Here is a 144,179-nt window from a genome sequence, read left to right as displayed (position 1 = left end):
ATTAATTATCTTCACCCACAGGAAGCGTAACAACCCGCAGAAGTCTAAAAATTATAAAGTACTGAGTTACTGTAAATCTCTCTCAGTGCAACAAAACATTCCGTAATTTCTACTGTACTATCCCCATAAATTTGACAGTTACGTAGGCGTAGCAAATCGGAAAACCTACATAGCAGTGTTTATAGTGCAATAGTCTTAACTGCTTACTGGGAATAATCCCAGAAAAATTTCTACGTAATTTTGTTAATTGGTTCAGTAGTATATAAATTAACACATCCGGCATGACATAGGTCATTGTCATATATTTCCGCTCGCCTTGGAAGTTCTTCACTGCAGCGTCGACGTCGTGACGTTGGAACTTGATCCAAATAGCATAATCGCTGACACAATGACTATAAATCACTGATAGCTTAGAATAAGAATATTTTGTACTTTGAGAAAATAGTCTTTTATGAACAATAAATTGAATCGGTCGATCAAATAATAACCTTCTGACTTAGTGACATCGCACAAGTGAAGAACTATAAATAATTGGCGTCCAACAAGTTGTCAAAAAGTCCTCAAATAACCTGAGGCAAGAAATTAATATTGTCATATCGATATTTGAGTTTGCCGAATAAAAACAACAACACTAACAACTAACCAAAACAAGTTTAACAAAAACTAACAAAAAAAAACTAACAAACACCAACCATAATCCTTCTGAAGAGACGCATCACCCTGTTGTAAAGACCTGGGACAAGCGAGACGAAAAGAAGATAGCACACAACAAGAAATTTTTAAAGATATTTTTAAATATTTTTTTAAGCATAACATGTAAGTAGAGTGCTCATTTAAAAATAAAACACAAATTCGAAGAAACAGAATTCAAGAATTTAACAACGTCCGAACCGGAAGTAGAGGTGTTCAAGGATGATGAAATAATTCCAGGTGTCCAGTGTAATGAAACTCTAGACATTGTGAAATAGATACCCGATTTCGAGGGCAAATTTGAAACATATGTTTCATGGCGGAAACTGCGCATACCGCGTATAAACTTTATCAGAGTTATGATGGAAGCTCAAAACATAACCAGGCACAAGGTAGGAAATAAATTTAAAGGCTGTTCCGATATGGTACTGTCTTCTTATGACACACCATTGAATTTTAAAGCAATTATAAACAGACTTGACTTTACTTACTCTGATAAAAGGCCCATTTACATAATTGAGCAAGGGTCGTCCATATTAAGAGAGGGAAATTTAACAATTGTTCAGTACTACGACAAAATTGACAAAAAAAAATAACCATGTTGAAAACAAAACCATCATGACATACGATTCAACTAGGGCTGATCCCCTTAATGAAATGTATAGAGCTGACACATTAAGAGTATTTATTTCAAAAAAAGCTCTTAGCGATATTTTATTTTCGGCAAGACCTAAAGATTTGCCATGAGCTTTGGCTTCAGCGCAGGAAGTCGAATCTAATCATGAACGATTCCAATTTGCAAATAGCTTTGCAAAAAAATCTGAGGAAAGTGCTCAACGAAACGAGTAAAGAATCACTATGGGGAACAATTCTGCACATTCCGTAAAAAGTTAATTTTTTAAACTCAATTTGGTAACAGCCCAAATGTGATATTGACAATTCTTCGCGATTTAAGCAACTGACTCAATACCCAAACCAAGGTGATTATTTGCATCAAAATCAAATTCCCAAAAGACCAAACAGTGGAACAGCCAGATATACCGGCCCCAACAGCAAAGGATTAATCATATATCGGTAGAAGAAATTCGCGAAAGAGGAAGTTTCAGGAAGTTAATTTTTTAGACGTTCGTCGAACGATCGATAGCAGGAAAGAAGATAAAATTACTTATCGATACAGATGCATCAAAGAACTACATATAACCGATACCGGAACTAAAAGGTAAGTATAACTAGAACAAAATTTAAAAAAATGTTAGAGAAAAGAATAAGTGTTTTTGCTGACCAAGTGTTTTGCTCTCCCTGAATATCATAGCCACAATCCGAACAGAAGATGACAACCCGATCTACTCTTAGCACTACCCTTATCCTTATTTTCAGCAGATGATCTTCATATTCAGTTGGCTTGGCAAAGATGCAATCGCCTTCACATTATGGTCTAATTTCCCAATGAACTTACATTTTAAGAATTTGGGTAAATTTGAGGTCGATATCCAAAATCCAACTTAAGCCGAAATTGCATAAAATATACGTTAAACTAAATACAATATTGGAGAAATTGGAGGCTCTTAATGCTCTTAAGACGTACGAGATATAATTTATTACCTGCATTTCGATCGTGTTTTTATTCGATAACTAAATAAATAGTTATCGAATATTTGAAACAAACTTGATATACGCGAGTCTCTAGATATATTTATTATAGATGCTGATATCGACGCGTTCACACATAAGGACAGAAGGAGAGATGGTCAGACGGATGAACAGACAGATGGACAGAGCTCAATCGACTCGGCTTGTCGTCCTGATCAAGAATATATATACATTAAAGAATCTGCCACGCCTCATTCTGCCGGTTATATACAGTTGCACGCAGCTAGTATTATTAGGAATGCAGAAAACACTTCTGCATTCCGGTAATTTTACGTGTCATTTTTAGGACCAGGTTCTTCCTCCATTACTGAAAAAAAAACATTTGGAGATGATAACGAGGCGCTACCTTTCCGCCAACGGAAATTAGGGATTTGGATTTTATTGTCTTCTTGGTATGACTCTGCTCTTAAGGGTTGTTCTAGGCGGAACAACAGGTCCTCAGGTGAGCTAATTATTATTTTTACTTTTCCCATGTTGTCCTCTGATTTATATATTCCCTCTGATATGATAACGCTATCTTTGCTATTTATTTATTGGCAGTAAAAGTCGCCGTTTTGAATTGGTATTGAAATTATGTTTTTCGATTCTGCTGACAAGTGATAAATTTCGGATGAATTATTGGCACCGTTGAAAATTTTTAATGAATTTCTTGGTGTTTCGAGTAAAAGATCATTTAGATTTATTTTTTCACTATGTGTATTTAGAACGTCCATGGCCAATAGGCCTTCGAAAAATTAATGGAATTTAAATAGCTGTAAATCGCAATAAAGGGATAGTAATCTTCTTACGAATTTTAAAGCTGTTGAGGGCTGATGTTATACTTTTTTGTTCTTCTAAATCTGTTCTATTAGTGATAGGGGTATATTCAGGATTAATTAATGAGCTGGTGGACCCTGTGTCCAGTAAAAATTTTAGTGGTTGTTTGTTGAGAGAAGTAATTAAGATATAGAGAAGGGTAGAACCGTAGGACTTTCGAATTAAATATCCTGTGGGTAGGTTAAGGCTTTTGAGCGAAAGTTTTGTCCAACTTCAATGTTGGAAAGCTTGGCCTGCTTCATTTCAGTATTATTAAGATCTCCTCGTTGGTTGTCCCTATTAAATGGATTACGTGGGGTGTCCCTTTGTTTGTGTTGGCCGTTTCGCTGTGTGTCTGTGTCCATGAGAGTCAGTTTTTTTTCCGGAGTAATTACGATTTTGAATATAATTAGTATTACGGTTGTTCCTATAAATTAAGCTACTTCGGGGTGTTATCCACTTGAGTTATACCTTCCATATCGTGGTGGTGCGTCCCTGTTGTTTCGGTAGCTATTGTCGTAGTTTCGTTTGTCTCTGGCCGAAGATGCGTTTTCAGTTCTGCATAGATCAATTGCTTCTTCGATAGTTTTGGGATCTTTTAGTCTAATAAGGGATTTCAGTGGTTCTCTAAGTTCGCGGAGGAGCACCCTGAGACATAGGTTGCTATAAAGAGTCTCTTTAGCTTGTGCAACTTGTCCCATTACGTTTTGGCACCTCAATAGGGAAATCAATTGCTTTTTATATTGAATATATCAGAGGAAAATTTGCTTAAGGTTGAGCCCCCAGGCACATTTTCTATGTCGCCGATTAGAGCTTCTTCACTTCGTCTAACCCCAAATGCACGTATTAAACTTCTCTTTATGTGGTCCCAATCCAAGGAGGGGTTGTCTTGGTCGAGAATATCCCTGGCCCTGCCTACGATTTTATTCCTAATGTTCCTGAGGACGACTTGTCCATAAATTGTCCGATTTGATTCAGGGATTAGGAGAATAACTTCTTCGACACTGGTTAAGAATGAGTCAAGGGTGTTGGGAGAACCGTCAAAAGTTTGCAGTTCTTTAACGTGTGCTAACATATCGGAGTGTCGTAGAGTCAACCCGTTTACTGAGGACATGCTTACAGTAGGAGTCAATGGTGCATTAGAAGGGCCAGGTTCGTTAATAGAAGGTCTGAGGTCCGTGTTATTCACGTCTTTCTTTAACGATGTTACTTCTTCCTGTATTAATGGTAGGCTTGTGAGGCTAACGCTGTTTCGAAGCGAATATCTATGTTTCTTAGGTAGAATTAGTTTCGAGACGAACCCTAATTTTGTTTTTTGCATTTAGTTTAGGAATTTATGAATATCAACAAAGTGTGTTACGTTATTGATTAGTATTATAATTTTTTTTTTTCGTAACCTTATTTGTTTTCAGAACTGTAATATATATTTGGTTAGTGTATGTTTTGATTGAATATGTAATTGCTTGAACGGTTATACGACGTGGCGAAAAATGTGTGTTTGATTCTGATTGTTGCACAACTGCTGAGTGGTCAACTTTGCGTTGCCTTATCTCTTGCAGGGCATCGCTCAAAGCATAATGTAAGTTTTGTTCCCCACAATGTAATGTGCGGTGGCATTTATATATACATTGAGATGCATTGAGTCAAGAAGTTAGATGTGCGGCCTGCGAAAGTCGAATATAAGTATCATTTCCCTACAATGTAAGGTGCGGTACTCAAAAGAGACGAGGCGTCGTTGGCATCACCAATAGCGCAATACACATTCGCTGTATCTGGGCTATGCGACGTCAGCACTTGTTCTGGAATTTATATATATGTTGTAGCGTCACTAATATTCTTATTGCTTAGTATTGCTTTAGCGCAGCAAGTTTTGATTACACTCAGATCCCAAACACAACTGAACTCTGTCAGTCTCTCTTTCCTTGGGCCTTCCATCGAACCACACTCGGCCACAGATTCTGTAGCTGTCGCCTCGCTGAAACGGGACTTTACCAAACTACAAAACACAGGCAACCAATAACAACGCACAAAAAAGGATGATGCAATATCAGCGTAATGTTGCAATTGTATTTCTACGAAAATGTTCGAAGACGCACCAATACATATGTAGTGTGACCTTGAAACATATTAACAGCACACGCCAGTAAGGAGCCTGTACATTTCGACAACCTACTCTCCGACATATATAAGTTAACACATAAGAATTGCACAAGAATACTTTGTATGAGAATCTTGCACAATAACAATAATTACACAGTTACTCCGACCATATTCCGCTGACGCATGAGTTCAGCGCCCCGACCACAATGGTCAGCATCAGTAACCTGATACTTGTCTATGCTGCAAGTGTCTGCGTTATCGCTTACGCTGAGTCGGCTTGCCGGCTGTAGCTTTGTAGCTCATGCGCCCTACTGATAGGTTTAGCATTATTCCAATTTTGTAATAAGTAAAGGCTTGTACGAGCCGTCAACGGGTATACATACCGGTGCTAAAAAATAAGCCCGCACTACTCCGGCACACCTCCGTAATTGTTATTCAAATCAAATCGTTATATTTCTGATCATTGCTGAGCCACAAGGCCAGTTAATAGAAAAGGGGGTTAAGTCAAACCCTCCAACATAATCATCATAAGAAGATTATAATTTCACGATCAACGCTGGACCTGCCACCGATGCCTAGTTCATCGCTGGACCAGCAACTTACTTAATTGGCGCCAAACATAAATGAGTCCCAAATTAGTTAGAATCTAATTCTCACACTATGTAAGTTCATTAAAAATTGCTTCTTCAAATCGAACCCCTAAATTAAAATGAACTGCAAGCACGTGTAATTGTGAATGTGTCGGTAAAAGTACAACCGACAGAAAAACAAAAAAAAAATCCACATCAAGTTAAAGATCTTTTCAAATTTATATTGTGTATCATATTTATCCAGTTCAACTATTTCACTCTCATTTTAAAACAAATTCGAAACCGTTGCGTTAATGGCTGCTAAGAATTTGTTTTATCGTATGAGCATATGAGTTGGTTAGATTGATTAAAAAACATAAAAACAGAGCGAGATAGTGACAGCGACTGGGACACTGAAGATAGTCATGTCCCAAACCTAGAGCCCCACATCAGCCAGGTACACAACCTATCGATCTTTAACCAGGTCACAAACCTAGAGCCCCATATAAGCCATGTACACAACCAAACGATCTTTAGCCAGGTCCCAAACCAAGAGTCCCATATTAGCCAGACACAGAACCAATTCTTCACCATGGACGCAAGCCAGGTGCAAGCAATAATTGAATCTGCTGTTAGAAAAGCGTTGGCGCAGCAAGAGCAAAGGTTTCAAACTCAGCTTAACGCTATGAGCGCACGGGTAAATAGCTTGTGTATTGAGACACCACAAGTTGAACCCTTCGGTGAACCCACAGATCAGTTGTAATATTCCATTGGACATAATAAAATCAGTCCCAGAATTCAGCGGCGGGTCAGAAGAATACGTAGCATGGAGGCAATCAGCCGTCGATGCTTACGAGTTGTTTAAACCCTTTGATGGTAGTTGCACTCATTACCAAGCGGTAACAATCATTAGAAATAAAGTTAGAGGAGCAGCCAGAGCAGGTTTAGTATCACACTACACTGTTTGGAATTTTGATGCAATCATAGCCAGACTTGATTACTCCTATGCTGACAAAACCTCTCTACGACTTCTGAGGCAAGGCCTCGAAATGGTTAGACAAGGTGACTTAACCCTGATGGAATATTACGACGAAGTAGAAAGGAAATTAACTCTTGTAACAAGATCATAATGACTCATGAGTCGGTACAAGCAAGGCTTCTTCACGATGAATTCAGGGCTGAAGCGCATCCCGCTTTCATCTCAGGACTTAGGAGGTCACTTAAATCCATTGTCTTTCTGGCTCAGCCCAGGGATCTAGCATCCGCCTTAGCGTTGGCTAGAGAAGCAAAAGCTAGCATTGAGCGTAGCATGTTTTCGGCTTCATACGCGAAAGCTATCGCAGAAAGAGAACACGCAAAGGAGGACTATAAAAATCGTCCCCACGCAAAACAGGGAAAGCAAAATAGAGACGAACGGGGCGGGGAAAAGAACCCCCATTTTGTCAAGGAACAACTAAATAATAGTTACCAAGAAAAAGGCAAGAGATATGAACATGGAAAACCACCAGAGCCAATGGAAGTTGACTCCTCGTCTAAGTTTAGACACCGTACTAATTTCTCTAAGCCTCAAAATAACGCTGAGCAAGCCCAAAAGAGACCAAACTCGTCCGATCGAATGACAGGACCAAGGCGTCAAAAGCTGCACAAGGTTGTTCAGAGTGCACCAAATGTTGAAGCTCCTAGATATGAAAACGCAGCAGAGGCTGCTGTAATTGAGATTGAGGAAGACGATCAATCTCTAGGGGACGATGACTCACTGCATTTTTTAGGGAACGATCCCGACTGCCGTACATCAGACGACAGTTGGGTGGGAAAACTCTAAAAATACTAGTGGATACAGCGGCGACAAAGAATTACGTTAAGCCCATAAAGGAGTTAAAAAATAAATAATTCATGTCGAAAGACCTTTCATCGTTAGCTCGGTACACGGCTCGAGAAAAATAACAGATAAATGGCATTTAAAAATTTTTGGCCAAACTTCACCATTTTTTATGCTTGACACACTCAGTTTATTTGATGCCATTTTAGGCTTTGACTTGATGGACAAAGCAAGAGCGGTATTGGACTTTAAAAATAAAGTTATGAAATACCAAAATACAACAGAGCAATTAAGCTTCCATTACTGTCACAGTGTAAACTTCACAGACGTTAATGATATAGTAGTGACCATGTCCGTTAAAGAGGAATTCAAAGGTGTGATATTGGAAAGGTCAAGGCGTTTTCGAGCTCTAACGAGGCATTACCCTTTAATACATCGGTCATTACCACAATTCGCACAATAGATAATGAACCAATTTATACGAAGCTATATCCATACCCAAATGGAGTTTCTGATGTAATGTAAACAACGAAATCAAGCAGCTACTTGAAGATGGTATCATTAGACCATCGAAATCACCATATAACAGCCCAGTATGGGTCGTCGACAAAAATGGAGTCGATGACAGTGGTAACAAAAAGAAACGGTTAGTAATCGACTTTAGGAAGCTAAATGAGCGAACTATAGCCGATCGATACCCGATGCCGAGCATCCCAATGATTCTAGCGAATCTAGGGAAGGCAAAGTTTTTCACAACCCTTGACTTAAAATCGGGGTACCATCAGATTTACCTAGCAGAACAAGACCGCAAAAAAACGTCGTTCTCGGTAAACGGCCGAATGTATGAGTTTTGCCGCCTACCCTTCGGTTTGAAGAATGTGGGGAGCATTTTTCAAAGAGCCATTGATGACATCCTGAGGGAACATATAGGAAAGATATGTTATATTTACGTCGATGACGTAATAAACGAAACCGACCATGTGAAACATATTGACACAATTTTGAAATGCTTAAGCGATGCCAATATGAGGGTAGCACAGGAAAAAACGAAGTTTTTTAAAGAAAGCATCGAGTTCTTGGGCTTTGTAGTAACTAAAAACGGGGCAAAAACTGGTCAACCTAAAAACTTTTTAGTTTACGATCATTCCTTGGCTTAGCCAGTTATTACAGAGGGTTCATCAAGGACTTTGCGGCAATAGCAAGGCCTTTGACCAACATACTCAAGGGAGAAAATGGCTCGGTTAGTAAGCATATGTCCAAGAAGATAGAAATTGAATTTAATGAAGTTCAACGAAATGCCTTCGAGAATCTGAAGAACATCTTGGCATCCGAGGATGTCATCCTCATGTACCCGGATTTTAAACAACCGTTCGATTTAACCACCGGCGCTTCTATGCACGGCATCGGTGCAGTTCTTTTTCAAGGAGGCAACCAATCACCATGATTTCGCGAACATTAAAGCAAAGTGAGACGCACTATGCTACAAATGAAAGGGAATTGTTAACCATTGTATGGGCTTTGGGTAAATTGCAAAATTACCTGTATGGGGCAAAAGAAATCAACATCTTTACAAACCACCAACCCCTTACCTTCGCTGTCTCTGACAGAAACACAAATGCGAAAATCAAAAGGTTGAAATCATTCATTGATGAACACAACGCAAAAGTGTTCTATAAGCCCGGTAAAGAAAACTTCGTGGCAGATGCCCTGTCCCGGCAAAATATAAATAACTTAGAAAATGAAATTCAATTAGACGCTGCGACGATTCACAGCGAACTGTCATTAACCTACACGGTTGTTAAATTGTTTCAAGAACCAGTTTGTTCTCGAAGAGGCCAAATTTCCCTTTAAAAGAGATATAATACTTTTTGGCAGGAAAATACGACAATTAATAAATTTTACCATTAAAAGCAACCTGTTTGAAATAATCAAACCACTAGTTAACATTAACTAGTTAACGCGTTTTACTGCGACTTGCCAACGCTAGCAACGCAGTATACAACATGATTTAGTGTTAAATTTTCCGGCAACTAAATTCTGGCATTGTAAGAATTTGGGTGTAGGCATTACGGACAAAGGTGAGCAAATTGAAATTATCACCACGGAGGCCGCTCAGGAAAACACTAAACAAATCCTTCGTGATTATTATTTTCCGAAAATGACGAAGTTGGCCAACGAGGTGGTAATAAATTGCAAAACGTGTACAAGAGCAAAGCACGATAGGCCCCCAAAAAAAAGATGCTTGGGGAAACGCCGTCATATTCCGTCATATACTGGAGAAATGCTCCACATTGACATTTTCTCAACGGACAAAAAATCGTTCTTAACTTGTATCGACAAGTTCTCGAAATTTGCCGTTGTACAACCGCTTGCGTCCCGCACTATAATGGATGTGAAAATGACCATTATTCAACTTTTAAACTTGTTTCCTCAAACGAAAAAAATATATTGCGACAATGAAGCCGCCTTCAATTCAGAGACAATCAGAACGCTTTTAAAGAACGGATATGACAAAGACATGGTGAATGCACCACCTTTTCACAGTTGTTCGAATGGGCAAGTAGAGCACTTTCATGGCACTCTTGCAGACATAGCTAGATCTTTTACACAAAAATGTCTGATGATACAGTTGAGCTAATTCTGAGGGCAATAATAGCCTACAACCGATCCGAACATTCGGTCACAGACCAAACCCCGATCGATGTACTTCACGCAGCGTATACCGAGCTCAGGCAAATAATTAAAAATAAAATCGCAAAAGCCCAACGCGAGATCCAACCCAAATAAGCAAAATAGAGTTTTTGAGGTAGGCGAAAAAGTATTCGTAAAGAACAATAAAAGATTGGGAAATAAGTTAACACCCATTTGCACAGAGGAAGCAATCCAAGCAGACCTAGGAACGTCTGTTCTTATTAAAGGGAGGGTGGTCCATAAGGACAACCTTAAATAGCATTTACTTTCACGCGAAAAAATCGCATAGGCTAAGATTGACAATTAAGCGCACCAAGGTTCTTACTCCCTCCTTCTCCATTCCTTCGCAGGTTTAAAATTGCAATCCTAGTATTGTTAGGGGTAGCACATTGTCGGATCATCGACTAAACCCACTCCAACTACATCCCGGTGATGGAAGGGAAAGTGTTGGTATGGGAACAAAGGGACTATTTAAGGCATTCAAATAACTTGACAGAGTTCACTATCATGACAGATGGACAGCTAAATTAACAAAATTATTCCCTCAATCGCATATGCGAAAATTGTTAGATGTCGACATAGAACACATTAGAAATTTGTTGTCCGTGGTAAGAGTGCACCATAGAATGGCAAGGGGCCTAGACTTTTTAGGCTCAGCACTCAAGGCAATAGCCGATTTTGAGAAGGTTAGGTGGTCCGAATCGAAGTTAATTGATGCAAACAATAGGCAAATAGTGATTACTTCAGAAACACAGAAATAAACTCACAGATGCTATATATGAAATAGTTAAAGCAAGGAAGAATGAGATGATTGATACACCGCATTTATATGAAACACTACTAGCGAGAAATCGAATGTTAATAAACCAAATCTCAAATCTGATACTCACAATTACATTAGCTAAGGCTGGCATAATAAATCCCACTGTTTTTGATCATGAAGTTTTGCAGACAATTTTCAATGAACACCCTTTAGAGATCCCAATAGTAAGCCTAACTGAAGCATCAACAATTAAAGTCCTACAGTCTGAGAACATGTTTCATATACTCATAGCCTACCCAAGAATTAAATTAATTTGTACCAAGGTCACCATCTTCCCAGTATCTCATCAACATGTCACGCTGCAGCTACAAGATGACACAGTAGCCGAATGCAAGAACGATGTTCTAGCGGTTAGCGAGTGCGTAACAACAACATTCGTATCCGTTTGTAAGGAAATGGCGCAAGACACCTGTGCACGAGCACTGCATGCTAGCGGCGCTGCCTCCTGCCGCACGCAACCAAGCCACCTGAAGCCTATCTCGCAAGTGGATGATGGAATCATAATCAGAAACGAGAGCACAGCAAGGGTCTGTACAGACAACGAACGGAACACAACTTGTCACCTTCCGTTTCTCCGCAACAATCAATGGCACAAAATATGTGAACCAGCGTGAGATATTAAATAAGGCGCCAGGCATAGCAGGGTCACCACTACTCAACATCATCAGTCATGACCCAGTTTTGAGTATGCCTGAACTTCACAGGATGAACAATAATAACCTTCGTGCCATCCAAGAACTCAAAGATGAATTGGCGTCCGCCGACTCATCCAATATGTGGACTATTGTCGGCGTTGCTCTCAGCATCATCCCAAGTGGCTTAATCATCATATGGCATATCACGAAAAGGAAACAAGCTTTGCGGGAAGCACAAACGGTCATCAACGGCTACAAGGTGACCGAGGACGGTCATAACTTTGAGGGGGGAGTAGTTAACACATATGAATTGCACATGAATACTTTGTATAAGAATCTTGCACAATAACAATATTTACACAGTTACACCGACCATATTCCGCTGATGCATGAGTTCAGCGCCCCGACCTCAATGGTCAGCATCAGTAACCTGATACTTGACTATGCTGACTATTGGGTTTAGCATTATTCCAATTTTGTAATAAGTACAGTCTTGTACTTGTATACAACATGATTTAGTGTTAAATTTTCCGGCAACTAAATTCTGGCATTGTAAGAATTTGGGTGTAGACATTACGGACAAAGGTGAGCAAATTGAAATTATCACCACGGAGGCCGCTCAGGAAAACATTAAACAAATCCTTCGTGATTATTATTTTCCGAAAATGACGAAGTTGGCCAACGAGGTGGTAATAAATTGCAAAACGTGTACAAGAGCAAAGCACGATAGGCACCCAAAAAAAAAGATGCTTGGGGAAACGCCGTCATATTCCGTCATATACTGGAGAAATGCTCCACATTGACATTTTCTCAACGGACAAAAAATCGTTCTTAACTTGTATCGACAAGTTCTCGAAATTTGCCGTTGTACAACCGCTTGCGTCCCGCACTATAATGGATGTGAAAATGACCATTATTCAACTTTTAAACTTGTTTCCTCAAACGAAAAAAATATATTGCGACAATGAAGCCGCCTTCAATTCAGAGACAATCAGAACGCTTTTAAAGAACGGATATGACAAAGACATGGTGAATGCACCACCTCTTCACAGTTGTTCGAATGGGCAAGTAGAGCACTTTCATGGCACTCTTGCAGACATAGCTAGATCTTTTACACAAAAATGTCTGATGATACAGTTGAGCTAATTCTGAGGGCAATAATAGCCTACAACCGATCCGAACATTCGGTCACAGACCAAACCCCGATCGATGTACTTCACGCAGCGTATACCGAGCTCAGGCAAATAATTAAAAATAAAATCGCAAAAGCCCAACGCGAGATCCAACCCAAATAAGCAAAATAGAGTTTTTGAGGTAGGCGAAAAAGTATTCGTAAAGAACAATAAAAGATTGGGAAATAAGTTAACACCCATTTGCACAGAGGAAGCAATCCAAGCAGACCTAGGAACGTCTGTTCTTATTAAAGGGAGGGTGGTCCATAAGGACAACCTTAAATAGCATTTACTTTCACGCGAAAAAATCGCATAGGCTAAGATTGACAAATAAGCGCACCAAGGTTCTTACTCCCTCCTTCTCCATTCCTTCGCAGGTTTAAAATTGCAATCCTAGTATTGTTAGGGGTAGCACATTGTCGGATCATCGACTAAACCCACTCCAACTACATCCCGGTGATGGAAGGGAAAGTGTTGGTATGGGAACAAAGGGACTATTTAAGGCATTCAAATAACTTGACAGAGTTCACTATCATGACAGATGGACAGCTAAATTAACAAAATTATTCCCTCAATCGCATATGCGAAAATTGTTAGATGTCGACATAGAACACATTAGAAATTTGTTGTCCGTGGTAAGAGTGCACCATAGAATGGCAAGGGGCCTAGACTTTTTAGGCTCAGCACTCAAGGCAATAGCCGATTTTGAGAAGGTTAGGTGGTCCGAATCGAAGTTAATTGATGCAAACAATAGGCAAATAGTGATTACTTCAGAAACACAGAAATAAACTCACAGATGCTATATATGAAATAGTTAAAGCAAGGAAGAATGAGATGATTGATACACCGCATTTATATGAAACACTACTAGCGAGAAATCGAATGTTAATAAACCAAATCTCAAATCTGATACTCACAATTACATTAGCTAAGGCTGGCATAATAAATCCCACTGTTTTTGATCATGAAGTTTTGCAGACAATTTTCAATGAACACCCTTTAGAGATCCCAATAGTAAGCCTAACTGAAGCATCAACAATTAAAGTCCTACAGTCTGAGAACATGTTTCATATACTCATAGCCTACCCAAGAATTAAATTAATTTGTACCAAGGTCACCATCTTCCCAGTATCTCATCAACATGTCACGCTGCAGCTACAAGATGACACAGTAGCCGAATGCAAGAACGATGTTCTAGCGGTTAGCGAGTGCGTAACAACAACATTCGTATCCGTTTGTAAGGAAATGGCGCAAGACACCTGTGCACGAGCACTGCATGCTAGCGGCGCTGCCTCCTGCCGCACGCAACCAAGCCACCTGAAGCCTATCTCGCAAGTGGATGATGGAATCATAATCAGAAACGAGAGCACAGCAAGGGTCTGTACAGACAACGAACGGAACACAACTTGTCACCTTCCGTTTCTCCGCAACAATCAATGGCACAAAATATGTGAACCAGCGTGAGATATTAAATAAGGCGCCAGGCATAGCAGGGTCACCACTACTCAACATCATCAGTCATGACCCAGTTTTGAGTATGCCTGAACTTCACAGGATGAACAATAATAACCTTCGTGCCATCCAAGAACTCAAAGATGAATTGGCGTCCGCCGACTCATCCAATATGTGGACTATTGTCGGCGTTGCTCTCAGCATCATCCCAAGTGGCTTAATCATCATATGGCATATCACGAAAAGGAAACAAGCTTTGCGGGAAGCACAAACGGTCATCAACGGCTACAAGGTGACCGAGGACGGTCATAACTTTGAGGGGGGAGTAGTTAACACATATGAATTGCACATGAATACTTTGTATAAGAATCTTGCACAATAACAATATTTACACAGTTACACCGACCATATTCCGCTGATGCATGAGTTCAGCGCCCCGACCTCAATGGTCAGCATCAGTAACCTGATACTTGACTATGCTGACTATTGGGTTTAGCATTATTCCAATTTTGTAATAAGTACAGTCTTGTACTTGTATACAACATGATTTAGTGTTAAATTTTCCGGCAACTAAATTCTGGCATTGTAAGAATTTGGGTGTAGACATTACGGACAAAGGTGAGCAAATTGAAATTATCACCACGGAGGCCGCTCAGGAAAACATTAAACAAATCCTTCGTGATTATTATTTTCCGAAAATGACGAAGTTGGCCAACGAGGTGGTAATAAATTGCAAAACGTGTACAAGAGCAAAGCACGATAGGCACCCAAAAAAAAAGATGCTTGGGGAAACGCCGTCATATTCCGTCATATACTGGAGAAATGCTCCACATTGACATTTTCTCAACGGACAAAAAATCGTTCTTAACTTGTATCGACAAGTTCTCGAAATTTGCCGTTGTACAACCGCTTGCGTCCCGCACTATAATGGATGTGAAAATGACCATTATTCAACTTTTAAACTTGTTTCCTCAAACGAAAAAAATATATTGCGACAATGAAGCCGCCTTCAATTCAGAGACAATCAGAACGCTTTTAAAGAACGGATATGACAAAGACATGGTGAATGCACCACCTCTTCACAGTTGTTCGAATGGGCAAGTAGAGCACTTTCATGGCACTCTTGCAGACATAGCTAGATCTTTTACACAAAAATGTCTGATGATACAGTTGAGCTAATTCTGAGGGCAATAATAGCCTACAACCGATCCGAACATTCGGTCACAGACCAAACCCCGATCGATGTACTTCACGCAGCGTATACCGAGCTCAGGCAAATAATTAAAAATAAAATCGCAAAAGCCCAACGCGAGATCCAACCCAAATAAGCAAAATAGAGTTTTTGAGGTAGGCGAAAAAGTATTCGTAAAGAACAATAAAAGATTGGGAAATAAGTTAACACCCATTTGCACAGAGGAAGCAATCCAAGCAGACCTAGGAACGTCTGTTCTTATTAAAGGGAGGGTGGTCCATAAGGACAACCTTAAATAGCATTTACTTTCACGCGAAAAAATCGCATAGGCTAAGATTGACAATTAAGCGCACCAAGGTTCTTACTCCCTCCTTCTCCATTCCTTCGCAGGTTTAAAATTGCAATCCTAGTATTGTTAGGGGTAGCACATTGTCGGATCATCGACTAAACCCACTCCAACTACATCCCGCTGATGGAAGGGAAAGTGTTGGTATGGGAACAAAGGGACTATTTAAGGCATTCAAATAACTTGACAGAGTTCACTATCATGATAGATGGACAGCTAAATTAACAAAATTATTCCCTCAATCGCATATGCGAAAATTGTTAGATGTCGACATAGAACACATTAGAAATTTGTTGTCCGTGGTAAGAGTGCACCATAGAATGGCAAGGGGCCTAGACTTTTTAGGCTCAGCACTCAAGGTAATAGCCGATTTTGAGAAGGTTAGGTGGTCCGAATCGAAGTTAATTGATGCAAACAATAGGCAAATAGTGATTACTTCAGAAACACAGAAATAAACTCACAGATGCTATATATGAAATAGTTAAAGCAAGGAAGAATGAGATGATTGATACACCGCATTTATATGAAACACTACTAGCGAGAAATCGAATGTTAATAAACCAAATCTCAAATCTGATACTCACAATTACATTAGCTAAGGCTGGCATAATAAATCCCACTATTTTTGATCATGAAGTTTTGCAGACAATTTTCAATGAACACCCTTTAGAGATCCCAATAGTAAGCCTAACTGAAGCATCAACAATTAAAGTCCTACAGTCTGAGAACATGTTTCATATACTCATAGCCTACCCAAGAATTAAATTAATTTGTACCAAGGTCACCATCTTCCCAGTATCTCATCAACATGTCACGCTGCAGCTACAAGATGACACAGTAGCCGAATGCAAGAACGATGTTCTAGCGGTTAGCGAGTGCGTAACAACAACATTCGTATCCGTTTGTAAGGAAATGGCGCAAGACACCTGTGCACGAGCACTGCATGCTAGCGGCGCTGCCTCCTGCCGCACGCAACCAAGCCACCTGAAGCCTATCTCGCAAGTGGATGATGGAATCATAATCAGAAACGAGAGCACAGCAAGGGTCTGTACAGACAACGAACGGAACACAACTCGTCACCTTCCGTTTCTCCGCAACAATCAATGGCACAAAATATGTGAACCAGCGTGAGATATTAAATAAGGCGCCAGGCATAGCAGGGTCACCACTACTCAACATCATCAGTCATGACCCAGTTTTGAGTATGCCTGAACTTCACAGGATGAACAATAATAACCTTCGTGCCATCCAAGAACTCAAAGATGAATTGGCGTCCGCCGACTCATCCAATATGTGGACTATTGTCGGCGTTGCTCTCAGCATCATCCCAAGTGGCTTAATCATCATATGGCATATCACGAAAAGGAAACAAGCTTTGCGGGAAGCACAAACGGTCATCAACGGCTACAAGGTGACCGAGGACGGTCATAACTTTGAGGGGGGAGTAGTTAACACATATGAATTGCACATGAATACTTTGTATAAGAATCTTGCACAATAACAATATTTACACAGTTACTCCGACCATATTCCGCTGATGCATGAGTTCAGCGCCCCGACCTCAATGGTCAGCATCAGTAACCTGATACTTGACTATGCTGACTATTGGGTTTAGCATTATTCCAATTTTGTAATAAGTACAGTCTTGTACGAGCCGTCAACGGTAAACATACCGGTGTTAAAGAAGAATCCGCACTACTCCGGCACACCGCCGTAATCAAATTGTTATATTTCTGATCATTGCTGAACCACAAGGCCAGTTAATAGAAAAGGGGGTGAAGTCAAACCCTCCAACATAATCATCATAAGAAAATTATAATTACACGATCAACGCTGGACCTGCCACCGACGCCTAATTCATCGCTGGACCAGCAATTTACTTAATTTATATATCGCGACGCGTCGTGTCAAGAAGCTAGCTGTGCGGCCCACGAAAAGCAAGGCGGCGTCACCGAAATGATACCGCAATACACCGCTATCTCCTGTGCACACATGTAGCCACTGTTAGATTTTCGCAAGGTTTTTCTTTCTTTTTCTTAGTCTTTTTTTTGTTTTTGTTTCAACACATATTCCGTTAATTGTGTCAATGTTCCTACTTACACTACGTAAAGGGTTAATATTATTGCCGTTGTTGACGGTGTCCCTCGGCGAGATGATCAAATATTCTTTAAGGAATGGTTAAAGTTGGACCATGAATAAATTTGCGACTGGTTGGTTTGAGATTCAAAATTCAAGTGTTTTTATTCAATTTCAAAGTTCAAAGCTTAGTTCTGTCTGCTGCGCTGCGTTCTGCTAATTTTCTATAACGTTGCCAGCGTCGCTGTCGTCGTCAGAGTACCGTTGGATTTACGCACTGTTGCTTTGGTTCGCTTTTCTAGTTTCGCTTATCACTTATGCGCTGCTGCGATTGCCAATGCCACATGCACATGCAGAGTTGAGTGCGAGGTGGTTTGAGAGGGGGTGAAGAAGTGACCAGCCTAGGGATGGTAACTACCGAACTATACACGGACCTCCAAAAAAATGTCAAGTCTCTAGCTCTTATAGATGCTGGTATCGACGCGTTCACACATAAGGACAGAAGGACACATGGACAGAGCTCAATCGACTCGGCTTGTCGTCCTGATCAAGAATAAATATACTTTAAAGGATCTGCCACGCGTCCTTCTGCCTGTTATATACATTTGCACGCAGCTATTATTATTAGGAATTGCATTCCAGTGATTTTAAGTGTCATTTTTAGGACCAGGTTCTTTCTCCCGTATACTAAACACAATATCTGAAGACGAATGTGACAATCGAAAAGTTGGATAAATTCCATTTCTAAAAAAAAAACATTTGTAGATGCTAACGAGGCGCTACCTTTCCGCCAACGGAAAGTATGAATTCGGTTGCCTTCACTTTGGCCTCAAAAATGCCCACAGTATACGGGCTTATAGGACTTTGGAGGATGTTCTTAGGTAATAAAAAACTGTTACATCTATGATCATAACGTACTAATAGTAAAAGTTTATAGGAACACTGTGGAATATCTTGGCTGAGGTCGGGTATCTGGCTATTATATGTGTTTCATAAAAAGTTGCGCCGATAGAGCAAAGTCCCAGTTTTATTTAAGGGTAAAAACGGTAGTCAATGCGTATCAATCAATAACAAGTCCACATTCTAACAACTAAACTGGTGACACACTTAGGAAGTTCTGATTTCAGGGAATGACATGCTAAGATAACCGACTTAAAATAAGGCTTTAACCCAAAAATTGATCTTACAGAGCAAGGCTTAGGAGCAATATGATCCCAAGTACATTGGGGGCAATGATGCACATTTCGCTACTTATGAACTTAAGTTGTGTGTAATTTTCTGGGCTTCCGAGACTGTGAGGAACAAGCGCTCCACATTTTTACCGAACATTGCATTGCTTTGAATTCAGATTTTCGGTGCTTATATTCATAGTGAAGAATCATTGACCTACACAAGCGATATAAAAAATAAACCAGTTTATTGTTTTCGGCATCAAATTGTAATTAAAAAAGCTGCGTTGTCTACTGTTAGGATGCTCTTGCTCTTCGAGTCAATAGTTTTCGTAAAATTGAGTGTGGTCCAAAAACAAAATTTTAGGATATACAAAGTTACCTTATTTCAAGTTCGATATGTATATCTCGATTAAACACCTTTTTATTAATACCAATAAAACATACATACATACATGAATACAAATAAATAAATACATAAATAGAAATATATATAAAAAAAATACAGACAATACTACGAATTATCTAGAATCTTAAATTCAATTGGTAAGACAGACGAACTTAACAGTGATCACATTTACGAATGTGAAGTTGATGACACCAACGGAACGATACTTTCTATTTCATAATTAATCACCCCAGAAGTAGCGTGATCGCTGGTGTCCAACTGAATTTGGAATTAGATCTCTAATAAATTAATTAATATTATATATTTTATTTTTATATATATCTAATCTACCCAATCACTAAACCTTTCAAAGTTTTAGGTCTAGAACTTCTTTATTTGGTATGTGAATTATTGTTACGATTCTCTACAAATCGACAAAAACCATTTATTTCCATTCTCAACTCTATAATATTTTGCACACTGGAATATATACTCTTGATTTAATCCCACAAAAATACAGATTAATTATCGTCACCCACAGGAAGCGTGACTAGCCGAAGAAGTCTAAAAATTATAAAGTATTGAGTTACGGTTAGTCTCTATCAGTGCAATAAAACATTCCGTAATTTCTACTGTATTAACCCCATAAATTTGTTGCGTAGACGTAGCAAATCGGAAAACCTACATATCAGTGTTTATACTGCAACAGTCTTAACTGCTTACTGGGAATAATCCCAGAGAAATTTCTACCTCATTTCGTTTATTGGTTCAGTAGTATATAAATTAACACATCCGGCGTGACATAGGTCATCGGCCTAAACTCCGCATATGCAGCAAAGCTGCAAATATATTTCCGCTAACCTTGTAAATTCTTCACTGCAGCGTCGACGTCGTGACGTTGGAACTTGATCCATATAGCATAAATGCTGACACAGTGACTATAAGTCACGGCTAGCTTAGAATAAGAATATTTTGTACTTTGAGTATATAGCCTTTTAGGAACAATAAATTAAATCGGTCGATCAAATAATAACCTTCCCACTTAGTGACATCGCACAAGTGAAGAACTGTAAATAATTGGCGCCCAGCAAGTTGTCAAAAAGTCCTCAAATAACCTGAGGCAAGAAATTAATATTGTCATATCGATATTTGAGTTTGCCGAATAAAAGCAACAACACCAATAACTAAACAAAAAAATTTAACGAAAACCAACAACAAAAAACTAACAAACACCAACAACAACAACAATCATTCTGAAGAGACGCATCACCCTGTAGTAAAGACGACAACACACTATGAGAAATTTTTAAAGATATTTTTAAATACTTTTTTAAGCATAACATGTTTTATAAGCATAACATTTAAAAATAAAATACAAATTCGAAGAAACAGAAATTATTGAGAGTGAATTGTATCCTTGCAACACAAAATTTAAAGAGCAAAATTAAAAATAAAAATTAAAAATATGGGTGAAAGTAACAGTGAAGGGTACGACCATAAGTTAGAAGATGTGATAAAAGATATAAGAAACAAATTAGTGCCAATAGAAGTAATAAGCAAAATGCCTTTCGACGAGGCACACATGGAAGCGCTTCTAGAGTTCGCAGTCAATCATGCGGTTGCCAGGGCACTTCAAGGAAAGGCTCAAGTGTTTAAGAAACAAATACAAGATATCTGAAATGAATTCAAGAATTTAACAACGTCCGTACCAGAAGTAGAGGCCTTCAAGGCTGCTGAAATAATTCCAGTTGTCCAGTGTAATGAAACTCTAGACATTGTGAAATCGGTACCCGATTTCGAGGGCAAATTTGAAACATATGTTTCATGGCGGAAACTGCGCATACCGCGTATAAACTTTTTCAGAGTTATCATGGAAGCTCAAAACATTACCAGGCACTAGGTATTAGGAAATAACATTAAAGGCTCTGCCAATATGATACTGTCTTCTTATGACACACCATTGAATTTTAAAGCAATTATAAACAGACTTGACTTTACTTACTCTGATAAAACGCCCATTTACATAATTGAGCAAGGGTTGTCCATATTAAGACAGGGAAATTTAACAATTATTCACTACTACGACAAAATTGACAAAAAAAAAAAACATGTTGAAAACAAAACCATCATGACATACGATTCAACTATGTCTGATCCCCTTAATGAAAAGTATAGAGCTGGCGCATTAAGAGTATTTATTTCAAAAAAAAAAGCTCTTAGCGATATTTTATTTTTGTCAAGACCTAAAGATTTGCCATGAGCTGTGGCTTTAGCGCAGGAAGTCGAGTCTAATCATGAACGCGTCCAATTTGCAAATAGTTTTCCAAAAAAATCTGAGGAAAGAGCTCGGAAGCGAGCAAAGAATCACTATGGGGAACAATTCTGCAAATTCCGAAAAAAGTTAATTTTTTAAACAAATACCTCAATTTGGTAACAGCCCAAATGTGAAGCACGAGCCACCACAACCTATGGACATTGACAATTCTTCGCGATTTAAGCAACTGACTCAATACCCAAACCAAGGCGATTATTCGCATCACAATCAAATTCCAAAAAGACCAAACAGTGGAACAGCCAGATATACCGGCCCCAAACAGCAAAGGATTAATCAAATATCGGTAGAAGAAGTTCCCGAAAGAAGAAGTTTCAGGAAGTTAATTTTTTAGACGTTCGTCGAACGATCGATAGAAGGAAAGAAGATAAAATTACTTATCGATACAGATGCATCAAAGAACTACATAAAACCGAACCAGAACTAAAAGGTACGTAGAACTATAACAAAATTTAAAAAAATGTTAGAGAAAAGAATAAGTGGTTTTGCTGACCAAGTGTTTTGCTCTTCCTGAATATCATAGCCACAATCCGAACAGAAGATGACACCCCGATCTACTCTTAGCACTACCCTTATCCTTCTTTTCAGCAGATGATCTTCATATTATATTGGCTTGGCAAAGATGCAATCGCCTTCACATTATGGTCTAATTTCCCACTGAACTTAAATTTTAAGAATTTGGGTAAAGTTGAGGTCGATATCCAAAATCCAACTAAAACCGAAATTGCATAAAATATACGTTAAACTAAATACAATATTGGAGAAATTGGAGGTTCTTAAGGCTCTTAACTAAATAAATAGTTATCGAATATTTGAAACAAACATGATATGAGCGAGCCTCCAAAAAAATGTCAAGTCTCTAGCTCTTATAGATGCTTATATCGACGCGATCACACATACGGACAGATGGACAGACGGACGGACAGACAGATGGACAGGGCTCAATCGACTCGGCTTGTCGTCCTGATCAAGAATATATATACTTTAAAGGGTCTGCCACGCCTCCTTCTGTCTGTTATATACATTTGAACGCTGCTATTATTATTAGGAACGCAGGAAACACTTTTGCATTCCGGTGATTTTACGTGTAATTTTTAGGACCAGGTTCTTTCTTTTTACATTGAACACAATATCTGAGGACGAATGTTACCATCGAAAAGTTGGATAAAATCCATTTCTATAAAAACAAGTAAGAAAGCTCTAGTCGGGGTGCCCGACTAGGAGATACCCTGATCCCAGTTCGTTGAGTTTTAATATTTTCCGTAGTTTGTGTCGAGTATTAAAAAAAAAGAAAACAAATAAAAATCGACATTGCGAGACCAGGTTTCGAACCCAGATTATTTGCGCAACGTGCACAAACTCTACCAACACCGCCACTTCATAATTAAAAAAAAAAATAAAACAATAAAAAATATTTCATCTCCACTGGTCTCGAACCCGGACCAAGCTGTATGCGAGCGGCGCCTCTACCAACGCCGCCACTGTCCTTCTTACACGAACTGTTGCAAATTTGAACATAAGTAGCAGCTAATATTCAGCACAATTCAATCGCAATTTCAATTCTTGGAATAGAAAAGAATACACGCATTTGAATGTATGTGTGCACACGCATAGGAAAAATGCGTGCGCGTGGCGCTGCTGACATGTGCTTTTGCAAATTGGCCAAACGTTTTGTTTAATAACTTCTGTTTTACTTAATGGATTTTAATGAAATTTTCAGCATATGATGTACATATCCTATTGGCTTAGTTGAGATGCAAACGCCTTGACATAATGGCCCTAGTTCCAACTAAACTTAAATTCTAAGAATTTGGGGGAATTGGGATCCGGTATCCAAAATCCAACAAAAATCAAAATTGCATAAAATATACATAGGACTAAATACAAAATTTGGAGTCTCTAGCTCTTAAGATGTTCGAGATATAATTTATTTACTGCATTTCAATAATGTTTTTATTCGATAACAATTAAATGCGAATAGTTATCGAATATTTGAAACAAACTTGACCTGCGCGTGCTATACACGGACCTCAAGTCTCTAGCTCTTATAGATGCTGAGATCCACGCGTTCACACATACGGACAGACGGACAGACGGACGGACAGACAGACGGACAGGGCTCAATCGACTCGGCTTGTCGTCCTGATCAAGAATATATATACTTTATGGGGTCTGCCACGCCTCCTTCTGCCTGTTACATACATTTGCACAAAACCATTATACCCTGATTTCCCATTTTTAATGGGATCAAGGTATAAAAAACATTTGTAGATGCTAACGAGGCGCTACCTTTCCGCCAACGGAAATTATGAATTCGGTCGCCTTAACTTTGGCCTCAAAATTGCCCAGAGTATAGGGGCTTATAGGACTTTGGAGGATGTTTTTAGGGAATACAAAACTGTTACATCTATGATCATAACGTACTAATAGTAAAAGTTTATAGGAACACTGTGGAATATCTTGGCTGAGGTCGGGCTATCTGGCTATTATATGTGTGTCATAAAAAGTTGCGCCGATATAGCAAAATCCCACTTTTATATACAGGTAATAAAGGTAGTCAATGCGTATCAGTCAATAAAAAGTCCAAATTCAATTGACAACTAAACTGGTGACACACTTAGGACATCCTGATTTCAGAGAATGTCATGCTAAGATAACTGACTTCACCCAAAAATTGATCTTACAGAGCAAGGCTTAGGAGCAGTATGATTCCAAGTACATTGGGGGCAATGAAGCACATTTCGCTACCAATGAGTTCAAGTTGTGTGCAATTTTCTGGGCTTTTGAGACTGTGAGGAACAAGCGCTCCACATTTCCACCGAACATTGCATTGCATTGCTCTGAATTCAGATTTTCGGTGATTATATTCATAGTGAAGAGTTATTGACCTACACAAGCGATATAACAAATAAACCAGTTAATTGTTTTCGGCATAAAATTGTAATTAAAGAAGCTGCGTAAGGATGTAAGGATGTTCTTGCTCTTCGAGTCGATAGTTTTTGTAAAATGGAGTGTGTTCCAAAAACATAACTTTAGGATATAAAAAAATACCTTGTTTCCAATTCGATATGTATATCCCGATAAAACACCTTTTTATTATTAATACTAATTAATTAATATTAATTATTAATATTATTAATACATACATACATACATAAATACAAATAAATAAATACATGAATAGAAATATATAAAAAAATACAGACAATACTACGAATTATCTAGAATCTTAAATTCAATTGGTAAGACAGACGAACTTAACAGTGATCACATTTACGAATGTGAAGGCGGTGACACCAACGGAACGATATTTTCTATTTCATAATTAATCACCCCTGAAGTAGGTTGTATCCAACTGAGTTTTGACACCGAGAATTTTTAATACCGATCCAATTGGATCTCTAAATAAAATTAATTAATAAATATTATATATTTTTTTTAAATATATATCTATGCCCAATCACTAAACCTTTTAATGTTTTAGGTCTAGAACTTCTTTATTTGGTATGTGAATTATTTTTACGATTCTCTACAAATCGACGAAAACCATATGTTTCCATTCTCAACTCTAAGCGTGGCAATTCGAATTCACTACATTATTTTGCACTTTTGGTGCTAAAAATTTGAGGTTTGGAATACATACTCTTGACTTAATCCAACAAAAATAGAGATTAATTATCTTTACCCACAGGTATTGAGTTATGGTTAATCTCTATCAGTGCAGCAAAACATTTTGTTACCATTTGGAGCGCGGCAACTCAAAAATATTCTGTAATTTCTACTGTATTAAATTTGACAGTTGCGTAGACGTAGCAAATCGGAAAACCTACATATCAGTGTTTATACTGCAACAGTCTTAACTGCTTACTGGGAGAAATTTCTACGTAATTTTGTTTATTGGTTCAGTACTATATAAGTTAACACATCCGGCGTGACATAGGTCATCGGCCTAAACTCCGCATATGCAGCAAAGCTGCAACTATATTTCCGCTTGCCTTGCAAGTTCTTCACTGCAGTGTCGACATCGTGACGTTGGAACTTGATCCATTTAGCATAATCTAGCTAAGAATCAGAATATTTTGTACTTTAAGTATATAGTCTTTTATGAACAATAAATTGAATCGGTCGATCAAATAATAACCTTCTCAGTTAGTGACATCGCACAAGTGAAAAACTATAAATAACAACAAGCTGTCAAAAAATCCTCAAATAACCTGAGGCAAGATCTCAATATTTTCATATCGACATTTGAGTTTGCCGAATAACAACAACACCAACAACTAAAAATGTGTAACAAAAACCAACAAGAAAAAAACTAACAAACACCAACAACAACAACAATCATCCTGTAGTAAAGATCTGGGAGAAGCGAGACGAAAAGAAGACAACACACAACAAGAAATTTTTAAAGATATTATTAAATATTTTTACGCTTATAAGCATAACATGTAAGTAGAGTGCTCATTTAAAAATAAAATACAAATTCGAAGAAACAGAAATTATTGAGACTTACAATTGTATCTTTGCAACACAAAATTTAAAAAGCAAAATTAAAAATATTTAATAGGTGAAGAGTGCGACCATAAGTTAGAAGATGTGATAAAAGATATAAGAAACAAATTAGTGCCAATAGTAGTAATAAGCAAAATGCCTTTTGACGAGGCAAACAAATACAAAATATCTGAAATAAATTCAAGAATTTAACAACGTCCGTACCAGTCAAGGATGCTGAAATAATTCTAGGTGTCCAGTGTAATGAAACATATGTTTCATGGAGGAAAGCTGCGCATACCGCGTATAAACTTTTTCAAAGTTATCATGGAAGCTCAAAGCATTACCAGGCACTAGGTATTAGGAAATAAAATTAAAGACTCTGCCGATATGGTACTGTCTTCTTATGACACACCATTCAATTTTAAAGCAATTATAAACAGACTTGACTTTACTTACTCTGATAAAACGCCCATTTACATAATTGAGCAAGGGTTGTCCATATTAAGACAAGGAAATTTAACAATTATTCAGTCCTACGACAAAATTGACAAAAAAAAAAATAACCATGTTGAAAACAAAACCATCATGACATACGATTCAACTATGTCTGATCCCCTTAATGAAAAGTATAGAGCTGGCGCATTAAGAGTATTTATTTCAAAAAAAAGCTCTTAGCGATATTTTATTTTCGGCAAGACCTAAAGATTTGCCATGAGCTTTGGCTTTAGCGCAGGAAGTCGAGTCTAATCATGAACGCATCCAATTTGCAAAAAGTTTTCCAAAAAAATCTGAGGAAAGAGCTCAACGAAACGAGCAAAGAATCACTATGAGGAACAATTCTGCAAATCCCGTAAAAAGTTAATTTTTTAAACAAATACCTCATGGCATGGGCCCACGTTGGGTATTGAGTAATTTCTTTGGCACTAGGTATTAGGAAATAAAATTAAAGGCTCTGCCAATATGGTACTGTCTTCTTATGACACACCATTGAATTTTAAAGCAATTATAAACAGACTTGACTTTACTTACTCTGATAAAACGCCCATTTACATAATTGAGCAAGGGTTGTCCATATTAAAACAGGGAAATTTAACAATTATTCACTACTACGACAAAATTGACAAAAAAAAAAAACCATGTTGAAAACAAAACCATCATGACAAACGATTCAACTATGTCTGATCCCCTTAATGAAAAGTATAGAGCTGACGCATTAAGAGTATTTTTTTCAAAAAAGCTCTTAGCGATATTTTATTTTCGGCAAGACCTAAATATTTGCCATAAGCTTTGGCTTTAGCGCAAGAAGTCGAGTCTAATCATGAACGCGTCCAATTTGCAAAGAGCTTTGCAACAAAATCTGAGGAAAGTGCTCAACGAAACGAGCAAAGAATCACTATGGGGAACAATTCTGCAAATTCCGTAAAAAGTTAATTTTTTAAACAAATACTTCAATTTGGTAACAGCCCAAATGTGAAGCTCGAGCCATTCTTCGCGATTTAAGCAACTGACTCAATACCCAAACCAAGGCGATTATTTGCATCAAAATCAAATTCCAAAAAGACCAAACAGTGGAACAGCCAGATATACCGGCCCCAGACAGCAAAGGATTAATCATATATCGGTAGAAGAAATTCGCGAAAGAAGAAGTTTCCGGAAGTTAATTTTTTAGACGTTCGTCAAACGATCGATAGCAGGAAAGAATATAAAATTACTTTTCTATATATAACTATAACTAAATTTAAAAAAATGTTAGAGAAAAGAATAAGTGTTTTTGCTGACCAAGTGTTTTGCTCGCCCTGAATACCATAGCCACAATCCGAACAGAAGATGACAACCCGATCTACTCTCAGCACTACCCTTATCCTTCTTTTCAGCAGATGATCTTCATATTATATTGGCTTGGCAAAGATGCAATCGCCTTCACATTATGGTCTAATTTCCCACTGAACTTAAATTTTAAGAATTTGGGTAAATTTTAGGTCGATATCCAAAATTTAACTAAAACCGAAATTGCATAAAATATACGTTAAACTAAATACAAAATTGGAGAAATTGGATGCTCTTAATGCTCTTAAGACGTACGAGATATAATTTATTACCTGCATTTCGAGCGTGTTTTATTCGATAACTAAATGAATAGTTATCGAATATTTGAAACAAACTTGATATGCGCGAGCCTCCAAAAAAATGTCAAGTCTCTAGCTCTTATATATGCTGATATCGACGCGTTCACACATACGGACAGAAGGAGAGATGGTCAGACGGACGAACAGACAGTTGGACAGGGCTCAATCGACTCGGCTTGTCGTCCTGATCAAGAATATATATACTTTAAAGGATCTGCCACGCATCATTCTGCCTGTTATATACAATTGCACGCAGCTATAATTATTAGGAATGCAGAAAACACTTTTGCATTCCGGTGATTTTACGTGTCATTTTTAGGACCAAGTTCTTCCTTCCGTACATTAAACACAATATCTGAGGACGAATGTTACCATCGAAAAGTTAAATGAAGTCAATTTCTGAAAAAAAAGAGGCGCTACCTTTCCTTCAACGGAAAGTATGAATTCGGTCGCCTTCATTTTAGCCTCAAAAATGCCCACAGTATAGGGGCTTATAGAACTCTGGAGGATGTTCTTAGGGAATAAAAACTGTTACCATCTACATAGACGCAGCGTGATTTCCCAATCTGCTTGCGAAGCACATCATCAATTGTTCGCTGAAAGATTCCAGGAGCATTTTTTAAATCGAAGGGAAGTCTACAGAATTCGTTCTTCCCATTTTCTACAAAAAAAGCGGATTTTTCATATCTTTTTCTAAAAGAAGGAACTGATGAAATTGAAGAGTTAAAATCAAGAGTTGTTACGTAATTGGCTCGCTTGAGGTTTGAAAGAATTGCGTAATATTAGGTATGGGGTATTTATCATCGATTGTTGTCGAATTCATTTTCCTGAAGGCACTTTTTCTTATTTCTTTAGTTGTCGACTGCTTTTTTGGCAACGGATTATTATAATCTGATGATCTTGATGGCCTGATAATATTATCCCTCAACATGTCATTAGTCTCGTTATTGACAAAGTGTGACACGCTTTACAGATAAGGGTAGTGCTAAGAGTAGATCGGGTTGTCAACTTCTGTTCGGATTGTGGCTCTGATATTCATTTTGAGCAGAAAGATGATCGAGTGAGATGATCATTTTAGGCGCATTGACGGAGGAGATGATGATAATGATGATGATGGCAATAACGTATCGGATGTCCAGGATGAAAATTTTGGAGCTGGAGGCCGAGGATGAGTTAATTGAAAGCTTTAATTTATGGAGACCTAATTATATTTAAGTGAATTTGATTTGAATATTTATAAGCTGTATCAAATAGTAGACGCGAGGCGTTTCACCTGCACATAAGGCGTACATTTTAGATAATAGAATTCAAATTTCCAACGAGCCATACCAATTTTCATATTAATATAAATAACGAATTCAAGATCATACTATTAGGCGAACTAAATAAACAAATATGAATGTAGTACATATTGGCCTAAAAAACATTTAATCAAATATATGCATACAACATAAATTTCTAACTCGTTTTATTTCTTTTACTTAATTGCTTTACATCTTTATTTTTGTAGCATTCTTTATTATATTATTATAGCATCTCTCGATGGCAAATAAAATATAGCAATTCAACGAAGGAACGCTGGACACACACATTTATCCCGGAATTGGAAGCGTGGATCAAACGTAAGCATGGTAATATGAATTTTTATCTCTCAAAGACTTTTACTGGCCATGACTGGCCACTGCCGAAAGTTCTTGGTGCGGCAGAGGGCTAGTGGAAGACGCCAACCACATAACATTTGAGAGGACGGCTTCTGGAGGAGAGGCCGAAGCACTAGGCCGTCCCATCAGAGTGAAGAACTTTGTAAGCACCATGCTGGAGTCTGAGACAGCCTGGAACCTTATAAGTTCCTTCGCAACAACCGTAATGGCGGAACTTCGTAGAGTCGAGCGCAGAAGAAAAGCGCAAATAAAAGAATAAAAATAAAACGCATAAGATGCAGTCAAACAGGCAAACAGCCAATCCGTCAAATCGTAAACAGTTAAATAGTTAAACAGCTAAACAATGAAACAGGTAAACATTCAAACAGTTAATCAGATAAACAGTCAAAAAGCCTTATGCTGATTTGTTCTTAAATAATGACTCCATCTTACTCCATTCACATTTACTTTACTCTCATCAAAATCGTCTCTTTTTACTTTCTGATTAGCAAAACACTTTTATTGCGATTCTTAATGAAGTGAGTTCTATTAAATGAAAAACCTTTCTAAGCTTTTTCGAGACTATATATGTATGTTATTTATATTCATTCCTCTTGCGCGACGTCACTAAGTAGGAAATATATTACTGTTCGACCAATTCAGTTTACTATTTATAAAAGACTGAATATTAAAAGTACAAAATATTCTTATGTTAAACTAACCCTGACCTATAATCGCTGCGTCAGCGATTATGCTGCAAAATAAAGTTCGAACACCACAACGTCGGCGCATGGAGCGTTGGCAACGGTGAAGAGTTTGAATGGTAAGCAGAAATGCAGAATTTAGGCCGATGACTTATGTCCCTCGCTAGTTCTAAGGCTGTCCCAGGGATTCCACAGGGTATCAATGACGTACGTAGTGCTGCTTGCTGTATGTTTTTCTCCATTTTTGAAAGGTTTTATAACAGGCTAGGATGGTGACGAATAGCATGATCAGTATTATAGGCCATAAGTTCATGTTCCTTTCAATGCTGTCAACATGCGGAAGGTTTTTAAAGTTTTGTGCTTTAGTGATTTCTACTTTTTATTTCTGCCTTAAATTTAGGTGGGTATGTGTTAATTACGTCTATTGGTTTCCTATTGACGGCCGAATGTTGTCCTATTAATTCTATTGTTGTTTGGATAATAAGGTCACACGTATTATTTAATTGCTTGTCTAGTTTCAAGTTTGCTTCAAGCATTTCAAGCATCATGAGCCGTAATATTGGGGTTTCGATATCGATTAATGTCATAGAGGCTATGGTTGGACAATAGCAACTTTAGATAGTTTGTCAACAAGTTAAAAAATATTTTTTGTCTGTGGAAAATATCAAAAATATCAATGTGAAGTCTTTCTCCAACATAGTTGAGAATGGGGGTTTCGCCGATATATTGCTTTTGTTGGTGCCCGTCATATTCTGCTTTGTTGTATATTCTACAATATTCTGTCACGATAGAGCGTCAGCGACGAAATTTTTTTCCCTGGTTTGAAAATCATTTGGGCTTTATGCTCATAATTAAATGCTTTCCATCTCTTAATTTTCGGGTTTGTGTTTTCTTTTTATCGGAGACGGCAAATGTAAGTGGCTTATGGTCGGTAAAATGCTTAAATTCTTTACACAGTACAGATAGTTTCTAGGGGTTTTTAAAGCCCACACTATCGCAAGTAGCTCATTTGTCGAGAAATTTAACCGTTGTCTTTTAGGGTTCTAGATATCATCGTAACTGGATTTTTTCGTGTGATAGGACAGCACCTTAACCAGAAGATAAAGCATCTGTGGTCGAAGTAAATGGTCTTTGGTAATCGGGGTATAGGAGTATTACGTTCTCTGAGACTAAGATATTTTTTAATTTTTCGAAAGTCAATCTTTGTTTTTCATCGAGAGTTACTGGAATTTTTTTCGACTGTCCAGCACTTTTTCCATTATCACCTTTAATATGTCAGTTAATGGTGTAGCTATAGATGCAAAATCTTTTATGAAAAACTTATAGTAGCTGCTAAGCTGAGAAATAATCTTACTTGGAACAGGTTGGTAGGCTGTTCAAATTTACCAACTGCTACGACTTTGCTGGGATTAGTTTTAACAGAGCCCCGGAAAACCACAAATCCAAGTTATTCAGCCTTTTATTGGAGTTATACAATGTGTCTAATACCCAAGCAATAGGGTAGACGTGATTCTCCATATTCGCAGAGAATATAGTCACGTCATCTACATAGACACTGCGTGATTTCCCAATCTGTTCGCGAAGCACATAATTGCACGCTGAAAGATTCCAGGAATTCGTACATCCCATTTCTTACAGAAAAGGCGGATTTTTTATATCTTTTTCTGCAAGATGGATTTGATGAAATTCAAGAGTTAAAATCAAGAGTTGTTAAGTAATTGGCTCGTCTGAGGTTTGAAAGAATTGCGTTAATATTATTAATATTATTGTTCTAGAATTCATATTCATGAACTTTTTTTGAAATCAATACTCTTATATATCAGCTCTATACTTTTCATTAAGGGGATCAGACATAGTTAAATCGTATGTATCGTATTTTTTTAAATCAATACTCTTATATATCAGCTCTATACTTTTCATTAAAGGGATCAGATATAGTTCAATCGTATGTCATGATTGTTTTGTTTATCAGCATGTTTATTTTTTTTTTTTGTTAATTTTGTACTACGACTGAATAATTGATAAATTTCCCTGTCTTAATATGGACAATCCTTGCGTTTTATCAGAGTAAGTAAAGTCAAGTCTGTTTATAATTGCTTTAAAATTCAATGGTGTGTCATAAGAAGTCAGTACCATATCGGCAGAGCCTTTAATTTTATTTCCTAATACCTAGTGCCTGGTAGTGTTTTGAGCTTCCATCATAACTCTGAAAAAGTTTATACGCGGTATGCGCAGCTTTCCGCCACGAAACATATGTTTCAAATTTGCCCTCGAAATCAGGTATCGATTTCACAATGTCTAGAGTTTCATTACACTGGACAACTGGAATTATTTCAGCATCCCTGAAGACCCCTACTTCTGGTACGGACGTTGTTGAATTCTTGAATTTATTTCAGATATCTTGTATTTGTTTCTCAAACACTTGAGCCGTATCTTGAAGTGCCCTGGCAACCGCATTATTGACTGCGAACTCTAGAAGCTCTTCCATGTTTGCCTCGTCAAAAGGTATTTTGCTTATTGCTTCTACTGGCACTAATTTGTTTCTTATATCTTTTATCACATCTTCTAACTTATGGTCGCACTCTTCACTGTTACTTTCACCCATAAAATATTTTTAATTTTGATTTTTAAATTTTGTGTTGCAAAGATACAATTGTAAGCACTCTCAATAATTTCTGTATTTTATTTTTAAATGAGCACTCTACTTACATGTTATATTTATAAGCGTAAAAATATTTTAAAATATCTTTAAAAATTTCTTGTGTGTTATCTTCTTTTCGTCTCGCTTGTCCCAGGTCTTTACTACAGGATGATGCGTCTCTTCAGAATGATTGTTGTTGTTGTTGGTGTTTGTTAGTTTTTTTCTTGTTGGTTTTTGTTACACATTTTTAGTTGTTGGTGTTGTTGTTATTCGGCAAACTCAAATATCGATATGAAAATATTGAGATCTTGCCTCAGGTTATTTGAGGATTTTTTGACAGCTTGTTGTTATTTATAGTTCTTTACTTGTGCGATGTCACTAACTGAGAAGGTTATTATTTGATCGACCGATTCAATTTATTGTTCATAAAAGACTATATACTTAAAGTACAAAATATTCTGATTCTTAGCTAGATTATGCTAAATGGATCAAGTTCCAACGTCACGACGTCGACACTGCAGTGAAGAACTTGCAAGGCGAGCGGAAATATAGTTGCAGCTTTGCTGCATATGCGGAGTTTAGGCCGATGACCTATGTCACGCCGGATGTGTTAACTTATATAATACTGAACCAATAAACAAAATTACGTAGAAATTTCTCTGGGATTATTCCCAGTAAGCAGTTAAGACTGTTGCAGTATAAACACTGATATGTAGGTTTTCCGATTTGCTACGTCTACGCAACTGTCAAATTTAATACAGTAGAAATTACAGAATATTTTTGAGTTGCCGCGCTCCAAATGGTAACAAAATGTTTTGCTGCACTGATAGAGATTAACCATAACTCAATACCTGTGGGTAAAGATAATTAATCTCTATTTTTGTTGGATTAAGTCAAGAGTATGTATTCCAAACCTCAAATTTTTAGCACCAAAAGTGCAAAATAATGTAGTGAATTCGAATTGCCATATGGTTTTCGTCGATTTGTAGAGAATCGTAAAAATAATTCACATACCAAATAAAGAAGTTCTAGACTTAAAACTGTAAAAGGTAGTGAGGCATAGATATATATTAAAATAAAATATATAATATTAATTAAATAATTTTATTTAGAGATCTAATTAAATCGGTATTAAAAATTCTTGGTGTTAAAATTCAGTTGGACACCAGCGATCATGCTACTTCTGGGGTGATTAATTATGAAATAGAAAATATCGTTCCGTTGGTGTCATCAACTTCACATTCGTAAATGTGATCACTGTTAAGTTCGTCTGTCTTACCAATTGAATCTAAGATTCTAGATAATTCGTAGTATTGTCTGTATTTTTTTATATATTTCTATTTATGTATTTGTTTATTGGTATTTATGTATGTATGTATTTTTATTAGTATAATTTAAAAGGTGTTTAATCGGGATATATATATCGAATTTGAAATAAGGTAACTTTTTATATCCTAAAATTTTGTTTTTGGACCACACTCCATTTTACGAAAACTATCGACTCGAAGAGTTTTATCAATTTTTGGGATAAAGCCTTATTTTAAGTCGGTTATCTTAGCATGTCATTCCCTGAAATCAGGATGTCCTAAGTGTGTCACCAGTTTAGTTTTCAATTGAATGTGGACTTTTTATTGACTGATTAGCATTGACTACCTTTATTGCCCTTAAATACAACTGGGACTTTGCTATATCGGCGCAACTTTTTATGAAACACATATAATAGCCAGATAGACCGACCTCAGCCAAGATATTCCACAGCGTTTGTATATACTTTTACTATTAGTACGTAACCTATTAGTATGTTATGATCATAGATGTAACAGTTTTTTATTCCCTAAGAACATCATCCAAAGTCCTTGAAGCCCCTATACTGTGGGCATTTTTGAGGCCAAAGTGAAGGCGACCGAATTCATACTTTCCGTTTTTTATGAAAAAACTATTTTTTCGTTTCTGGCTGGTTGGTAAGTTAGATGGCCGAATTATGCCATGTCTTAGAACTTTTCGATGGTCACATTCGTCCTCAGATATTCTGTTTAATGTACGGAAGGAACATCCTGTTCCTAAAAATGACACGTAAAATCAGCGGAATGCAAAAGTGTTTCCTGCATTCCTAATAATAATAGCTGCGTGCAAATGTATATAACAGTCAGATGGAGGCGTGGCAGACCCCATAAAGTATATATATTCTTTATCAAGACGACAAGCCGAGTCGATTGAGCACTGTCCATCTGTCTGTCCATCTGTCTGTCCATCTGTCAATCTCTCCGTATGTGTGAACGCGTCGATACCAGCATCTATAAGAGCTAGAGACTTGACATTTTTTTGGAGGTCCGTGTATAGCTCGCGAGTTGCCATCCCTAGGCTGGTCACAGCTTCACCCCCTCTCAAGCCACCTCGCACCCACCAACAACTCTGCATGTGCAGTTGGCATTGGCAATCGCAGCAGCGCATAAGCGATAAGCGAAACTAGAAAAGCGAACCAAAGCAACAGTGCGTAATTCGAACGGTACTCTGACGAAGACAGCGGCGCTGGCAGCGTTATAGAAAATAAGCAGAACGCAGCGCAGCAGACTGAACTAAGCTAAGAACTTTGAAATTGAATAAAAACACTTGAATTTTGAATCTCAAACCAACCAGTCGCAAATTTATTCATGGTCCAACTTTAACCATTCCTTGAAGAATATTTGATCATCTCGCCGAGGGACACCGTCTCCACCCGTCGCAAGCTCCACCACTCGGACCACAACTATAACTGGCGCAGCCGCAAAATAGAGGAGATGTTCATCGCAACATCGGATATAATATTAACCCTTTACGTAGTGTAAGTAGGAACGGTGACATAATTAACGGAATGTGTGTTGAAACAAAAACAAAAAAAAAGACTAAGAAAAAGAAAGAAAAACCTTGCGAAAATCTAACAGTGGCTACATGTGTGCACAGGAGATAGCGGTGTATTGCGGTATCATTTCGGTGACGCCGCCGTGCCTTTCGTGCGCCGCACAGCTAGCTTCTTGACACGACGCGTCGCTATATATATATGTCGGAGAGTAGGTTATCGAAATGTTCAGGCGCCTTTCTGCGTCTTCGAGCATTTTCGTAGAAACACAATTGCAACATTACGCTGATATTGCATCATCATTTTTTTGTGCGTTGTTATTGGTTGCCTGTGTTTTGTAGTTTGGTAAAGTCCCGTTTTAGCGAGGCGACAGCTACAGAATCTGTGGCCGAGTGTGGTTCGATGGAAGGCCCAAGGAATGAGAGACTGACAGAGTTCAGTTGTGTTTGGTATCTGAGTGTAATCAAAACTTGCTGCGCTAAAGCAATACTAAGCAATAAGAATATTAGTGACGCTACAACATATATATAAATTCCAGAACAAGTGCTGACGTCGCATAGCCCAGATACAGCGAATGTGTATTGCGCTATTGGTGATGCCAACGACGCCTCGTCTCTTTTGAGTACCGCACATTACATTGTAGGGAAATGATACTTATATTCGACTTTCGCAGGCCGCACATCTAACTTCTTGACTCAATGCATCTCAATGTATATAAAAATGCCACCGCACATTACATTGTGGGGAACAAAACTTACATTATGCTTTGAGCGATGCCCTGCAAGAGATAAGGCAACGCAAAGTTGACCACTCAGCAGTTGTGCAACAATCAGAATCAAACACACATTTTTCGCCACGTCGTATAACCGTTCAAGCAATTACATATTCAATCAAAACATACACTCACCAAATATATATTACAGTTCTGAAAACAAATAAGGTTACGAAAAAAAAAAAATTATAATACTAATCAATAACGTAACACACTTTGTTGATATTCATAAATTCCTAAACTAAATGCAAAAAACAAAATTAGGGTTCGTCTCGAAACTAATTCTACCTAAGAAACATAGATATTCGCTTCGAAACAGCGTTAGCCTCACAAGCCTACCATTAATACAGGAAGAAGTAACATCGTTAAAGAAAGACGTGAATAACACGGACCTCAGACCTTCTATTAACGAACCTGGCCCTTCTAATGCACCATTGACTCCTACTGTAAGCATGTCCTCAGTAAACGGGTTGACTCTACGACACTCCGATATGTTAGCACACGTTAAAGAACTGCAAACTTTTGACGGTTCTCCCAACACCCTTGACTCATTCTTAACCAGTGTCGAAGAAGTTATTCTCCTAATCTCTGAATCAAATCGGACAATTTATGGACAAGTCGTCCTCAGGAACATTAGGAATAAAATCGTAGGCAGGGCCAGGGATATTCTCGACCAAGACAACCCCTCCTTGGATTGGGACCACATAAAGAGAAGTTTAATACGTGCATTTGGGGTTAGACGAAGTGAAGAAGCTCTAATCGGCGACATAGAAAATGTGCCTGGGGGCTCAACCTTAAGCAAATTTTCCTCTGATATATTCAATATAAAAAGCAATTGATTTCCCTATTGAGGTGCCAAAACGTAATGGGACAAGTTGCACAAGCTAAAGAGACTCTTTATAGCAACCTATGTCTCAGGGTGCTCCTCCGCGAACTTAGAGAACCACTGAAATCCCTTATTAGACTAAAAGATCCCAAAACTATCGAAGAAGCAATTGATCTATGCAGAACTGAAAACGCATCTTCGGCCAGAGACAAACGAAACTACGACAATAGCTACCGAAACAACAGGGACGCACCACCACGATATGGAAGGTATAACTCAAGTGGATAACACCCCGAAGTAGCTTAATTTATAGGAACAACCGTAATACTAATTATATTCAAAATCGTAATTACTCCGGAAAAACAACTGACTCTCATGGACACAGACACACAGCGAAACGGCCAACACAAACAAAGGGACACCCCACGTAATCCATTTAATAGGGACAACCAACGAGGAGATCTTAATAATACTGAAATGAAGCAGGCCAAGCTTTCCAACATTGAAGTTGGACAAAACTTTCGCTCAAAAGCCTTAACCTACCCACAGGATATTTAATTCGAAAGTCCTACGGTTCTACCCTTCTCTATATCTTAATTACTTCTCTCAACAAACAACCACTAAAATTTTTACTGGACACAGGGTCCACCAGCTCATTAATTAATCCTGAATATACTATAACAAAATTTAAAAAAATGTTAGAGAAAAGAATAAGTGGTTTTGCTGACCAAGTGTTTTGCTCTTCCTGAATATCATAGCCACAATCCGAACAGAAGATGACACCCCGATCTACTCTTAGCACTACCCTTATCCTTCTTTTCAGCAGATGATCTTCATATTATATTGGCTTGGCAAAGATGCAAACGCCTTCACATTATGGTCTAATTTCCCACTGAACTTAAGTTTTAAGAATTTGGGTAAATTTGAGGTCGATATCCAAAATCCAACTAAAACCGAAATTGCATAAAATATACGTTAAACTAAATACAATATTGGAGAAATTGGAGGTTCTTAAGGCTCTTAACTAAATAAATAGTTATCGAATATTTGAAACAAACATGATATGAGCGAGCCTCCAAAAAAATGTCAAGTCTCTAGCTCTTATAGATGCTTATATCGACGCGATCACACATACGGACAGATGGACAGACGGACGGACAGACAGATGGACAGGGCTCAATCGACTCGGCTTGTCGTCCTGATCAAGAATATATATACTTTAAAGGGTCTGTTATATACATTTGAACGCAGCTATTATTATTAGGAACGCAGGAAACACTTTTGCATTCCGGTGATTTTACGTGTAATTTTTAAATAAGGCTTTATCCCAAAAATTGATAAAACTCTTCGAGTCGATAGTTTTCGTAAAATGGAGTGTGGTCCAAAAACAAAATTTTAGGATATAAAAAGTTACCTTATTTCAAATTCGATATATATATCCCGATTAAACACCTTTTAAATTATACTAATAAAAATACATACATAAATACCAATAAACAAATACATAAATAGAAATATATAAAAAAATACAGACAATACTACGAATTATCTAGAATCTTAGATTCAATTGGTAAGACAGACGAACTTAACAGTGATCACATTTACGAATGTGAAGTTGATGACACCAACGGAACGATATTTTCTATTTCATAATTAATCACCCCAGAAGTAGCATGATCGCTGGTGTCCAACTGATCTCTAGATCTCTAATAAAATTATTTAATTAATATTATATATTTTATTTTAATATATATCTATGCCTCACTACCTTTTACAGTTTTAGGTCTAGAACTTCTTTATTTAGTTGTGAATTATTTTTACGATTCTCTACAAATCGACGAAAACCATATGGCAATTCGAATTCACTACATTATTTTGCACTTTTGGTGCTAAAAATTTGAGGTTTGGAATACATACTCTTGACTTAATCCAACAAAAATAGAGATTAATTATCTTTACCCACAGGTATTGAGTTATGGTTAATCTCTATCAGTGCAGCAAAACATTTTGTTACCATTTGGAGCGCGGCAACTCAAAAATATTCTGTAATTTCTACTGTATTAAATTTGACAGTTGCGTAGACGTAGCAAATCGGAAAACCTACATATCAGTGTTTATACTGCAACAGTCTTAACTGCTTACTGGGAGAAATTTCTACGTAATTTTGTTTATTGGTTCAGTACTATATAAGTTAACACATCCGGCGTGACATAGGTCATCGGCCTAAACTCCGCATATGCAGCAAAGCTGCAACTATATTTCCGCTCGCCTTGCAAGTTCTTCACTGCAGCGTCGACGTCGTGACGTTGGAACTTGATCCATTTAGCATAATCTAGCTAAGAATCAGAATATTTTGTACTTTAAGTATATAGTCTTTTATGAACAATAAATTGAATCGGTCGATCAAATAATAACCTTCTCAGTTAGTGACATCGCACAAGTGAAGAACTATAAATAACAACAAGCTGTCAAAAAATCCTCAAATAACCTGAGGCAAGATCTCAATATTTTCATATCGATATTTGAGTTTGCCGAATAACAACAACACCAACAACTAAAAATGTGTAACAAAAACCAACAAGAAAAAAACTAACAAACACCAACAACAACAACAATCATTCTGAAGAGACGCATCATCCTGTAGTAAAGACCTGGGACAAGCGAGACGAAAAGAAGATAACACACAAGAAATTTTTAAAGATATTTTAAAATATTTTTACGCTTATAAATATAACATGTAAGTAGAGTGCTCATTTAAAAATAAAATACAGAAATTATTGAGAGTGCTTACAATTGTATCTTTGCAACACAAAATTTAAAAATCAAAATTAAAAATATTTTATGGGTGAAAGTAACAGTGAAGAGTGCGACCATAAGTTAGAAGATGTGATAAAAGATATAAGAAACAAATTAGTGCCAGTAGAAGCAATAAGCAAAATACCTTTTGACGAGGCAAACATGGAAGAGCTTCTAGAGTTCGCAGTCAATAATGCGGTTGCCAGGGCACTTCAAGATACGGCTCAAGTGTTTGAGAAACAAATACAAGATATCTGAAATAAATTCAAGAATTCAACAACGTCCGTACCAGAAGTAGGGGTCTTCAGGGATGCTGAAATAATTCCAGTTGTCCAGTGTAATGAAACTCTAGACATTGTGAAATCGATACCTGATTTCGAGGGCAAATTTGAAACATATGTTTCGTGGCGGAAAGCTGCGCATACCGCGTATAAACTTTTTCAGAGTTATGATGGAAGCTCAAAACACTACCAGGCACTAGGTATTAGGAAATAAAATTAAAGGCTCTGCCGATATGGTACTGACTTCTTATGACACACCATTGAATTTTAAAGCAATTATAAACAGACTTGACTTTACTTACTCTGATAAAACGCAAGGATTGTCCATATTAAGACAGGGAAATTTATCAATTATTCAGTCGTAGTACAAAATTGACAAAAAAAAAAAAATAAACATGCTGATAAACAAAACAATCATGACATACGATTGAACTATATCTGATCCCTTTAATGAAAAGTATAGAGCTGATATATAAGAGTATTGATTTAAAAAAATACGATACATACGATTTAACTATGTCTGATCACCTTAATGAAAAGTATAGAGCTGATATATAAGAGTATTGATTTCAAAAAAAGTTCATGAATATGAATTCTAGAACAATCGATGATAAATACCCCATACCTAATATTAACGCAATTCTTTCAAACTTAACTAACAAACTTAACAACTCTTGATTTTAACTCTTGAATTTCATCAAATCCATCTTGCAGAAAAAGATATGAAAAATCCGCCTTTTCTGTAAGAAATGGGATGTACGAATTCCTGGAATCTTTCAGCGTGCAATTATGTGCTTCGCGAACAGATTGGGAAATCACGCAGTGTCTATGTAGATGACGTGACTATATTCTCTGCGAATATGGAGAATCACGTCTACCCTATTGCTTGGGTATTAGACACATTGTATAACTCCAATAAAAGGCTGAATAACTTGGATTTGTGGTTTTCCGGGGCTCTGTTAAAACTAATCCCAGCAAAGTCGTAGCAGTTGGTAAATTTGAACAGCCTACCAACCTGTTCCAAGTAAGATTATTTCTCAGCTTAGCAGCTACTATAAGTTTTTCATAAAAGATTTAGCATCTATAGCTACACCATTAACTGACATATTAAAGGTGATAATGGAAAAAGTGCTGGACAGTCGAAAAAAATTCCAGTAACTCTCGATGAAAAACAAAGATTGACTTTCGAAAAATTAAAAAATATCTTAGTCTCAGAGAACGTAATACTCCTATACCCCGATTACCAAAGACCATTTACTTCGACCACAGATGCTTTATCTTCTGGTTAAGGTGCTGTCCTATCACACGAAAAAATCCAGTTACGATGATATCTAGAACCCTAAAAGACAACGGTTATATTTCTCGACAAATGAGCTACTTGCGATAGTGTGGGCTTTAAAAACCCTTAGAAACTATCTGTACTGTGTAAAGAATTTAAGCATTTTACCGACCATAAGCCACTTACATTTGCCGTCTCCGATAAAAAGAAAACACAAACCCGAAAATTAAGAGATGGAAAGCATTTAATTATGAGCATAAAGCCCAAATGATTTTCAAACCAGGGAAAAAAATTTCGTCGCTGACGCTCTATCGTGACAGAATATTGTAGAATATACAACAAAGCAGAATATGACGGGCACCAACAAAAGCAATATATCGGCGAAACCCTCATTCTCAACTATGTTGGAGAAAGACTTCACATTGATATTTTTGATATTTTCCACAGACAAAAAATATTTTTTAACTTGTTGACAAACTATCTAAAGTTGCTATTGTCCAACCATAGCCTCTATGACATTAATCGATATCGAAACCCCAATATTACGGCTCATGAACTTCTATCCCCGCACAAATATTATAAATTGCGACATCGAGCCATCACTGAACTCGGGAATAATAAAGTCCTTTTAATAAAACCATTTTAATGTTCAGATTGTAAGTTCTTCCCCATTACACAGTACCTCAAATGAGCAGGTAGAAAGATTTCACAGCACTCTAGCAGAAATTGCCAAATGCTTGAAGCAAACTTGAAACTAGACAAGCAATTAAATAATACATGTGACCTTATTATCCAAACAACAATAGAATTAATAGGACAACATTCGGCCGTCAATAGGAAACCAATAGACGTAATTAACACATACCCACCTAAATTTAAGGCAGAAATAAAAAGTAGAAATCACTAAAGCACAAAACTTTAAAAACCTTCCGCATATTGACAGCATTGAAAGGAACATGAACTTATGGCCTATAATACTGATCATGCTATTCGTCACCATCCTAGCCTCTGTTATAAAACCTTTCAAAAATGGAGAAAAACATACAGCAAGCAGCACTACGTACGTCATTGATACCCTGTGGAATCCCTGGGACAGCCTTAGAACTAGCGAGGGACATAAGTCATCGGCCTAAATTCTGCATTTCTGCTTACCATTCAAACTCTTCACCGCTGCCAACGCTCCATGCGCCGACGTTGTGGTGTTCGAACTTTATTTTGCAGCATAATCGCTGACGCAGCGATTATAGGTCAGGGTTAGTTTAACATAAGAATATTTTGTACTTTTAATATTCAGTCTTTTATAAATAGTAAACTGAATTGGTCGAACAGTAATATATTTCCTACTTAGTGACGTCGCGCAATAGGAATGAATATAAATAACATACATATATAGTCTCGAATAAGCTTAGAAAGGTTTTTCATTTAATAGAACTCACTTCATTAAGAATCGCAATAAAAGTGTTTTGCTAATCAGAAAGTAAAAAGAGACGATTTTGATGAGAGTAAAGTAAATGTGAATGGAGTAAGATGGAGTCATTATTTAAGAACAAATCAGCATAAGGCTTTTTGACTGTTTATCTGATTAACTGTTTGAATGTTTACCTGTTTCATTGTTTAGCTGTTTAACTATTTAACTGTTTACGATTTGACGGATTGGCTGTTTGCCTGTTTGACTGCATCTTATGCGTTTTATTTTTATTCTTTTATTTGCGCTTTTCTTCTGCGCTCGACTCTACGAAGTTCCGCCATTACGGTTGTTGCGAAGGAACTTATAAGGTTCCAGGCTGTCTCAGACTCCAGCATGGTGCTTACAAAGTTCTTCACTCTGATGGGACGGCCTAGTGCTTCGGCCTCTCCTCCAGAAGCCGTCCTCTCAAATGTTATGTGGTTGGCGTCTTCCACTAGCCCTCTGCCGCACCAAGAACTTTCGGCAGTGGCCAGTCATGGCCAGTAAAAGTCTTTGAGAGATAAAAATTCATATTACCATGCTTACGTTTGATCCACGCTTCCAATTCCGGGATAAATGTGTGTGTCCAGCGTTCCTTCGTTGAATTGCTATATTTTATTTGCCATCGAGAGATGCTATTTAGTCGGCTTCTGCTTCTCTCAGCTTTTGCCTTGTGTTCGGGAATTCCGCTCTGCTGCCTCAGTGACCAGGTCTTCTAGTGGTACCCTTCCTGCTAAGACTAGCGGAGCTTCTTCTGTGACTGTTCTGAAGGCTCAGCTGACTTGGATTGCGCTTACGCGTTATGCGGCGCAAATATTTCGGTTGTAACTGGGAGTATTCATTGCTCTCGACCAGATTGGCGTTGCGTAATGGATGATGGTCCTTATGGCACTCATCAAGAGAAGGCGCCATTGTTGCTTGGTCCCCTTGTATTCAGCATGATTCTAACAAGAGCTCTGCAGGAATCAGCAGCTTAGTTGTGCACATATTCAATGTGCTCGCATTCTTGTCGCCAGCATGAAGCCAATATACTTTATCGCTCTCCTTGACTCAATGGTGGTGCCGCTAATCTTTATGTGGGCCGGCTTCAGTTTTATAAGATGCTAGCTAGAGTCCTGCTACTGTTAACCAATCTCGGATGCAATTGATACTTGTGCTGCACCTGCGAGTAGAGCTAAGCGCAATATTCCATCATACATCGCATTCCATAGGAGAGGCACCAGTACTGATCCTTGGGAGACTCCGGCAGACACTAAATGAATTTCAGCGCCATCGCTCGTGTTATACATTATCGTTCTGCCTTTGAAGTAGCTCTTAATTACTTTTCGCAGATATTTAGAGATATTATATTCAGCCAGCGCATCGAGTATCTTATCCCACTTAGCTGTGTTGAACGCATCTTTGACATCCAGAGTCGCTATGATGCAGTAATACTTCGCCACATGCTTTCATCCGGTACCTTCGATAGCTGAAGTTGTGAGGTCCACGACTTTGCCCAAAGTGCCCGTTGTTGATCTGGCTTTTTTGAAAGCAAATTGATTTGGAGACAGGCTACTGCCGTTAATGATCGCGGGCTCTAGCCTAGAACAGAAGCTTCTCGAACAACTTTCCTATTGTGTCTAGGAGACAGATGGGTCTATAGGACGATAGCTCTTCCGGTGGTTTCCTAGCCTTGGGTAACAGTACCTGGTTTTGCATCTTCCAGATTGAGTGAAACGTGCTTTGCAACATACACACATTGAACAATTCAGCAAAAAGTAATAGCATAATTAGCAACCAATATCATACTTATCAATCGTTCAATCCTAATGACGAAGTTTGAATTACCATACAAAATCAAGACCTATATATAATACCAATGATAGCTTCCTTAATTTAGAGGGCTCGATTAGCTGGCTGGCTGATAAAAAGGTGGTAAATAGTGGTAAGCTCGAAAATAATTTTATAGCATATTTATTAGATGAAATATGATTCGAGCATTAAATCGGAAACAGCACTTATAAAATTAATATTTTCAAGATTGGAAAATTCCACATATAACAATATGCTAAAAATATTTAACATTATAAGAGTGGCCGTTAACTACCAATGGTATTTCGTAGATGGGACTGCTATAGAAAGTCACTAATGGAGCACGAGAGGTACTTCATGAAAGAAGCTCAAAAATTCATGGAAAGAGTACCTATTATCGTTATTGAATTATCACACCAACAAAAAAGCGTTAAAACTGGCCCCATCGATATACGCATTACTATCAATTTATTATCAATTGCAAGTCCTCCTAATACTGAAGGCTACTGTGTTCTTATGCACAATCATTTAATTGAATACTATTCGCTTAACGGATCAGTGCTTCGAGTTCATTAGTTACTGAAAAAGAAAAAAACATGATTGCTAACACCATCCAGCAAATCTACGACTTTTTAGAATGATTTGACGACATTATTCACCATATAGATAGCGAAGCCCTAATCTCAGCTCAGCATTATTATATGTAGCGTAAATACAAGGGCATTACCGAAGCACATTTTGAAAGGCATTTGTGTTGCTGCGGAAATCTCTACAAAGACATTACTCAATACCCAACATAGGCGCATGCAACTTTAATTCAATCAAAACCAGAGTGTCAATGACATTATGCTGAAATACAAATTACTTGAAAAAAGAATGCTACAAAAATAAAGATGTAAAGCAATTAAGTAAAAGAAATAAAACGAGTTAGAAATTTATGTTGTATACATATATTTGATTAAATGTTTTTTAGGCCAATATGTACTACATTCATATTTGTTTATTTAGTTCGCCTAATAGTATGATCTTGAATTCGTTATTTATATTAATATGAAAATTGGTATGGCTCGTTGGAAATTTGAATTCTATTATCTAAAATGTACGCCTTATGTGCAGGTGAAACGCCTCGCGTCTACTATTTGATACAGCTTATAAATATTCAAATCAAATTCACTTAAATATAATTAGGTCTCCATAAATTAAAGCTTTCAATTAACTCATCCTCGGCCTCCAGCTCCAAAATTTTCACCCTGGACATCCGATACGTTATTGCCATCATCATCATTATCATCATCTCCTCCGTCAATGCGCCTAAAATGATCATCTCACTCGATCATCTTTCTGCTCAAAATGAATATCAGAGCCACAATCCGAACAGAAGTTGACAACCCGATCTACTCTTAGCACTACCCTTATCTGTAAAGCGTGTCACACTTTGTCAATAACGAGACTAATGACATGTTGAGGGATAATATTATCAGGCCATCAAGATCATCAGATTATAATAATCCGTTGCCAAAAAAGGAGTCGACAACTAAAGAAATAAGAAAAAGTGCCTTCAGGAAAATGAATTCGACAACAATCGATGATAAATACCCCATACCTAATATTAACGCATTTCTTTCAAACCTCAGACGAGCCAATTACTTAACAACTCTTGATTTTAACTCTTCAATTTCATCAAATCCATCTTGCAGAAAAAGATATGAAAAATCCGCCTTTTCTGTAAGAAATGGGAAGTACGAATTCTGTAGACTTCCCTTCGGCTTAAAAAATGTTCCTGGAACAATTGATTATGTCCTTTGGGAAATCACGCAGTGTCTATGTAGATGACGTGACTATATTCTCTGCGAATATGGAGAATCACGTCTACCCTATTGCTTGGGTATTAGACACATTGTATAACTCCAATAAAAGGCTGAATAACTTGGATTTGTGGTTTTCCGGGGCTCTGTTACAACTAATCCCAGCAAAGTCGAAGCAGTTGGTAAATTTGAACAGCCTACTAACCTTTTCCAAGTAAGATTATTTCTCAGCTTAGCAGCTACTATAAGTGTTTCATAAAAGATTTTGCATCTATAGCTACACCATTAACTGACATATTAAAGGTGATAATGGAAAAAGTGCTGGACAGTCGAAAAAAATTCCAGTAACTCTCGATGAAAAACAAAGATTGACTTTCGAAAAATTAAAAAATATCTTAGTCTCAGAGAACTCCTATACCCCGATTACCAAAGACCATTTACTTTGACCACAGATGCTTCATCTTCTGGTTTAGGTGCTGTCTTATCACACGAAAAAATCCAGTTACGATGATATCTAGAACCCTAAAAGACAACGGTTAAATTTCTCGACAAAGAGCTACTTGCGATAGTGTGGGCTTTAAAAACCCCTAGAAACTATCTGTACTGTGTAAACAAGTTAAGCATTTTTACTGACCATAAGCCACTTACATTTGCCGTCTCCGATAAAAAGAAAACACAAACCCGAAAATTAAGAGATGGAAAGCATTTAATTATGAGCATAAAGCCCAAATGATTTTCAAACCAGGGAAAAAAATTTCGTCGCTGACGCTCTATCGAGACAGAATATTGTAGAATTTGCAACAAATCAGAATATGACCGACACTCACAAAAGCAACATATCGGCGAAACCCCCATTCTCAACTATGTTGGAGAAAGACTTCACATTGATATTTTTGATATTTTCCAAAGACAAAAAATATTTTTTAACTTGTTGACAAACTATCTAAAGTTGCTATTGTCCAACCATAGCCTCTATAACATTAATCGATATCGAAACCCCAATATTACGGCTCATGAACTTCTATCCCCGCACAAATATTATAAATTGCGACATCGAGCCATCACTGAACTAGGGAACAATAAAGTCCTTTTTCAAAACCCATTCTAATTCAGATTGTAAGTTCTTCCCCATTACACAGTACCTCAAATGAGCAGGTAGAAAGATTTCACAGCACTCTAGCAGAAATTGCCAGATGCTTGAAACTAGAAAAGCAATTAAATGATACAAGTGACCTTATTCTTCAAGAAACAATAGAATTAATAGGACAACATTTGGTCGTCAATAGGAAACCAATAGACGTAATTCACACATACCCACCTGAATTTAAGGCTGAAATGAAAAGTAAAAATCACTAAAGCACAACAACTTTAAAAACTTTCCGCATATTGACAGCAATGAAAGGAACATGAAATTATGGCCTATAATACTGATCATGCTATTCGTCACCATCCTAACAGCTGGATTCGTCTGTTATAAAACCTTACAAAAATGGAGAAAAACATATAGCACGCATCACTACGCATTGTAATTGATACCCTGAGGAAACCCGGGGACAGCCTTAGAACTAGCGAGGGACATAAGTCATCGGCCTAAATTCTGCATCGGCAGCAAAGCTGCAACTATTTCTGCTTACCATTCAAACTCTTCACCGCTGCCAACGCTCCATGCGCCGACGTGGTGGTGTTCGAACTTTATTTTGCAGCATAATCGCTGACGCAGCAATTATAGGTCAGGGTTAGCTTAACATAAGAATATTTTTCATTTTAATATTCAGTCTTTTATAAATAGTAAACTGAATTGGACGAACATTAAAATATTTCCTGCTTAGTGACTTCGCGCAAGAGGAATGAATATAAATAACTTATACATATATAGTCTAAAAAAGCTTATAAAAGTTTTGCAAGAATCGGAATAAAAGTGTTTTGCTAATCAGAAAGTAAAAAGAGACGATTTTGATGAGAGTAGAGTGAATGTGAATGGAGTAAGATGAAGTCATTATTTAAGAACAAATTAGCGTAAGGCTTTTTGACTGTTTATCTGATTAACTGTTTGAATGTTTCCCTGTTTAACTATTTAACTGTTTGACGTTTTGACTGTTTTGACTCCATCTTATGTGTTTTGTTTTATTCTTTTATTTGCGCTTTTTCTTCTGCGCTCGACTCTACGAAGTTCCGCCATTACGGTTGTTGTAAAGGAACTTATAAGGTTCCAGACTGTCTCTGATTCCAGCATGGTGTTTACAAAGTTCTTCACTCTGATGGTTCGGCCTAGTGTTTCCCCAAAACTCAGAATCTCCTCCACAAGCCGTCCTCTCAAATGTTATGTGGTTGGCGTCTTCCACTAGCCCTCTGCCGCACCAAGAACTTTCGTCACTGTAATCATGGCCAAACCGCTTCAGGTAGCTGCGGAAACATCCATGGCCAGAAAAAGTCTGTGAAAGATAAAAATTCGTATTACCATGCTTACGTTTGATCCACGCTTCCAATCCCGGGATGAATGTGTGTGTCCAGCGTTCCTTCGTTGAATTAATTTATTTTATTTGCCATCGAGAGATGCTATTTAGTCGGCTTCTGCTTCTCTCAGCTTTTGCCTTGTGTTCGGGAATTCCGCTCTGCTGCCACAGTGACCAGGTCTTCTAATGGTACAATTCCTGCTTAGACTAGCGGAGCTTCTGCTGTGACTGTTCTGAAGGCACACCTGACTTGGATTGCGCTTACGCGTTATTTGGCGCAAATACATCGGCTGTAACTGGGAGTTTTCATTGCTCTCGACCAGATTGGCCCTGCGTAATGGATGACGGACCTTATGGCACTCAGCAAGAGAAGGAGCCGTTGTTGCTTGGTCCCCTTGTATTCAGCATGATTCTAGAAAGAGCTCTGCAGGAATCAGCAGCTTTTTTGTGCACATATTCCATGTGCTCGCAGAAAGTCATTCTTGTGGTCAGCATGAAGCCAATATACTTTATCGCTCTCCTTGACTCAATGGTGGTGCTGCAAATTTTTATGTGGGCCGGCTTCAGTTTTATGAGCTGCTAGCTAGAGTCCTGCTGCTGTTAACCAATCTCGAATGCAATTGATACTTGCGCTGCACATATCCCCAGTATCCTTAAGCTGCTTTCCTATGGTAACGACGGCTACATCATCAGCAAAGCCGATGGTGTGCGAGCCTGCGAGCAGAGCTAAGCGCCGTACTCCATCATACATCGCATTCCATAGGAGAGGCCCCAGTACTGATCCTTGGGAGACTCCGGCAGACACGAAATGAGTTTCAGCGCCATCGCTCGTGTTATATATTATCGTTCTACCTTTGAAGTAGCTCTTAATTACTTTTCGCAAATATTTAGAGATATTATATTCTACCAGCGCATCGAGTATCATATCCCACTTAGCTGTGTTGAACGCATCTTTGACATCCAGAGTCGCTATGATGCAGTAATACTTCGCCCCATGCTTTCATCCGGTACCTTCGATAGCTGAAGTTGTAAGGTCCACGACTTTGCCCAAAGTGCCCGAGAACAGAAGCTTCTCGAACAACTTTCCTATTGTGTCTAGGAGACAGATGGGTCTATAGGACGATAGCTCTTCCGGTGATTTCATAGCCTTGGGTAACAGTACCTGGTTTTGCATTTTCCTTTTTTTTTTTTCTTTGCAACATACACACATTGAACAATTCAGCAAAAAATAATATCATAATTAGCAAACAATATCATACTTATACACCCTATCATCAATCGTTCTATCCCGCTGGCTGGCTGATAAAAAGGTGGTAAATAGTGGTAAGCTCGAAAATAATTTTATAACATATTTATTAGATGAAATACGATTCGAGCATTAAATCGGAAACAGCACTTATAAAATTAATATTTTCAAGATTGGAAAATTCCACATATAACAATATGCTAAGCTAAAAATATTTTACATTATTAAGAGTGGCAGTTAACTACCAATGGCATTTCGTAGCTGGGACTGCTATATAAAGTCACTAATGGTGCACTACACACTTGGATAGTGAAGCTGGGATCCAATAGCGAACGCTTTAATTGCATTTATTTCGGTAATAATAAAATAATATGAAATGACAGCCAATTTAAAAATATATTTATGCTCTTATCCATTCGATGACTTAAATTTAAATTATGAACGCGCTCGCTACGCCATACTGTATGAAATGGGCGCAAAATTTTGAGAGGAACTACATGAAAGAATCTCGACCACTCTTAAACACCTACAAAATCATGGAAAGAGTACATTTTATCGTCGTGTGATAATTCACACCACCAAAAAGCCGTTAAAACTGACCCCATCGATATACGCATTAGTATCAATTTATTATCAACTGCAAGCCCTCCCAATACTGAAGCCTACTGTGTTCTGTTACTGAAAAACAAAACAACATGATTGCTAACACCATGCAGAAAATCTACGACTTTTTAGCATGGTTTGACGTCATTATTCACCATATAGATAGTGAAGCCCTAATCTTAGCTGGGCATTATTTTATGTAGCGTAAATATAAGGGCATTACCGGAACACATTTTGAAAGCCATTTGTGTTGCTGCGGAAATCTCTACAAAGATATTACTCAATACCCATGCCACTTTACATTCAATCAAATCCAGAGTGTCAATGACATTATGCTGAAATACAAATTACTTGAAAAAAGAATGCTACAAAAATAAAGATGTAATGCAATTAAGTAAAATAAATAAAAAGAATTAGAAATTTATGTTGTATACTTTTATTTTATTAAATTTTTTTAGGATAATATATAGTACATTCAGTTTTGTTTATTCAGTTCGCCTAAATATAAGATCTTGAATACGGTTTTTATATTAATATGAAAATTGGTATGGCTCGTTGGATAAATAAAATTCCTCCGAGCTATCGATTTTGAAAATTTGAATTCTATTATCTAAAATTTACGCCTTCTGTGCAGGTGAAACGCCTGGCGTCTACTATTTGATACAGCTTATTAATATGCATATCAAATTGACTTAAATATAATAAGGTCCCCATAAATTAAAGCTTTCAATTAACTCATCCTCGGCCTCCAACTCCAAAATTTTCGTCCTGGGCTTCCGATACGTTATTGCCATCATCATCATTATCATCATCACCGCCGACAATGCGCCTCAAATGATCATCCCGTTCGATCGTCTTTCTGCTCAAATTTGCTTCAGTAGGCATAATGGCGTCTTGTTCTTTAGCTTAAAAAAAATTGACTATTCTGCTATTTGTAGCGTTTTATTTCTTGAAATAAATATTCTGAGCTACAGCCAAGTCTCAAGCGTATGTAGCCTTTAGAAATTTTTGTTATTGTGTGCAGAAGTCTCTAGAAAGATATTGCTGACACCCCAAGCACATATGCATTGTAACTTTTATTCAGTAACGAGCTTATCTTAAACCCGCAATTGTTTTAATATAAAACAAAAATATACACAGATTTCAAAAAGAAGGAAAAAAGCATTACCCCGCTGGAAATATGTTCATACAATTTCCAAGTCGTCATCGAAGTGCCCAAGATTTCTATTAATATCTTCAAAGCCGACATCAATGCACGTCCATCGATGATGGTGAGTCAAAACATCTAATATTTTATAAAATTTGACTACTTTGAATTTTTAATTAAATCGCCTTTTGGTGTTCTCACTTCTTATGAAGTCATTGACGTTGAGGGGTAGTCATCAGCGATGTCTGGAGATTGATCATTAATGAGTCCATCGACGAAATCGTCGCTATCAAATGAACTTCTATTTACATCCATTTCGCGAAAGTTACATCACAGAATGTTTCTACGATCACACTCTTATATGTATGTATGTATGTATTTGTATACATATTATTACCAGATATACATATGTATGTCTGCATTTAATATCACCAGATGTACATATATTTTAGGATAATATATAGTACATTCATTTTTGTTTATTCAGTTCGCCTAAAAATAAGATCTTGAATTCGTTTTTTATATTAATATGAAAATTGGTATGGCTCGTTGAATAAATAAAATTCCTCCGAGCTATCGATTTTGAAAATTTGAATTCTATTATCTAAAATTTACGCCTTCTGTGCAGGTGAAACGCCTGGCGTCTACTATTTGATACAGCTTATTAATATGCATATCAAATTGACTTAAATATAATAAGGTCCCCATAAATTAAAGCTTTCAATTAACTCATCCTCGGCCTCCAGCTCCAAAATTTTCGTCCTGGGCTTCCGATACGTTGTTGCCATCATCATCATAATCATCTCGCTCGATCGTCTTTCTGCTCAAATTTGCTTTAGTAGGCATAATGGCGTCTAGTTCTTTAGCTTAAAAAAATTGACTATTCTGCTGAATGCTGTATTTATAGCGTTTTATTTCTTGAAATAAATATTCTGAGCTACAGCCAAGTCTCAAGCGTATGTAACCTTTAGAAATTTTTGTTATTGTGTGCAGAAGTCTCTAGAAAGATATTGCTGACAGCCCAAGCACATATGCATTGTACTTTTTATTCAGTAACGAGCTTATCTTAAGCCCGCAATTGATTTAATATAAAACAAAAATATACACAGATTTCAAAAAGAAGGAAAAAAGCATTACCCCGCTGGAAATATGTTCATACAATTTCCAAGTCGTCATCGAAGTGCCCAAGATTTCTATTAATCTCTTCAAAGCCGACATCAATGCACGTCCATCGATGATGGTGAGTCAAAACATCTAATATTTTATAAAATTTGACTACTTTGAATTTTTAATTAAATCGCCTTTTGGTGTTCTCACTTCTTATGAAGTCATTGACGTTGAGGGGTAGTCATCAGCGATGTCTGGAGATTGATCATTAATGAATCCATCGACGAAATCGTCGCTATCACATGAACTTCTATTTACATCCATTGCGCAAAAGTTACATCACAGAATGTTTCTACGATCACACTCTTATATGTATGTATGTATGTATTTGTATACATATTATTACCAGATATACATATGTATGTCTGCATTTAATATCACCAGATGTACATATGTTTTAGGCTGTATGTATGTATGCTAAAATTTATTATCACTCGGATATATAATAAGTATATATATATTTATATGATCTCACGCCCCCACACTGTTATCAAGCATGCTTCAATTTATTATCAACCGGATATATAATAAGTATATATAAGTTCCCACGACTGCCCCACCACTCTTATCAAGCTTCCTGCCTTTCTAACCTTGATCTTTCCCCCTAATTTTTATACTTATCACTAAGTGCCGAGGCGATGACATCACCGACGACGCCCTATCTCACCAATTCTAGAAACCATGATCTACCGTTATTCCAAAACATACAGTTCCCTACTGCTTCAATTAGATCTTAACGTTTACCACCCTTATAAGGTCAGATGAGTTTTAATAGGATCAATACTGGCTTTGCAGAAATTGTCGCTTATAACAGAAACCCAATATATCGCAATAATAATAATTATCGTTCTGCCCTAGAAGTAGCTCTTAATTATTTTTCGTAGATATTTAGGGATATTGTATTGTGCCAGCGCATCGAGTCTCATATCCCACTTAGCTGTGTTGAACGCATCATTGACATCTAGAGTCGCTATGATGCAGTAATACTTTGCTCCATGCTTTCATCCGGTACCTTCGATAGCTGAAGTTGTAAGGTCCACGACTTTGCCCAAAGTGCCCCTTGTTGATCTGGCTTTTTTGAAAGCAAATTGATTTGGAAACAGTCTACTGCCGTTAATGATCGCGGGCTCTAGCCTAGAACAGAAGCTTCTCGAACAACTTTCCTATTGTGTCTAGGAGACAGATGGGTCTATAGGACGATAGCTCTTCTGGTGGTTTCCTAGCCTTGGGTAACAGTACCTGGTTCTGCATCTTCCAGATTGAGTGAAACGTGCTTTGCAACATACAGACATTGAACAATTCAGCAAAACCCTATCATCAATCGTTCAATCCTAATGATCGAATTACCATCCAAAATCAAGACCTATATGTAATACCCATTACAGCTTCCTTAATTTACAGGCCTCAATCAGCTGGCTGGCTGATAAAAAGGTTGTAAATAGTGGTGAGCTCGAAAATAATTTTATAGCATATTTATTAGATGAAATACGATTCGAGCATTAAATCGGAAACAGCACTTATAAAATTAATATTTTCAAAATAACTTGAAAAATTCCACATATAACAATATGCGAAGCTAAAAATATTTTACATTATTAAGAGTGGCAGTTAACTACCAATGGCATTTCGTAGCTGGGACTGCTATATAGTCACTAATGGAGCACTACACACTTGGATTGTAAAGCTGGCATCCAATAGCGAATGTCCGCGTGTCACTTTAATTGCATTTATTTCGGATGGTAATATAATATCAAATGACCTAGCCAATTTAAAAATATATTTAAGCTTTGAGTCTTATCCATACGATGACTTAAATATAAATTATGATAATTAAAATTTGCGCAAAATTTCGAGAGGTACAACATGAAAAAAGCTCAAAAATTCATGGAAAGAGTACCCATTATCGTTATTGAATTATCACACCAACAAAAAGGCGTTAAAACTGGCCCAATCGATTTACGCATTACTATCCATTTATTATCAACTGCAAGCCCTCCTAATACTGGAGCCAACTGTGTTCTTATGCACGATCATTTAATTGAATACAATTCGCTTAACGGATCAGTGCTTCGAGTTCAGTAGCTACTGGAAAAAAAAAAAACATGATTGCTAACACCATGCAGAAAATCTACGACTTTTTAGAATGGTTTGACGTCATTATTCACCTAATCTCAGCTCGGCATTATTTTATGGAGCGGAAATACAAGGGCATTACCGGAGCACATTTTGGAAGCCATTTGTGTTGCTGCGGAAATCTCTACAAAGACATTACTCAAACATACCCAAAACAGGCGCATGCCACTTTACAATCATCTTCAGTGTGTTAATGACATTATGCTGAAATACAAATTACTTGAAAAACGAATGCTACAAAAATAAAGATGTAATGCAATTATGTAAAAGAAATAAAAAGAGTTAGAAATTTATGTTGTATACTTTTATTTTATTAAATTTTTTTAGGATAATATATAGTACATTCATTTTTTTTTATTCAGTTCGCCTAAAAATAAGATCTTGAATTCGTTTTTTATATTAATATGAAAATTGGTATGGCTCGTTGGATAAATAAAATTCCTCCGAGCTATCGATTTTGAAAATTTGAATTCTATTATCTAAAATTTACGCCTTCTGTGCAGGTGAAACGCCTGGCGTCTACTATTTGATACAGCTTATTAATATGCATATCAAATTGACTTAAATATAATAAGGTCCCCATAAATTAAAGCTTTCAATTAACTCATCCTCGGCCTCCAGCTCCAAAATTTTCGTCCTGGGCTTCCGATACGTTGTTGCCATCATCATCATTATCATCATCACCGCCAACAATGCGCCTCAAATAATCATCTCGCTCGATCGTCTTTCTTGCTTCAGTAGGCATAATGGCGTCTAGTTCTTTAGCTTAAAAAAATTGACTATTCTGCTGAATGCTGTATTTATAGCGTTTTATTTCTTGAAATAAATATTCTGAGTTACAGCCAAGTCTCAAGCGTATGTAGCCTTTAGAAATTTTTGTTATTGTGTGCAGAAGTCTCTAGAAAGATATTGCTGACATCCCAAGCACATATGCATTGTACTTTTTATTCAGTAACGAGCTTATCTTAAGCCCGCAATTGTTTTAATATAAAACAAAAATATACACAGATTTCAAAAAGAAGGAAAAAAGCATTACCCCGCTGGAAATATGTTCATACAATTTCCAAGTCGTCATCGAAGTGCCACACCAATGCACGTCCATCGATGATGGTGAGTCAAAACATCTAATATTTTATAAAATTTGACTACTTTGAATTTTTAATTAAATCGCCTTTTGGTGTTCTCACTTCTTATGAAGTCATTGACGTTGAGGGGTAGTCATCAGCGATGTCTGGAGATTGATCATTAATGAGTCCATCGACGAAATCGTCGCTATCAAATGAACTTCTATTTACATCCATTTCGCGAAAGTTACATCACAGAATGTTTCTACGATCACACTCTTATATGTATGTATGTATGTATTTGTATACATATTATTACCAGATATACATATGTATGTCTGCATTTAATATCACCAGATGTACATATATTTTAGGATAATATATAGTACATTCATTTTTGTTTATTCAGTTCGCCTAAAAATAAGATCTTGAATTCGTTTTTTATATTAATATGAAAATTGGTATGGCTCGTTGAATAAATAAAATTCCTCCGAGCTATCGATTTTGAAAATTTGAATTCTATTATCTAAAATTTACGCCTTCTGTGCAGGTGAAACGCCTGGCGTCTACTATTTGATACAGCTTATTAATATGCATATCAAATTGACTTAAATATAATAAGGTCCCCATAAATTAAAGCTTTCAATTAACTCATCCTCGGCCTCCAGCTCCAAAATTTTCGTCCTGGGCTTCCGATACGTTGTTGCCATCATCATCATAATCATCTCGCTCGATCGTCTTTCTGCTCAAATTTGCTTTAGTAGGCATAATGGCGTCTAGTTCTTTAGCTTAAAAAAATTGACTATTCTGCTGAATGCTGTATTTATAGCGTTTTATTTCTTGAAATAAATATTCTGAGCTACAGCCAAGTCTCAAGCGTATGTAACCTTTAGAAATTTTTGTTATTGTGTGCAGAAGTCTCTAGAAAGATATTGCTGACAGCCCAAGCACATATGCATTGTACTTTTTATTCAGTAACGAGCTTATCTTAAGCCCGCAATTGATTTAATATAAAACAAAAATATACACAGATTTCAAAAAGAAGGAAAAAAGCATTACCCCGCTGGAAATATGTTCATACAATTTCCAAGTCGTCATCGAAGTGCCCAAGATTTCTATTAATCTCTTCAAAGCCGACATCAATGCACGTCCATCGATGATGGTGAGTCAAAACATCTAATATTTTATAAAATTTGACTACTTTGAATTTTTAATTAAATCGCCTTTTGGTGTTCTCACTTCTTATGAAGTCATTGACGTTGAGGGGTAGTCATCAGCGATGTCTGGAGATTGATCATTAATGAATCCATCGACGAAATCGTCGCTATCACATGAACTTCTATTTACATCCATTGCGCAAAAGTTACATCACAGAATGTTTCTACGATCACACTCTTATATGTATGTATGTATGTATTTGTATACATATTATTACCAGATATACATATGTATGTCTGCATTTAATATCACCAGATGTACATATGTTTTAGGCTGTATGTATGTATGCTAAAATTTATTATCACTCGGATATATAATAAGTATATATATATTTATATGATCTCACGCCCCCACACTGTTATCAAGCATGCTTCAATTTATTATCAACCGGATATATAATAAGTATATATAAGTTCCCACGACTGCCCCACCACTCTTATCAAGCTTCCTGCCTTTCTAACCTTGATCTTTCCCCCTAATTTTTATACTTATCACTAAGTGCCGAGGCGATGACATCACCGACGACGCCCTATCTCACCAATTCTAGAAACCATGATCTACCGTTATTCCAAAACATACAGTTCCCTACTGCTTCAATTAGATCTTAACGTTTACCACCCTTATAAGGTCAGATGAGTTTTAATAGGATCAATACTGGCTTTGCAGAAATTGTCGCTTATAACAGAAACCCAATATATCGCAATAATAATAATTATCGTTCTGCCCTAGAAGTAGCTCTTAATTATTTTTCGTAGATATTTAGGGATATTGTATTGTGCCAGCGCATCGAGTCTCATATCCCACTTAGCTGTGTTGAACGCATCATTGACATCTAGAGTCGCTATGATGCAGTAATACTTTGCTCCATGCTTTCATCCGGTACCTTCGATAGCTGAAGTTGTAAGGTCCACGACTTTGCCCAAAGTGCCCCTTGTTGATCTGGCTTTTTTGAAAGCAAATTGATTTGGAAACAGTCTACTGCCGTTAATGATCGCGGGCTCTAGCCTAGAACAGAAGCTTCTCGAACAACTTTCCTATTGTGTCTAGGAGACAGATGGGTCTATAGGACGATAGCTCTTCTGGTGGTTTCCTAGCCTTGGGTAACAGTACCTGGTTCTGCATCTTCCAGATTGAGTGAAACGTGCTTTGCAACATACAGACATTGAACAATTCAGCAAAACCCTATCATCAATCGTTCAATCCTAATGATCGAATTACCATCCAAAATCAAGACCTATATGTAATACCCATTACAGCTTCCTTAATTTACAGGCCTCAATCAGCTGGCTGGCTGATAAAAAGGTTGTAAATAGTGGTGAGCTCGAAAATAATTTTATAGCATATTTATTAGATGAAATACGATTCGAGCATTAAATCGGAAACAGCACTTATAAAATTAATATTTTCAAAATAACTTGAAAAATTCCACATATAACAATATGCGAAGCTAAAAATATTTTACATTATTAAGAGTGGCAGTTAACTACCAATGGCATTTCGTAGCTGGGACTGCTATATAGTCACTAATGGAGCACTACACACTTGGATTGTAAAGCTGGCATCCAATAGCGAATGTCCGCGTGTCACTTTAATTGCATTTATTTCGGATGGTAATATAATATCAAATGACCTAGCCAATTTAAAAATATATTTAAGCTTTGAGTCTTATCCATACGATGACTTAAATATAAATTATGATAATTAAAATTTGCGCAAAATTTCGAGAGGTACAACATGAAAAAAGCTCAAAAATTCATGGAAAGAGTACCCATTATCGTTATTGAATTATCACACCAACAAAAAGGCGTTAAAACTGGCCCAATCGATTTACGCATTACTATCCATTTATTATCAACTGCAAGCCCTCCTAATACTGGAGCCAACTGTGTTCTTATGCACGATCATTTAATTGAATACAATTCGCTTAACGGATCAGTGCTTCGAGTTCAGTAGCTACTGGAAAAAAAAAAACATGATTGCTAACACCATGCAGAAAATCTACGACTTTTTAGAATGGTTTGACGTCATTATTCACCTAATCTCAGCTCGGCATTATTTTATGGAGCGGAAATACAAGGGCATTACCGGAGCACATTTTGGAAGCCATTTGTGTTGCTGCGGAAATCTCTACAAAGACATTACTCAAACATACCCAAAACAGGCGCATGCCACTTTACAATCATCTTCAGTGTGTTAATGACATTATGCTGAAATACAAATTACTTGAAAAACGAATGCTACAAAAATAAAGATGTAATGCAATTATGTAAAAGAAATAAAAAGAGTTAGAAATTTATGTTGTATACTTTTATTTTATTAAATTTTTTTAGGATAATATATAGTACATTCATTTTTTTTTATTCAGTTCGCCTAAAAATAAGATCTTGAATTCGTTTTTTATATTAATATGAAAATTGGTATGGCTCGTTGGATAAATAAAATTCCTCCGAGCTATCGATTTTGAAAATTTGAATTCTATTATCTAAAATTTACGCCTTCTGTGCAGGTGAAACGCCTGGCGTCTACTATTTGATACAGCTTATTAATATGCATATCAAATTGACTTAAATATAATAAGGTCCCCATAAATTAAAGCTTTCAATTAACTCATCCTCGGCCTCCAGCTCCAAAATTTTCGTCCTGGGCTTCCGATACGTTGTTGCCATCATCATCATTATCATCATCACCGCCAACAATGCGCCTCAAATAATCATCTCGCTCGATCGTCTTTCTTGCTTCAGTAGGCATAATGGCGTCTAGTTCTTTAGCTTAAAAAAATTGACTATTCTGCTGAATGCTGTATTTATAGCGTTTTATTTCTTGAAATAAATATTCTGAGTTACAGCCAAGTCTCAAGCGTATGTAGCCTTTAGAAATTTTTGTTATTGTGTGCAGAAGTCTCTAGAAAGATATTGCTGACATCCCAAGCACATATGCATTGTACTTTTTATTCAGTAACGAGCTTATCTTAAGCCCGCAATTGTTTTAATATAAAACAAAAATATACACAGATTTCAAAAAGAAGGAAAAAAGCATTACCCCGCTGGAAATATGTTCATACAATTTCCAAGTCGTCATCGAAGTGCCACACCAATGCACGTCCATCGATGATGGTGAGTCAAAACATCTAATATTTTATAAAATTTGACTACTTTGAATTTTTAATTAAATCGCCTTTTGGTGTTCTCACTTCTTATGAAGTCATTGACGTTGAGGGGTAGTCATCAGCGATGTCTGGAGATTGATCATTAATGAGTCCATCGACGAAATCGTCGCTATCAAATGAACTTCTATTTACATCCATTTCGCGAAAGTTACATCACAGAATGTTTCTACGATCACACTCTTATATGTATGTATGTATGTATTTGTATACATATTATTACCAGATATACATATGTATGTCTGCATTTAATATCACCAGATGTACATATATTTTAGGATAATATATAGTACATTCATTTTTGTTTATTCAGTTCGCCTAAAAATAAGATCTTGAATTCGTTTTTTATATTAATATGAAAATTGGTATGGCTCGTTGAATAAATAAAATTCCTCCGAGCTATCGATTTTGAAAATTTGAATTCTATTATCTAAAATTTACGCCTTCTGTGCAGGTGAAACGCCTGGCGTCTACTATTTGATACAGCTTATTAATATGCATATCAAATTGACTTAAATATAATAAGGTCCCCATAAATTAAAGCTTTCAATTAACTCATCCTCGGCCTCCAGCTCCAAAATTTTCGTCCTGGGCTTCCGATACGTTGTTGCCATCATCATCATAATCATCTCGCTCGATCGTCTTTCTGCTCAAATTTGCTTTAGTAGGCATAATGGCGTCTAGTTCTTTAGCTTAAAAAAATTGACTATTCTGCTGAATGCTGTATTTATAGCGTTTTATTTCTTGAAATAAATATTCTGAGCTACAGCCAAGTCTCAAGCGTATGTAACCTTTAGAAATTTTTGTTATTGTGTGCAGAAGTCTCTAGAAAGATATTGCTGACAGCCCAAGCACATATGCATTGTACTTTTTATTCAGTAACGAGCTTATCTTAAGCCCGCAATTGATTTAATATAAAACAAAAATATACACAGATTTCAAAAAGAAGGAAAAAAGCATTACCCCGCTGGAAATATGTTCATACAATTTCCAAGTCGTCATCGAAGTGCCCAAGATTTCTATTAATCTCTTCAAAGCCGACATCAATGCACGTCCATCGATGATGGTGAGTCAAAACATCTAATATTTTATAAAATTTGACTACTTTGAATTTTTAATTAAATCGCCTTTTGGTGTTCTCACTTCTTATGAAGTCATTGACGTTGAGGGGTAGTCATCAGCGATGTCTGGAGATTGATCATTAATGAATCCATCGACGAAATCGTCGCTATCACATGAACTTCTATTTACATCCATTGCGCAAAAGTTACATCACAGAATGTTTCTACGATCACACTCTTATATGTATGTATGTATGTATTTGTATACATATTATTACCAGATATACATATGTATGTCTGCATTTAATATCACCAGATGTACATATGTTTTAGGCTGTATGTATGTATGCTAAAATTTATTATCACTCGGATATATAATAAGTATATATATATTTATATGATCTCACGCCCCCACACTGTTATCAAGCATGCTTCAATTTATTATCAACCGGATATATAATAAGTATATATAAGTTCCCACGACTGCCCCACCACTCTTATCAAGCTTCCTGCCTTTCTAACCTTGATCTTTCCCCCTAATTTTTATACTTATCACTAAGTGCCGAGGCGATGACATCACCGACGACGCCCTATCTCACCAATTCTAGAAACCATGATCTACCGTTATTCCAAAACATACAGTTCCCTACTGCTTCAATTAGATCTTAACGTTTACCACCCTTATAAGGTCAGATGAGTTTTAATAGGATCAATACTGGCTTTGCAGAAATTGTCGCTTATAACAGAAACCCAATATATCGCAATAATAATAATTATCGTTCTGCCCTAGAAGTAGCTCTTAATTATTTTTCGTAGATATTTAGGGATATTGTATTGTGCCAGCGCATCGAGTCTCATATCCCACTTAGCTGTGTTGAACGCATCATTGACATCTAGAGTCGCTATGATGCAGTAATACTTTGCTCCATGCTTTCATCCGGTACCTTCGATAGCTGAAGTTGTAAGGTCCACGACTTTGCCCAAAGTGCCCCTTGTTGATCTGGCTTTTTTGAAAGCAAATTGATTTGGAAACAGTCTACTGCCGTTAATGATCGCGGGCTCTAGCCTAGAACAGAAGCTTCTCGAACAACTTTCCTATTGTGTCTAGGAGACAGATGGGTCTATAGGACGATAGCTCTTCTGGTGGTTTCCTAGCCTTGGGTAACAGTACCTGGTTCTGCATCTTCCAGATTGAGTGAAACGTGCTTTGCAACATACAGACATTGAACAATTCAGCAAAACCCTATCATCAATCGTTCAATCCTAATGATCGAATTACCATCCAAAATCAAGACCTATATGTAATACCCATTACAGCTTCCTTAATTTACAGGCCTCAATCAGCTGGCTGGCTGATAAAAAGGTTGTAAATAGTGGTGAGCTCGAAAATAATTTTATAGCATATTTATTAGATGAAATACGATTCGAGCATTAAATCGGAAACAGCACTTATAAAATTAATATTTTCAAAATAACTTGAAAAATTCCACATATAACAATATGCGAAGCTAAAAATATTTTACATTATTAAGAGTGGCAGTTAACTACCAATGGCATTTCGTAGCTGGGACTGCTATATAGTCACTAATGGAGCACTACACACTTGGATTGTAAAGCTGGCATCCAATAGCGAATGTCCGCGTGTCACTTTAATTGCATTTATTTCGGATGGTAATATAATATCAAATGACCTAGCCAATTTAAAAATATATTTAAGCTTTGAGTCTTATCCATACGATGACTTAAATATAAATTATGATAATTAAAATTTGCGCAAAATTTCGAGAGGTACAACATGAAAAAAGCTCAAAAATTCATGGAAAGAGTACCCATTATCGTTATTGAATTATCACACCAACAAAAAGGCGTTAAAACTGGCCCAATCGATTTACGCATTACTATCCATTTATTATCAACTGCAAGCCCTCCTAATACTGGAGCCAACTGTGTTCTTATGCACGATCATTTAATTGAATACAATTCGCTTAACGGATCAGTGCTTCGAGTTCAGTAGCTACTGGAAAAAAAAAAACATGATTGCTAACACCATGCAGAAAATCTACGACTTTTTAGAATGGTTTGACGTCATTATTCACCTAATCTCAGCTCGGCATTATTTTATGGAGCGGAAATACAAGGGCATTACCGGAGCACATTTTGGAAGCCATTTGTGTTGCTGCGGAAATCTCTACAAAGACATTACTCAAACATACCCAAAACAGGCGCATGCCACTTTACAATCATCTTCAGTGTGTTAATGACATTATGCTGAAATACAAATTACTTGAAAAACGAATGCTACAAAAATAAAGATGTAATGCAATTATGTAAAAGAAATAAAAAGAGTTAGAAATTTATGTTGTATACTTTTATTTTATTAAATTTTTTTAGGATAATATATAGTACATTCATTTTTGTTTATTCAGTTCGCCTAAAAATAAGATCTTGAATTCGTTTTTTATATTAATATGAAAATTGGTATGGCTCGTTGGATAAATAAAATTCCTCCGAGCTATCGATTTTGAAAATTTGAATTCTATTATCTAAAATTTACGCCTTCTGTGCAGGTGAAACGCCTGGCGTCTACTATTTGATACAGCTTATTAATATGCATATCAAATTGACTTAAATATAATAAGGTCCCCATAAATTAAAGCTTTCAATTAACTCATCCTCGGCCTCCAGCTCCAAAATTTTCGTCCTGGGCTTCCGATACGTTGTTGCCATCATCATCATTATCATCATCACCGCCAACAATGCGCCTCAAATAATCAACTCGCTCGATCGTCTTTCTTGCTTCAGTAGGCATAATGGCGTCTAGTTCTTTAGCTTAAAAAAATTGACTATTCTGCTGAATGCTGTATTTATAGCGTTTTATTTCTTGAAATAAATATTCTGAGCTACAGCCAAGTCTCAAGCGTATGTAGCCTTTAGAAATTTTTGTTATTGTGTGCAGAAGTCTCTAGAAAGATATTGCTGACATCCCAAGCACATATGCATTGTACTTTTTATTCAGTAACGAGCTTATCTTAAGCCCGCAATTGTTTTAATATAAAACAAAAATATACACAGATTTCAAAAAGAAGGAAAAAAGCATTACCCCGCTGGAAATATGTTCATACAATTTCCAAGTCGTCATCGAAGTGCCCAAGATTTCTATTAATCTCTTCAAAGCCGACATCAATGCACGTCCATCGATGATGGTGAGTCAAAACATCTAATATTTTATAAAATTTGACTACTTTGAATTTTTAATTAAATCGCCTTTTGGTGTTCTCACTTCTTATGAAGTCATTGACGTTGAGGGGTAGTCATCAGCGATGTCTGGAGATTGATCATTAATGAGTCCATCGACGAAATCGTCGCTATCACATGAACTTCTATTTACATCCATTGCGCGAAAGTTACATCACAGAATGTTTCTACGATCACACTCTTATATGTATGTATGTATGTATTTGTATACATATTATTACCAGATATACATATGTATGTCTGCATTTAATATCACCAGATGTACATATGCTTTAGGCTGTATGTATGTATGCTAAAATTAATTTTTTTTTTTTTTGTATTTATAAAAGTGTAGAACCTGTACAATCAAATTTAGTACCTTAACAACACATGTATATATATGGAATTAAAGCCAAACCAGTCACAATATGAGGAATTCAAAGGAGACAGTTTACACCATTCCCATCGTTCTGGCAAAGCCTTGCCGTTTAAGTCGTCTTAGGGGTCTGGCAGGGATTAGACCTCTTGCAAGTAGGCTTCGGTGTCGTTGCAGTCTGTCCGTGTATTTTCTTGTGTGTCTTCCAATCTGCTCTTCGACAGTAAACAGCTTAAGGTCTCTGTGAAGTATTGAGCCGCGTATATAGCAGGGAGAGTTGGTTATCTGTCGCAGTACTCGGTTCTGCAAAACCTGAACCCGCTTATAATTTAATTTGGCAGCAATTCCCCAGATTTGCACTCCATAGAGCCATATCGGTAGGATACACTGCACGTAGACAGCTCTTTTGCATCTCAGCGGCAGTTGTTGCTGTCTGTAACGACATTTTTTCACCGCAGCTTTGAGGTGTGGCCCAAAGGTGAGACGCCTGTCCAGTGTGATTCCAAGATATTTCGCCTGTGCTGGTTGCTGTAGTGTTATTCCCGCCAGCTGGATTGGGGGAGTATGCATTGGCAGCCTTTTTAAGGTGAAGCAAGGGTTTAATGTTTTTAGCGGGTTGACTTTTAGATTCCATCGTATGCACCAATCAGCGAGAGTATCAAGATACCTTTGTAGTCCATAACTTGCCTCAATAGGCCTTTTAGAGTTATAGATGATTGCAACATCATCAGCATAAGTTGCAATGAGGGCTTTCGAGGGAGCATCCATATGTTGAAAGGACGGGCTAGGTATATCTGAGGTATACAAGGAGTACAGCAAAGGACCAAGAACACTACCCTGCGGCACACCTGCTCTCATAGGATATGTGGACGAAAGTGTATCCTTTACCTTGACTTTAAACTCACGGCCTTCTAGATAAGACCTTAAGAGGCCATAGTACGGGGCAGGCAGAAGGTTTTTTATTTTACACAGCAATCCATCGTGCCACACCTTATCAAACGCTTGCTGCATGTCAATGAAGACAGCGTTGGAGTATTCTGAGTCATCAAAAGCCTGCAGGATGTGTTTCACCAACCTGTGAACTTGTTCCCCTGTTCCGTATCCCTCCCGAAATCCAAATTGGTGATCCGGTAAGATATTAGACTGTCTTATTATGACATTAATGCGATTGGCAATGGTCCGCTCCCAAAGTTTAGACAGAGCGGGGAGTAGGCTTATAGGCCGATATGACTCTGGGTCCTCTTCCGGTTTGCCCGGCTTATGAATAATCAATATCGCAGCTAATTTCCATTGCCTTGGGAACACTTGGAGCCTGATGATGGCATTAAAAATTAGTTCAATGTAAAGCAGCGCTCTAGTAGGCAAAGCCTTCAGCGTAGCATTGCAAATTTTGTCTATTCCAGGTGCTTTGTTTTTCGGCAATAGTTGGATCGCTTCAGTTATTTCTTCGATGCTTATAGGCTGAATAGGCAGGGACATCTGCAATGGGGTCTCCAAATTGAGATGTGTCTCCATGGTCTGCTCAATCGTAGCATAATTAAACGGAGTAAAACGATCCTCTAGATGGTATCCGAATGCGTTAGCCTGTTCCAATTTGCATTTAGCAAGTTCGCCACTGGGGCATCGGACAGGTACCTGTCTAAATGGTTGTCGTTTGAGCGATTTTGTGCATTTCCATAGAAAGTAGTTTGCATCTATTGTGTAGTCCATGGAAGCCAGTTTTTGCTCGAAGAAATCACCTCTGAGCTCCCTTAAAAGGTTACGTAGCTGTCTTGCTGCACGGTTCCACAAAATTCTGTCCCAAGGATCTTGTGATCGAATTGCTCTTCTCCGAAGGCGCCTTTTTGTTCTGATAAGCCTCTCTAGTTAATATAATACCGTAATTAGGACGAGTCGCAGGATTAAGCGGCGTTGTAGCAGCAGCAGCTCTATATATGTTCTCCAAAAGAAGATCAACCGCGTTCTCGATGTCTTCACCAGAGCTCAGACACGAATTTAATTGAATTGAATCATCCAACAGTTGTCTGAAAGCCGTGATGTCAGTACGGTTGTTTATTAGCCTTGGGCTTGGCCTGATATTAGATCCATCAATGTGCAGCTCAGCGATGAGGGCTAAATGGTCAGAATCTAAGTCCCAGTTTTCGTAGATATTTGTTAGGTGATCCTGTATCCCATGGTATAATGCAAAAACAACACAAGAGGGTGTGTGACTGGATATATATGGGTATCTAGTTGGTGATCCTGTTGCAAGAATATTAGAGCCTCTGGCTGTGATGGCTTCTGCTAGTTCTCTCCCCCTGGGTGAATTATAGGTATCTCCCCACAGCCAATGTCGCGCATTCCAGTCACCACCAATAAGATACCTTTGGCCGCAAGAAGCGAGTATGTCGCTGAATTGCCTTTCTTCTATTCTGTTCCTTGGTGGACAGTATATGGCGCAAAATTCAATGTCTCCCAATCCTGTGGTAACTTTGATTGCAGACATTTGTATGTTTGGAGTTTCAATAACCCTTTGTGGGAAGTGGCGGAGAGAACTTCTAATGAATATAGCCGCTCCTCCCATACCATGGTTGTGACTTGAAGGTTTGTAAGCCGGATAAAAGGTATAACCATAAATTTTGATTGTATCTCCGCGATTCAGTCTGATCTCGTTTAATAATAGAATGTCGACGTTGTTGTTGTGCGCGAATAGTTCCACATCTCTGGCTTTTCCTGCAATGCCATTGACATTCCATATGAGAATCTTTAGTGAGTTCATTGTGAGTCAGAGGCGTTGTTATGGAGCTGGTAAGTCGATGAATTCCCAGTCCATTGCCTTAGCATGCTGGCCATATCGTAGACCATTTTTTCGAGCCATTCTAGACGTTCGCTGTTTTTCTTGTTTTGTTGTTGTTGTTCACGTTGTTGCGCCTGAAGCCACAAGAGAAATTGTTGCTGCTGCTGCACTTGCAGCTCTTGTTGCCATTTCAAAAACTGTTGTTGTTCCAATAGAGATTGGACGTCAAGTAGGTGCTGCTGCTGTGAGTTATTTCCAGTAGGTTTAGCTATCTGGACTTGCGCTTGAATGTTATGTATGCGACTCTGAACAGATGCATTTCCACTTCTTGCTACCGAGGCATAGGATAATCCACCTGTTCCGATTCTGGAAGTATTAGGAAGCTGTTGCGGTTGCTGGCGAGTTGGTTGTTGTTTTCATTGTGGCTGTTGCGTCCTTGCTTGCTTCTTCTTGATCATTGAATAGCCCATTGATCGTCTATAGAACTCCTGGTACCACTGGCAACCTTTGTAGCTTGCCATGTGGCTACCTCCACAGTGAATGCAGGTAGGCGATTCATCTTTTGAATGTGTGCATAGGTTTGTGGAATGGTCCCCGCCACAACGCGCACAGTTAGGATGTCGGCGGCAGTATTTTGTTGCATGGTTTGATATTTATAAAGAATATATTTAGTTTTTCATCCCTGTTTGTCCTTGATCTTGGGTTGTGTACTTGCAGAGTATCAAAACCATATTCTTTAAAACTGGCAATTATTTCTTTGTTCAAAGTGCTATATTGAAGCCCCCTTACCACAATTCTGTAAGGTTTTTCTTCCTTCAGCTGATATGTATGGAACTCAATTCCTATTGTATCAAAATGACTTACAATAACTCTGTAAGTGTCGCTGTCTTCTGGAAATATTCTTGCCGTAACTCCTTGGTTGACTTTGACTGCCACGTTGTTAATACTTGTGACTTCACTAATGACCTCAAATAGATCATTAAGATCAGTGATACTCAAAACAATTTGCGGTGGCTTTGGTGAGCGGATAGGCTGTTTGTTATTGCTCGGTTCCTCATGTTGAGGGTTGTTGACTGCATCAGTTGCATCAGACGTTGGGCGTGCTCTTGTGCTTTTGGAATTCACATCATCATCGCTTTCGGAAGTAACATCCATGTCCGTGACTAGTAAAGCAAATCTGTTGGTGGATTTTGCCATGTTAGCTGAAGCGGAGTGTGGGACCATATGTCTGTTTGCTCCTTTACAACTATTATGGGGAGAAAGAGGTTTCTTCCTCTTAGTTTTTAGCATTTTTTGGTCCGCCGCCAGTTTTGTAGCAGCTCCTGTGAGCTTTGGAGCGTCAATTTTTGAGGAGGCAGTTGGGAAGCGGGCTGCATGACTAGTCATGCTTCCGCTAGGGATCGCGCTACAGATTGAGCGTCAGCACGTGATAGGCGTTGGTTATTATTAAACTCAGTCCTTAGTTCCAACGGAGTTTTACCAGCTATTTGGTACATTCTTTCGTAATCAATCGGCTTGTTTCGAAGCTGAGTGTTAGAAGAAAGGTTTTTATCCATTTTGATTTATATAATGATAATATAATTTAGAATATGATGAATGTTTAGCCCAAACGTCTGTCTGGCTGCCGACACTGCACAAGGCAGCGCCCAAAAAGTTTATGACTTGTTTTTTTTTTAGCAAGCGAATTAGCAATAGTATTGGATCAGTGAGTTCTTTACAATGCGCGACGCGACCGTTCTCGAAGAGCTTATCTTAGCGACACAAAACAATTTAAATAAAATAAAATATTTTACTCGTTTACTTTTTTCCTGTTGACAGTCTCACAGCCAACGTTCGACCAATGCACTTAAGTAAAAGAAATAAAAAGAGTTAGAAATTTATGTTGTATACTTTTATTTTATTAAATTTTTTTAGGCTAATATATAGTACATTCATTTTTGTTTATTCAGTTCGCCTAAAAATAAGATCTTGAATTCGTTTTTTATATTAATATGAAAATTGGTATGGCTCGTTGGATAAATTTGAATTCTATTATCTTAAATTTACGTCTTCTGTCCAGGTGAAACGCCTCGCGTCTACTATTTGATACAGCTTATTAATATGCATATCAAATTGACTTAAATATAATAAGGTCCCCATAAATTAAAGCTTTCAATTAACTCATCCTCGGCCTCCAGCTCCAAAATTTTCGTCCTGGTCTTCCGATACGTTATTGCCATCATCATCATTATCATCATCATCGCCGACAATGCGCCTCAAATAATCATCTCGCTCGATCGTCTTTCTTGCTTCAGTAGGCATAATGGCGTCTAGTTCTTTAGCTTAAAAAAATTGACTATTCTGCTGAATGCTGTATTTATAGCGTTTTATTTCTTGAAATAAATATTCTGAGCTACAGCCAAGTCTCAAGCGTATGTAGCCTTTAGAAATTTTTGTTATTGTGTGCAGAAGTCTCTAGAAAGATATTGCTGACATCCCAAGCACATATGCATTGTACTTTTTATTCAGTAACGAGCTTATCTTAAGCCCGCAATTGTTTTAATATAAAACAAAAATATACACAGATTTCAAAAAGAAGGAAAAAAGCATTACCCCGCTGGAAATATGTTCATACAATTTCCAAGTCGTCATCGAAGTGCCCAAGATTTCTATTAATCTCTTCAAAGCCGACACCAATGCACGTCCATCGATGATGGTGAGTCAAAACATCTAATATTTTATAAAATTTGACTACTTTGAATTTTTAATTAAATCGCCTTTTGGTGTTCTCACTTCTTATGAAGTCATTGACGTTGAGGGGTAGTCATCAGCGATGTCTGGAGATTGATCATTAATGAGTCCATCCACGAAATCGTCGCTATCACATGAACTTCTATTTACATCCATTGCGCGAAAGTTACATCACAGAATGTTTCTACGATCACACTCTTATATGTATGTATGTATGTATTTGTATACATATTATTACCAGATATACATATGTATGTCTGCATTTAATATCACCAGATGTATATATGTTTTACGCTGTATGTATGTATGCTAAAATTTATTATCACTCGCATATATAATAAGTATATATATATTTATATGATCCCACGCCCTCACACTGTTATCAAGCATGCTTCAATTTATTATCAACCGGATATATAATAAGTATATAAGTTAACACGTCCAATCAGCAATAAGCCAATAATAAGCTAAACGTCTCAAATATCTTTTTGTGCAAGTTCCGAACTCGATCGTTGCACAAAATAATGTTGCAATGATGTTGCAGTCAGCGAATTCCAAGAACCCTTGGGTATGCGGTCAACGTACCATATACGAATCACATGATCCGTTGGCCAAATCGCTGTATCAGCGAATATAGGGCAGGGCTAGCTTCATATAAGAATCCTATTGTAATTTTAGTTTTAGTCTGATTTGAACATTAAACCGGCACAGAACAAAAATACCTTTGTCTTCATTTCGTAAAACTTAAACAAGTGAAGACGAGAAACATTAACTGGCGCCCAACGGTGGTTCGAACTACTCAACCCAAAATTTGTAAGCAACAACTCAGCATCGCTGGATCGGCATCGCGGGAACTGCAACAAATCATAACAAGACAACGCAAACAAAAAAATATAATAATTTAAGCTAACAACAAAAAGAAGCAAAAGCTGAGAAAGTCATGTAAGTGGAGTGCTCATCTAAAAAATAATAATAATTAAAATATACTAAACATAAAGTAAATCCCACTCAAGTATATAAGATTTGAATCTTTGCATACAAAATTTTAAATAGAGAAACAGTTAAAATCTTATGAGTAATCGTAAAGTTGAGGAAGTTGACACAGAGCTAGAAGAACTAATAGGAGATTTAAAAGACAGACTATCACTAAATCAAGTAAAAACAAAAATGCCTTTTGACGAGACAACTATTAGAAGTCTCCTTGAGTATGCCGTAAATTCTGCACTTGAAAACCAAGCAGCAATATTTAAAAGGCAGATGGAAGAGATGAAAAAAGAATTACAGAAAACAGCAGTGTCCGTACCTGAGGTGGAAGTTTTTGAAGATGCAGTAATAGATCGCAATGTTAAGTGTGAGGAAAGTCTAGATATGGTAAAATCTGTACCCGAGTTCGACGGAAAAATCGAAGCATATGTTTCATGGCGTACAGCCGCACACACAGCATATAAAGTTTTTGAGGACTATGTAGGCAGCTCAAGACATTACCAAGCATTAGGCATAATTAGGAATAAAGTAAGGGGTCCTGCCGATATGGTATTATCTTCATATAGCACACCACTAAATTTCAATGCGATTATCAACAGACTCGACTTTACATACGCCGATAAGCGGCCTGTCTATATAATTGAACAAGAATTGTCTGTTCTGCGCCAAGGAAACCTTACGATAGTCCAATATTATGGGGAAATAGAAAAAAAGTTAACACTTCTAACAAATAAAACAATAATGACTTATGACTATCAATTGGCAACTTCAATGAACGAGAAATATAGATCTGACGCATTGAGAGTATTTATTTCAGGAGCTAAGAAATCCCTGAGTGATATTCTTTTTTCGGCAAGGCCAAAAGATTTACCATCTGCTCTGGCCTTAGCCCAAGAAGTAGAATCTAATCACGAACGGTTCCAGTTTGCAAGTAGTTTTTCAAGAAACAGCGAGGAAAAAGCTCAACGTTATGAGCAAAGACATCAAAAAAATGTTACTCCAGAAAATAGCTCGCACCAAGGGAAAAATCCTTTCTATAAGCAAAAGCCACAATTTAATAACCAAGGTCAAAAACAAGAACCGCCACAACCAATGAAAGTTGATACTTCTTCTAGATTCAGACAACCGACCCAAGCAAATCAAGGTAACTTCCCTAATGTCTCTTATCAAAACCAATTTCCAAAAAGAACAAACAGTGGAACAGCTAGATACACAGGCCCAAAACAACAGAGAGTAAATCATATCTCTCAAGAAGGAAACTCAGGAAATTTAGAGCAGGAATACCAAGCAGTTGCAGAATCCGAGGTATCAGACATTGATGACGAGGATCAACAACAAGAGCTGAATTTTTTAGACACAGTTCCCTGCTACCGTTCGTAGAGCGAACGATAGCAGGTAAGACGATAAGGCTACTCATTGACACAGGCGCTTCTAAAAATTACATTAAACCTATTCCGGAATTAAGAGGTGTATCGAAAGTACAAGACATATTTCAGGTCAAGTCACTTCATGGCTTTACTTCAATTCAAAATAAATGTCGCATGTACCTCTTTAATACCACAACCACATTTTTTTGCTTCCAAATCTAACAAGCTTTGATGGAATAATAGGACTTGATCTTCTTAAAAAAGTAAACGCAACACTAGACTTCAAAAATAAAATTCTAGAAACTGAATGTGGATCTGAGAAGATTCAATTTCAAAAATGCGCAAATGTCAACTTTACAGAAATAGAAAACATAGTAGTTCCTCAAGAGGTCGAAAAAAAATTCAAAAGCATGTTAAAAGAGAAAATAGGCGTTTTTGCTGATCCTAACGAAGCTCTTCCGTACAATACTAACGTCATTGCTACAATTCGAACTGAAGACGATGATGCAATTTACTCAAAATTTTATCCGTACCCACTAGGAGTAACTGAGTTCGTTAATAATGAAACAAGCAACATGTTAAGGGATAATATTATTAGACCATCCAGTTCACCGTATAACAATCCGGTGTGGGTAGTCGATAAAAAAGGAACTGATGAACAGGGAAATAAAAAACAACGTCTTGTCATTGATTTTAGAAAACTAAATTCGATAACGGTTGATGATAAATATCCAATACCGAACATAGTAGCTATTCTCTCAAACCTAGGAAAGGCAAAGTACTTCACAACTCTTGACTTAAAATCGGGATTTCACCAAATCCTTCTCGCGGAGAAAGATAGAGAAAAAACCGCATTTTCAATAGGAAACGGGAAGTATGCATTCTGCAGACCTCCCTTCGGTCTAAAAAATGCTCCTGGAATATTCCAACGAGCAATTGATGACGTACTTCGGGAACAGATTGGCAAGTCGTGCTACGTTTACGTGGATGACGTGATTATATTCTCAGAAGACATGGAAAACCACGTATATCACATTGCCTGGGTATTAGACAAACTATTTAATGCTAACATGAGGGTATCACGAGAAAAGTCTCATTTTTTCAAAGAAAAAGTAGAGTATCTTGGATTCGTAGTATCCCGTGGCGGCATTACAACCAATCCCGGCAAAGTAGAAGCAATCGGCAAATTCGAGCAGCCAACTACTTTGTTCCATCTTAGATCATTCCTTGGTTTAGCAAGCTATTACAGATGCTTTATAAAAGATTTTGCGTCTTTAGCCAAACCACTAACGGACATATTAAAAGGTGACAACGGCAAAGTAAGCGCCGGACAGTCAAAGAAAATCCCTGTGAACCTCTATGAAACTCAAGAGCATACTAGTTTCTGATGACGTAATGCTCCTTTATCCTGATTACCAGAAACCTTTCGACTTGACAACAGACGCTTCATCATCTGGTCTCGGTGCAGTCTTATCACAAGATAAGAAACCAATTACCATGATCTCTAGGACCCTAAGGGACAATGAATTAAATTTCGCAACAAATGAACGTGAGCTACTTGCGATAGTATGGGCTTTAAAAACTCTGAGAAACTATCTGTATGGGGTAAAAAATTTAAACATTTATACCGATCACCAGCCACTAACATTTGCAGTCTCAGATAAGAATCCGAATGCGAAAATAAAGAGATGGAAATCAGTCATCCATGAGCATAATGCTCACATTTTCTTTAAACCGGGAAAGGAAAATTTTGTCGCTGATGCTCTCTCAAGGCAAAACCTTTATGCCCTAGAAGAAAATGCTCCATCTGACCTGGCCACTATACATAGCGAATTGTCACTTACATACACCATTGAATCCACAGACAAGCCGGTTAACTGCTTTCGAAATCAAATAATTATCGAAGAAGGCACTACGGCCTTTGAGAAAATTATTGTTATGTTCGGACAAAAAACACGACACCTCATATGCTACACTAGTAGAGAAAACTTAGTGGACAAAGTGTGCGATGCAGTTAAAAATGACGTGGTGAATGCGATTAAATGCGATTTACCAACACTAGCATTTATCCAAAACACATTAGTCGAAACCTTCCCTTCAACTAAATTTTGGCATTCTAACAAGTTGGTCATAGATGTCCTCGATAAAAACGAGCAGAAACAAATAATAATTGCAGAACATAGCAGAGCTCATAGAGCAGTTCAGGAAAATGTAAAGCAAATTCTCCAAGATTATTTTTTCCCTAAAATGACTCGTTTGGCAAGTGAAATAGTTGCAAATTGCAAGATTTGTAATAAGTCAAAATACGACCGGCATCCGAAAAAACAGCTTATTAGTGAAACGCTAATTCCCAATCGAGTAGGCGAAATCCTCCACATAGACATTTTTTCAACAGACAAGAAATATTTCTTAACTTGTATTGATAAATTTTCAAAATTTGCAATTGTTCAACCTATACCCTCAAGAACCATAGTGGACATTGAACCACTTATTCTACAACTCATGAATTTTTACCCCCACACCAAAATTGTATATTGCGTCACTAAATTCAGGAACGATTCATTCACTCTTAAAAAATCATTTTAACGTTGACATTGTAAATTCCCCTCCGCTCCATAGTACATCAAACGGTCAAGTAGAGAGATTCCATAGTACTCTCGCGGAAATTGCCAGATGCTTAAAACTTGAAAAACAATTACGGGATACGACCGAGTTAATTTTACAAGCTACAATAGAATATAACAGAACAATTCATTCTGTTATAAGGGAAAAGCCAATAAATATAATACATTCATCGCCACCAGAATTTGAAGCAGAAATAAGGGAAAGACTCAATATAGCACAGAAATTACTATTACAAAGACACAACACTGACAGAAAAAACAGAACTTTCCAAGTAGGTGACAAGGTCCTCGTGAAATTAAATAAAAGACTCGGGAATAAGTTAACGCCCTTATTTAAGGAGGTTACTGTAGAAGCCGATCTGGGGACAACGGTTCTTATAAAGGGGAGGGAGGTACATAAGGATAATTTAAGATAAACTATCCCCATGGTACAAATTCTAATATCTAATATCTTTATTAGGATTTGGATTCTATGGCCCCTACTTTTCGTAACGATATCAGCCGGAAAGATTATCGACTACACTAGCTCAGACTACATACCGATAATGGACGGAAATGCCGTTATTTGGAAGGAGTTCAGATATCTTAGACATTCCTCTAATCTGAGCATGTACTCGGAAATTACCGAGGAGACAAATTCTTTAATGATACACTTCCCACAGTCGCACATGAAAAAAATTCTTGAATCAGACATAGGCCATATTAAAACACTTTTAGATACAGTTAACATCCATCATAGACAGACAAGGAGTATAAATATTCTGGGAACAGCTCTGAAGATTGTTGCTCCAGACTTTGAAGACTTTGAAGAATTAAAATTCAATCAACAAAAACTAAAAGAATCAATTAATAGACAGGCACTAATAAATACTAAAATGCAAGAGAGAATTAATAATTTAACAGAATCTATAAACACTATAGTTAAATTTGCAAAAGAAAAACAGATTGACTCAGGTCACCTTTACGAAACATTACTCGCAAGAAATAGAATTGTAATTTCAGAGCTTGAGACAATAATGTTGTCTATTACACTCGCAAAGATTCAAATAGTAAACCCAGCAATTCTCGATTCGAAAGACCTGAACGAAATTTTAAATGAGCACTCTTCAATTATAACTGTAACAGATTTAATGGAATTAGCCTATGTAAACGTTTTGTTAGACCATAAGTTTGTACACTTTATAATCAAATATCCTAATCCTAATTTAGTATGTAAAAAGATAATAATTTTTCCTGTTCAACATAATGGCACAATATTAAATTTCAATGGCGACAACAACGTTGCAGACTGTGGTAATACAATTTTACCAATTGGAAAATGCACTGCTACGCTCACTTCAACTTTCTGCAAGGAGTTGCCTTCAGCGACATGCGCACAACAATTACACTCTGGAGGCATTGCACATTGTAGTACTCGTCCCAGTCCCCTTCAGTCATTAGAAGTGATAGATGATGGGATCATCATACTAAATACCTTTGTCTTCATTTCGTAAAACTTAAACAAGTGAAGACGAGAAACATTAACTTATATAAGTTCTCACGACCGCCCCACCACTCTTATCAAGCTTCCTGCCTTTCTAACCTTGATCTTTCCCCCTAATTTTTATACATATCACAAAGTGCCGAGGCGATGACATCACCGACGACGCCCTATCTCACCAATTCTAGAAACCTTGATCTACCGTTATTCCAAAACATACAGTTCCCTACTGCTTCAATTAGATTTTAACGTTTACCACCCTTATAAGGTCAGATGAGTTTTAATAGGATCAATACTGGCTTTGCAGAAATTGTCGCTTATAACAGAAACCCAATATATCGCAATAATAATAATTATCGTTCTGCCTTTGAAGTAGCTCTTAATTATTTTTCGTAGATATTTAGGGATATTGTATTGTGCCAGCGCATCGAGTCTCATATCCCACTTAGCTGTGTTGAACGCATCATTGACATCTAGAGTCGCTATGATGCAGTAATACTTTGCTCCATGCTTTCATCCGGTACCTTCGATAGCTGAAGTTGTAAGGTCCACGACTTTGCCCAAAGTGCCCCTTGTTGATCTGGCTTTTTTGAAAGCAAATTGATTTGGAGACAGTCTACTGCCGTTAATGATCGCGGGCTCTAGCCTAGAACAGAAGCTTCTCGAACAACTTTCCTATTGTGTCTAGGAGACAGATGGGTCTATAGGACGATAGCTCTTCCGGTGGTTTCCTAGCCTTGGGTAACAGTACCTGGTTTTGCATCTTCCAGATTGAGTGAAACGTGCTTTGCAACATACAGACATTGAACAATTCAGCAAAACCCTATCATCAATCGTTCAATCCTAATGATGAAGTTCGAATTACCATCCAAAATCAAGACCTATATGTAATACCCATTACAGCTTCCTTAATTTACAGGCCTCAATCAGCCGGCTGGCTGATAAAAAGGTTGTAAATAGTGGTGAGCTCGAAAATAATTTTATAGCATATTTATTAGATGAAATACGATTCGAGCATTAAATCGGAAACAGCACTTATAAAATTAATATTTTCAAAATAACTTGAAAAATTCCACATATAACAATATGCGAAGCTAAAAATATTTTACATTATTAAGAGTGGCAGTTAACTACCAATGGCATTTCGTAGCTGGGACTGCTATATAAAGTCACTAATGGAGCACTACACACTTGGATTGTGAAGCTGGCATCCAATAGCGAATGCCTGCGTGTCGTTTTATGCATTTATTTCGGATGGTAAAATAATATCAACTGACCTAGCCAATTTAAAAATATATTTAAGGTCTGAGTCTTATCCATACGATGACTTAAATATAAATTATAAGCGCGCTCGCTACGCTAAACTGTATGAAATGTGCGCAAAATTTCGAGAGGTAGTACATGAAAGAAGCTCAAGAATTCATGGAATTATCATACCAACAAAAAGGCGTTAACACTGGCCCTATCGCCAATATCGCAATAATGTTACTGAACTATATAAAATTCTGGATATAATGAATTGCCTGAGGCGACGCCTGGATAATCCAGCGTAGTTCAGGTCGTGGAAAAAATTGTGAACAGAATCTTAAATGCTTAATTTAGCATAAGGGAGTCTAAAATACTTTGGTAGCAAGCAATCCACGGCAAGTCAATCATGTTATCAAGAGCTTAATTCCTATAATATGCCCGAAAACTAGGACTTAGGCACATACCATCTGACCTAGGATTTCTGGCAGACCAAAAACGGCCAAAGAATCTTATCAAAATATCTACAAGTACCTGTAATTCATTTTTTAGAAAGTTAGTGCTTGAATGTGAGTAGACAAAAAGAAGTGACCATGACCAAATTTGAAAGAGATTGGAAATTTGACACTTTTAGAAGGGCCTTAAGCTTTACATTAATATTAAAAATTGAAAAACAGGGTAAACTACTATATTTACAGATCTCAAAACCCTCTCCGGAACTAACCGAAGTGAATTTCTGGACCTATGAGGTTGAGTCATATGCTAATCACGGCCAAATTTATTGTAATGCAATCCAAAGTTTAACTCATTGGCAACCCATATTATTTTTGTCCCAATTGCCCCTACGAATTCTTAAATAGAACATTTACAAATTAGTTATTAGATTTTAACCAAATTCAGCATGGATTTCACCAACCATAGAATTACAATGGCCTATTACATGAATACGCCTCAGCCCTATGAAAAGCGTAAGAAACAGACAGGAATGCCAGGAATAATAAGTCCAGAACACGAAGCCAAGGGTAATTATGACACGAACCTCGAAGAATATATCAAACAAATGACACTAACACGCTCCTTAATATTTTAGAATAAATTTATCACAGACTGTAACTTGCAGCAAAAATGCTAAGAAGTGAGCATAACCTAGAACAGATCGCTTAAAAATTAATTGATTCTCCCATATATTCTACATTTTACCAATACCTAATGTCTCTTTAGATAAAGTAGAGCATTTTTAGATAATGGTATAAAATCACCAAACGATCAGCTTATAATTCACTAGTATAGATTCTGCCTTAAAAACAAGGTAACTTTATCAAAACCGTTATATAGCAATATGAGACAGCAGATAAATATCCGATTCATTAGAAAAATGAGGTATTCGCACAATTAGGCAGTAATAAAATCTTCACCGTTCTTGACCTCAAACGTAGATTTCATCAGAGCCCGTTAAAAATGGCTACATACCGAAAACATCGATCTCCTTTGACGACGGAAAATTTAAGCTTACGCGATTTCCATTGAAACTTAACGCTTTTTCCATTTTTCTACGCTGAATGACATTCAAAAATTATATGTTACACATTACATCGATTTCCATTGAAACTTAAGAACGCACTTTCCATTTTTCTACGCTGAATGACATTCAGAAATTATATGTTACACATTATATCGGTCATAAAACTTTTCTAAATGATTTCCGAATATGCAGCATAGAAGTTCGTATAAACACAATTTGATTTTTAATTTTCTTTGTTTCACAGGCATACAACAAGAAACATAGAAACATACAACGTCTGAAGGTATAATGCGACAAATACCGGAAAGATTCAATCAAGAGAAGATGCATATATTTGCAAATAAAAGATCTTTTAAAATAAACTGTACGGAATGATGAAATGTTTGGGAAATGCGCAATAAAGCACAAAATAACAAATATAATCATGCAAAGCAGAGTATGCAAGGAACAAAAATACTATAGACGGCCTCCATGCACTGAGCTGAGAGGGACTCCCATGCTTCTATATCTAAGACATATAATTCACATACATAATTACTCATAACAAGGGACATAGTTTCGACACTAATATATACGTTTTGGAAACTCGCCATAGATAACATCATATTCTGTAATGGACAATGAGAAATGATTAATATTACACTTTTACATACTAACAGAATCACAGACATGCAATAAACCAACCAAAGAAAAGTAAATAAAAGCAATATAAGAAATCAATAATTCATAGGGGAATGGGAAAAATACAAAATTACACCATTACAATAGCTCGAATTATTGACTTAAAAATTGAATATGCATTCGAGTAATTATCTTTATACATCGAAAAAGAGCTTAGAATTTATAGCCGAACAGAATAAGTAGCGCTGATATTGATTCTGAAATTTTGAAATTTCCATTCTTCGTAGAGAATACGCGCATTTTAGTGTAAAAGTGCACACGTATATGAAAAATGCTAGCGCTTGGCGCTGATTGCCGAGTGCTTTTGCATATTGTCCAAACGTTTTGTTTAATATTTTTTATTTTGTTTCATGGATTTTAATGAAGCATATGATATGTATATTCTATTGGTGTATAGTAAAAATGCAAACTCACACGCAATATGGGTGAAATTTAAAAAGCTGATAACTGATAATATAATTTAACATAAAGCTCCAAAAAATACACGATGAAGATAAAAACGAAACTGAAGCCTCAAAAAAAAACGCATATACAGTTTGACACGAAAGTGTTTTCACATGGAGAAAAAATTATATTTTTGTTTTTTAACATACAAAAAATATAATAAGTATGAGATTTCAATATGTTTTTAAATTATATTATGTTTTTTTCAAATTAATGTCTTACAAAAATAATTAATAAAAATTAAAAAACTATTAACAAAGGCATAAAAAACAACAACAACTAAAAACATATTCAAATTCAAGTGACACGAAAGTGTTTGCACAGAAATACTTTTCAAAAATGAGGCAATATTAACTTAATTAACTATTAAAATTAGTATTTGGTATGACCCCCGTTGGCTACAAAATGTTAAGACAAACACGCGCAACAACCAAGGACACGATATACCGGACTGAAACAAGGAGTTAATCATAAAACTTAGACAACGCTTCATCCGATCAAGAAGACGGTGAATACCGAAATTTAACACAAGCGGAGGTTAATGACGAGCTTACAGATGACCAAGCTAATTTTTTCATCAGTCATAATGTGATATAAGATATAAACATAAACTTGACTTTTGGAAAAAATTATTTTCGTGTAAAATTAATTAATGGCTATAATATCACAAACAAGAAGTGCACAAAGCACCTATTTAATACTAAAAACATTCTCCTTCCAAATCACATAACGTTTGACGTAGTTATCGCACTTAACCTCTAAGCCTTAAAAACACGAATCATATATCTGTTTTCTGAAGTGCTTAACCAGTAACCTTACCAAAATTGAGGACCTAGTATCCGCAAGGTACATCAATTAATGTAAAGAAACCGTAAAGATACTCGCATACTCCCTCATTGGAAGTATCTGTTTGGGTAGTGAACAAAAAAGAGACTCATGACCATGGTAACAAACAAAAAAAAGAGTTTGATAATAGATTTTAGGAAACTAAATTAAAAAAAAAGGATGATAAATAGCCAATGTAGCAGTCTAATGTAGTGTCAATACTTTCCAATTTGAAGAAGGCAACATTTTTTCATTTGATTGCAGAAAAATACAAGTGCGAAGTTTAAGTTTTGCACCGTCTCTTTGGCTTGAAAATTGCATCTTATCCGTTTGACCTTACAGTCAATACAAGACGGAACGTAATAACTATGATAGCAAGAACATTGGAGAATAAAGAGATTAACTTTTGCATGAAAGAACATCTATAGGGATCTATAACAAGCCCGCGAAAAAATTTCGTTGTTAACGTGTTTTTACGGCATCACATGTAAGCACTAGATGACAGGATACGCAGCCATGTATCGCTTCTTTACACCATATATGCATTTTACTTACCAGTTAATTTTTACTGAAACCAGATAATAATAGAAGAAAATCAGGGCGATTCTAATCGCTAAAGCTAATTTTTTCGGCAAAATACCCAACACATATATTTCGCGAACAGAAATACGTTAACCGATAGGATATATGACGTAGTAAAGACATTGCCCATATTAGCATTCATCCTGCATAAGTTGGAAGAAACAGTCCCAACAACTGCATTCCGATACACATAGAAAATAGCTACCAATATTATCAATAAAGACTAACAGAGATAAATAGCTATCGGGGATCATAACGCCACACCGCCGTTCATTGTATATGAAATGACAGCTAGAAATGTTTTATAACACTGATTACACCACAAGATAATTCACAGCTCTAAGAAAAATCACTGACATTTTCGAGAACTTTGAATGCAACAAAACTGTCTATTTACCTAGACAAACGCCCAATTGAAGTAATTAACTCATCCTCTCCAAAACTTCACAGAGAAACCGATATCTAAATTTAAAAAACAGCTTCAGTTAAAAAGGTTAAATGATAAGAAATAATCGACAGTTCCAAGTAGCGGATGAGGAAATACACTGACATTTAAACTTAGAAAAATAGTTGATACGGACTTAGGGACAAGTCTTAATTAAAAGGCGGGTGGTCCACAACTAAAAATAGGTACTAGATTTTTATTAATTCTTATTTTCATATAGGATTTGGGTTATACTTCCTTTTGCAATAGTGACCACAGCTAAAATCACCGACTGCAGTAGTGGAGTGCATACTTATCGTAGATGGAGAAATGGCTATTTGGAAGAACTTCCAGTACTTAAAACATTCAGCTAACTTAATAATACACTCAAGAATATTAAAAAAAATACATGAATTAAAGCGGCATTTCCCCTAATCCTTTATGAACAGATATTTTATTCAGATATACAACAAACAAACTGCTTGTCATCAGTCTAACGCCCGCATATACAAATTGATTTTTTTCTAATTTATATTTTCCTATTGCACGAAACTTCGATTTTTATACCCTCAATTAAAATATCTGTAACAGGCAGAATGAGGCATGACAGTCGCCATAAGGTATATATATTCTTGAACCAGCGTAGTCGATATTGCCCTGTCCGTATGTGTGAACGCGTCAATCTCAGCATTATAAGAGCCAGTGACTTGAATTTCTTTGTAGGTCTAGCACGCGCATATGGAGTTTGTTTCAAATATTCGATAATTTCTAAGAATTAATTGTTATCGAAATGCAGTTATTAAATTATATTTCAATTTTGTATTTAGTTGTATGTATATTTTATACAATTTCGATTTTTGTTATATTTCGGATACCGGTTTCAAATATCCCCAAATTCTTTAATTTAAGTTCAGTTGGAAATAGGGCAAATATGTGAAAGAGTTTACATTTTTACTGAACTGACAAGTACTCCAATACAATACAAATACAGTTTGTCAAGAAATTCTTTACACAGTGAAAAAATATACAATTTTTGACTTAGGGGCAAAATAAATAGACTTTTATTCAAATTAACGAAATTGTTGTTAGATGTTTTATTGCTTAATAATAAGTTTTTAATAAGACTATAAAAAAGAGAGCAAAACTAAAAATGTGTATCAAAATAAACAACAAAAACTAAAATTACTCTATTTTCAAGCTGAGAAGAAACTGCTTACACATGCGTCTTGCAATTCTGTTTCGATCTAATTCTTGAAATAACGGTGCTTTACCATGCTCTATGCTTTTTGCTTCTGTCAATACATGATTATTTTTGCATTTCTTTCAATTCGGCTGTGACATTTTTTCGATTACCAATTTAAAACTGAATACTTCAATTTTTAAAATGTTGTTAAAGTGTTTTTTATATCAAGAAAAACAATTTACAATGTTATAAATTAATCGAAAACGAAGGCAGGCTTGAAGAAAAGGGCACAGGTGGGCGTAAAAAGTACAGTCGGGTAAACGGATTAATAATGCAGAATATTGACCAAAATCCACAAATATCAGTACGGACACTTGCCAAGGATCGTAAGAAAGAATGTGACTTAGATGTGTCACATGAAACTGTACGCCACGGCATCATTCGACATAGGTCTCTTCAAGAGTTTCACGAAAGAAATGCAGAAAATCGCTTTACTTTTTCTGACATTAGTCAGCGGGCAAAACATTGGAAAAACATCATATTTTGCGACGAAACAATAGTAATACTGTACAGTATTAATGCTCCATTCTTATTATGGCGGAAGACATTAACAACATTAGCAACATTTGTAAAGCTTTCGGTTAGGTTTGGTGTCAATCTTTAGCCTAGTAGTTGGAGAACTTGCATATATAGAGGAAACCATAAATACCTTTAAAATATTGAAACACGAATTTAAAGAGAAATGCGAAAAAATTTGGCTTTATTAATAAGCAATGAGCAATAAACCAAATTTAAAATTCTATCTAGGCAATGGCTCTATGTATAAGGAAATTCATGTAGGAACATGGCTCTTCTATAAGTGTGGCAAGGCTATTAATACACCACCACAATCCCGATCAGAGCCCCATTGAACATTAGGAGGGACAACACGGAATCCAAAAAGCCGCACACGAACTGAAAGCTACTATCCTAGAAGAGTGACAAAAGATTCCTGGTGCATACATAATAAAGTTCATCCCTTCCATGAGACAACGCCTCCAGCATGTATTAAATGCTACGGGAAGTCATAATAAATATTACAATTGACATACTTTGCTTTCTATTTTAAGTTAAGAACAATCGAAGTGTTTTGTGTAAACAGTTTCTTGATAGCCTAAAATATGAGTAATTTTGGTTATTGGTAGTTATTTTGTTATGTATTTTTAGTTTTCTTTCATAAAAAAAAAATGAACTCAATAAATATTATATTATTTTATTAATAAAGTGGTGGTTTGGTAAAGTTGTATCCAGTCTTACTGTCCTAATGTCGGGTTTTATTTGTCCTTTTTTTTAACGGTCGAAACAATCTATGGAAAATATTAAGAAACGCAGATTGGACTGGAATCAGGGAATCGCCTAGTGGAGCGCCTCGATTTTATTTTTCTTACTTCTGGCATTTAGTTTTTCTCTTCTCATACACTAATCGGCATAAAGGTATGTTGAAAATTGGATTGTGAATCATAGTGTAGAAATCAGCAATGTAATTTGAAATCGTGACCTAAATTTGCTGAATGCCTTTAATTAACTTTGTTTTTGTTTTGTATTAATGTTTTTAATTTCTTTAGACATCCCACTTTTAAAATAAATCTTTGGAATCCTACAAAACTTGGCTTTCGACCATTTTTTTACTTTAACATCTACATGGAACATCTATTCCCAATTACCAACAATGAAGTTTTTTCAACAGAATTTGTAATTTCCAAGAAAATAAATAAATTTTTTCAATGTTTGTCATATAGTTGAGAAACGAAGTAAGCCGTTGTCATTGATTTTTCTCCTAGAGATAAGCACAGATTTCTGAGTATTGGATTTTTTTCTTCTAAAGAATATAAGTTTCTTAGTCTACAGAAAAAAAATTGGTAATTGTGGTTACCAAATTGATCGAGATATTCATAATTGAATCTTGGGCTCAGACCCAAAATGTGGAGATCCTTTTAATAACCTTAATACCTAGGAATCGTTGGCTAGGAAGATGTACGAGTCCGATACAAGTCGAAGTCATTTCGAAATAACGCGGGACCGCCTTCTGCTAATTTACTTTAAAGTATCTAATATTTTAAATATAAACATTAAACAATTGAATTTTAAGAAAAACAAATAAATAAAATGATTTAAATACTTTTTCTCAACATAATTTATATAATATTATGTTGAAAGTTACTGCAGCCAATTATATTTTATTGAAAAAATTTTAATGGAAGTTTAATGTATACATTTTGAGAAGCTATCAATTGATTTTTATAAAGTTCAATATGAACTAAGTAAAAAAAGTGCGTGAAACTGAAGTAGTCATATATTTGGTCCCTTGTTATGCATCGAAACTTTGCCATAGACATCAGAAAACCAGACGTCATCGCGACCGCAATTTATAATTTTCTAGTTAATGGTACAATAGTACCGGAAGCTCTGGTCACCACCAAATCATACAGTGTCGGCATAACAATAATGAACCCGCAAAAACACCTTAGGAAACTATGCAATGATACGCGAAGCTCTGGTCACCACCAATGATGCGATCAGTATCAGATCAGGAAGCGCGCAATCAGCATTTTGAACGACTAGGTCTGATTGTAAGAATTTATTTCTTTAATTGATTTTAGAGAACAAATAGCATCGGGTATCGCATACCACACTCATACAGTCTTCTAAATCATCTTTTAAATTATTTACTCAATGCAGACATGGTTTAATTTATGCAAAAATAATGTAAAACATTTCTAATATATTCTCTAAAACTAGAGCCAATAATTTTCCAGTTTTCTATGTATAAAACGTTTCAAATATAAAATTGTGTTTGCCAATATAGGAAGATTAGTATGAAGTGATACACTTTAAAATTTAAGTATTTTCAATACAAGAACAATATTTTAAGGTTGACTATTTTGAAATTTTAATTTTTTTTAAATCATTTTTCTTCCGTTTAGATTCTATTGATGACTTAATGAAGTATTTTGTTTTGTCATCATCAATCATAAATCTTTTAATATTGTACTCTTTGCATTTTTTAGTTTGTCAAGACGTTTAAGTAGATGATTGTTAGCAGTTTCTGCTTCCTCCAAACGTTCCAAAAGCTCTCGGTGCTGAAAAAAATGCACAAATTAGTATAGTTTTGAAAAATATATTGTTTTATTTTCTTTATTTTTTCTGGATGGTATGTTGGTTTACGAGGTGAAGTTTTTTTTTACATGCACTGCTAGTCAATATATTAGTCGCAACTGTTTGTTATATAACTTGATGATGGATTTAATGAGTACTGCATCCTTTGTTGATAATAGCTTCAAAGAGTGATTCAAGATCTACATACAGGTATACCGCTCTCCAAGCAAGTTGTGTTGGTGTTTCATTGCCGTGGTATTGCATTCCCCTTTAGTACACTTTCCGTATAAGCCCCACCCACACATTTTGAATCACGTTAAGGTCTGGAGAAAGGCAGAAAACTGAATTGTTTTTCTTTTAAATTTACTTAATCAAATTCCCATTTATATTTTAAAAAAATTTTTTTCAAATTTGGCGGTTACAATAAAACTCATATTTTTACATATCTAAATTGAAACCATTTTCGTCAGTAAAGACAACCGAACTCATTAAGTCAAATGTCAAATTGAAATGTCTATGAATTATAAGTTAATAACTACTCGTTAGGTTATATGACATAGGCAACTCGATATTTATCATTCAAAGGTAGTTTTTCTTAATTTTTTGACGCGTAAGTTGTTTTTCATTTCTGATTGTGGTGAACAGTTGAAATGAAACTACTTGAACTCACAACAGTACTAATTATAGTGCAACATAACGCGATTAAAAAAATGAAAATGAAAATCAAATTAACTGTAAATAACACAACTTAACGACGGTCGTACTTATGGAAACAGCGTAAGCATAACACTATTTAACATTTTCTCTATAAACTAAGGTTATTAAACCACTAGTAGACTTAACATAACTAAATATAAATATCATAAGCGGATAACAAAGCAAATATAAATGCAATTTTAAATGGAGACACTAAATGGACTGCTTTGATAATGGCGACAAGAGTATAAAAACAAACAGACGGAAAAAACATTCAACGGCAGAGATGATATGTAAGGAGAATAAAAAATATATAACTGACCTTTTTATTAAACTTTGTTCCATCAAACAAATTTAATAGAGGACGTTAACCATAGTTAGTGAACAATTACGATATTTTGAACTTATGTTTCGATTGAGTCAGCTTGTTTACAAAAGTTTCCCTTACGTTTAGTATAAAATAAAACTGGATAACGTAAATTAATATTTGTATCGCGATCCTACTCATTATTGCGTGTGCTACGCTATATTTCATTCGCTTTCATTTCGGGGTCGCGGTTATTAAGATTGACGACTATTACGTAGACAGTTAGCCTCTTGGCTTTATTAAATTAAAAACAACTAAATAAAAATTCAGATTAACAAAGGATACAAAAATCTAGGCAACTGCTAGGCAATCACTTATGGTTTTGGAAATCAACTCTAGCTGATCTAGAGAATTGAAGATGTTCAAACATAGTAGACTTTATCCTTCGATCCATACAAAGTGTATCTATAAAAACCCATAATGGTATAGTGCATGACGCGTCTGTCGAGCTTAACCGATCAATACGGAACACAATATAGAAGGCCCAAGAAGTCCAATGAGAAAGAGGAGCAGAACAAGCACAACAAGGGTTTCAACGAAGGTGACGAAGTATTGGTAAAAACCAAGGAGCTAACGTTTTTATATGATGAAGAAAAGAAAATTAAGGGGGTGTTAGTCCACAAGGAAAAGTTGAATTCATTTGAAGCATTAAATGTATCTAGAGTTAAGACTTGTCAAATAAAGATGGAATGATTTAAAATGTTATTCTCCAGCAACCTTACAGCAACTACCCGATCATGTTATAAAAGAGTGCCACAACAAAATAATAGCAGTTGACTCATGCGGAATATCGATCGCCATGCACGCATCAGCTGTAGTTGTCCAAGGGGTTCTTACGATCGACGACAGCCCATTTGAATCCGCAGAAACGACAGAACGGAAACTAACATCATGACACCTTAATAGCAATCTTTGACCACGTGGCCGTCAGCGAGAGTATCGGCTCAGCAGCATCACTCAGTATCCGCCGATTTTCGGAAGAGTACTTAACACTACTTATGGAGACCAGAATCTCCGGTCAGACAGAGGTAGATTCAACACCAAACTTTATCTAAATTATTAAATATTATATAAGCCACAAAATGTAAGTTAACTAAAAACTATTTCAAATCGTACACACCAAAACCAGCTAACAATATCAGATGTTACTATCAATGTATCACAGAATCCAGGCAAAAGAGGACAATAGACGTCGCTGATATGCAAAACAGCGAAAACATAATAGGGACGAAAAACGCCCCATTTTGTCAAGAAAAAAACCAAAGAACAATGGGAATAAAAAAAACAATAAAAGAGACTATCAGGACGATCCACGTTTGGAAAACGCACTAGTTTGGCAAAACCTCGAACTAGTGGTAAGCAAGTCCAAAAATAACAAATACGTCCGATAGAGTAACAAGGCCAAGGGGCCAGACTGAACAACGTTATTCAAAGCACCCCTAAACCAGGATCAATAATGCGAGAACGCGGAAGCCACTGTAATCGATATTGAAGATGATAGCGAATCGGTATTTGATGACCTTTACGGAACGCTCCCGTCTGCCATACATAAAACGAGAGCTGAGTGGTTGGGAAAACATAAAAAATATTAATTGATAAAGGAGCTGAAACAAATACATGGCTCAAGTTAAATTAAAAATAAATGTTTGATGAAAATTTTCGGATAAATGATCATTTTTTGTGCTAAGCACACTTAGTTCATTTGATGCTATTAATGACTTCGAAAATGCAATCAGAAGTAGTGTTGGATTCACAACATAGCAATCTCTCAACATCTGCAATACCAATACAGTGTACCACTTTTTTTACCCAGATGTTAATGATATAATAGTGCCGATATCCGATAAGGAATTGAAATGCAGACGTTTCGACCTCTAACGAGGCATAACTTTCTAACACTTCGGTCATTGCTCAAATTCGCGCCGTAGGTAAAGAATAATTAGATTTCGTAAGCAACGAATTATAAACAAATAATAATTGGCGCTCATGGCCAATAACATTATATTTTGAAGTAAGCATTAATAACGTTATCATTTATATTAAAAAAAATCATAAGCCTGCAGCAAAATTAAATACTGCAGTTTTGCGTGCTTCGATAGTTATCAAAGATTCTAAATTGGCAATGTTAAATTCATAAAGTAGCGAGTAGCAGGACAGCCAAAGCCGAACAAATTATGAAAACCCTATATATCTATCCATCCATCCATCTGCGTAGCGCTTTATTCTGCAGGATCTGAATTTTGTTCCTTGAAGTCCTCGCTGAGGAGCCCCATAGAGAGATACCATATACGAAGGTTGCTCGAAGCTCTGAGCATCTCATCGAGGGATTTTAGCTTGCTTTTGCATATTGTGGTTACTTGACTTATATGCGCTTTAAAGGTCAGCCTTCTGTCCAGAGTGATACCAAGGCACTTTACTTTTGAGGTATTCGGAATAGTGGGCCCCAGAGCAACGCTTGGGCAATCACCTTTTCTAATGGCGAAGATAGTGTGTACGGACTTTTGAGCATTAATGGTGATACACCATTGTTTTACCCAGCGTCCGAAGGAATCGAGTTATCTTTGTAGTGAGGCAGATACGTTATGTGACAAGATGGCGGTGTCGTCTACATAAGTCGCTATGAGAACTGCATCGGAAGTTCCTATATTTGGCTCGGGAGTTGGCATATCTGCACTGAATAAAGTGTAAAATGTTGGGCCTAGAACACTACCCTGTGGGACTCCAGCCATAATTGGTCTAGTCGAGGATACTGATTGCCCCTTAGACACTTGAAAGGTTCTTCCAATCAGATACGAGGACAGCAACACGTAAAATGGGGCTGGATGGTTGGTTCTCACTTTCTGCAGCAGTCCCAGGTGCCAGACTCGATTAAACGCTTGCTAGACGTTAGCCTAGAAAGACGGCAGAGCAATACATCTATTCTTCAAGGGCTGCTTGGATAGGGTTCACATCTCTGTGAACCTGTTCCGTTGTTCCATGCTGTCTCCGAAGGCCAAACTGATGATTCGGAATGGCATCCCGGCGTCCCAGGTGTGTCAGTACTCGTTCCAGAAACATTCTTTCGAATATTTTGGAGTACTGGCAACAGGGTTTGCCATGCTTAGGAATCATCACCATCACGGCGTGCTTCCAGCTGGCTGGAAAGTGCCGGATGCGAAGCATGGCATTGTGCACCATATTTATATAGTCCATGGTGGAGTCAGGCACTGCTCTGAGGACTCTGCTATTTATTAGATCATATCCAGGGGATTTTTTGCCTCACTCTTCTGATATGTTTTAGAACCTCTTCTTTTGTACATCCAGCTATCTGGTCGTCAGCTGGGAAAGGCGAGAGAACGATGTCTTCTGTTGCTTCGATTTCTGAGGCTTCTGCGGTAATCACCGGCGTGAATTGGTCTTGAAGACGATTGGCAAAAGCCTCAGCTTGAGCTTCGTCTAAAATGTGCCAGGAGCCAGAAATGATCCGAATGGGATGACGACGGATTGGCTGCCGTTTGAGCTGACGTTTAAATTTTCATAATTGAAATTCTGCGTCAGTGGGCGATTCAGCTCGTTCTCGCTGATACGCCTCTTTTGAAGTTGGGCTAGAGCAGCTTTGAGATGCCTTGTGGCTTCGCTGTAGGTGGCTTTAGCATTAGGCGTGCGTAATCGCAACCAGCATCTCCCGGCCAGTCTTTTGTGTATTAGTAGGTCTTGGGCCTCCAAGGTGAGGGGGATGTTATACACAGACTGGTGTTCTGTTTGACAAGATGGTGGGGCGGCTAGGTGCGCACGATTGACTATTTCTTCTTGCAGTTTGTTTGCTGCGTAGTCCACGTCTTCAGGAGTGTTAAGTTCCATTTCTGTATATAACGAGTAATGAAGCTCGCGTCTAAAAATTCCTAAATCTGTTCCCGCCGGCAGCAACTGCTTCCTAATGGGGAAAGGCTGTGGCTGTGCGTGGATTGTAACTACTAGTGGCAGGTGGTCAAAGGATAGGTCCAAAGAATCTTCAATGGTCAATTGCCGAACACAGATGCATTTGAAGACCGCGACATCGATTGCAGAAGGCCTTGTCCATTAAGTGGGTAACGAGTGGGGGCTCCAGTCGCCAGTATGCTGAATTGTAGGTTTTTAATCGCCTCAAATATGACTTCTCCGCGTGTGTTTGTCTGCTGGGTTTGTAGTTCTCGCATCGCTTTGAGCTCGGCATTAATTGCATCAAACTGGTGCTGTTGTTGTTGAAGGATTTCAGTGAACTAAGTGTCACTTGTAAAATTCTTATTTGGCGGACCACCTCTAGCGACCTGCGCGTAAGAAACACCATTAATAGATGTTGCAGGGCTCATGGCGTAGGTACTACTCTGGGGCCTTGTAAATTCGGCAGCACACCTCCGACCCGTAGACGGTGTTTGTGTGGGACTGCTTTTTTGTACTGGGGATTGCAATTTGCGCAACCGCTTGTAAACTCGGCAGCCCTCTTAGTTGGCAGGGTACTGTAACTCACAGTGTACACATGTTGGTACCTGGTCCTTTTCACGGGTGCAATCTTTGGATGCGTGTTTCCCGGCGCAACGTATACACGTGGGAGCTTTGTGGCAGTAGCGTTGTGTGATTCCTGACAGCGATGACATTGCGTCAGGTCGTTAAATCTTTGTGGCAGTTCCACCGTGGAGCGTTGCCTGTAGACAACTCGTATGTCCAAAATTTTGTTGTTGGGGGCCTGAGCCACGTCAATAAAAAATATGTTTAACGGTGTTTTGTCCGTACGGGTTGGGTTGTGCACATTTGTAATTTTGTGGCCTTTGGTTTCCAATTCATCTTTAATTAGTGTTGTGTCAGCGTTGGAGTGAAGCCCTTTGAAGCAGACTCTATATGGCTTGTCCTTCTTAAGCTGGTAGCAGTAGAACTCCAAGCCCAGCTTAGTAAAGTTGTATATTACTCTGCGATAGTCCTCACTGCATTGGGTTAATACACCTATATTATTCCGCTTTGGTTTAATCACGTATGATTTAGCATCAATGACTTTGTCGATTATCTGTTGCAACAAGGCTATACCTATTTTAGGGTTTATTGGCATGATAGAGGCTTGCCTGTTAGCCATCACAACGTTAAGCTGGACTCGCATATCTGCATTTAACTTTGCATATACCTTTCTAGATGAGAAAACATGCTATTTGTACTGATAGCTGAGAATATATGAAAGTAGATTAAGGTATTTCTGGTATCACACACTTATACCTCACAAAAAATGTTTCATTGCTCTATTAATATTCATATAAAATGTGGTGGAGTTTAAGAAAATTTAGCTTTTTGTCAAAATCTTAAACAAAAACGTTTGCCAACAGGATGTTAAAATTGAACTGGATCGGATCGCTCGAAAAATTCGTGATATGATTTTCTAGTTAATATTCAAAAGAAAGTATTTTGTCATACCTCTCGTTGCAGCTTACGTCTTTCCACTTTCAGTTCAGCCTCAGATTTTTCAGCAGCTTCAGCCGTACTTTTATACCGTATAACTTGAGTCTCTGAACGGGCTAAGTTTGCCTGGAGACTACCGATTTCCTGTTCAGCTTTTTGTAGTTTATATTTATAATCGGATATGATTTTATTTGATTCTCCTACGAATTGTCATGATAGTTTTATAGCATATTATTTTTGTTTCGAACTTACTTTGAACGTCATAGTCATCATCGTACTCCAAAGAGTCACTAAATAAACTGCCACGGCCAGGTCTACATTCACTTTTCAAAACATCCAACTGTTCGCGAAGCTTTTGCATTTCATTAAGAAGATGCTGTTTTTGCTCTGCAAATTTTTTAATTCTTACATCTGAAACGATATGTTTACTTTCAGATAATATATTAAACTTTTAATATACTGTGCTTACCAAGAGAACCCTGCACAGTTGCCAAAATATTGGCATTTTCAACGCTGACTAGAGCGCGCTTCGCATCACTACCATCACTATTTTCAATTGCAACAATAACAAGACCGTGTTCTTCAATTAGTTTATCGCGCTCACTTAGCTGACCTTGCACCAGGTTTAATTCTACAGTTGTGCGATCCAAATTGCGTTTCAGGGCACTACAATCGCGAACTTTGTTTTTAAATTCTCGTTGCAATTGAGCAAGAGATTCCTGCATTGTTTCACTTTTATCTTTAAGTAGTTTTACTTCATAAGTTTGAGAAGAGCGATCGTTGTCTAGTTGAGCATTTGTTATCATCGCTTTTCGAAAACGTTCTTCGACTTCCTAAAATGAAATTAAATTAAACTAATTAATATAGCAAGCAAATTCCTATTAACAATATAGAATTTTTAAGCAATAAGTAAAATAAAATACGCAATCACATTAAACCAGTCAATATTTGAAGTAGCTTGCAAGAGCTCTTAGTTTAATTCACCCTAAAGACGACTATTTAATGCATAATACATAATACATTTATATATATGTTTCCATAGTTGACACTTTCAACTTTTTGAGTCGATAATTTCCAAACGAATGAAGCAAATCAGTAAAATATTTAAACAAAGAAAACTGAAACAAAACGCATGTGTACAATTGTGCACCTTCCGATATTCTTACTTTGGTTTGATTTCTTAACTCTCTTATCGGCAATAGACATGCAGTTTTACCCTTATATGTTTTATTTTTGCATTCTACACTTTTATGATCCAGAAATTCACGTGTTTCTTATTTTTCGAAGTAGATTTGGTAATTTTAGTCTACAAAGTACCGCGAAAAAATGAAGAAGCTTTCGTCAGATGTCGAAAATAGTATTATTAGCCTAACTGAAACACTATTAAAGGCCGCAAACGACTCTTAAAGAACTCTGACGCCAGACTGATAAGTTCCTAACACCTAACACATAGGAAAAGACGTGAGTCGGCGGGTGGCTAGAAGAAAAAATAAACCAGCTCTATCCGAGAAGAATGTCAAGGCTTGATTGAAATTCGCCGGGAACAGAAGAACTGGACTGTAGATGATTGGAAACGTGTCATCTGATCGGATGAATCCAAGTTCAACCGTTTTCAATCAGATGGCAAGTAATACTATTGGCACAGGCCCGGGGACAAGCTTCAAAAACACCATGTGAAGCAAACCGTTAAGCATGGAGGAGGCAATGTCAACGTTATGGGGATGCTTTACTTGGTGGCACATTGGACCATTGCATAAAAATTATGGTATAATGTTAAAAGAAGACTATCTCAATTATTTGAAAACCTGTCTACCCAATTTTCTGGACTAGTGTGTATACCCTGTAAAGGAAAACATTTTTCAACAAGATGGAGATCCGAAGCACACTGCCAAAATTGTCCGCGAATGGTTACAAAACCAAGATTTTATGCTGATGGAGTGTCTAGCTAAAAGTCCCGAACTCAATCCGATTGAGAACCTGTGGTCAATCGTGAAGCGACGGCTCGGGCAATATCAAACAATGCCATCCAACTTAGACGATCTTTGGAAGCGTGTAGAACTGAAGTGGAACCGAGATCCAAAGGAAACCATAGAGAAGTTGGTCGAGAGTGTGCCAAACTGAATAAAAAATTTAATAGCTAATAAGGGCCTGTGGACAAAATATTGATTTAGAATCATATTTAATTTTTTCACTGAAGGTGCAAAATTGTACACATGCGTTTTGTTTCAGTTCTCTTTGTTTGAATATTTGACTGATTATTTTTTGTATTTGTTATATACGGCAATTTGTTAAGAATTAAATACATATTATTGGAAAAAAAAGTTTTTTTGATTTGCTTCATTCGTTTGGAAATTATCGACTCACAAAGTTGAAAGTGTCAACTATGGAAACACTTTTGCTCCCTACTGTATATACAGTGGTTCACAGCTTATTTCAACCAGCACCTTAAAAAAAGTTTGTTGGGCTATAAAATCTAAACTATTGGGGGAACCCCGAAAATTTAAATGCAGGTTGTTAGTGTGATGCTTAAACTAATATAAAATCAATTCATTTATTTTTTAAATATTTTTTCAATATTTAATAATGTTTAAAAACTAAAAAATGAGACCAAAACAGTTCCACAGCTTATTTCAACCACAAACTTTGCAGCTGATGAAAGATCTGTTATTTTACAATGCAACGGTAGATTCTTGTTCTATGCTTTATTCACTGTTTTCGCAGTGTGATAAAATAAATTTTTGCAGAATTTTGAAAGCTCAACTTTCAGAAAAGTGAATTTAGCAAAATGGGACCACGCACACCTATTGAGCAGCGGGAACTTGTTCTCAAACACTATAAAAATGGTCATTCCCGTAGAAAAATTGCTGAGATGGTTGGATTTAGTGATTCTACAGTTCAAAGCATCATATACCGGTTTGTCCGTGAAAATAGAACCCACGATAAAGGCAGAAATGCTCCAAACAAAATTTTTAATCCCACGGACGAGCGCTATATTGTGAGAAAAATTCGGGATAACCCAAGGATATCGGCTCGACAAGTAGCCAATGATGTTAAGGAGGAGTTGGGCAAGTCATGCCACCCAGAAACTATTCGCCGTGTGCTTCGGGAACATGACTTTAATGGCAGAGTACCACGCAAGAAGCCTTTTATAAGCGACAAAAACAAGAAGTGTCGCTTAAAATTTGCCCAGGAGCACTTGCACAAGGACATTGGATTCTGGAACACAGTTTTATTTTGCGATGAGTAAAAATTTAATTTGTTTGGGTCGGATGGGCCCTCATATGTGTGGCGTAAGCCTAACACAGAGCTTGACGCAAAACAGTTGAGGGCTACAGTAAAGCATGGCGGAGGCAGCCTTATGGTTTGGGCCTGTATGTCAGCAGCCGGCGTTGGGAACTTAGAGTTCATAGAGACTACGATGGATAAAGGCAAATATCTTGATATTTTGAAGTCCAATTTAATTCAAAGTGCTCAGAAACTGGGCATAAAGGAGGACTTCAGATTTTATCAAGATAATGACCCGAAACACACTGCGGGAATTGTCCAGACTTGGTTGATCTGGAAATGTCCGCACGTTATGAAACCACCAGCCCAGTCACCAGATTTAAATGTAATCGAGAATTTGTTGTCGATTTTGGAAAAAAACATTCGCAAACACAATATATCCAACAAATCGGACCTAAAAGCTGCATTGGTTGAGGAATGGGAAAAAATTACTCCAGAAGTCACCAAAAAGTTGGTTGAATCTATCCCAAAGACTTAAAATAATAGTTAACCAAAAGGGTGGTCACACTAAGTATTAATTTCTTATTATTTTATGTTATTTTAGTGTTATATAATGTTATTTCATAAGTGGTTGAAATAAGCTGTGGAACTGTTTTGGTCTCATTTTTTAGTTTTTAAACATTATTAAATATTGAAAAAATATTTAAAAAAATAAATGAATTGATTTTATATTAGTTTAAGCATCACACTAACAACCTGCATTTAAATTTTCGGGATACCCCCAATAGTTTTGATTTTATAGCCCAACAAACTTTTTTTAAGGTGCTGGTTGAAATAAGCTGTGAACCACTGTATATATTTATAGAAAAGTATTTACTTCTGCAACATATCCGATTGATGATAACATTAGAAAGGTTGACAGTTACGCGCTTTTCAATGGCAGTATGTTTTGTATTTGTACCGAAAAAATGCAATGTAAACAAATATTAAGTTGGAAAAACATTAAGTGACACGTACGAATTGATGCAAAAAGTGTATGGTGATAAATGTTTAGCTCGCACCAAAGCTCAAAGTGGTTTAGTCATTCAAGCAGCTGTGAGATAGGTATTAAAGAACATTCCGTTAGATGAGATGAAAGAGACACATAAACAAGTTGATCGTTCTTAGGTTGTATTGAGTTAAAGGGAGACTATTTTGAATAAAAAATAACTGCCAAAAATAATACGATACGTGTTTTATTTTATATCATAAAAGTAACTTTATTTTTTATACAAATTGTGTGTGTATTTGAAACCTCTGTATTCATAACAAAATTCAATGTCATTTAATCGATTTATGACCGTTAATAAAAAATATTTAAGCTAAAATACTTAATACACTTCAAATTGAAGGTTTTAGCCTTTGTTGTATACGAGTTCGTTGTGTTCACACGGACTGACAGACGAGCATAGCTAGTGCTACTGAATTTTTATTTATATTTTTTTATCTTTTTTATTACATGATGTAATTTTTATGTCAATAATTCAAAGCGTAACTTCTGATTGGCTCCCACAATTTTTCTAGAGATCGTAACAGAAAGAAATAGCTGCCAATTTCCTGATAATTTCCCACGTTTTCCTGCAATCATTCATGTGTTTATTTTTCTTGTGTTTATTTTGTTATTATGATTTAACTGTTTCTTGGCGAGTTTAAAATATTAAACAGTTTTTGAAAATTTTTAAAAGTTAATTAAGCTATAACAAATATCATAGCTTCGTACTGTGTTAAAAACTGAAGTGTGGCAAAATACTTGGGGTTTTCCGCAATAAATATTGCTAGGAAACATAATTTGTCACATCAAACCATTAATTATCAAATTAATAAATATAAAGAGTTAAATGATAGAACCAATGTACCACGAAAACGCATAAATCGAAAGACAATTGCTGCTGACCCTCTAATAACACAAGAAGTTCTGAAGGTTCTGACTGGAATGACCCTGCATCCAATGTCAGAAGTGAAAGATCCATAGGCATATTTTTAATTGAGGTTAATATGTAAACATATATAGCAAAGCCCTTACCATTCATCACCTCTAAAAAATAGATGGAAGCGTTCTGAGGATCTTTATTATATAATGGTGTAGAGGATTTGGGTTCCATTAAAGGATCTATGAACCAAAACAATTAGAAGCGTTTGGTCTCCAGAGCCATTCAAAGATCCCGATATTTTAGTCTGGATTTTGCCGTTGTGCTGGAAATGCCAGATCATATTCTCAATTAACTCGACGAAAGGCAGAAAAACTGTTACATCATTACAATCTTTCGCCATTATACCCAAAGTTAATAACTGAAATTTGCAGCTGCCTTTATACGGCTTTTCAAACAATCACACCTCTAATAAGGCTATGCAGGCGGTCCAAATGATACTCTTCGAAGATCACGAATATAAATGTTAAGCCCATTTGGTCCTTCCATATTAAAATTTTTTCATATGAACAAAATACAAGAAACTCTTTAAATACTTAAAAAATACAATTTTTGAGTTTAAGTGCGAAATTAATGGCCTACTATTCAAATTAACGATATATTTTTTTAATTTTTATTGTTTAATAATATATTTTGAATAAGATAATAAAAAAAAGAGAGCAAAACTTAAAATGTGTATCAAAATAAACAACAAAAACTAAAATTACTCTATTTTCAAGCTGTGAAGAAACTTCAACTTCAATTCGGTTTCGAATTAATTCTTGGAAAAAACGGTGCTTTACTGTTGTCTTTGTCTTAATACATGTTAATTTTTGCATTTGGCTGTGAAATTTTGTTGAGTACGCATCTAAAGCTGAATTACTTTAGTATTAAAAATGAGTCAAGAAACTCTTAACACGCAAAAAATATACAATATTGATTTTAGATGCAACATGAATGGCATTTAATTAAAATTTATGAAATTTTTTTAATTGGTAAACTGTTTAATAATATTAATTAAGTTAAATTCTACAGAAAAACAAGAGAGAGAGAGAGAGAGATTTCCTGATCCACCGCCACTGTAGTGCTTATGTATGAAGTTGCAAATGTCAACTTAAGTGGCAGCTGTTATTTCAAGCACTATTCAATCGCAATTTCGATTCTTCGAATAGAAAAGAATACACGCATTTGAATGACTGTGTGCACACGTACAGGAAAATTGCGTACGCTTGGCGCTGCTGTACATTTACTTATATGAATTGGCTAAATGTTTTGTGTAATTATTTTTAATGAAATTTTCAATATATGATTTACATATTCGATTGGAGTGTCAGCTTAGTAAAAATTCAAACTCTTTCACTTCTTCTTTGACATTATTTTCAACTGAACTTAAATTTAAAGAATTTTGGGAAATTTGAAGCCGATATCCAAAATATACAACTAAATAAAAAATTTGGAGGCTCAAGCTTTTAAGTCGTACGAAATACAATTTAATAACTGCATTTCGGTCACGGTTTTAATCAATAACAATAAAACGTGAATAGTTATCAAATATTTGAAAAAAAAAAAACTTGATATGCGAATGCTATACACGGACCTATACAACATTTATGATCTCTAGATTTTATAGATCCTGACTGAGCGTTTCGTCCTGATAAGGAATATATAAATTAAAGTGGGAGGCTCTTCCAGCGATGGTCGTGATGATGCAGATTTACAATCTGTCCAATGGTTAAATGATGTATAGTTCCAGCGTTCACATGGGTAGCTATATGCAGTTGCTAGATGTGACGTCTTATGACGTCCACGTTGACGGCTTGACTTAGCCTTCTCACTATCACTAGCCTTGTGGCTTAGCAATGTAGTAATAATCACAAGATGTTTTACGGCCAAGTGCCGGAGCAATGTTTTATTGAAGCGTTAGCTTACGTTATCTGAACACAACTGAATAATACTTGAAAAAAGAGTAATTTTAGTTTTAGTTGTTAATTTTGTTACGCATCTTTAGTTTTGTCCCCTTTTTTATAATCTTATTCAAAACATATTAAAAAATAAAACTTAAAAAAATTTCGTTAATTTGAATAAAAGGTCATTAATTTTGCACCTAGTTAAAAATTTAATTTTTTTTCATTTGTAAAAATTCAAACTCTTTCACTTCTTCTTTGACATTATTTTCAACTGAACTTAAATTTAAAGAATTTTGGGAAATTTGAAGCCGATATCCAAAATATACAACTAAATAAAAAATTTGGAGGCTCAAGCTTTTAAGTCGTACGAAATACAATTTAATAACTGCATTTCGGTCACGGTTTTAATCAATAACAATAAAACGTGAATAGTTATCAAATATTTGAAAAAAAAAAAACTTGATATGCGAATGCTATACACGGACCTATACAACATTTATGATCTCTAGATTTTATAGATCCTGACTGAGCGTTTCGTCCTGATAAAGAATATATAAATTAAAGTGGGAGGCTCTTCCAGCGATGGTCGTGATGATGCAGATTTACAATCTGTCCAATGGTTAAATGATGTATAGTTCCAGCGTTCACATGGGTAGCTATATGCAGTTGCTAGATGTGACGTCTTATGACGTCCACGTTGACGGCTTGACTTAGCCTTCTCACTATCACTAGCCTTGTGGCTTAGCAATGTAGTAATAATCACAAGATGTTTTACGGCCAAGTGCCGGAGCAATGTTTTATTGAAGCGTTAGCTTACGTTATCTGAACACAACTGAATAATACTTGAAAAAAGAGTAATTTTAGTTTTAGTTGTTAATTTTGTTACGCATCTTTAGTTTTGTCCCCTTTTTTATAATCTTATTCAAAACATATTAAGAAATAAAACTTAAAAAAATTTCGTTAATTTGAATAAAAGGTCATTAATTTTGCACCTAGTTAAAAATTTAATTTTTTTTCATTTGTAAAGAGTTTCTTGGCAAACTGTTTTTGTATTTGGGGACGCAATTCTGATCACGCAATAGCATTAAAAATATAACGATTCTTTTGTCGAGCTTATTTTTATGAGAGAGGTTGCATAAAAAGACAGAAAAACAAAAAATAATTAGAAATTAGAAAAACAAGTTGATAAAAAGGAGGCGTTGCCGTGATGAAGAGCACTGTACATCTAGCACGCCCCCCTCTACCTGCTACACACATTTTAATAAACCCATTACATATTTCCCATTTTCAATGGGTTCAGGGTATACCAAATTTTGTCAAAACAAAAGTACTTTACTCATCAACTTGAACATAGAAAACAAACATGTCATTGTAATATTATATTTGTTAATATACTTACTTTAAGTTCGTGTTTGACATCACGCAAACTGTGACTTTCATCCTCTAATGAATCCTCGCTACTGCGTCGCGAACCTGTTGCACGTGAAAGGTTAATAATACCACTATAGGCGTGGCGTGCAGAATGTACTGAGAGCGAGTCGCTAATGACATTTCCACTTGTGATTTGCATATCAAACGCACGATCTGCGCTTTGTTCCAATTCTTTTTGCTGCCGCTCTAGTTCACGCATACGTATCTCTCGAGCTTCAGCGCGGGCCAAACGTCGAGCTGCTAAACGTGCTTCGGCCTGTATTTAAAATTTACAGAAAATTAATGATCACTGAAAATTGTTATATAATTGTCATTTGTGTAAGGAGTTTGATTAATTTAAATATAAACATAATATATATTTATTTATTTTATTACAATAAAAATAATGGCTCAAAGAAAAAATTTTCTACGGTCCGGTTAACCCTCAACCTTATTAACTTAAAATATCAAAGTTGTTATTCAAGATAAGATATATAAGGAAAGGATATATAGAACTATTTGTCGGAATATACTCGGAAAATGTAAATAATTAATATTGAATTAGCCTCGGTGATAGGATCTCAGAAGATGAAACCTGACTACAGAACAATTCTAGTAAAAGCCGTTTTACCTGGCTAGCTCACACAAAAAATAATTAATGTGGTTGCAAATATAAAATAATTAGTATATAAAACCAATATTTTTAGATGTTCAAATAGAGGTATATACAGTCACGCATATCTGAATAGGTTATAGTTATTTAAAGTTCTAATAGATATATCTCATCATCGAGATCTGCCTTGTAATCTTTATGATTTTTATTAATTACAATAACTTTTTAATAAGAACCTATCGAATCTGATATTTTTCTAGCTCATCTGTATAGGTTTAAGAACTTAAATCTTAATTTGCGATCGATTGAATAGTTTTAAAATGTTATTTTAGTGAGTGTTTTAAATTTAAATGAATTATTCCCATTTTTTTAAAATTGGATCATGGAGTACCTTTCAGTCTTTAAAATAGGTCCAATAAAAGGTTATTTAAAAGGCAATATAGAATCTGATCCAAAACACAAATAGCTCTCAGGATTGACTGTTGTAATAAAGATGTAACAAATTTTTTCTGTAATAAAAAAACTCCTGTAAAAAAGCCGAATCAGAGCAGCGACATTTTCTGCAGACTGCCACAAATTCTCTCGCCTCTCGGCAAGTCTCTAGTTAAGCAACATAAAATGAATTATTTGAGGTTCCAAAATTTTAATAGTTTAAAAATTAAAAAGAAATTTTAGTTTTTTTTTAGCACGTGAAGATTCACATCTCCGATTCGAAAGAGAGCATATGATTTGAAACAAGCAGAGAAACCCTGTACACTCTCCCGACGAAAAGGAAATGCATTCTCGAGGGACTGTGGATTAGCTGCCGCCATATTCACCAGACATAAACATTATTAAAACATTTGGAGACTGCTCTAGGAGAGTTTACGAATGTGTAAAACAAGTTGAGCAGATTTGTTAAATCAATTAAAAAATCTTATTCAGCAACTTTGCTTAATGAAATGGAAAAACATTTCAATTGATTACCAAGGCAAATATTTGATATTATTAGTCATATTATTTTTTTTTTTTATTCAACGCCTTGAAATTTTATATATATTTTTTTTAATAAGTTTCGGTATTCAACCCTTGATTCGGTCGGTAGTTTTTTTTTTTTATTTGAGCCAACAAAAGGATCGGACTGATTAACTGATTAATATTTTATGTAACAAAATTTAATTGATTTAGATTTGAGCTTTCATTAAACGCATATATCTTATTTACCTAATCATTGGAGCGGCACCCTACTTGTTAATGAAGTTTTTAATATTATTATTTTAATTACCGTCTAAAGTCTCTAGCTCTTAAAGATGCTGATGCGGACAGACGGACAGGACTAAATCCACTCAGCGTATATATACTCAGAATATATATACTTTTTTAAATATAGAAACCAACCAAACAAGGATTTGAAACAATTGTTTACAAATATATCGTTTTTCTCAATAAAACGAACCCATTTTTATAAGAGCATTTGTTGTCTCTACAATAAATCTAATATTTTGCACGTTTTACTTATGCCCATTTACTCGATGGTTTGGCGTTGGGGATGCAATTATAATGAAATACAACATAAGAGGAAGAAAAAATTAATTTTTTTGTTATTGAATTGCAATTAAGATTGTGCTTAGCTTGGCAGAACTATTGTTTTGCTGAGGAGACTTGGTATCGAATCTTGACGATATATACATATATATATATTTTTAAAGCAGAATATGTGAACTAGTTTGCATCTCTACGAAGCCAATAGAATATGTAGATCATATTCTGAAAATTTTATAAAAATCTATTAAGTAAAACAGAAGTTATTAAATACAACGTTTGGCCAATTTGCAAAAGCACAAGCTAAGCAACGCCAAGTGTACGATTTTTTCCTATACATGTGCACACATACTACATGTAATTGCGTTTTCTTTTTATTTTATTCGAAGAATGGAAATTGCGATTCAATTGTGCTTGAACTATAAGGTACTGCTTAAGTTGAGATTTCCAACTTTTTGGACATACGGTGAAGTGGCGTTTTTGTTCGGGACGGCGGTCGTTGCCGATGATTTTTGGGTTCGAGGCTCGTAGTTTCTAGTCTGACTTCAGTTTTTGGCGACTACAACTCAATTATGCGCTAGGTTTGCTTAGATTATTTGCACTGAACATCGATTTTCAATTCGTCGCTAAAGAGATATTTATTTCGTATACTCATTGGTACCTTTGCTATATAAACTGAAAAGACACGACCACTAGGGGCCCAAAAAATCGAGTTATACTGTAACAAATCCGCTATTACTTATAATTAGACTTAAAATTTTGTTTATATACGCGTGTTGATTGATAAAAATATAGAAAAGATATATTTTTCGCCTATTGGGGCGTGGCAAACGGTATAAAACTTTATCTTCCACAGTTTTAGAGCTAGAGTCCCATTATGTAAATTACTGTTAAGATACTCTAAAGACCGAGGATTTAAAGTTAAGATATTCTAAATACGGTCAATATATTGGTGAGAAATGGTTACATACAAATGATTTTATACTAGGTGATGGTTCAATCATTAACCTAGTATTAACGGCATCCTCTTTATCTACTATGGACATCAAAAAACGCACGCTTCCCATTACATGCCAAAATAGCAATAAGTTATTTATAGAGTAAAATTAATGCTTTTTACAAAAATAATATTCATAATTGATAAGAAATTTTCGATAATCCACCGGTGTCTTCTCCCATTCCTCCAATATATAAGACTTAAAATCCCTTTTATTTGTTGGAATATGTTCAAAACGTAATATATTCCATGAATAGACGGTTGGAAGCGGTCATTGAAGCCAATATTGAAGTTAATATTGCCTTATTTTTGAAAAGTATTTCTGTGCAAACAGTTTCGTGTCACTTGAATTTGAATATGTTTTTAGTTGTTGTTGTTTTTTATGCCTTTGCTAATAGTTTTTTAATTTTTATTAATTATTTTTGTAAGACATTAATTTGAAAAAACATAATATAATTTAAAAACATATTGAAATCTCATACTTATTATATTTTTTGTATGTTAAAGAACAAAAATATAATTTGTTTTCCATGTGAAAACACTTTCGTGTCAAACTGTATATATTTTTAGCAATAAGGAAAAAAGGGAAACTTTTAAATACACGGAATACTGCTCTAGTCGAGACGGCTGGCAGTCTTACGTGTCTTTAAAAATTTCCCCTTTTTTCCTCATTATCGCAAATCATTAGACAAAAAATTGGGGTTCCCATTTTTAATAGGATCAGGGTATAATAATTGGTTATTAAGTGAAATTATCTAACCTAGGCATAAGTAAATATGAAGAAAACTACAATTATTATATATATGTACATCTTAATAAATTATTTAATCGATCTAAGTAGTTTTTGTTATAAAATTTTTTATTTAGATGATATATTTGTGATTGTATGGTTAGTTTCCCTTTCTAAAACGCTGAAAACATGTTTATTACCTCTTTTGTTATTTGATCCAGCGCGTTATCTTCGGCATTAACGCATATATTGTTTCGCCGCCGACCGGTGGCGTTAGTACTGTCCATCGCATACAAGATTATTTTTAAAATAATTACCACGTTTCGTCATAAGTCACAAAGCAATTTTAACTATCGTATGATTTTAATTTAGTCACTGAATTTCTCAATTGATAAGTATCTCAGCATTAAACTTTATCAAAAAACCAATTGATCTGAAATAAAATAAAACTACTTAAGTATTTTTGAATATAATTCATTTAAAATTATAATAACATATTTTTCAACCGATATGCACACTGTCTAAGAACGACATGCGAAATTTTTTGACATTATTTCGTCAGCTGGTAGAATTGTTTACGCCCGAATTCAACTTTTGCATAACATACATTAATATTATTGACTATTAAATTATATACAATCTAGATTTCGGAACATACAAAACTATACACACCTATTCTAATTAACAAAAAGATTTTTTTAAAAGAATTATTTGAAGCAAGATATCTCCCACATATTTTTGTGCTATTACTTTGTGTTAAATATGTAGATTTAGTTAAGTATTCAGTAAACTGATTTAAAAAACTTATTGAACATTAACAATTGCTCAGGATTATTATTTTATTAAATTCACTAAAGCCTTAATTTATGCAAGGATAGCCCAAGCCTTTTACAACATGTGTAAAATAATATAAAAGTTCTTTTAGCCACACGACAAGATCTGTGTCATCATACGCAGTTAATACTTAATACTTATCGTATTATCGTATAGATAGCGTTGATATTTTACAACAGTAGAATGAAACAAATATAAGCGAGATAACGGAAATATGTGCGAAATATATTTGATAGCTCACTTTTTTAAGGTGTTTCACTAAATATCAGTTAGCAATGAAATCCGTTCGTTGCTTTCGAATCAAACCACAGTTGTTTGGATATTTTTAGCGTTCCCAGGTGGACATAATCTAAATGGATGTGTATATTCTTCCAAAGGGATGTTGGACGTAGTGTAGATATGCTCATTGACAATGTATGTATTTTTATGCTTTATATTTGTTAATTTGATAAGGGGTTGAAATAAGATGTACAATCGAACATAATAGCTTTCAATTTCATTTTAGTTTTACTTTAAGTACAGTTTTGTTCAAGAGTTTTACGAATAAACACACATTGCTCCGGCACACTGCCGTTACTAAAATCATTTTGCTGATTAATATTTTAATTTTGATATCTTAATTATATCCCATCATAATCTGCCTATCAATTTGATCTACATTGTGCTCCGAACGACGGCTTCCCCTAACGCGGACCCTGGACGGACGTAACTTAATAATTGGCGCCCAACAAAACAGTCTACGAACCCACATTATGTCTCAGTTAATGTAAGTTCATAAAGTTGTAATTTCAAGTCAAACCACACATTAAGTGAAACGTATAGACAAATAATAAAAATACACCAGCGTGATTGGCAGCAGTAAATATAGTGACAAAATAAAAAAATAACAAACAAACACAAGTTTATCATGTTCTTTGCCAAGTTAGCCATTAAATAAAAAATAAAGCTTGTAAAAACACAGCAGTGATTGATTTGTTTCAGTGCAGTTCCGTAAATCAATGAGCCGCTTTGATTCAAATAGGCAAATAAAAACAGAAATCCCTAGTGACGAAGAGTGGGATACAGACCCCGAAGTTAATCAGACACAAAACTTAAGCAACCTAATAATGAATACGGAACAGGTTCAAGCCCTAATAAATAGCGCCTTACAGTGTCAAGAGGCTAGACATTGACTGGAATTAAATCAGTTACAACAACAATTAAATAGCTTGCGAATAGAAGTGCCTCAGGTAGAAACATACCAAAGGATATCGGTAGACCCAAACGTTAGGTGTGACCTACCACTTGACATAATAAAATCGGTACCCGGTTTTAACGGCATACCAGATGAACACGTAGCATGGAGGCAATCGGCCACCGATGCCTACGAATTATTCAGACCCTACGAGGGCAGTGTTAACTATTACCAAGCGGTAACAATTATCCGGAATAAAATCCGAGGACCAGCAAGAGCACTGTTAGTTTCGCACAACACTGTGCTAAATTTTGAGGCTAGAATAGCTAGGCTAGATTGCACCTATGCAGACAAATCTTCGCTACGCCTCTTACGACAAGGATTAGAATTGGTCAGACAAGGTGACCTAAGCCTCATGAGCTACTATGACGAAGTTGAACGAAAGTTATCTTTGGTCACGAACAAAATCGTCATGTGTCATGAGCCCCAACAAGCCATACTGCTTAATGATGAGGTTAGATCGGATGCTCTACATGCATTCATCTCGGGTCTAAGAAAGAACCTAAGAGCAGCCGTGTTTCCAGCACAGCCATAAAACTTACCGTCTGCATTAGCATTAGCCAGGGAGGCCGAAGCTAGTATCGAACGTAGTGCCTTTTCTGCTTCATACGCTAGAGCGCTAGAAGAAAGAGCTCAGGCGAGCGAGGGCAACAAATACCGCTCACACAATAAGCAAGGCAAAAATAATAGGGACAACAAGGATCAAGAAAGAAACCCTCACTTTGTAAAAAAACAGCAGAACCATCAGGAGAGCAAGAAAGGTGGCGAGGAAGATCTACCCGTGTCAATGGAAGTCGATAACTCTTCCAAGTTTAGACAACGCACGGAGTTCGGTAATAATCAGAACTTACGTTCACACCCCCAGAAAAGTGCAAACATGTCAGAGCGTTTTACAGGCGCCAGACGACAACGTGTTAACAATATAGCTCAAAACAACTCTGCCGACGAAGATCAGAAATACAAGGAGGCAGCAGAAAATGCTGTAGCTTGTATTGACGACGAAACCGAGTCCATTGATCTCAATGATTCGTTGAATTTTTTAGGGAACGCTCCCGGCTGCCGTTCATTAAACGACAGTTGGCTGGGAGAACCTTAAACATTTTGATAGATAGCGGGGCGGCTAAGAACTATATCAGGCCCGTAAAGGAGCTAAAAGTAGTTACACCAGCCGATAAGCCCTTCACTGTGAGCTCGATCCACGGCTACAGTAAAGTTAAAAATAAATGTCTGCTCAATATTTTTGAGCAGACATCCCCCTTTTTCCTGTTAGACACACTCACCTTGTTCGACGCCATTATAGGCTTCGACCTGCTAACGCAGGCGGGAGTCACGTTGGACCTTCAGGATAACACCTTGAAATACCTAGACAAACAAGAAAAGTTAGGATTCTACGAGTGTTCTAATGTCAATTTCACCAATGTGAACGACATAGTTGTACCAAGATCGGTAAAAACGGAATTCAGAGACATGATCATAAAGAGGAAAAAAGCGTTCTCTACCTCTAACGAGGCGTTACCTTTCAATACCTCTGTTGTTGCCACAGTTAGAACTAGAGACAGCGAACCAATATACTCCAAGTGATACCCCCTGCCAATGGGCGTATCTGATTTTGTAAACAAAGAAATTGAATGTTTACTCAAAGATGGACAGCAACGGCGACAACGACCTTGTGATCGACTTTAGAAAGCTAAACGAGCGAACTATTGCCGACCGGTACCCAATGCCTAGCATCCCTATGATTCTAGCGAACCTGGGAAAGGCAAAATTTTGTACAACCCTGGACTTAAAGTCGGGTTACCATCAAATTCTCCTCGCGGAACAAGACCGTGAAAAACATAATTTTCAATTAATGGCGGCAAATATGAGTTTTGTCGGTTGCCCTTTGGCCTCAAGAATGCGTCAAGCATTTTTCAAAGGGCTATAGACGACGTTCTAAGGGAACAAATAGGGAAAACTTGCTACGTATACGTAGACGATGTGATAGTTTTCTCAGAAAACGAAATCGACCATGTAAAGCATGTTGACACAGTGCTAAAGAACCTGTGTGATGCCAACATGAGAGTGTCACAAGAGAAAACTCAGTTTTTTAAAGAGAGCATTGAGTTCTTAGGCTTTTTAGTGACCAAACACGGCATAAAAACTGACCCCGAAAAATTAAAAAAACCATCCAAGAGTATATTGAACCAAAGAGCCTCTACAGCCTTAGGTCTTTCCTCGGCCTGGCCAGCTACTATAGGGTCTTCATAAAAGATTTTGCATCCTTAGCAGCTCCCCTAACAAATATACTCAAGGGTGAAAATGGCAAAGTTAGTAAACACATGTCCAGGAAAGTTGGGGTAAACTTCGATGAAACCCAACGTAACGCCTTTCAAAAATTACGCAACATTCTGGCATCAGAAGATGTCTGCCTCGTGTTTCCAGATTTCGGTCAATCATTCGACCTAACCACGGATGCATCAATGAGTGGCATTGGAGCTGTCCTTTCGCAAGGGGGCAGACCAATAACCATGATTTCAAGAATTCTCAAAACTAGCGAAACGCACTACGCGACCAACGAGAGAGAACTGTTAGCCATCGTATGGGCGCTAGGTAAACTGCATAACTACCTATATGGTGCCCAAGATATAAAAATTTTCACGGACCATCAGCCTTTGACATTCACAGTTTCCGAGAAAAATACTAACGCCAAGATCAAAAGGTGGAAAGCCTTTATAGACGAACACAACGCGACGGTACTTTACAAACCAGGGAAAGAGAACTTTGTGGCTGACGCCCTTTCTAGGCAAAATATAAACGCCTTACAAAATGAACTTCAATCGGACGCTGCAACGATTCACCGCGAACTCTCTCTGACCTACACGGTCGAAACGGCCGACAAACCAGTAAATTGTTTCAAAAACCAGATTATCTTAGAAGAAGCGTGTTTCCCATTACAACGCAAAAAGATACTTTTTGGCCAGCTGGTCAGCTTCACTGACAAAAATTCATTAATTGAAACAATAAAACCTCTCATTGTTACAGACGCAGTAAATGCCTTTCACTGCGACTTTCCGACACTAGCCAGCTTCCAGCATATTCTAGTTTCAAGCCTCCCTGCAACCAAGTTTTGGCACTGCAAGAACTATGTGCTCGACATTTCTGATAGAAATGAACAGATAGAAATAATATTGACAGAACATAACCGAGCGCATAGAGAGATGCACAGGAAAACATTAAAGAAGTCCTTCGTGACTATTATTTTCCCAAAATGTCCAAGGAAGTGGTTGCAAATTGCAAAGTTTGCACAAAATCCAAATACGAGAGACACACCGCAAAAACAGGAATTGGGTGCCACTCCAATCCCTTCATACGCAGGCGAAATATTGCACATCGACATTTTTGCCACCGACAAAAAACTATTTCTAACTTGCATTCACAAGTTTTCAAAGTGTGCCGTCGCACAACCACTACCGTCTCGAGCAGCAACAGATGTAAAAACACCCATTATCCAGCTAATAAACATTTTTCCTGAAATCAAAACACACTATTGTGACAATGAAGCGGCATTCAACTCAGAAATGATCACATCATTCCTGAAGAACAGCTACAATATAGGCATTATAAATGCACCACCGCTTCAAAGCAGTTCAAACGGACAAGTAGAGCGGTTCCACAGTACCCTGGCGGACATAGCCAGAAGCTTGAGGTTAGATAGAAAAGCCAGCGAAACTATTGAGCTGATATTGAGAGCAACGGTAGAATATAATAAGTCAATCCATTCGGTTAAAAACCAAAAGCCGATTGACATCATACATGCCACTTCAACAGAAGTTAGATTATCTGTCAAGAAAAGAATTCAAAAGGCACAACAAGCCGTACTCGACAGATGCAATCCAGACAGACAGAACAGAGTGTTTGAAACGAAACGGTGTTTCTAAAAAACAACAAGAGACTTGGAAACAAACTAACGCCATTATGCTCAGAAGAAAAGGTAGAGGCAGACTTGGGAACCACGGTTCTCATTAAAGGGAGGGTGGTCCATAAAGACAACCCCAAATAGTAACTAAGGATAGGCACTAAGACACAATAGTTTATTTTTCGCACTGCTTACTCTTTACAGGCAAATAGTTATAAACTCTGAAACACAAAAGCAAATCAATCAATTAACTTTTACTGTGAACGAAATTATAAAGTCTAGAAAACCCGACTTCGTAGACTCACCACATTTGTATGAGGCACTCTTGGCAAGGAATAGAATGATTACCACAGAAATACAAAATTTAGTTCTCACGATCACTCTAGCTAAATCAGTCATTGTAAATACCACAATTTTTAATCACAATGACTTGGAATCATTTCTTCATGAACACCCCGCAGAAGTCCCCATAGTTAGCCTGATGGAAGCTTCTTCCATAAAAGTCCGTCTGCAATAAGATAACTGTCTATCCCGTACCGCATCACCACATCATACTACAGCTCCAAGATAACATCGTAGCTGACTGTGACGGTGACATCCTGAGGAAGTCGGATTGTACTACAACCAATTTTGGCGCGGTCTGTAAGAGAGCAAAAGTCAAAACGTGCGCTCGAGCCCTACATGCCGGAAACATGGCGAACTGCCGGTCTCAACCCAGCAACCTGAGACCCATCACCAAAGTAGACGACGGCGTAATCATCTTCAATGAAAACTCGGCGAAAGTAAGCTATGATGAAGGGCCAGAAATCAACATCAATGGCACGTATCTCATCACCTTTGAGCGCTCCGCTATAATCAACGGGACGAGAATCATTAACCAACGTGAGACGTTAAAAAAGAGTCCAGCCGTAGGGGTCTCCGCCTCTCAACATCATAAGCCATGACCCAGTGCTAAGCTTACCGCAACTCCATCGGATGAACGACCACAACTTCCGAGTCATCAGTGAGTTTAAAGAGGAACTGGAGTCATCCGGATCCCAAGCTAACTGGCTCATCAGCGGTATAATCTTGGGCGTCGCCCTCAGCTGCATCCTCGTGAGCTATCACCTCTACCAAAGCAGACAAGCATCAAAAATGTTTCAGGAAACCATTAATAAGTACAAGGTAACCGAGGCCGGTCACGAACTTAGTGGGGTGGTAGTTAACAAGTAACCCCCGCGCTATAACTTTGTAGAATAAGTACTGCCCTCGCATGCGCATTCCGCTGACGCGCCAGAGTCAGCGCAATGCCCTTACAAAGTCAGCCCCGGTAACATGATGCTTGGCGTTGCGCAAGTAGATTTGTTTAACAGTTATGCTGAGTAGTTTGTAGCTTTTGTCTCTTTTAGCTTTCGATTTCATTTTAGTTTTACTTTAAGTACAGTCTTGTTCAAGAGTTTTACGAATAAACACACATTGTTCCGGCACACTGCCGTTACTAAAATCATTTTGCTGATTAATATATTGCTGAGCCACAAGGCCTGTAATTTTGATATCTTAATTATATCCCATCGTAATCTGTCATCAATTTGATCTACATTGTGCTCCGAACGACGGCTTCCCCTAACGCGGACCCTGGACGGACGGAACTTAATAATTAGTATACCAAGGCTAAACCACGGATCTAAGCATTTAGAGGAGTGAAGCTTCCATTTTACTGCTGATGGAATAATTTGATACAATCCTTGGGAGGAAATTTGGCCAAATTGACGAGTTTAAAACTACAGTAAGAATTATTCGCCACATCAGAGTAATCCGTCAACTTTATCACAAAATTACTCTTGAAACTGAATCATATTCTGAAAAGATATCGTTAAACACATGGGAGTTGAGCATCAACGCACAATTTTGTAGTTTCCTATCTCAAGAAGGGGCTTCAGATAAGGGACTACAATAGATAAGACTTATTGACAACTTTGCAGACACGTGAAAACATTAAGGTCGTCTCTACAGCAGGAAACTGGCTTGTATAGTGACATTTCTCGATAAGTGATATCAGATGTGCAGCTAAAAAGTGCTATGATAGGCAACGTAACCTAAGTCCTGCGCATTCGCCCAGTGCAGTAAATGCGAAGTCAAATAAGTTGCACTAAGTGAAAGCTCTCACGTAAGACTCGGCTGCAAAACTCGTAAGGGAAATAAAACGAATTGAATGGGTGTCAATGTGTATGAATTAGGGGTTGCGTTTTAAATGTATTCGAATGCTCAGTTGGTGACTACATCCCTAGACTTTCCGCTGGATGAGTTTCAAGGAGTTTAATTTTTTTAAAGGGCTTCGCTCCGTGGTATGGCAAGTTTAACAAGGCGCCGGGTTGCGAGGTGGAATACCTCACGTTATCCGGGCATAGATGGCTAAATGGTAGATAAATATATAAGTTGTAATATATATAAGTTGTAAATCTTAATAGCTCTGACAAAGCCATCGACTCATCCTGCTTGGGTATTTGCCTACCTATCGAACGCTATCAGGTGATGCCCATGTAGTCCTCGTTGGTGCTTCACCGTTTGAAAGGACACATTCCGCTTGAAGAAATTGATTGGCTACACGAGCGGAATGTGGTAACCCTCAATCGAACTAAGAGAACATCCCTTTGGACAAATCAAACGGAACGTTTGAATCAAAGGAATTTCTCAAAATGCGAAAGTACCTAAAAAATAGCATTTGCTTAACAATAAAACCCAGATATAACAGCAAATTTGTTACCACATCGCAGTCAATTGTTTTGTGAAAGCTTCAGAGAACAAGAAAATTGACCTAGATGTCAATAAGGATTGGATGAGCTGCGAGTTAGCAGACACATATTTAACCGTACCCAGTCGAAAATAAGTTGTTATTGGCCTGGACTTGCTTCCCCTAATCATGGGAAAAGGAAAGAAAATCAACGAAGGACTGGGACAAAACACTAAACGTCGATGTATTGTCTCCGACAATATAGATAATCAGCGCGTCAACAACAATGAGCTTGGATGACCTCTGGGAGTTTGAAAGTAACAACAGAATCGGAAGACACCCATGACTGTGAAAAGGTGTTCGGGAAAACAACCACAAGGATGAAGAATACCGGTTAGTAATCTCTAGGATAGATTCGAGTTAGAAAACTCCCAGAAACATGTAAGTATACTACAAATGAAAAACAAATTCACGAAGCATCCGCAAATGTTCACGGAATACAGTGACTTCATGGAAGAAAACCTGGAGCTACATCACATGGAAGCGGTGAATCCTATAGACCAAGTCAAATATTATATGCCACAACAAGCAATGATGTGACGCTAGTCGGCCCCAAAATTCAAAACGACATCTTCCGATGGCTACAACGGAAATAGATGATGAAAGCTGAAATCGAGAATAAGAATGGACAGTCGCCAAAGACGATCTGTAATATCAGGACATCCTCTTGAGAGACAACTGCCGCTAACTTGGGATGCACAACTGTAACCTAGGCTGGTGAATTATTCGCAAGAGTACGCAAACGCATTTCCTGATATACCGCGCTGGTCTGGAGAAACGCGCACAGATGCAACAGAAATACATTGATTTTACGATGCATCAGAGTTAGCGGGTCCAAATTACTTTACTGGCTGCAAAAAGCAAAGTGAACTCAATAAAAAACAAGTAGATAACTCCCAGCTAGCTTCGATAAAAAGCTAGCGTAGCGAAAATAAATTTCGTCAAAACAAGAGTAGATGAAATAAACAAATAACTGCCTAGGCTGATACTAAACAACGCTCATAAGGAAACCCTACACGGAGGACTTAAGCAGATGAGGAAACTTACTCAAAGAGAACCCAAAGATCGGCTACGAAATACATTAAACCTACCTGTATTAGGTATAAACATGAACAGATGGATAGTCAAATGATGCAGAATTCCAAAACATTGGCATCGACTACGCTAGACCCTTTTTAATTCGCTGTGCCAAAGGATGGAGCCAAAAATCATATGCCTATTTGTATGCATGGCCACAAAAGCAAAACATTTGGAAACCGTCAGTGACTAATCATAACATACATTTTTTAACAGCCCTACGCCGATTGTTTGCCTTTGCGGAAAAGTGTGAACATATGTATTCATATGTAAATGTACATATTTATCCATTTTTGCAGGTGAACAGTCTTGCATTCATCCCACAAAGGAGTATATTCGGAAGCTGGAGTCATCGGCGATAACAACTTTAAGCTCGAGGAATTCACACATTGTTCAACTAAATTGAAGCAGTGCAGAACTCACTCCCACTTGTCAACTTAAATAGTGACACGTTGGAAACGACATTTTGGCACCTGGTCATTTTATTGTGGGAAGACCACTCATTAGAGCATCAGAGCGCTTTGACGAACATCGAAAAATGGGGATGTTAGACAGATGGAAGGAAAAGGCAAATCTTATGGAAGGTTAACTTGTTATATTGGAAACAAGATAACAAGCGCCCCGCTAAGTGGATCTTCGGATAGATAATAAATACTAAAAAAAAATAGTTCGAGTAGTAATAACAAAAACAAATATGGGTGAAATTAAGAGATCAATAAACCAGATCTGCTTGTAACCAACCCAGGATAGGTATAATTAACAGCATAACGCCGCAGCTAGTCTCAACAAAAACTGCAAAGTTCTGACGTCACTTCACCATATATATTAAAAGGAGAAACCAGAGGCAGCAAATGCTAGCTGTCACCCTTTCTAGCCCCCTCAGAGTTCTCAGGCATGAACATATTCGAGGATTCTAAACTTGCCGTCTATGCACTCAACGACTAGCAGGTAGTACAATAGAAATTGATAAGACCGCATGTTTAGAATCTAAAATTAGACATTCTAACGCTGAGCCTTACAAACTCAGTAATATAATCTAGATTAAACGGATGAAAGTTAGGATATAATACCCCTAACTCAGAACAAAAAAGGATCAATCAAAAACTAAACAACACCGCAGTAACATGTATTCATGTAAAATAAAACAAAAAATATTAAAATACTAAGTGGGTACCTCAGAAACGATATTAGGGACTTACAATTTAGATCATACACTCTATTTTACAACTTAATTTAAAAAATATATGGCGGATATATATACATGCATTAGGTAAAGCTGTATCTTCTACATTTTTCAACATGAACATGGTGGGATGTGCATCCCACCAAACGATTATTTGTAGTTCGATTATACAATTATTCCGGCGTAATAAGTTGAATTCCAACTCGTGTAAAGGTTCTGGTAGATGCAACCAATTATCTGCAAAAACTGGAATTAGTGCCTAACTGTTTTGTAAATTCAAACTCTTTGCACTTTAAAGGGAAAAATCTGTCAAATTCACGGATATACTGATTAGTGTTGCTGCACATGAATGAAGCTACCAGAATGCTTACCACCAAGTTCAAGGCAGCAGCGTTGAAAAGTATGCACTATTAAAACAGTTCCATCGCTTACATTTTCATATCAATCAAATGGTCTTGATGAGTGTCCATCGCCAGGAGGTTTGGGTGGTCAATTGCTCGACAGGCATGAAATGAAGTTGTTTGAAAATTCGCTTTCTGTTTGCATTTAAGGCAACTCAAATGTATATTGCCATTAATTTGATTTATATCTTACGCTGGGGACATTTAGCCACTTGCAGATCTAGGAACCATGGACTGGATACGAGATATTGCTGCGGCAATCCAGCAACTTCGTGCAGCAGATTGAAGGATCTCACCGGCAAATTCAATGCCTTCACAACTCCCACTCGGGAAGCGACAAAGTGACTGTTGCTCAAGACCGTTGGTACCGTCGCAACAATTCAATCTGTGATGCTTAGCTCAGTTTGAAAATTTTTAGTTAACCTCCAGCATCAAGCATCTGGACAGATTGGTTGAGAGCTAACCTTTTTAGATTCCAACAGAAAACCGAATCGACCAAGAACAAAAACGTGGCGGTTTTATAAAAAAATCTGGCATGTACAAGAGCTCAATCAATCGATTAGTATGCTTGGTGAACTGCTTTTTCCAATAACCAGAATATTTATTTTTTAGGTGCGGGAGCTATGACGTAATTTGAATGTATTATTGAGTTATAGGTTATTATATGTATAATATGAGCAATATTCGATAGTTTACTCTGAACATTTATCAGCTACTCAAGTTCCCCTTTAGCGGCATCAGTGAAATTTGGAAATTGAAAGTTGGTGCTGCTTGCTTTCAATCCTAAGAGGCGTTAGGGTTTTCAGGGATACCAATGACTTTTGACTTCCGTTGGGCTTGCCCTAAATTCTTGTAGGTGTTTCAGTATTAAGAAGCAACCAAATTATAAGTATACCATGGCAAAACCACGGATCTTAGCATATAGAGGCTTTAGAGGTGAAGCTTCTCTTTTACTGCTGATGGAATATCTTGATACAATCCTTGAGAGGAAATTAGTCCAAATTGACGAGATTAATGCAGCCCCACCAAAACTACAATAAAAATTTTTCGCCACATCAGAGTAATTTATCAACTTTATCACAAAATTACTCTTGAAACTGAATCATATTCTGAAAAGATATCGTTAAACACATGGGAGTTGAGCATCAACGCACAATTTTGTAGTTTCCTATCTCAAGAAGGGGCTTCAGATAAGGGACTACAATAGATAGGACTTATTGACAACTTTGCAGACACGTGAAAACATTAAGGTCGTCTCTACAGCAGGAAACTGGCTTGTATAGTGACATTTCTCGATAAGTGATATCAGATGTGCAGCTAAAAAGTGCTATGATAGGCAAAGTAACCTAAGTCCTGCGCATTCGCCCAGTGCAGTAAATGCGAAGCCAAATAAGTTGCACTAAGTAAAAGCTCTCACGTAAGACTCGGCTGCAAAACTCGTAAGGGAAATAAAGCGAATTGAATGGGTGTCAATGTGTATGAATTAGTTGGTGACTTCATCCCTGGACTTTCCGCTGGGTGAGTTTCAAGAGCTTATTTTATGATGAGGTGTTAGGGCTTCGGTCCGTGGTATGGCAAGTTTAACAAGTCGCCGGGTTGCGAGGTGGAATACCTCACGTTATCCGGGCATAGATGGCTGAATGGTAAATAAATATTTTTCCCGTTGTTAGAAGTGCCTATAAGTTGTAAATCTTAATAGCTCTGACAAAGGCATCGACTCATCCTGCTTGGGTATTTGCCTACCTACCAAACGCTATCAAGAGTTTCCCATGAAGTTCTCGTTGGTGCTTCTCCGTTTGAAAGGACACATTCCGTTTGAAGAAATTGATTAGCTACACGAGGGGAATGTGGTAACCCCCAATCGAACTAAGAGAACATCCCTTTGGACAAATCAAACGGAACGTGTGAATTTAAGGAATTTCTCGAAATGCGAAAATACCCAAACCCAGATATAACAGCAAATTTGTTACCACATCGCAGTCAATTGTTTTATGAAAGCTTCAGAGTGCAAGAAATTTGACCTAGATGTCAAAAAGGATTGGATGAGCTGCGAGTTAGCAGACACATATTGAACCGAACCCAGTCGAGAAAAAGTTTGTTATTGGCTTGGACTTACTTCCCCTCATCATGAGAAAAGGAAAGAAAATCAACGAAGGACTGGGACAAAACACTATACGAGCCTGGATGGCCTCTGGGAGTTTGAAAGTAACAACAGCAACTTGGAAGACACCAATGACTGTGAAAAGGTGTTCCGAAATACAACCACAAGGATGAAGAAGACCGGCTGGTAGTCTCCATACCATTCCAGGAATACTCTCAGAAACATGCAAGAGTACTACAAATAGAAAACAAATTCAGGAAGCATCCGCAAATGCTCACGAAATATAGTGCCTTCATGGAACAATACCTGGAGCTACGTCACATGGTAGCGGTGAACACTATAGACCAAGTCAAATATATAAATGCCACAACAAGCAATTATGTGACGCTAGTCGGCCCCAAATATCAAAACGACATCTTCCGATGGCTACAACGGAAATATGTGATGACAGCTGAAATCGAGAATAAGAATGTTCAGATTACAGTCGCCAAAGACGATCTGTAATATCAGTACAAATATATTTTCAATATTATTGGTGCTACAGATTTTAGATTTATATACTACTAGAGCCTACGTTTCTATTGGCTGCCTCTAAGGCTGGTGAAAAATTATGATATAATATCAGTTGTTCAATTACTGTAATTTTCTCTTACAAAATTGTGAGCAAGGTGTAGTACAACCAACAATGAATGTCATTGTTACTGGTCATCAGGAGAATGTTAAAGTTTTACGGTCAATTTGGAAATCCTTGCATGCCATTTTAATATACTCCATGAATCTTAGATGGATGTGCATTCCACCAAACGATTATTTTTAGTTCGATAATGCAATCATTCCGGCGTAATAAATTGAATTCCAACTCGCGTAAGGGTTCTGGTAGATGCAACCAATTATCTGCAAGAACTGGATTTAGTGCCTAACTTTTTTGTTCATTCAAACTCTTTGCACTTTAAAGGGAAAAATCTGTCGAATTCACGGATATACTGATTAGTGTTGCTGCACATGAATGAAGCTAGCAGAATGCTTACCGCCAAGTTCAAGGCAGCAGCGTTGAAAAGTATGCACTATTAAAATAGTTCCATCGCTTACATTTTCATATCAATCAAATGGTCTTGATGAGTGTCCATCGCCAAGAGGTTTGGTAGGTCAATTGCTCGACAGGTATGAAATGTAGTTGTTTGAAAATTCGCTTTCCAGAACATTTAATTTTTCAGTGCGGGACTTATGAAATAATTTGAATGTTAGGTTATTATATATATAATAGTAGCGATATTCGAATGGTTAATCTGAACATTTATCAGCTGCTCAAGTTCCCCCTCAGCGGCATCAGTGTTCATATCGGAAAGTGAAAGTTGGTGCTGATTGCTTTCAATCCAAAGAGGCTTCAGGGGCTTAGGATACCACTGAATTTTGACTTCCGTTGGGCTTGCCCTAAGTTCTTGTAGGTGTTTCAGTATTAAGAAGCAACCAAATTATAAGTATACCATGGCAAAACCACGGATCTAAGCATTTGGAGGAGTGAAGCTTCTATTTGACTGCTGATGGAATATATACATACAATCCTTAGAAGGAAATGAGTCCAAATTGACGAGATTAATGCAGCCCCACCAAAACTACAATAAAAATTATTCGCCACATCAGAGTAATCCTCCAACTTTATCACAAAATTACTCCATTTCACGATAAGTGATCTCAGCTTAAGATGAGCAGCGAAAAAGCTGTTATGATAGGCAATGTAACCTATGTCCTGCGCGTTCGCCCAGTGCAGTAAATACGAATCCAAATAAGTTGGAATGAGTGAAAGCTCTTACGTCAGACTCGGCTGCAAAACTCGTCAGGAAAATAATACGAATTGAATGGGTGTCAATATGTATGAATTAGAGAATGCGTGTTAAATGTATTCGAATGCTCAGTTGCTGACTTCATCTCTGGACTTACCGCTGGGTGAGTTTCAAGCACTAGCATTTTATGATCAGGTGTTAGGGCTTCACTCCGTGGTATAGCAAGTTTAACAAGGCGCCGAGTTGCGAGGTGGAATACCTCACGTTATCCGGGCATAGCTGGCTAAATGGTAGATAAATATTTTCCCCTTTGTTAGAAGTACCTATAAGTTGTAAATCTTAATAGCTCTGACAACGCCATCGACTCCTCCTGCTGGGGTATTTGCCTACCTACCAAACGCTATCAAGAGTTGTCCATGAAGTCCTCGTTGGTGCTTCACCGTTTGAAAGGACGCGTTCCGTTTGAAGAAAGTGATTGGCACGAGGGGAATGTGGTAACCGCCAATCGAACTAAGAGAACATCCCTTTGGACAAATCAAACGGAACGTGTGAATTTAAGGAATTTCTCGAAATGCGAAAATACTTTAAGAATAGCATTTGCTTTACAATAACACCCAGATATAACAGCAAATTTGTTACCACATCTCAGTCAATTGATTTGTGAAAACTTCAGAGAGCAACAAAATTGACCAAGATGTCAATAAGGATTGGATGAGCTGCGAGTTAGCAGACACATATTTCACTGAACCCAGTCGAAAATAAGTTGTTATTGGCCTGGACTTGCTTCCCCTAATCATGGGAAAAGGAAAGAAAATCAACGAAGGACTGGGACAAAACACTAAACGTCGATGTATTGTCTCCGACAATATAGATAATCAGCGCGTCAACAACAATGAGCTTGGATGACCTCTGGGAGTTTGAAAGTAACAACAGAATCGGAAGACACCCATGACTGTGAAAAGGTGTTCGGAAAAACAACCACAAGGATGAAGAATACCGGTTAGTAATCTCTAGGATAGATTCGAGTTAGAAAACTCCCAGAAACATGTAAGTATACTACAAATGAAAAACAAATTCACGAAGCATCCGCAAATGTTCACGGAATACAGTGACTTCATGGAAGAAAACCTGGAGCTACATCACATGGAAGCGGTGAACCCTATAGACCAAGTCAAATATTATATGCCACAACAAGCAATGATGTGACGCTAATCGGCCCCAAAATTCAAAACGACATCTTCCGATGGCTACAACGGAAATAGATGATGAAAGCTGAAATCGAGAATAAGAAAGGACAGTCGCCAAAGACGATCTGTAATATCAGGACATCCTCTTGAGAGACAACTGCCGCTAACTTGGGATGCACAACTGTAACCTAGGCTGGTGAATTATTCGCAAGAGTACGCAAACGCATTTCCTGATATACCGCGCTGGTCTGGAGAAACGCGCACAGATGCAACAGAAATACATTGATTTTACGATGCATCAGAGTTAGCGGGTCCAAATTACTTTACTGGCTGCAAAAAGCAAAGTGAACCCAATAAAAAACAAGCAGACAATTCCCAAATTAGGGAAATTACACCAAAACGTAAACATGGAGTGATGCACATATTACGCTATCTTCGATAAAAAACTAGCGTAGCGAAAATAAATTTCGTCAAAACAAGAGTGGATGAAATAAACAAATAACTGCCTAGGCTGATACTAAACAACGCTCATAAGGAAACCCTACACGGAGGACTTAAGCAGATGAGGAAACTTACTCAAAGAGAACCCAAAGATCGGCTACGAAATACATTAAACCTACCTGTATTAGGTATAAACATGAACAGATGGATAGTCAAATGATGCAGAATTCCAAAACATTGGCATCGACTACGCTAGACCCTTTTTAATTCGCTGTGCCAAAGGATGGAGCCAAAAATCATATGCCTATTTGTATGCATGGCCACAAAAGCAAAACATTTGGAAACCGTCAGTGACTAATCATAACATACATTTTTTAACAGCCCTACGCCGATTGTTTGCCTTTGCGGAAAAGTGTGAACATATGTATTCATATGTAAATGTACATATTTATCCATTTTTGCAGGTGAACAGTCTTGCATTCATCCCACAAAGGAGTATATTCGGAAGCTGGAGTCATCGGCGATAACAACTTTAAGCTCGAGGAATTCACACATTGTTCAACTAAATTGAAGCAGTGCAGAACTCACTCCCACTTGTCAACTTAAATAGTGACACGTTGGAAACGACATTTTGGCACCTGGTCATTTTATTGTGGGAAGACCACTCATTAGAGCATCAGAGCGCTTTGACGAACATCGAAAAATGGGGATGTTAGACAGATGGAAGGAAAAGGCAAATCTTATGGAAGGTTAACTTGTTATATTGGAAACAAGATAACAAGCGCCCCGCTAAGTGGATCTTCGGATAGATAATAAATACTAAAAAAAAATAGTTCGAGTAGTAATAACAAATACAAATATGGGTGAAATTAAGAGATCAATAAACCAGATCTGCTTGCAACCAACCCAGGATAGGTATAATTAACAGCATAACGCCGCAGCTAGTCTCAACAAAAACTGCAAAGTTCTGACGTCACTTCACCATATATATTAAAAGGAGAAACCAGAGGCAGCAAATACTAGCTGTCACCCTTTCTAGCCCCCTCAGAGTTCTCAGGCATGAACATATTCGAGGATTCTAAACTTGCCGTCTATGCACTCAACGACTAGCAGGTAGTACAATAGAAATTGATAAGACCGCATGTTTAGAATCTAAAATTAGACATTCTAACGCTGAGCCTTACAAACTCAGTAATATAATCTAGATTAAACGGATGAAAGTTAGGATATAATACCCCTAACTCAGAACAAAAAAGGATCAATCAAAAACTAAACAACACCGCAGTAACATGTATTCATGTAAAATAAAACAAAAAATATTAAAATACTAAGTGGGTACCTCAGAAACGATATTAGGGACTTACAATTTAGATCATACACTCTATTTTACAACTTAATTTAAAAAATATATGGCGGATATATATACATGCATTAGGTAAAGCTGTATCTTCTACATTTTTGAACATGAACATGGTGGGATGTGCATCCCACCAAACGATTATTTGTAGTTCGATTATACAATTATTCCGGCGTAATAAGTTGAATTCCAACTCGTGTAAAGGTTCTGGTAGATGCAACCAATTATCTGCAAAAACTGGAATTAGTGCCTAACTGTTTTGTAAATTCAAACTCTTTGCACTTTAAAGGGAAAAATCTGTCAAATTCACGGATATACTGATTAGTGTTGCTGCACATGAATGAAGCTACCAGAATGCTTACCACCAAGTTCAAGGCAGCAGCGTTGAAAAGTATGCACTATTAAAACAGTTCCATCGCTTACATTTTCATATCAATCAAATGGTCTTGATGAGTGTCCATCGCCAGGAGGTTTGGGTGGTCAATTGCTCGACAGGCATGAAATGAAGTTGTTTGAAAATTCGCTTTCTGTTTGCATTTAAGGCAACTCAAATGTATATTGCCATTAATTTGATTTATATCTTACGCTGGGGACATTTAGCCACTTGCAGATCTAGGAACCATGGACTGGATACGAGATATTGCTGCGGCAATCCAGCAACTTCGTGCAGCAGATTGAAGGATCTCACCGGCAAATTCAATGCCTTCACAACTCCCACTCGGGAAGCGACAAAGTGACTGTTGCTCAAGACCGTTGGTACCGTCGCAACAATTCAATCTGTGATGCTTAGCTCAGTTTGAAAATTTTTAGTTAACCTCCAGCATCAAGCATCTGGACAGATTGGTTGAGAGCTAACCTTTTTAGATTCCAACAGAAAACCGAATCGACCAAGAACAAAAACGTGGCGGTTTTATAAAAAAATCTGGCATGTACAAGAGCTCAATCAATCGATTAGTATGCTTGGTGAACTGCTTTTTCCAATAACCAGAATATTTATTTTTTAGGTGCGGGAGCTATGACGTAATTTGAATGTATTATTGAGTTATAGGTTATTATATGTATAATATGAGCAATATTCGATAGTTTACTCTGAACATTTATCAGCTACTCAAGTTCCCCTTTAGCGGCATCAGTGAAATTTGGAAATTGAAAGTTGGTGCTGCTTGCTTTCAATCCTAAGAGGCGTTAGGGTTTTCAGGGATACCAATGACTTTTGACTTCCGTTGGGCTTGCCCTAAATTCTTGTAGGTGTTTCAGTATTAAGAAGCAACCAAATTATAAGTATACCATGGCAAAACCACGGATCTTAGCATATAGAGGCTTTAGAGGGGAAGCTTCTCTTTTACTGCTGATGGAATATCTTGATACAATCCTTGAGAGGAAATTAGTCCTAATTGACGAGATTAATGCAGCCCCACAAAAACTACAATAAAAATTTTTCGCCACATCAGAGTAATTTGTCAACTTTATCACAAAATTACTCTTGGAACTGGATCATATTCTGAAAAGATATCGTTAGACACATTGGAGTTCAGCGTCAACTCACAATTTTGTAGTTTCCTATCTCCAGAATGGGCTTCAGATAAGGGACTATATTAAGCTGATCTTATTGCATTCCGGCATGATAACACAATTGTACTCGAAGAGCAAAGTCGAGACTTACAATAGACAGGACTTAATGACAACTTTGCAGACACGTAAAAACATTAAGGTCGCCTCTGCACCACGATATTTCACGATAAGTGCTATGATAGGTAACGTAACCTAAGTCCTGCGCGTTCGCCCAGTGCACGTAAGACTCGGCTGCAAAACTCGTAAGGGAAATAAAACGAATTGAATGGGTGTCAATGTGTATGAATTAGGGGTTGCGTTTTAAATGTATTCGAATGCTCAGTTGGTTACTACATCCCTAGACTTTCCGCTGGATGAGTTTCAAGGAGTTTAATTTTTTTAAAGGGCTTCGCTCCGTGGTATGGCAAGTTTAACAAGGCGCCGGGTTGCGAGGTGGAATACCTCACGTTATCCGGGCATAGATGGCTAAATGGTAGATAAATATTTTCCCCTTGGTTAGTAGTGCCTATAAGTTGTAAATCTGAATAGCTCTGACAAAGCCATCGACTCAACCTGCTTGGGTATTTGGCTATGAAGTCCTCGTTGGTGCTTCACTGTTTGAAAGGACACATTCTGTTTGAAGAAATTGATTGGCTACACGAGCGGAATGTGGTAACCCTCAATCGAACTAAGAGAACATCCCTTTGGACAAATCAAACGGAACGTGTGAATTTAAGGAATTTCTCGAAATGCGAAAATACCCAAACCCAGATATAACAGCAAATTTGTTACCACATCGCAGTCAATTGTTTTATGAAAGCTTCAGAGAGAAAGAAAATTCACCTATATGTCAATAAGGGTTGGATGAGCTGCGAGTTAGCAGACACATATTTAACCGAACCCAGTCGAAAAAAAGTTGTTATTGGCTTGGTCTTATTTCCCCTAATCATGGGAAAAGGAAAGAAAATCAACGAAGGACTGGGAAAAAACACTAAACTGTATTGTCTCCGGTAATAAAGATAATCAGCGCGTCAACAACAATGAGCCTGGATGACCTCTGGGAGTTTGAAAGTAACAACAGCGAATCGGAAGACACCCATGACTGTGAAAAGGTGTTCGGAAAAACAACCACAAGGATGAAGAAGACCGGCTAGTAGTCTTCATACCATTCCAGGAATGATTTGAGTTAGAAAACTCTCAGAAACATGCAAGAGTACTACAGATGGAAAACAAATTCAGGAAGCATCCGCAAATGTTCACGAAATACAGTGCTTTCATGGAACAATACCTGAAGCTACGTCACATGGAAGCGGTGAACACTATTGACCAAGTCTAATATTATAGACCAAAACAATCAGAGATCAGACCAAACAACCTAAATGATGTGACGCTAGTCGGCCCCAAAATTCAAAACGATTCTTCCGCTGGCTTCAACGGAAATATGTGATGACAGCTGAAATCGAAATAAGAAAATAAAAATGGACAGATTATAGTCGCCAAAGGCGATCTGTAATATCAGTACATCCTCTGAAGAGACAACTGCCGCTAACTTGGGATGCACAACTGTAACCTAGGCTGGTGAATTATTGTTAAAGTGAATATACCGCGCTGGTCTGGAGGAACGCGCACAGATGCAATAGAAATACATGGATTTTACGATGCATCAGAGATGGCAGATCCAAAATTACTTTACTGGCTGCAAAAAGCAAAGTGAACCCAATAAAAAACAAGCAGACAATTCCCAAATTAGGGAAATTACACCAAAACGTAAACATGGAGTGATGCACATATTACGCTATCTTCGATAAAAAACTAGCGTAGCGAAAATAAATTTCGTCAAATAGATGAAATGATGAAATAGATGAAATAAACAAATAACTGTCTTGGCTGATAATAAACAACGCTCATAAGGAAACCCTACACGGAGGACTAAAGCTGATGAGGAAACTTACTCAAAGAGAACCCAAAGATCGGCTACGAAATACATTAAACCTACCTGTATTAGGTATAAACATGAACAGATGGATAGTCAAATGATGCAGAATTCCAAAACATTGGCATCGACTACGCTAGACCCTTTTTAATTCGCTGTGCCAAAGGATGGAGCCAAAAATCATATGCCTATTTGTATGCATGGCCACAAAAGCAAAACATTTGGAAACCGTCAGTGACTAATCATAACATACATTTTTTAACAGCCCTACGCCGATTGTTTGCCTTTGCGGCAAAGTGTGAACATATGTATTCATATGTATATGTACATATTTATCCATTTTTGTAGGTGAACAGTCTTGCATTCATCCCACAAAGGAGTATATTCGGAAGCTGGAGTCATCGGCGATAACAACTTTAAGCTCGAGGAATTCACACATTGCTCAACTAAATTGAAGCAGTGCAGAACTCACTCCCACTTGCCAACTGAAATAGTGACACGGATGGCACGACATTTTGACACCTGGTCATTTTATTGTGGGAAGACCACTCATTGGAGCATCAGATCGCTTTGATGAACATCGAAAAATCGGGATGTTAGACAGATGGAAGGAAAAGGCAAATCTTATGAAAGGTTAACTTTTTCTATTGGAAACAAGAAAACACACGTCCCGCTAAATGGCCCTTCGGATAGATAATAAATACTAAAAACGGATAGTTCGAGTAGTAATAACAAAAACAAATATGGGTGAAATTAAGAGATCAATAAACAAGATCTGCTTGCTACCAACCCAGGATAGGTATAGCTAACAGTATAACGCCGCAGCTGGTGTCAACAAAAACTGCAAAGTTCTGACGTCACTTCACCACATATATTAAAAGGAGAAACCAGACGACGTAAGCAGACCAAAAGCATTGTGCTGATTAGGCAAATGTCTGTTCAACACCCGAGAGTATCGGGCCATTGGCTTTAATCTGATATCTTGCACATGCCGCAAGATCAGCATTATCGCTGGAGTCAAGTCGGCTTGCCGACTGCTATTTTGTATCTTTTAAGTTCTTATATTTTGTAATCATTTTGCTTCGCTTGTGCCTCAGCTCGCTGGCGGCACCAATTCAGTTCAGTTTAAGACATTGAGAAATAAAGTCACTTGCTCCGGCATTCAGCCGTTAAATATTATTTGTTCTTAGTTACTCATATTGCTAAGCCACAAGGCTAGTAATCAAAGAGAGGAAGTCAACTCTCCAACGTAACCTTCCTAGACAACAATCTAATCACAACACAGCCTGGACCAGAAGCTGACGCAACTGGATCTCATCTGTAACTTCGCGGGAGCGGAACCATACAATTTTAATAATTGGCGCCCAACTCTAAAGAGAACCTACACCTATGGAGAATAAGAGATAGAAACACCTTATGAAACATGTAAGTGGAATGTTCAAAAAGCAGGGAAAATTAACAACAAAGTTAGAAAGAAAACAAAAATATCAATAAATTGTGCAAATGTGATCGTGAGTGTTTGATCAAGTATATTTTTCGCCATTTAATTCATTTTTGTTGCCATTTCGCACTGCCAACTTAATGCCCCCTTTGATTTCGTGTATGTGAAGTGTCACTCGAAGTTTGATTTGCAAAAAGATTTGAGCAGCCTAGGCCCATATAGGGAAATTAAAAGAGAATACGATAGTGACGACGGGTGGGACTCAGAAGTTTTTCGAAAGTCTTCGAGTAAAAACATAGACATGGATATGAACCAAGTGCAAGCACTGTTAGAAAATGCCCTCAGTCGCGCATTAGCGGAACAGAAAGCAAGGTTAACAGATCGATTTAATGCCCAAATACGTTTAGTGAGACAGGATATGCAAAAACTACACATTGAAACTCCACAAGTAGAGTCGTACCAGAGAATTTCAGTAAATCCAGAAATCCAGTGTGATATAAAACTGGACATTATAAAGTCAGTGCCCGAGTTCAATGGAACTCAGGATGATTACGTGGCTTGGAGACAATCCGCCGCCTATGCATACGAGCTTTTCAAGCCATTTGTTGGTAGCAGTGCTCATTATCAGGCAGTAGCTATCATCCGAAATAAGATTATGGGTACTGCGAGAGCATTGTTGGTGTCGCATAACACTGTCCTAAATTTCGACGCTATAATAGCAAGACTGGACTGCACAAATGCCGACAAGACCTCACTTCGGCTCTTGCGCCAAAACCTGACATGGTCAGGCAGGGCAACGCTACTCTCATGGAATATTATGATGAGGTTGAACGAAAGTTAACCCTTGTCACAAATAAAATCATTATGACACATCAGCCGGATACAGCGAAGGTGCTTAATGACGAAGTCAGAGATGAGGCCCTGCACGCGTTTGTATCTGGACTTAAAAAGTCACTGAAGGCAGGAGTATTTCCAGCTCAGCCCAAGGACTTGCCATTTGCTTAAGCCTTAGCTAGAGAAGCTGAGGCTAGCATAGAACGTAGCATTCTCTCAGCTACATATGCAAAAGCAATACCAGGCGAGTACTCAAAAAAAGCAGGGAAAGAACAATAGGGTCGAACACGGCCAAGACAGGAACCCCCATTTTGTCAGAAAACGGAATAAGCAGCAAAGTAATGCTTATCAGAGCCCCAAACATGATCAAGGCCAGGCACCAGAGCCCATGGACATTGGTTCCACTATGACTAGGTACAAACGGCCTACGCAGTTTGCAAAGGGTCAAAATAGTAAGCCTCAAAATGAGAACGTGCAAGGCCAAAAAAGACAGGGTTCCGAAAGAATGTCGGATCAGATACGTCAACGGGTGCAGAACACGATTCAGCATGCATCCGATAACCAAGACCAAGAATATTACAAATCGGCCGAAGCCGCAGTTGCGGAAGCTCAAGACGAGCACGACGCTGAGAGTGACAATGACCTGGTACATTTTTTAGGGAGCGCTCCCTTTTGCCGTTCATCGAACGAAACCTGGCTGGGAGAAAACTAAGAATGTTAATAGACACTGGAGCGGCCAAAAATTACATTAAGCCCGTAAAGGAGCTTAAGAATGTAAGCCCGGTCAGCTCTTCTTTTACAGTTAGTTCCATCCATAGTTCTGACAAAATAACCCGTAAGTGTTCAATGAACATTTTTGGGAAAACAGCTCCATTTTTCTTGCTAGAATCTCTAGCACCGTTTGATGGTATGATAGGGTTCGACCTGCTAACGCAGGTAGGAGCAACCTTAAGTGCCGAAAAAGGCACAATCAATTATGGAACTGAGACTGAAAAGCAACAGCACCATTATTGCGATAACGTCAATTTCACTAACGTGAATGACATTGTAGTGCCAGAATCTGTAAAAGCCAAATTTCGAAGCATGATTTTGAATAGATCTAAAGCATTTTCGACCTCTAACGAGGCGTTACCGTTCAATACGTCTGTTGTGGCCACAGTGCGCACAATAGATGATAACGCGGTCTATTCAAAGCTATATCCACACCCGATGGGAGTCAACGATTTCGTCAAAAAAAAAAATCAAAGATCTGCTGGAAAATGGCATCATCAGGCCTTCCAAGTCACCCTATAATAACCCAATATGGGTTGTTAACAAAAAGGGTTTCGACGAAAATGGAAACAGAAATAAGCGGTTGGTAATTGATTTTAGGAAACTAAATGAAAAAACCATCGCTGATAAATATCCAATGCCTAACATCCCCATGATATTGGCTAATTTGGGTAAAGCCAAATATTTCACAACGCTCGATTTAAAATCTGGCTATCATCAAATATACTTGGCGGAACAGGATCGTGAGAAAACCGCTTTCTCCGTAAATGGGGGAAATTATGAGTTCTGTCGACTGCCATTCGGATTGAAGAATGCTGGTAGCATCTTCCAAAGGGCGACCGATGACGTGTTGCGTGAACAGATAGGCAAATCTTGCTATGTCTACGTAAACGACGTAATAATTTTTTCCGAGAACGAAGAGGATCATGTAAAGAATATTGATTGGGGTTTAAAGAGCCTATGCGATGCTAACATGAAAGTTTCCAAAGAAAAGGCTCATTTTTTCAAACAAAGCATAGAGTACCTTGGGTTCATCGTAACCAGTGGTGGTGCAAAGACAGACCCAGAGAAGGTAAAGGCTATTCAGGCATATCCGGAACCAAAAAACTTATATGAACTTCGATCCTTCTTGGGCATGGCCATCTATTATAGATGCTTTGTTAAAGACTGCAGCAACGCCATTGACAAACTTGCTGAAAGGGGAAAACGGGTTAGTAAGCAAACACATGTCAAGGAAGACCATTGTCGACTTCGGCATTCCCGAACGAGAGCTTTTCAAAGACTAAGGAACATCCTAGCTTCAGAGGATGTTATCCTCAGATACCATGACTTCAAGAAGCCTATCGATCTAACGACGGATGCTTCCATCACAATGATTTCTAGATCATTAAAGAAAAGTGAGTCCCACTACGCCACCAATGAGAGGGAATTGTTGGCCATAGTTTGGGCCTTGGGAAAGCTTCAACAGTACTTCTATGGTACAAGGGATATCAATATTTACACAGACCACCAGCCATTAACGTTCGCTGTGTCGGACAAAAACCCCAACGCGAAAATAAAAAGATGGAAAGCGTATATCGACGAATATAACGAAAAACTCCACTACAAACCGGGTAAAGAAAACCATGTTGCAGACGCATTTTCACGGCAAAATGTGAATGATTTACAAAATGAAGTAATATCCGATGCTGCGACAATTCATAGCGATAATAATTTTAGATGAATCATTGTTTTGTCTAAAACGAAACTTTATATTCTTCGGCGGGAAAACACGCTACAAGATTCATTTCACAGACAAGAACACAGTCTTGAAAGAAGTAATCACGGTAGTTAACCCTAACGTTGTAAATGCACTACATTGTGATCTGCCAACTGTGTCCAATATGAGTTAGTGAAAACTTTCCCGTCGACGAAGTTTTGGTACTGTAAAAATATGGTAACCGACATAATCGACAAGGCAGAGCAAAGGGATATCGCCACAACAGAGTACAATCGAGCTCACAGGGCCGCACAGGAAAACGTAAAGCAAATCCTGGAAGAGTACTATTTCCCCAAGATGACCAAACTGGTCACAGAAATAGTGGCCAACTGCAAAACTTGCACTAGAGGCAAGTACGAAAGGCATCCAAAGAAGCAGTTCCTCGGAAAAACACCAACGCCGTCATACCCTTGCGAACGATTACACATTGACATTTACTCAACCGACAAGAAGCAATTCCTGACGTGCATTGATAAATTCTCTAAATTTGCAATAGTACATCCGATAGTGTCGCGTACTGTAGCAGACGTAAAAGCTCCTATTATCCAAGCCATAAATTTATTTCCAAAAACCAAATCGTATATTGCGACAATGAAGCATTCTTTAATTCAGAGGCCATTACGTCACTACTAAGGAACAGTTTTGGAATAGATGTGGTAAATGCGCCACCGCTGCATAGTACTTCCAATGGCCAAGTAGAACGTTTCCACAGCACGCTATCAGAAATTGCAAGATGCATTAAACTTGAAAGAAAGATCGACGATACCGTCGAACTAATCTTGCACGCAACCCTAGAGTACAATCGATCGTTGCACTCAGTGACAGGCAAAAAACCATTAGAGGTGATTCACTCGTCAACTGATGAATTCAGGGAAACTATCAGAAAGAAAATTGAAAAGTCCCAACAGACACAACTTGATAGAAACAACCCACACAGACAAAACAGGGTATTTGAGGTAGGAGAAAAAGTCTTCGTCAAATCCAACAAAAGGCTATGGAACAAACTGACCCCCTTATGCTCAGAAGAAGAAATTCAAGCAGACCTTGGAACGTCTGTCCTTATTAAGGGGAGGGTGGTCCACAAGGACAGTATAAAATAGGAATTATTCCGACACTCTAAAGTTAGTAATAGAATCAATATTATTTCTTTTTCTTGCAGGCTTATTTGGTCGCTCTTGCTTTCATTAAACTTAATAGATGCTCGGATCACCGACTACTCTCATGCCAGTTACATTCCCGTAATAGACGGAAAGGTAATGATATGGGAACATACCGACTGTGTCAGGCACTCAAGCAACTTAACTGAATTTTTATACATGGTAGAAGAAACTAAAAGGTTGTCCGATTTATTTCCCCAATCCCATATGCGAAAATTATTAGCTGTGGATGTAGACCACATTAAAAATCTTTTGTCCGTTTTAGAGGTTCATCACAGAATCGCCAGAAGCCTAGATTTTCTAGGGACAGCACTCAAGGTTGTAGCCGGCATACCAGATGCCAGGGACTTAGAAAAAATCAAGGGAGCCGAGACTAAACTAATTGAATCAAACAATAGGCAGGTAGTAATAAACACGGAAACACAGAAACAAATTAACCAACTCACGGATACTGTGAATCGGATAATAAAAGCAAAAAAAGCGGAGTTTGCAGACACTCCACATTTGTACGAGGCATTATTGGCAAGGAATAGGATGCTAATAACCGAAATTCAAAATCTCATGCTCACAATCACCATTTTTGACCACAACGATTTAAAGTCCGTGCTTATTGAATATCCCACAGAAATTCCCATAGTCCATTTAATGGAAGCAGCTAGCAGTAAAATCCTTCAGTCCGAAGAGAGAGCCTGGCTAACGTCAACACCGATGACGGGTTAGAAATGTCAGTCAATGGCACGTTCCTCATCACGTTCGAACACGTAGCAGTCATAAATGGCACCAAATACGTGAACCGGCGTGAAATCATCAACAAGGTGCCAGGCATAGCAGCCTCACCGATATTAAACATCATCGGCCATGATCCGGTACTGAGCTTACCACAGCTACATGGTTCATGGCCGCAGTCGCATTCAACCATTCGCATTCTACCAAAGTTTGAAGCCAAAACGAGCCTCAAGGAAGATACAGATGATCATGGACAACTACAATATGAGCGAAGACGCTCATACTTCAAAGGGGGGAGTAGTTAACGAGTGCCCCTCGGGAACAGTGGTATAACTTACTGAGTACCCTTCGGAATAGTTGGACGACGTAAGCAGACCAAAAGCATTGTGATGATTTGGCAAATGTCAGTTCAACACCCGAGAGTATCAGGCCATTGGCGGTAATCTGATATCTTGCACATGCCGCAAGATCAGCATTATCGCTGGAGTCAAGTCGGCTTGCCGACGCTATTTTGTATCTTTTAAGTTCTTTTATTTTGTAATAATTTTGCTTTGCTTGTGCCTCAGCTCGCTGGCAGCACCAATTCTTAAGACATTTAGAAATAAAGTCACTTGCTCCGGCATTCAGCCGTTAAATATTATTTGTTCTTAGTTACTCATATTGCTAAGCCACAAGGCTAGTAATCAAAGAGAGGAAGTCAACTCTCCAACGTAACCTTCCTAGACAACAATCTAATCACAACACAGCCTGGACCAGAAGCTGACGCAACTGGATCTCATCTGTAACTTCGCGGGAGCGGAACCATACAATTTAAATTATTTATATATACATGCATTTGGGCCATGATAAATTAGGTAAAGCTGTCTCTTCTACATTTTTGAACATGAACTTCAAAATTTGGTAGTGTTCTATTGTCTACACCTTCTAGTGGCGAGGCATATCGGATCTGACAATGTTGCATTTTGTCCCCATTTTTACATATTTTCAATATTATTGGTGCTAGAGATTTAAGATTTTTATACAACTAGAACCTAGGCTTCAAAATCTTACAGCTACGTTTGTATTGACTGCTTCTAAGGCTAGGGAAAAGTTATGATATAATATCAGTTGTTCAATCGCTGTTATTTTCTCTTACAAAATTGTGAGCAAGTTGTAGTACAACCAACAATGAATGTCATTGTTACTGGACATCAATAGGACATACAAGTTTTACGGTCAATTTGGAATCCCATGCATGCCATTTATTATACTCCAGGAGTCTTAGATGGATGTGCATCCCACCAAACGATTATTTGTAGTTCGATTATACAATTATTCCGGCGTAATAAGTTGAATTCTAACTCGTGTAAAGGTTCTGGTAGATGCAACCAATTATCTGCAAAAACTGGAATTAGTGCCTAACTGTTTTGTAAATTCAAACTCTTTGCACTTTAAAGGGAAAAATCTGTCAAATTCACGGATATACTGATTAGTGTTGCTGCACATGAATGAAGCTACCAGAATGCTTACCACCAAGTTCAAGGCAGCAGCGTTGAAAAGTATGCACTATTAAAACAGTTCCATCGCTTACATTTTCATATCAATCAAATGGTCTTGATGAGTGTCCATCGCCAGGAGGTTTGGGTGGTCAATTGCTCGACAGGCATGAAATGAAGTGGTTTGAAAATTAGTTTTTTGTTTGCATGCAGGCAACTCACCCATCAAAATGTATATTGTCATTAATTTGATTTATATCTTACGCTGGGGACATTTAGCTAATTGCAGATCTAGTCACCATGGACTGGCCAAGAGATATTGCTGCGGCAATGCAGCAACTTCGTGGGTGCCACACGCAAACTGAAGGATCTCACCGGCAAATTCAATGCCTACACTACTCCCACTCGGGAAGCGACAAAGTGACTGTTACCCAAGACCGTCGGTACCGTCGCAACAATTCAATCTGTGATGCTTAGCTCAGTTTGAAAAAATTTTAGTTAATCTCCAGCATCAAGCATCTGGACAGATTGGTTGAGAGTTAACCTTTTTAGAATCCAATGGAAAACCGAATCGTCCAAGAAGAACAAAAACGTGGCGCCAAGAACTCTTATATGTTAAATTACGAGTCTCGGTTTTATAAAAAAATCTGACATGTACAAGAACTGTTTTTTCCAATAACCAGAACATTAATCTTTTAAGTGCGGGAGCTATGAAGTGATTTGAATGTATTATTGAGTTATAGGTTATTATATATATAATAGGAGCGATATTCGAATGTTTAACCTGAACATTTATCAGCTACTCAAGTTCCCCCTCAGCGGCATCAGTGTTCGAATCGGAAATTGAAAGTTGGTGCTGCTTGCTTTCAATCCTAAAAGGCTTCAGGGTTTTAGGATACCACTGACTTTTGACTTCCGTTGGGCTTGCCCTAAATTCTTGTAGGAGTTTCAGTATTAAGAAGCAACCAAATTATAAGTATACCATGGCAAAACCACGGATCTAAGCATTTGGAGGAGTGAAGCTTCTATTTGCCTGCTGATGGAATATATACATACAATCCTTAGAAGGAAATGAGTCCAAATTGACGAGATTAATGCAGCCCCACCAAAACTACAATAAAAATTATTCGCCACATCAGAGTAATCCGCCAACTTTATCACAAAATTACTCCATTTCACGATAAGTGATCTCAGCTTAAGATGAGCAACGAAAAAACTGCTATGATAGGCAATGTAACCTAAGTCCTGCGCGTTCGCCCAGTGCAGTAAATGCCAAATAAGTTGGACTGAGTGAATGCTCTCACGTAAGACTCGGCTGCAAATCTCGTAAGTGAAATAAAACGAATCGAATGGGTGTCAATGTGTATGAATTAGAGGTTGCGTTTTAAATGCATTCGAATGCTGAGTTGGTAACTTCATCCCTGAACTTACCGCTGAGTGAGTTTCAAGCACTATCATTTTATGATCAGGTGTTAGGACTTCGCTCCGTGGTATGGCAAGTTTAACAAGGCGCCGGGTTGCTAGGTGGAATACCTCACGTTATCCGGGCATAGATGGCTAAATGGTAGATAAATATATAAGTTGTAATATATATAAGTTGTAAATCTTAATAGCTCTGACAAAGCCATCGACTCATCCTGCTTGGGTATTTGCCTACCTATCAGGTGATGCCCATGTAGTCCTCGTTGGTGCTTCACCGTTTGAAAGGACACATTCCGCTTGAAGAAAGTGATTGGCTACACGAGCGGAATGTAGTAACCCTCAATCGAACTAAGAGAACATCCCTTTGGACAAATCAAACGGAACGGAAATTTAAGGAATTTCACAAAACGTGAAAATACTTAAAAATAGCGTTTGCTTAACAATCAAACCTAGATATAACAGCAAATTTGTTAGCACATCGCAGTCAATTGGTTTGCGAAAACTTCAGAGAGCAAGAAAATTGACCTGGATGTTAATAAGGAATGGAGGAGCTGCGAGTTAGCAGACACATATTTAACCGAACCCAGTCGAATAAAAGCTGTTATTGGCTTGGACTTACTTCCCCTAATTATGGACGTCAACAACAATGTGCCTGGATGACCTCTGGGGGTCGGTAAGTCACAACAGCGAGTCGGATAACACCAATGACTGTGAAAAGGTGTTCCGAAAAACAACCACAAGGATAAAGACCGGCTAGTAGTCTCCATACCATTCTAGGAAAGATTCAAATTAGAAAACTCTCCGAAACATGCTAAGGCAAGAGTACTACAAATGGAAAACAAATTCAGGAAGCATCCGCAAATGTTCACGGAGATACGTCTCATGGAAGCGGTGGACACTATTGAGAAAGGCAAATATTATACGCTAGTCGGCCCCAAAATTCAAAAGTACATTTTCGATATATTGGTCAACTGGCTACAACGGAAATATGTGATGACAGCTGACATCGAGAATAAGAATGGACAGATTACAGTCGCCAAACACGATCTGTAATATCAGTACATCCTCTGGAAAATTAAATCAGAATACACATAAACTAGTCAATAAAAACCCTTGGTCTGCAATGGGACTCCAAGAGGCATGTCTACACAAAATTAGTATGCATTACAAAGCGTCTAATTTTATTTCAATTAGCGAGAATCGTTTAATCACTGGGTTGGCTTACACCAGTAATACTAGAGGGTAAATGCTTCATACAAGAACTCTGGAAACAGCCGGTAACTTGGGACGCAGAACAGTAACCTAGGCAGGTCAATTAGTGGCAAGAGAACGCAAGCGCATTGCCAAAATTAGTCAAAGCAACTGTTTGTATCGAGTTTAAAAAAAAAAAAAATGAAAACGTCACCAAGATTTGAGCCCACCTCATAATTAAGCAAGTAAGAAAGCTCTAGTCGGGGTGCTTGACTAGGAGATACCCGGATCCCAGTTCTCTTATCTGCGTTTTTAATATTTTCCGCAGTATGTATCGAGTATTAACAAAAAAAAATTAAAAAAAATAAAACTCGACATTACACACCAAGATTCGAACCCACAATTTTTACGCAACGCGCATCAACTTTACCAACACCGCCACTACATAATGTAAAAAAATAAAACAATAAAAAATATTCCATCTCCACCGGTCTCGAACCCTTGGGCTAGCTGCTTACGAGCGCCGCCGTTACCAACGCAGCGACTGCACCGCTTGAAAGAAGAGTTGCAAATTTAATATTGAGTAGCAGCTCATAATTCAAGCAGTATTCAATCGCAATTTCGATTCTTCGAATAGACAAGAGTACACGCATTTGAATGTATGTAAGTTAACAACCAAGTTAACGAACAATCCTCGCGTTAAGTTCGGAGCAACCCACGCAGCTAGAACATCCACGTATCGGATTTCGGTTGCACTGCGAACGCAACGTCTGCAAAATATGCTATTGCGGGCATTGGCAGTTTCCGTTAAATGTTGCAATCGCAGACATTGTAACGCTAACATAAATATGCCGTTTCGCTCCACGCGGTCGATAGCCCATGGCGTGATCTTTTCATATTGCCTTTTATGTACATAGCCTTAGTCTTTTATTCATTTCATTGTCACAATCAGTTCTGTTCCAATAACGTAAGCTAACGCACGTTAAATAAACATTGCTCCGGCAATTGGCCGTATAGTCTTGATTTATTAATTAATATATCGCTGAGCCACGAGGCCAGTGATCTGATACTTAACCGTATCTCAACCTAATCTACATTATCAACTAAAAACCTGGATCTACTCGACGGCATCCCCTTACGAGGACTACTGGAGCGGATAAACTTAAATAACTTGTATACACACGTATAGGAAAAATGCGTGGGCGTGGCGGTGCTGACATTTGCTTTTGCAAATTGGCCAAATGTTTTGTTGAATAACTTCTGTTCTACTTAATGGATTTGAATGAAATTTTCATCATATGATCTTCATATACTATTGGCTTGGCTGAGATTCAAACGCCTTCACATAATGGCCCTATTTCCAACTGAACTTAAATTTTAAGAATTTGGGAAAATTTAGAGCCGATATCCAAAATCCAACAAAAATAAAAATTGCATAAAATATATAAAATATGTATATATATATAGTTTATTAACTGCATTTCAGTCATAATTTTATTCGATAACAATTAAATGCGTATAGTTATCGAATATTTGAAACAAACTTGACATGCGCGTGCATGTTCAAGTCTCAAGTTTTTTTTAGATGCTGAGATCGACGCGTTCCAACATACGGACAGACGGACAAACGGACGGACGGACAGACTGACATACAGACAGACGGACTGGGCCCAATCGACTCGGCTTGTCGTCCTGATCAATAATATATATACTTTATGGGGTTTGCCACGCCTCCTTCTGCCTGTTATATACATTTGCACAAAACCATTAAACCCTGATTTCCCATTTTCAATGGGATCAGGGTATAAAAAAAATAACAAAAAAAATCTTCTTACGCATCCAGGATCGAAGCTGGGGATTTCCGTTTACGAGCGCCGCTTCTACCAACACCACTTCAATTCTTGGGAAAAGAATTGCAAATTTCAACTTAAGCATCAGCTCATAATTAAAGCACAATTCCATCGCAATTTCCATTCTTCAAATATAAAAGAATACACTCATTTGAATGTATATGTGCAAGTTAACACATAAGAAGTGCACATAAATTACGTTGTATAAAGATCTTGCATAACAATAATATTTACCCATTTGCCCCAACCATATTCCGCTGACGCATGGGCTCAGCGCCCCGACCACAATGGTCAGCAGTGGTAACCTGAAGTCTATCAACCTCTGGAGGAGACACTGGGAACGCAGGATCTTAATTGGTTCTTAACATACAAAGATAGCTGCAATGGTCAGCGGCGGTAACCGGACACTTTTGTTTTGCTGCAAGAGTTTCCGTTATTGCATAAGATTTTCGCTGAGTCGGCTTGCAGACCATGACATTGTGTCGTGATGCGAGTTTTGGCTTAGCTTAAGTGAAATATTCTGTGTAGTTTTAAGTTTTGAATACAGCGCTCTTCCAGTAAGTCGCATAAATAAATATTCACTCCGGCACTTGGCCGTTAAATAACTTGTTTCATTGTCTGAGCCCGAGGCACAGTCGCCTCTCAACCTAATCTTCAGCCACCACAAGACTGGAAGGATATTAATTGGCGCCCAACTAGTGGTCGAACTCCACAACCAAAAACAAATAAAACAGCAGCACAGGAGCTGCAACAACCAACAACAATTAAGACAGCAGCGCGGGAGCTGCAAGACCGATTCTATAAAGAAAATTTTTTTTTGTGTTAGTTGAATCATGTAAATGGATACTCTAGCCAAACACAAAAAGTGTTAAGTTTATTTTATAACAAATTAGTTAGTACTAGTGAGCATTTTATATTGCAACAGATCATGTAAACATTTTTTTTGTTTTATAATAATCAGAACCAAGTGAGAGTGACTGCTTTGAGAATTTTAGTGGAAACAATTTATCATCCAGATCGTTAATAAGATTACTTTGTGTTGCTTTCTGTGTGTCTAAAATTGTGCATACAGTTCCCGTAGTTCAGAGCTGCGATGTAATTCGACCCATCTTTTGACGGCCCTTTTTATTTTTCGCGGCCACTGGCCTGCGCCATTTCTCAGTTCAGTCAATATAGAAACCCTCGCAAGCAGTCTAGCGACTCAGATTCCGACTGTAACATTCACATCAGATTTCCGGCTGCAAGACTTCTCCCTGCAGCTCCCCCACCATCAGGTAAAATGGATCCAGATCAGCTTAGGGAAGTAATAAGGACGGCTATCAGCAATGCTTTAGCCGAACAGGCCGCTGCAAACCAGCAGAGGGAGAATGCATTGACTCAAAGAATTAAAAAGTTAGCCGAACAAATAGCAGCAGCAAATGTTGCCGCCCCACTAGTAATAGCATATGCTGCTATAGGAATTAGAAACGACATTCACTGTGACGAGCCGCTAGATGCCGTCAAGTGCTTACCTGAGGAGTACAGGAATCTTATGTATCTTGGAGGCAGGCAGCATTAGCCGCTTACGAGATCTTCAGACCACATAATGGCAGTTCTCGTCATTATCAGGCTGTTGTCATCAAAAGAAGCAAGATTAGGGGCCCCGCAGACGCGGTGCTGGCCTCATTTGGTACTGTACTGAATTTACTGTACTGAATTTGATATTGGGGAATTTGGGGAGAGCCAAATTCTTTTCAACATTAGACCTCAAGTCTGGTTATCACCAGATCACCTCTTTCTCTGTGAACGGGGGGAAATACGAGTTCAAAAGAGTCCCCTTTGGAAATTCTTTAATCCAAGCAGCAAGCATCTTTCAAAGAACCATAGACGACATACTGCGAGAGCAGATTGGCAAATTTGGCTATGTTCATGTCGATGACGTAATCATCTTTTCAGAAAATGAGGAATCCCACATTAAACACGTGGATTGGGTCCTAAAAAGCTTACACGAAGCAAACATGAGGGTCTCCGTCGAAAAGTCACGTTTTTTCAGAATAGCGTGAACTTTCTTGGTTTCATAGTCACCAGCACTGGCGCCACGACGGATCCTGAAAAGGTTAGTTCAATACAGGAGTACCCAGAACCTAAAACACTGTTCGAGGTCAGATCATGTCTAGGCCTCGCAAGTTATTACAGATGTTTCATTAGGGACTTCTCGAATATCTGGAAGGGTGAAAATGGAACAGTCAGTAAGCATAGGTCCAGAAATATAAAGTTTCAATTCTCTGAAGTGCAGCAAAGGGCGTTTCAGAAGTTGCGCGATATTTCGTCATCCGAGAATGTTATGCTCAGGAACCCCGATTTTAAGAAGTCATTCGATCTAACAACCGATGCTTCGGCTCACGGCATAGGTGCAGTTTTGTCTCAAGAGGGTCGTCCTATTACAATGATTTCAAGAACATTGAAGGACAGCGAGGTTAACTATGCAACAAATGAGAGAGAGTTATTGGCCATCGTTTGATCACTTGCCAAATTAAGGCACTATTTGTATGGGGTGAAAGACATTAATATCTTCACTGACCATCAACCCTTGACCTTCGCAGTTTCGGAATCTAATCCATATGCGAAAATCAAAAGGTGGAAAGCGCGCATTGACGAGCCTAATGCACGTATCTTCTATAAACCTGGCAAGGCCAATCTGGTTGCGGATGCCTTGTCAAGACAGCAGCTCAACGCTGTAAATAAACAAGAAATTGAGTCCATCGCAATAACGATCCACAGTGAGGTATCTCTCACCAACACCATTGAGACTA

At 37.4% G+C, this 144,179-nt stretch overlaps 1 protein-coding gene across 5 annotated transcripts; it reads right to left on the bottom strand.

The window, feature by feature from the left end:
- Positions 1-52,487: 52,487 nt before the first annotated feature.
- Positions 52,488-107,707, bottom strand: LOC111597906 (leucine-rich repeat flightless-interacting protein 2). 5 transcript variants are annotated; one of them, XM_030223749.1, is made up of 7 exons: positions 107,689-107,707; positions 107,217-107,449; positions 103,145-103,432; positions 95,137-95,500; positions 94,920-95,078; positions 94,683-94,867; positions 52,488-52,544 (listed from the first exon to the last, which is right to left on the bottom strand). In XM_030223749.1, the coding sequence occupies exons 2-7, from the start codon at positions 107,301-107,303 to the stop codon at positions 52,503-52,505; spliced, it is 1,125 nt and encodes a 374-aa protein (XP_030079609.1). In that variant the 5' UTR covers positions 107,304-107,449; positions 107,689-107,707; the 3' UTR covers positions 52,488-52,502. The 5 variants fall into 5 exon arrangements, with proteins under 5 accessions (XP_030079609.1, XP_030079610.1, XP_030079612.1 ...); XM_030223750.1 differs by lacking the exon at positions 52,488-52,544 and adding an exon at positions 71,273-71,299; XM_030223752.1 differs by lacking the exon at positions 52,488-52,544 and adding an exon at positions 71,273-71,293.
- Positions 107,708-144,179: the final 36,472 nt, after the last annotated feature.

This window comes from Drosophila hydei, unplaced genomic scaffold (assembly GCF_003285905.1).
Source record: "Drosophila hydei strain 15085-1641.00,03,60 unplaced genomic scaffold, DhydRS2 tig00000271-arrow-arrow-pilon, whole genome shotgun sequence".
NCBI lineage: Eukaryota > Metazoa > Arthropoda > Insecta > Diptera > Drosophilidae > Drosophila > Drosophila hydei.
The sequence above is the reverse complement of the archived record's forward strand: the minus strand, read 5'-3'. Positions and strand labels throughout refer to the sequence as shown.

Excerpts from the sequence above, each read along its gene's own strand:
- LOC111597906 (XM_023312845.2), bottom strand. The coding sequence starts at position 107,303 with ATGGACAGTACTAACGCCACCGGTCGGCGGCGAAACAATATATGCGTT. Across the intron at positions 95,079-95,136 it reads AACTGTGCAGGGTTCTCTTG|ATGTAAGAATTAAAAAATTT; the intron begins GTAAGCACAGTA and ends ATATCGTTTCAG. Across the intron at positions 88,189-94,682 it reads GACGTAAGCTGCAACGAGAG|CACCGAGAGCTTTTGGAACG; the intron begins GTATGACAAAAT and ends CATTTTTTTCAG.